This window comes from Xiphias gladius, chromosome 15 (assembly GCF_016859285.1).
Source record: "Xiphias gladius isolate SHS-SW01 ecotype Sanya breed wild chromosome 15, ASM1685928v1, whole genome shotgun sequence".
Taxonomy (NCBI): domain Eukaryota; kingdom Metazoa; phylum Chordata; class Actinopteri; order Istiophoriformes; family Xiphiidae; genus Xiphias; species Xiphias gladius.
The window spans coordinates 18,790,558-18,892,830 of record NC_053414.1 but is presented as its reverse complement, the minus strand read 5'-3'; the positions used below and the strand labels follow the sequence as shown (position 1 = coordinate 18,892,830).

General features: G+C 40.7%; 3 protein-coding genes across 3 annotated transcripts in view; all 3 read right to left on the bottom strand.

Annotated features, from left to right (window-relative positions):
* Positions 1–4,268: 4,268 nt before the first annotated feature.
* mast1a (microtubule associated serine/threonine kinase 1a) lies at positions 4,269–76,998 on the bottom strand. Its single transcript, XM_040146936.1, has 27 exons — positions 76,930–76,998; positions 68,180–68,211; positions 44,931–45,019; positions 43,430–43,505; positions 42,800–42,872; positions 38,344–38,504; positions 35,659–35,734; positions 28,512–28,721; positions 28,288–28,389; positions 25,355–25,487; positions 23,092–23,159; positions 22,808–22,884; positions 20,769–20,977; positions 19,593–19,731; positions 18,920–19,052; positions 17,541–17,706; positions 16,966–17,067; positions 16,146–16,268; positions 15,870–15,979; positions 11,766–11,929; positions 9,941–10,185; positions 9,431–9,688; positions 9,092–9,324; positions 8,522–8,644; positions 8,043–8,179; positions 6,951–7,138; positions 4,269–6,691 (listed from the first exon to the last, which is right to left on the bottom strand). Exons 1-27 carry the CDS (start codon positions 76,969–76,971, stop codon positions 4,977–4,979), a joined length of 5,184 nt encoding a protein of 1,727 aa, XP_040002870.1. The 5' UTR covers positions 76,972–76,998; the 3' UTR covers positions 4,269–4,976.
* A 15,076-nt stretch (positions 76,999–92,074) lies between these two features.
* Positions 92,075–96,949, bottom strand: rnaseh2a (ribonuclease H2, subunit A). Its single transcript, XM_040145031.1, has 9 exons — positions 96,819–96,949; positions 96,220–96,348; positions 96,040–96,111; positions 95,605–95,731; positions 95,432–95,519; positions 94,684–94,821; positions 93,887–93,974; positions 93,596–93,719; positions 92,075–92,453 (listed from the first exon to the last, which is right to left on the bottom strand). Exons 2-9 carry the CDS (start codon positions 96,344–96,346, stop codon positions 92,291–92,293), a joined length of 927 nt encoding a protein of 308 aa, XP_040000965.1. The 5' UTR covers positions 96,347–96,348; positions 96,819–96,949; the 3' UTR covers positions 92,075–92,290.
* Positions 96,950–100,941: 3,992 nt separating this feature from the next.
* The window catches only part of LOC120800184 (transcription factor Sox-10-like), a 2,120-nt gene continuing 788 nt past the window's right edge, over positions 100,942–102,273 (bottom strand). The window contains exons 2-3 of the mRNA XM_040146083.1: positions 101,932–102,203; positions 100,942–101,729 (exon numbers count right to left, since the gene is read on the bottom strand). Coding sequence (XP_040002017.1) covers positions 100,942–101,729; positions 101,932–102,203 — 1,060 coding nt within the window. The remainder of the gene's footprint in view (positions 101,730–101,931; positions 102,204–102,273) is intronic.

Genomic DNA, 102,273 nt, shown 5'->3' with positions numbered 1-102,273 from the left:
CAAAAATATGTCTTGATCACTGGTACTTCTACTGGATGTTTGAACTTCACTGCGCAGATTGATGCATGTGAATTCTCTTAGTTTATTAGATGTTGTTGATGATGTGAAGAGGATGAAGGAGACTCCGCTGACACCGTCTTGATTGCATGTAAAGGTTTATTACAAAGAAGTACAGCGTCAAATCAAGCACCTGCAGGTCTGCTTGTGAGAGGGTATGAAGCCAATGAACCACTCTGAAAATCAGCCTTGTCCACCAAGTCTTAAATAAGGCAGTTGTTTTTTCCTGAAAAACAACACTAACCTATGGCTTTACGTCCAAATCATTTCCTCCTATTCAAATTGCAAGGCATCCTCTGAGCACCTTTGACCTAGGGCCTTTATGAAAACACATAAATTCAGTTCTACATATGTGACCATACACCTCACATGCTCAGAGGCTGACTCTTGAGTCTGTTTTTAAATTCATCCAGGGGTAAAGTTTCTCTGCCCTCAACTTAAATCTGAGTTTATGGCCAGTGAGTTCGAGCATGATTTGTTACATCGCAACTTGTGTGGAAACCAGTCCTGTTCCAATCATGGCAACTTACACGAGTGTGATGTGGGAACTTGAAGCCTGCATTGCACATACCGAGATACATGAGAAAGGTCTTTCAGTGATGTAGGAGACATCTCGTATGCAGTAGTTAAATGTTTGAAATGAAAAATAATTGCATATTTATAGACTGTAGATATTTAAATTAGGGAGCAGACGTAGATGTTATTGTGAGAATTTCTAACCAGGTAATTGAAATTTTGTAATGGAAAAACCATATCAAACATGAATTATTATTCAAGTATAGTATTTTATTTATCTTTGGACATGACTGGAGGGGATATTTAATACAGAGCCAGTAAACCAGTGACTCAAACTTTTTTTTTGTCATGCCCCCCTCGCCGGAGGGAGTCAAATAAATAAATAAACAAAATAAACGTGTCCCCCCACACCCAGCCCAAACTACGTGAAGGATTGAAACTGTCAATTTTTACACACAAGAGACAGACAGTTTCTCCTGTATATAAACAGTAAGGCCAAGAGCAACAGCGAGTTGCCATGAGAAAGTTTTTTTTTTTCATGTTTTGAATTTAACTGACTTTGATCAATCGGTTTCTCTTTTCTGCTCTGTTAGAAATGTGTCCATCTTGTACTTTAAGCTTCATTTTGCTGTCTCAGTAAATGCTGCTAACCTGAATCTTAGATAGCATCGGAGCACTGTTCATAGACCTTTTTTCATGCCACACAACTTGACTTTTCACAAGAGGAAAAGCACAGCTTCCTCATAACTTCATTACAGCAAATAATGCAATGCAGAAATTAATAATGCTATTTGTCCCACATGTGTACAAGTCAAAATGTCTGCTGTGAAAGAGGCCTATTCAAATCATTGTTTTCACCCCAAAATTCTCCTCCTCTCTCCCCATTTTGGGAAACCATTACAGAGCCATGCCAGTGACCCAGGGGCCCGGGAAAGCTGGGAAACCTAAATGGAGCCATAATCATTATAGTTGGAGATAACGGCTAATATATGTCAAATGGTTTGCTGTGAAAATGGTCTACAGTTACAGTATATGTATGCTGTGGTTTACTGAGATTATGTCAAGATGGCTGCAGGATTACAGTCAGTAAAACTGAAAAAGTCAGAAAGACTGCAAGTTTTGGAACAAATCTCAGAATTTTATTCCACATACTGCACTTCAGGTGTCTGCATTTGAATCACATCACAAACAAAAATGCTCCAATGGTACAAATAAATACATTTTCAGTGAACAGAGAAATGTGGAATGTTTTTATACTTGGACTTTTGTGTTCATTTGTAGAATCCATATTTGTATACAATATATTTACTTTTTCTTCAAAGTAACTTACAAACAATAACAGCAAATGAAGATTTTTTTTTTTTCAAATAAAGTGCATTTATACTACTCTCTCTGTCAATCACAAAAAGAAAAAAGAAAAATTCTCAAACATGTAACACTAGTATAGACACAACTGATTGGGAAAGAGGTCTGAAAGTGGGCATAATAGCTGTATAATATTACATTACAGTTAGTTAGTGATCAGAGCTGACCTGATGACTCCTTTGTTACATCAAGATATAAAATAACTCCTTCCTATCAGTAGAATATATAAGACAGTATATTTAAAAATGTTAATTTGTATTCCAGAAGATATAATTAACAGTCACGTGAAGAACACAACAACAGAAAATGAATAAATTCATGTTCCAAGTGTTCATCTGATAATTACTGCAAATATTCTGTAAATGGAAACATAAATGCATATTCAGTAACCCTATGGGTAATAACAGCGATTTTGCAGTAAATCGGTGGTCCTGGCTTCATTACAGAATCTCTCACTCCAACAGGTTTTTAATAAATGCTTTATGGAAACATGTTCAACAGTGGACATTGTGAACCACTGGAGGGCAGTAGAGTACTATGCCGAATAAAAAAAACTCACTAGCTAATGCCTGTGCTGCCTGGGACTTTTTGCTAGGGTTCTGTAAAACCATTGGTACGCCATGAAGCAATGTTCAATTCGAGGATGGACTGCTAACAAAATGCTTCTCATAAATTGAAATCGATTAAAATCAGTTCATATTGCATCAAAAATGCATTGAGCAATGTTGTTTATATTAATGACTGATCATGTGAGAAGGTAATTTAGTGCCAAAACTGCAAAAATTGGCTTCCCACTTTGCAGCTCTACATACTGTAGCTTTAAGCCACTTCCAGCTCATTGTTTCGGTTTTTCAAAACATAAAACCAAGACACTGCTGCCAGCTCTTTGTAAAACAACGAGCAACCGCTTCCAGCACAACTATACACTAACTACCCAGTCCAAAACAGCTGAGAGCAAAAAAGTTGGAGAACACACTTGAACATTTACCAAGTTGAAACTGTTTTTCAGACTGAGCCGCTTGCTGGGGAATAAAGTTTGGACTAGAAAATACATTTAAGTATTTGAAATTCTGCCTTCTTGTGAAGTTTACATGTGCTGTTGCTGGCTGAATCAGTTTACATTTGTAGAGCTTGGAAGATTGAAAATATATCTAATCAAATACACAGGCAGAAAGTGAAATTGAAAAATGCATCAAAGCTGTGTAGCGACAGCAGTCCTCCCACACAGTAAATGAGTTGCATAAGATTATGTACACTGGATAGTTACCGAGATATGAACAATAAGGATATGAATAAGACCAGTGGGAGAGGAACAGAAGTTGTTTCTGTCCTGTGAACATTTTACCTTTCTCTGCACTCCTGCTGAGATTGATTCAGACACCATTAGCAGTATGTTACACAGCAAAATGTGAGCTTTACATTAATCAGTCTTGACTACCTATCTTGTAGTACCTAACAACACAGTCATTCCGATTATACTGTAGATAACCTTGTTTGTACATAACAGGTTCACTGTGATATACCATGCCCATATCCACAAACCCTACCTTAGCTATTGAGCCCTTTAACAAATAAATTACGGTATGCTACATCCATGACTGCCTGCTCTTCCTGTTCTGGCTGAAAATAACAAATGAGTTCACTGTATATGTGCTTATAATATTTTCTTATGCCTTTACATATACTGTATATTCAAAGAATAGATCTTTGCTGTGCCAGTGTGATAGTGTGATTTGTTAAACAAGTAGTAGGTGATTTTCTTCCTGTCAGTAAAAGCCTCTGACTGTTACTGGGTCCTCGCTGCTGTCTGTTTATGTCCAGGTTGGTTTCGGTCATGACCTTTGCAGAGTCACCCGTACTGAGTGTATTTATCCCCAGAAAAGACACACACGTGTTCAGATACTTCTTAACTCACTCACCCACAAACACACTCATGTCCCAATTCATGGACCACAGGAGGATGGATTTTAATGCATCAAAATCAGCTGCTGACACTGCTGCCTCCCGTGGCAATGTGTGTATGTGTTTGCGCTTGTGTTTGTGTGGGCTGATCGTCAGAAGCAGAGAGAGAAAAGGGCTGTGGTAGCCCTCCTGCGAAGGGGAGATAAGCGCTGAGCCTGAGCTCTGTCACCCCTGCTTTGCTCTGCAGCAGGACACAGCCTTCAAGAACCACCAGAAATAGACCCAAGGTGGCTTCTCTCTCACACACACACACACACACACACACACACACACACACACACACACACACACACACACACACACACACACACACACACACACACACACACACACACACACACACACACACACACACACACACACACACACACACAATCCCCTGTGACAGACAGAGCTAGACAGTTCTTGATGTGACATTCATTGACAGAGTGCCTGCTTTGGCTTTGTCTTTGACCGTGCAACTCGGAAAAAGCAAACTGCTGGATGAAGAAGAAATTAGCTTAATCATCATGTTGCTTGCACGCTGCAGCCAAACTGATGCCGCGTTTAAATTGTGTTTGATGAAGATGTAAGAATGCGACTGTGCCTCAGTTCACCCCCCTGTTTCGTTGCTCTGTTTGATAAGCAGTAAAAGAAGGAAGGGCTGGTTGAATGACAAAATAGAGTGACTGGATTTGGTCTTCACAGTATTCAGCATGTTTTGATCGGTAAAGCACTTTTTGACCTCTTGTACCTATTAAACATGTACCGTACATACCATATGACATGCGTTCACATAGACCCACACACATATACATCTGATAAAGTGTTCCACATTACTTTAAGAGTCTTCTTATTAAATAATTTATAATAGAAAACCAATAGTTAATGCACCTTTACAGTAGATTTTTTTTACTCCTGATTTTAAGTTAGAATCAGTCAATGATTGGAATCAATAAATAACATTTTATATACTCTCAAACTGGAATGTACATTGTTTTTAAGTGCTCTACTTTCGTTGCATTGTTCTTCAAAAAAAGGCCGTTTTTTTCTTTTTTTTTTTTAAAACTAAAGTCCCACTTAGGGACCCCATGGGGTCACATTTTCGGCAGGCTGCTACCTGTTACAACCCTCTCTAGTGGTGAACCAGCAGGACTTTGGGTCACCACTGCAGCCCCAACAACCACTCGACCTCCAGCAGGAGTGTCAGACTTTCCCGCTGTGCTTCCCTGCTTCTCCTCCGCTGCCTTAGTCTGCTGGTCTTTGCTCTTGGCCCCATCCTGGGAGCCAAGCTTGATTGGCCCAAGGACATTTTTGGCCACAGTGGTCAGCTGGCTGACGAAGCTCGTCTTGTCGCCAGGGGAGACAGGCCGTGACTTACAGAGGGAAGGCCCACAGAGGGAGGGGGTGACAGAGGTAGGGGAGGGAGAAGGTGAGGGAGAATGCTCCTCCACCACCTCCAGGCGACATTTGTCCTCCCAATCAAGGGTTCCCCTGTAGCAGTTGACGGCCCCGAGCCCCTGTCTCACCTTTCCCAGTGAGAGTGGCTGCCCGTGTGGGGGGACAACAGGAGCGAGGACCCGTGCTGGAAGTTTGGGGCTTTTGGAGCCGAGGTCTGGAGCCCTCGAGTCACTGCTCTCAGCTCCAGCCTTTCTCAGGCCGTCACCCATACCTGATGGTTTAAAAGTTTTGTTCATGCTCAGAGGACCTGCTGTCACTGTCGCGTTGATGCCGATGGATTTATCTGGAGTAGAAGCAGAGCTCTTAGTGAAGGCAGCACCAGGTAAACCAGGCCTACTGGGAAGAGTCTTGTTGTTTCCCTCCTGCTTTGCTTCAGTTCTACCCCCTAGCTGACGCTCCTGGGGATCTTTACTATTAGATAACACACTTTTGGCTGCCTTTGGGTCTAATTGTTTTGGAGTTAACTCTGTCTGAACCTGGTGGATCTTTTCAGGTGCCTTCGGACCACCTAGACTTCCTGTTGTTTTGGTAGGGGTGCTAGGAGTTGTAACTTTAGTGGGTTCTGCACTTAGTCTGGAGCTTTGTGAGTTCAAGGGCAGCTCACTTGTATGAGGTTTTCTTGTTAGGGATGACTGGGATGCTGTTGCTCCAACTCGACCTGTCCCGGTCTCTGTCTCCCTCTCTCTCTCCCTTCCTCTCTCCCTCTCTTCCCTCTCCCTTCCGGCCAGCAGCTTTTCCCGACTAAGCGGTGACTCCTGCCTCCCTAGTCTCCTCACAGGCTTCAGCACACCGGTCTCTGGTGTAGTCAAGGATGAGGATGAGGGCAGCAGTGGAGGATTAGGGGGCAAATTTTCCCCTTCTGTCTCCAACAGGCTCTGGAGCCCGAGCTCACAGAGGAAGGCATCCTTGCGATACTCAGAGTGCTGCACTTCCAGGCTGTGCTTCCTCAGTGGACCCCCCAGCCCTCCCGTAGAACTGGACTGGGTCAAAGGTGAGCCCAGCTTCTCTGCCGACTGCACCCGTTTGAGAAGAGGGGATCGAGGGGGCTCGGCACTCTTGGGCCTGGGACGGACCACCGGTGGCGACGAGTGGAGCTTGGCAGGGAAGGACTGGGTGGTGTTGGAGCTCCCTACGGTGTGGCCTGGCAAGGGTGGAGGAGAAGACTGGGTAGGGGAGGGTGTGTGGGCCAGCGGGGACAGGGGAATGTTACCAGCAGATTTACAACGGGCAGAGCGATACTGCCGGTGGAGTTTAGGTGAGAGGCCGTGCAGGGAGCTGGGCCTCATGTGCTGTGAGGGAGCAGGGGAGTTTGGAGTGCTGGAGGCTGGAGAGCTGCTCTGGGAGGAGGCACCTAAAGGAACACAGAGTGCTGAAAAGATCAATTAAGATACATAGAATCCCCGAGCAAAATGCAAACTTTTGATTTAAAAGTAAAGTGAATTTTGGCTTTCAGGTCTATTATATTATATCTGGCATTAAAAGCTCACTTTCCAGGACATATGCTCTGTTTTGGAAGGAGATTTGGATAACCCCCAATTCCATGTTCTAAAAATACATCTAATTTCTATTTGACCATTTATGTATGTGCAGGCTTAGTTCCAGTGTCCTACCCAGGTATGAGGGCTCAGGGGTGGAGCGGTAGCCCTGAGTTGGGGACCGGGCAGACAGGCTGTGAGTTGGGGAGCCAGGAAGACTCTCGCTGGAGGACAGAGAGCGATTCAGAGAGGACAGGCTGCGGCTGGTGTGCAGCAGATTGGACTGTTTTGTGATCTTACGAAACAAAGAGCTTCGCTTCTTGCTACAGGATAAAGAGAGAATGAAAGAGAAGTTAGGAAAGGAAAGTTTGAAATAGGATTGATATATACAGAAATTATATACATTCATCTATTTATTAACTTGACTTCAAAGAGTAATACCATTGGTTTTGCATATTTCAGTACACTATCTACAATTCAAATATAAGTTCTACTTTGCTGCCGGTAATTTTCCAAAGCAATACCATAAGTTTTGGCATTGATTTTCTAGCTTAGAGGCAGTCAGTGATCTCAAGTTATGTCACTATGAGAATCATCATGAGACAAGATAATCAATAAAGCAAAACATTTTTTCTTAATTTTGTATTATCAAAGTTTTGAAAACTCTCCTTGTTTTTGCATTCAAGGTAACTGTGACCTTTGACATCTCAACGCCCAAAAAACTTTGCATTAATGAGCGGTGCTGTTGTAAAACCAAATCCGGCAGACCAACAACAGGACAGCATGGACATTGTGAAAAAGGATAATTTACATTTGGTTGTTATTGCATTCAGAAGAAATAACCAAATTCAAAGTATGTGCACTAGTTGAGTTGCAAGTGTCAAATAATGACTGATGAACAGTGACAATAACTGATAAAAATTTAAGGTTAAGGAAGTTTGATGGTTGCAAATTGATTTTAACAGAAACCTGTGGTTATTTGAATGCATTTGTAAATTAAGGCTAAAACATGAAAAACCACTGGCTCTTGTATTGGGATTCTCACCAGATATAAATGCTACACGTTATAAAAAGACAATCAAAGTTTCTGTGCATATTGTATTATATGCAAGACAAACTCTTCTACTATCCACTACCATCACAGTGTACAGTCTGTTCATGAGACAAGAGATCATCTAAGACATCAGTAACATGTCAGTGCAGCAGTGCAGGTGTCTGAGGTCCTACCTGTCCTGGCCATCCTTGCCCATGGTCCTCTTGTTTCGTCGGGCCATTTTACATTTGTAGCTGGCCTTCCGGGCAGGACCCACTTTAATGGAGGTGTTCTCAAAAGGTGTAGTTGTCACTGTCACCTTGTTACCACTCTGCACAGATTGATGACATTAAATGAATTCTACAGTGATACTTAGAATTATTTGTTGTCAAGGTTACCCAAAAACTGACTAACTAACACGTGGCCTTTATTTACAAAATTAATTGGCAAAGACATGGTGTGTTGTTGGAATAACCGAAGAGTGGTTTGCTAAAAGTTACATGAAGCTGCAAGGTCTTTATTCAAGTACAGGAGTGGCCTTTCCTGTCAATCGACAACTTAAGAAAACACACCTGAGTGACCTTTCTTTGACGGAAAGCGAGAACATAGAGAGAAATATTGATTTCACCAATGTACAGCACAGCGGAGAATGAACAGACCAACTGATTCCTACCTTGAGGATAAGCTCTACCACTTCAGTGTGAACCAGACCATGGACAGGTTCCCCATTGACATGAGTGATGAGGTCACCAGCACACAGGCCAGCTTCCTGGGCGGGGCCGCCATCCTCCACATGCTGCCAATAAACAAAACATCCAAATTCATGACAGGAGAAAGTCGCTAATATATAAACATTCAGAGTTCAGTATTTAAACCTTAGACAGGATTTTGAAGACTAACAATTGTTTACTGTTAGGTTAGAGGAAAGCATCAATAATTGTCCCTCTTGTTAAGCTATAAATAATACTACCACATAAATGTTTATTACTATAAAACAACTTTAACAGGAAGAGAAATATTTGTTTGTTTGTACTCCAAACTTCGACAGTTTTAGATATTGCTGATATCTCCTCCTCTTTTGCACTCTGTCTTTTAATTCACTGCTCCCTGTTTAATACTACCTGGACTTAAAATGCCCCCGCACAAGTCATAGCACAAGCAAATCCCTCTTTATGTGAGGTCACTGACTTCAGCTCCAGTACAAAACATCTCCAAACAGCACACACTACTCCAGGTTTCTTACCCAAACAATATGATGCACACTGTAGATGTCGCTGTCTCCAATGTAGACCCTGATAGCCCTGAGGGTGAATCCGTACTTCTTTCCAGAGCGATGGATGGTGATGGGGGAGCGCAGCACACTGACTGCTGGGCAGAAGTCTCTGCTGGGTGAAGAGTCTCGGGATGAGGGGTTTGAGGAGAAAGAGTGGGGAGACATGGGGCTGGCCAGCGGAGAGAAGCCACCATGCTGCTCCACTAGTTGCAGGGATAGGTTGAGGAGAGAAATTAGATGCTGTGTTAGAGTGTCACAAATTAATATTTCCTAAAGGATGTAATCCCGGTCTTTCCTTGTGCATCTCACCTGATGGTATAATGACAGACAGGGCTGTGGCGGAGGCTGACTTGATGACCTTGTTGCCAGGTCTGGAGTTGCGTTTCTCTCCATCACCAGACAAATGCTGGTGGCGCGCCCTGCGGAGGACCAGGTCATTGGTGGCTCTGGGCCCCAGAGGGTCAAACAGAGGGGTCATCACATCACGACTGGCTGCTGCTGGACCTGGAGATAATGTGGTGATGGCCGTGGTAATACCTGGTGTCTCTCCAGGTCTAGGGGGCTTGTCTGTGAGGATGTAGTCATTTGGAAATTACAGTTATTTTCGCTTAAAACAGCACTTAGATGTGAAAATAGCAATGTTAAGGATTGTCCAGCTGCCCACTGACATAGCACTAGCCATCTAATAAGGTATGACAGGCTCCTTTTTCACCTCCTACGGTTTTACCCTTTAATCGTTATCACTTCATCTATTTCCCTCCCTCCTTTATTTCCTCTCCTCTGCCCTCACTATCTGTGCGACCTCTTGCTGCAACACACCTGCCCCATTGACCTCTTTCAGACTGGTCCTCTGCTCCAGGAGGCTTGGTGAGGGGACACCGGTCCCGTCCAGTGAGGTTCCACGGACCTTGATGGGAGCCTGGCGGGACAAGAAGTCTGGCTCACTCTCCAGGGGTGAGGCAAAACGATGTGTATCCATCAGGGCTGAGAAGCGTCGCCGAGCACCGAGGGGGGGGCTTGCATCTCCTTCCATGTAGAGGGACTCTGAACAAGACAGGCGCTTCCTGCAGGAGAAGGACATGGAAGTAGTCACATAATATACTGCACTCTGTCCTCTCTGTAAGAATCCATTGTCCCACAAGACTAAAAGTCAACAGCCATGCTAGCAGCTGTGAAGGCAAAGCAGTGTTTTGAGCTAAGCGCTAACATCAGCATGCTAATAGGCCCACAGTGACAATCCTAACATGCTGTTGTTTAGCAGGTATAATATTTATCATGTTCACCATCTTGGTTTGGTCTGTTTACATGTTAACATTTGCTAATTAGCATAAAACACAAAGTACAGGTGTGTCTGATGGGAACATCGTTTTTTTTTTTGACGGTGTTTGGTCATAAAGTAAGTATTATCATAAGTATTTTGACCTGATGATTGCACTAGATAAAAGGTTAAGGGTTCACCAGGTTATCCTTAGGGGAGGGAGGGCATGAGTGTGTGGTCCAAATTTCATGGCAATGCATCTAATAGTTATAATATTCATTTAAATATTTCAGTCAGGACACGAGTGGTCGACGTCCCGACTAACTTTGCCATCTCTAAGGCCACGCCAAGATGAGAAACGAGTGACATGGAGATACAGTCAGATGAAATGAAAAGGAATCATAGCTTGAGAGATGATACAGATAATTTCTACTTGATATAGAAGAAGGGAAAATCCAATATGTCAGGTAATAAATGATGAGCAACCCTCACCTTATCAAATATTTCAATCCATTATGGATGCATAATGTATGAAAAAACTAGTTTAATTTATGTATGAATACGGAGGGATTGAAATCCTGACACATGCTTCCTAAAGACTGAGGTTAAATTGAGTTATGAGAAGTAATGGCAGTCTCTTTCTGTTATATGCTCTAAATCCGAAATGTATCAGTTAATAATATGTGGTCTTAACTCAACAGGCTGCAGCAGGCTGCAGTCTTTCTTAGCTGAGCAGAATTACCGTATGTTTAATGAATCTAGATCCAGGGATGAAGTTTTTTTTTTTTTTTTTTTTTTAATTTAGTGGGCTAAAACCGATAACCCTGGAGAGGTCTCTTTAATTTTCAATCCAATATAAATACACTTTCAAAGTCAGACAGATGTTGACTGTACCAGATGAAGAGCAAAAAAGCTGTAGATTAAAAACTTCCCTATTGAGGGTGCAAGTATTTATCCTTTTGTGTAATTTAATTTGTACATTTGAATTATTCCTAACAAATCATAAAACCGCTAACACATATGAGACATACTGGGTGTCTGTGAGACATATGAACCAACCATCCATTTCCACTTTCCTAGCTTTCATACTTCAGAGAAGTGCGATCTGTTGCCTGTTGTTGACTCAAAGTTAGTGTGAACTCTTCAACAAAGACCGTTTTAAGCAAGAGGTGTCAGAATTGGTGTCAGTGAGATAGAAACCACTTACTCAGGCACCCTGGGATATGTGACAGCAAAGAGGAAAAACTTCCTGGAAACCACCTACTGAACACCCTCAGACCCCAGTTTATGCAAATGTACAGAACACCTCACCTCACTCTGCCATATGCATATAAAAATCATGACTGTGCCTCTAAAAGCCCTCATCTACAAATCTCCATCACTCACATCTCAGGCGAGCCAGTCCTCCAGCTCTTGTCCCTCATGCTGAAGCTGCCCAGGCTCTCTCTCTTTGTCACCTTGTCGTCCCGCGGGCCCTTGTGCTCCCGACGGGACACAGAGGTCGTAGCTTTCTGTTCCAGCTGAGAAAGATGCTCCATGCTGCTGTACACCTGCAAGGGGACAAAGTCAGATCAGTAATCATTCGGTCTGTAAGCAGTTAATAGCTTGGGAAAAATGTTGCTGGTGAGTGTGTGTAACAGCCATATATTTGTTTGCTGTGCTTACTTATACTGTATTTACTGTCTATTTTACTGTATTTGAATGTGTGTATAGGACAGTTGATGTTATGCTCTACTGATATGATTTGATTTTACTCGGTTCAGTTCAGATATTTAGTGTCCAACATGAGGAAAATATCTTTTGCAGCGAGGTAACATAAAAAACAGAAAACATAAACACAATCAAACCACAACAAGACAATAGGGTACATTAAAAGTGCGGGTGCTATTTGCACAATGCAGAGTACACTAAAAGGCTCATATGATAAAAACAAAGAAAAACTGCAACAGTTAGAACAGGCATGACATATATTGATAAGCTTGTGCAGGGAACCAAAATGCAATTCATGGTGTTTTGGAATCAAGAGCATTTCTGGGATAAATGAAAACGACTTTTACTCATTAAACCAAATTTTTTGGAAACCTGTATCTCTAAACAGTGGGGGGAATTAAAGGTGGGGCTGCGGAGTCAGAGGGAGTGAGTTTACCAGACGTCTGTGTTTTGAGTCGCATTGTGGGTAATGTAGGCACCAGGGTTTGACCACGATAATGGAATAAAAAAAGATGTTATCTCTGGTTTCGCTGCATCAATTTTTATCCTTTTTTTTTTAATGTCTCTAGAAGGAGTACTCTTTGAAGTAGAATAATGGTCCAGATTTGCTAAAATGGATTTGGTTTTCTGTGTGATTTGCAGAAGCAGGCTGCTCGCCAGTGATCTTACTCTCCACCTTGACAATGCCGACCAGTTCATTCCTGTTTCAAACTCACGTTTCCTCATGTGCTTCAGCCTTTGAAACATGCAATGATACTTCCCTCTTCCTAAAGGAGATTCTAATCATTCTGGAGAACATTTAGAGTCCTTCTATTTTTCAAGTTTTGGCATGAAAATAGTAAAAATTTAAATACTGGCACCATATATTGCCTATTGGCAGCTTCCATCTAAAAATATAGTTTTCCATTTGGCTTTCGCAGGTTACATCGTCTGTAAGCCCTTGTCACAAGATTACATAATAATGATTGGTTGCAGTGTTGAATATTTGGAATTTATCAAGCAACGGTTGTAAATACATTTCTTAGGATGCCAGCTTTGGAAAACTGTGTACACTATGTAATCTAGTGAAATATTTAGTTTACTCAGTATTGTACGCAGTGGGGTTGAATTCTGGCCACATTTTATAATTTCTAGCTTTATCTTTATGATGTACTATTGGCATTACCTTGAGTCATGCAGGTGGGTTGTAACTACAACTAGGGTTTTTTTTTAATGACAAATCTGAGTCTGTTGAGTTCCTATGTGGCCCAAAATGTTATGCTTGTCTTAATGATTAAAAAAAAGAAGATAAAGAGGAATTTTTAACAGTAGCAAACTGCTGTTTTTTACGTCTTTTAGAAGATACTGTAAAATTAACAGTTAAAAAAGCAGAGTGGCAAATCAAAATCATACCTTAAATCAAAATAAAATCACTTTGTTCATATAAATGTTCTACTGTATGCCTTCCACTGCTGTTCAAAGATACCCACCTGTCTCAACAGTATAGTCAGTATGCTCCTTCAACATCACGCGGATGACTCACAACAAGCCAAAACATATGAAAGGGCACAAGAATGTGACCTGCTATACTGAAAAACAACATAGCTTCCGTGTTTTTACCATGCATGCATGTGTGCACTGACATATCCACATAGACATGCGCACAGTTACACTGTGAGGCTCTCGTTATGTGCAGAGAAACAAAGGAAAGCTAAGCTGTGTGGGGGAGGACAACAAGACGAGCTACGTTAAGGGAAGCCTACAGAATATTCAGCAGTGCACCATGGAAACAAGTGTCAGCTGAAGACCCAGCTGTCTCCTCAGGGGGGAAACCAAAACGATGTTAACAGCCAGAGCCAGTTTCTCACTTTGTTAAATCTATGAAACATCTCAATGCAGTGATTTATTTTTATCAAAAAATAAACTGCCATAAGTCATTGAGGAAAAGCTGCTTTAAGCTCCAGGTGATTGCTCATGTGATGTTTGTTTGCTTTTTCTTTTTATGTTTTGGAGTGAGATTATTTGCTGCAGACCCTTTGGGGTTTTATAATCTCACCTGCACAAAGGAGTCATTTGCATTCGCTCTTTCAGTTCTTTATCATCCAGTTTCATCTTTGTTTGTTAATTACATTGATTCTGTATTTTAGTACTGCATATAAACTAATCTTCACCTTCTGTGAATGAAAACCAGTGTTTCTTTACTGTATTTCCTAGCAATAAACCACAACCAGTACTGAATAAGGTATAACAGAGGAAATAGGGTTACATGAGGTCACATTAAATGAGCTAATACATTAAAACGTGATGTTCTCTTTTGTAGTAATAAGCAGGGGAAAGATTAATGAGTATAATGTTCAGTTCAGAGAATTTCAAAGTGCCTGTCAATGAACTTCGGTGCATAAATCATAGTTTTCTATTTCATTGATGTTAATTTTGCCTGTAAGAGCTTATTGTTTAATTTCATTTTGCATGTTTTGAGTCTTTTAACGTCTTGGGTCCATGTTGGAATAATTGCTCTCACTTTAAAATGTGGTGCCTTGGAGCCCCTAGTGTTTTGTAGATACATAAATATAAAACAGGACTCCATCTAACAATTACTGTATTTACATTATTGATTAATCTGCTGATTTTTTTTCTTGAATAAATAATTAATTGTTTGGTATTGTCAAAATGTCAGAACATAGTGTCCTACGTTCCCAAACAGACATTATTAAATGTTTTGTTTTGTCTGACAAGTTGTCCAAAAGCTGAAGATATTCATCTGACAACCATATAAATTAGAGAAAGGCAAAAAATTCTCACACTGGAGAAGCTAAAAGCAGCCAATTTTTTGCTAAAAAAAAAAGACTTAAATTATTAATTATCAAAATAGTTGTAGATACATTTTCTGTGATTGACTAATCGATTAGTCAACTAATCACTGAAGCTCTACATTAATAAATAGAAACACAACATGTATGTGCCTTCACAGTAGATCTTTTTGTGTGTGTATTCAGCCAAGGTCTTTGTTCACCTGCTTTGCTTGAGCAAGGCTACTCAACAGCTCTCAACTTCAAATACATCTCAAATTGAAATTGGCCTCGCATTGAGGCACTTTCTATTTACTGAAGAGCTCCTTCACAGACTTCACAACCCAAACATGAGAGGGTAGACCACGTGAAACACAGATGGAAAGACAGAGTGAGGGGGAGAGAGAATAAAAGTGGGAGAATCGAGAGAGGGAGCGAAAAGGCAGCGTGAGGTGAGAAAATCCCATCCGAGAAGAAAAAGGAAAAGTGTGACACAAAAAACACCTTGGCGCACTGAGAGAGGGAGTCACAGATCAGAACTAAACGAGATTTGGCAATAGATAGAGTGGATGAAAAATAAGGACGAAAGATTTATGGGGTCATCGAACAGACACCTGCAGACAGGTAAAGTAAAAAGGATAGTGTGAGGCCATGGCATTAAAGGCACATGGGCCTCTGTGTTACTTAAAAAAGGACCTGGATGGGGACTGGAGGAATGGTGTAACAGTTACAATGGCTCAGTAAGGCTCTCTGAACTTCGGGTATGAAACCTGGGTCCAGCCTCCAGGTGCTGCTCTCTGTACAGTATGACCTAATTTTATCTGTCAAAGACTTTTCTTTCCTTCCCCATCTAATCCTGTCAAATAATCTCGAGTGCCAAGTGAGTTTCCGTGTGACAAAATATAACAGGCTGACCCAGTGGGGGGAAAAAAAAAGGAAAAAAAGAGTAAAATGATAGAAGGAGTAAGAGAGTGATGAAAGAGGACAGGATGCAAGAGAGCCAAAGTCAGACCTTGCTGAAGCGAGGAGAGCAGGAGGAAAACTGTCTGATCTCCACCGGCTCGTCGTCATTGGTGTCATCCTCGTCGTACGTATTGATGTGGTGATAACGATCTGAACGGGCTGGCAGGGGAGAGAGAGAGAGGCACTGAAATATACGAGCTGTCAGCTCAATGTAAAACGTGCATAGCAGACTGGAACGGTGTCAGAAAATGATTGTACAACCCATAAACCTAATATTTATGTAACCACTGTACTTTACAGAACTAATAAATCCAGACACACATACTGTCAAAGTAGCTGGTGTCCTCCTCTGACTCAAGGTGAGGGATGAACTCTGCCTTCTGTCTCAGCAAACTGTTCCAGTCCAGCTCAGTGAAGAACGAGTGCTGCTTCACCTCAAACGCTCCACCTGGAGACGGGCAAAAAAGCAACACATCCTGTTAGCTTCAAACAAAAAAAAATATGGCTGGACAGTGTGCTTAAAAGAGATGAAAGTTAATGTCACATTTGTAGAAGATTTGTAGAACTCACATTTGTAGAAATTTTGTCATAATGTGACATAATCTGCAGTTTTTAAACATACTGTATGGAAAAGTTTTCATTAAAGGAACAGTTTATCAATTTGGAAAAGACACTTGAAGATAAGAAGATCAATACTACTCTCATATCTGTCCTTTAAAAATGAAGCTACAGGCCAGGAGACAGTTAGCTTAGCTTAGCACAAAGACTGGAAACAGGCGGAAACAACTAGCCTGGCTGTGTCAAAAAGTAAAGAAATAGTCCGCCACGTAACCCCCCCTTAAACCCACAACTTCTTGTTTTTACACTTTGATTTTTATATGGATTAAACAAATGTGCTGTTAGGTATGGTTTTTTTTTTAACCTTTGGACAGAGCTAGGTTAGCTGTTTCCCCGTTTCCAATAATTGTGCTAAGCTAGGCTAACCAGCTGCTAGGTAATGTTAGCTCATCTAACTGTCTACAAGGCAGCAAATAAGCATATTTCCCAAAATAGCAAACAATTCCTTTTTAAGCTACTTCCTCAATCTTGTTGCCGAATGGCTGCAGATGGTAGGCCTGATGTCAAGTAAATGCAAAAGCCCGTACCTGTACCCAACCTCACTAGAGGGTTTGTCTGCAGCAGAGCAGATATTAGGTCCTGGGCATCTGCAGGCAAGGCGTCGTCGCCATCTGGCCAAACTATATCATCTAACAGAGACAACAAAGACAGAGTCAACAAAAAGAGCGACAGATCAGAGTAACAGCGAATAAATAAGTATCTTCTTTTTGAAGTAGGTTTCAAGATCACAAAACATAGGCTAGTCCATTCTGCTGCAAAATTGCATTCAATACCTGACGTTTCACCAGGGGATAACAAAATACATAACATGGTAGAAAAGTATCTGGATTAGTATTGAAAATGCTGCTCAAATGTTGTTCCTTTCTTGAGGGATTGGATAGTATAAGAAAGCATGGAAACACATATCTGACTCTAAAAGCACATACCTGTTTTTTTTTTAAACTCTCTAAGACTTATTCTAGTGTAGTACTCTTACTGTTAACTGTTACTGCACATCTTTTGTGGTTTGCCTTCAATTACTAGTGATGTCCAATTTGTTCTCTCAGAAATAGTGTCCAGCAAGACAGACTATGGTATTGTAGGTTCAAAAGTATTTTCTAACCTGTTATGACCTGTCCAAACAGCTCCTCAGGAGTGTCTCCAAAGAAAGGCACACAGCCCACTAGGAACTCATAGAGAATGATGCCCATGGCCCACCAATCCACCGGCTTTCCATAGCCCTGACGGAGAATCACCTCTGGAGCGATGTACTCTGGAGTACCACATACCTGTGGAGATAAAGATTAGTGTAAGAGCTCTGGCAAACCAGGAAATCATGCAATCTAAAATCTTTAAACTTCATGCATCATGGGCAATTTCTCTCAAACATTCCTTTAAAAGGTCAGTTCATCAGTAGCACGCGGCTATTCAGATCTACCGCTGGGAATTTTTCCACCAGCCCAGTGCAATAATGGTGAACTGAACTTTGTTTGTGGTGCTCAGAGCATTAAGAAATGCGAAAACAACAACAGCAGTTCACCTTTCCAGATACAGTACCATGTCACTACAAGGCAATGACTTAAAATGATGAGTGACTGAAAACAATGCAAACTGTTCACGGCAAGTTTTGTGGACTAATTCGCTAAATGGGAAACTGTTTCTGGGCACAACTTTTGAAGGAATGCTGTAAACACTAGTAATGACTGTATGGGGGTGGGAGAGACGTTTCAATGGGGAAAGTTTCAAATCTATAGAAAATAAAACTGAAATGATTTGTACAGCTAAATTCCACACAAAATTTTTTTTATTTTTTTATTTTTTCACATTGTGTTCAAGGATTCCCTCTAATAATTATAAATATATATACTGTTCAGGAGATCTGAAAGTGAATATATGTTAATGCACCTGTGTGAGTGTGTGTTGCACAAGTGCATGCTCTCTTACACAACAGACATCATTGCTGACTGAATGAGAGAAACTGATCAGAATCTCCACTAGAGACATGAAAAGCAAAACCCTGGTCTGTTTCATCCACAGATGTGAGTTGATTACTGGCAGACTGCTCCACCCAGAAGAGCTGGAGAGCGCATGGGCCAATCTGACTGATTATGACTGGTTTACTTCAGAGCATAAACTATAATTGCAAAATGGGATTGTGATGGAGATGGGAAGCATTAATGATTCCCTTATTCAGACAACACAGGAAGCATTGTGATGCAATGTCTTTATTTGGAGATTATTGATTTGGCCGGATGACTTGGCACGTTGGCACGCATGGCTGGAGAAGACTAAAAGATGCTGCGACTGGCAGTCGTCTGCTCAGCCACCACACATCCTATCTTAGTATTTCACTAATTGCCTTGTAGATACCTCATTCATACTGTTGCTAATTAAAAGGTGTCTGTCAGCAGCCTTTCTTCTTTTATGATGTGGTGATAAAGTGCTGCAATTAAAGTCCAAAAACCTGCTGTAGCGGCTGGTACTAGGCTACAGGTGCCGTACCTGCTTGTCCAGGAACTCTCTGGCGTCTTTCTCAATGTGTCCCTCATAAAGGTTGGTGGTGAGGCTCATTAGGCCCATCTTCGACAAGCCAAAGTCTGTGAGCTTGATGTGGCCCATGGAGGTGATCAGGAGACTATATGGAGTGAGGAAACAGGAAAATTCAACCACTTGACACTTAAAAAGTTCAAATTCTGCCACAAAACTAATTTGGAGTATGTGGTTGTTTTCACAACCACATACTTTCCTATTTCAGGTTTCATATCTAAGTCCTGTCAGTAACAGTCTGAAAACCTTTAATGTGAATCAATAAATACATCATTTATAGACCATATGAACAGATAATTCATATTACTATTTTTTTTTTAAGCAACAGTCCACAGGCGAGTTTTCCTTGACACCAGAAATGAATTTTGAATTTTGTTTCCGAAATTCACCTCTCACTATTCAGTTGATGAGAGTGGTAAAACTGATTCAAAACAAAGTTGTGGGCAGTAAAACCAAAACAATGAGCTGAACGATGCTAAAACGCTCAACAGAGTTGAAAGGAACTGCTGTCGGGTGAAAATTTTCTGTGGGTTAATCATCATATGAACGACCCCTTTCACATTACACACAGTCACTTGATCCATTGTTAGTATAAAAAATATTGATCAGTGCAGCTTTAAACACTCACTTGTCAGGTTTGAGGTCTCTATGGACAATACCATAGTTGTGCAGGTACTCCAAGGCCAAAACAGTCTCAGCAAAGTACATCCTTGCCAGCTCAACAGGCAGAGCCCCGATGTTCTTCAACAAAGTGGCACAGTCACCACCTACAAACGCAGAAAAAACACAAGTTATTGTTAAGTGAGAGCAGATTTGGCCTTGTCACAGTTTTGACAAGAAAACTAGGCACCATTCTTGATGTGTTGAATAAAAAATATTCAGACAAATGGTACTGAAGCACAGAAAGTCTTCAGAATTATCATAATATGTGATTCACAATATAAACATGTTATTTTTTTTGTTTCTATTCTTTTTGGCCTGTAATCCATCTTTGCTCCCTCTAATCCACATTTGGCAGTGTCATCACATGAATCACTCAGTCACAACTACCCGTCATGCCTCAGTGTATCTGTGCCCTAACAGCAAACATAAGAACTGCTGCAGCCACGACAATCTCCTGAGCTGCCCTCCAGAAAATTCAACACGACAGTGTGGTGTGGCAGTGTGAATCTACTGACCTCGTTTGACTTTCATGGTCGAGAATCATTGTGATAGTGAAATAAGAGTTAGATCCATCTCCTCTGGCCTTCTGAAAATGTGAGTGAGTGTTTATACCGCCCCATATTACTTTCATTTTACTGAATCTTTCAAATATGATTTGGAAGCAGGGGGTAATGTGGACAGAGCAGTCAAAAAACCATTATTGGCTATTCAGCTGTTTAGCGGACACTTTTATCCAGAATTAAACAAATAAATTGAAAACGTTCAATAAGCATCAGTTCAATAACACCATCGCTACAAGCAAAAAGTAGTTAAGACTAGAAAGGTCACGGCCACAGCACTCAGACAAAAGATTTAAAGGAAACAAACTGTGCCCTGATTTGGTCTCCAAGGACCCCATACTCCAGTGAAGTGCTTGGCCAGGAAATAGAAGCCATGGGGAAAAGGCTGAAAAGTGTTGTGTTTTATTTTAAAAACCAGACAGAAACCTGATCCAACACTTCCTCAGACGCATGACACAGAAACAGTAAGGACAAACAGAGCAGGGAAAGACCAAGTCGCCCGTTCAGAGTGCCCTCATCAATCATAAACATCTTTTCAGTTTTAGTTCATCTTTACTGTAAGCCAGCCCTGACTCCCTTACCCTCAACATATTCCATGACCATGCAGAGGTGTCGCCGTGTTTCAAAGGAGCAGAACATGGAGACAACAAAGGGGTTCTCTGCGAAGGTGAGGATGTCTCGCTCTACAAATGCCTGCTGGATCTGGTTCCTCAGGATCAGATTCTGCTTGTTGATCTTTTTCATGGCAAAACGCTGACGTGTCTCCCTGTGCCGCACCAGGTAGACAGCACTGGAACGAAGGCGAGACAGAGGAGTACAGAAGAGAACAGAAGAGATGAAATATTGAGGAAAAGACAGCAGGGTGAGACAGTGGTAAAAAATAGAAAGGATATTCCATCTGCTTTGAGACATGAACTTAATACAGTATGGCTGAGTGGATATTAAAGTGGATTTTAAGACTTAAAACCCTCTGGCACAAAATGTCAAGCCCCTAAGCCGGTATCTTTTGAATTTTTAAAATCTTGAACTTAATTTTTGCAGCCTACCTCAGAAACACCCTTTTTCTTGGACATGCAGGTAATGGTGGAATATCGCAGGCTTGAAGGTGACAATGCTTTCTTTTCCGCTCTACTTAAGCCAGCTTTAGATAAACTGAAAATCTTTGAAAATGCAGCATGTTTACTGATTAAGACCAAGGGGGAGACAACAAATAATTGTGTATAAAAATCCCAACTGGTTGTTTTTTAGAATAGATTTTTACATTTATCTCTTTGGCTTTCAAATCACTGAACAGACCAGTTGTTGAGAACACATCAGATATGCATTTTAAAACATGTCCCCTCTAAATCCCTTTGGATGTTGGTGTTTTAAATGTTCTCTGTGGCAGGTTAAGGTACTGGAACACAGCTTTTAATGTCAGTGTTATTTTTTTGTAAAACGTGTCAGGCCAAACATTTCTTTCCAGAGGATTTTACAAGAAACCACTATACATACTGTATCGTAAATGTGAAGAATATAACAAGACATTTTCTGGCAAGAAATGTACAAATCTAAAACCAAAAGAAAACATTAAAGCTAAATCCATCATAACATTATATAAACTCCTCTACAATACATAATTTCAGGTAACATTTGTTAACAGCATGTACAAAATTTCAAATCATTTGTTCAGCAAATAGCAGAATGAATCTTAAAAAAATGCTACAGGCCTAAAGTTTACCCTTATAATGGGCTTTTTTCTCATCTCCCAGGCTTCCTCCAAGTAACAGGCTAATTTAAATGTTTTGTATGTAAATAGCCAAGTAATTCTTTGTGTATCACCCAATTTTTTTGTCTTACCGAACATTATTTGTGGTTCCCTGTAAAAAGAACAGTGGAAATGGAATCAAAATGGATCTCATGGCACATTACCCATCTGTGAACCTCACCTCTACAACAACATTTAGCAAGAGTTTGTTCCAGTACAACTTTTTTAGCTCAGCATTGAATTAATGTAGTTCAGTGACCATATTGGTGGTTGGACATTTTTTAGCCATTTCACTAAAAATCGTACATATTTTGCATTGTCACTGAGCATTTTCCACAGGATAGAGTAACATAAACACGTAGATTGGTTTCTTACATTTAAGGCAGCTGGTTTTCATCAAAAGAAATATATTATTACTATGGTGGTATCAGTAGTGGTTGTATCATTATTGTTGTATCTTTTATTGAACTTTTTAACAGTTCATCATGAGCCACTGTGTATTGGACTCTAGCACAAAAAATACCAAATATTGTTGAGCAGAAAAGTTCGTTATTGACCTTTGAAAAAGTAGTTTGAACAAACGAACAAACAAAAAATAAAATAAAATAAAATCTTGACTGAAGGTCCATTTATTCGATTTTTTCAGAGCTTTCAAACCAATGACAGCCGATGGTGTTTGCTGAGTTGTCAAGCAGATAGCTCCGGAAGACAACTTAGCAAATTACATGCACTGAATCAGGTTAGAAGCTCTGGAAAAAGATAGTAAGTAGACCTTGAGTTAAGTTTTTTTTAAATTTAAAAACCATATAATAGCTTGATTTGATGTGATTTGGTTTCTACAAGGGATCAACGAGGATTCAATCCATTACCTACCCATAAGCTCCATTGCTGATCAGTTTGATGCTCTGAAAATCTTCCTCACTCGGCGGTTTGATGGTTCTCCCTTTTCCCTGGAGAAATACCCAACATTTTGAAAATTATAATTCAGATCAACACAAAGGCGTTTGAAATGAAACGTTCAAATGCTTAAATGTCATTGTTTCTCTGATAATTTTGATAACTGTGTGTGTGTGTGAATGGTGGTGTGTACAGCGAGACAATACTGTGTGTGAATTCATGTAAACGCAGATCTGTCTGTGGGTATATTTGGTTTTCACCTCTGCTGAGTCATCAGTCTCTGGAGTATGTGGACCCTCACTGTCATAGCTGTCAAGGCTCACGATTTCTGTTGAGAAACACGTTAGTTAACAACCAAACCCGGTGTCAAAATGAAGAGAGACACTTTTCATGCTAAAACACCGGGCCTCCCACACTGCTGTGAGAAGATAAGAAATTTGAAGCTGCTCAGACATCTTTAACAAAACAGCCCTTCAAGTTTCAAACAGTTGAATGGCCAAATGCGTCAGATCACAGAAAGAAAAACATGAGAATTAGAATAGCTTCTTCCTATTAATTTTTCTTGTCTCATTCAGCTCTCCCTCCCCCTCACTTTTGTGCCTCCTCCCACCTTGAGCAGCACAGGCAGCTAATTTTCAGTCTCCTTGCATTCTTGCACTGTATGTGACAGCTGCTAGAATATACTGTTTATGCAACTGTTTTGTTGAAGCAGGGAAATAATTGAATGATAATTAATTACACAAAGCCTTTACAAAGCTGCTCTATAGATAATAACTTAATGTAAAATAAAAGTCACTGAGCTGAGAATCGTATATAACAACTGATCTTGTCTACTGTTTCTATGTGGAACCAAGAAAAAAAAAACCAGAGTGTTAAAATGTAAACACGTATGCAGCTACGTGGGCACGCATTTGTGTCTACGCATGACAATGTAGGTGCAAAAGAACGTGCAAGATCAAGAATCAAGTGGCACATTGTTAGCAGAGATTAACTGAGAAAGACATAACCGGCCAATATTTCTCATGAATTCAGAAATAAACCTCCAGCAGTTTATTATGAAGAGTCATTTCTAGACGATTTAGCCCACCAGCTAATGACCAACTCTTGATGGATTAGACTGGGAGCACAGGTTTGAGCCATGATGATTAATGGAAGACACCGCACCACCAGCCTGCAAAAGATCCAGCCAGTCCAGACGCTGCATCTCAATAAATATATTTATCCTGAACATCCAGTAAAGCTGATCAAAGCTTAAAGCAGGGGTTTTCAAGTCTCACACTGTGCCCCCCCCCCCCAGACAAAAGGAAGGCAACCAAATCTCCCACACACAATTTTAAATTGCTTCACTGATTTACTTTTTTTGAGGAATGTTTCTGTAAATATTACTACAGGCTTTCATCACAGGGCAAATATCCCTATATGAATGGATAAAGGAGAGTGTCAGTGCTACAGCTTGAGCCCCAGTCCTTTTGCCTCAATTCATTTAAATGTTAAAAAAACTGGCAAAATTAAAAGTATTAATTAGCTATTAGCAGTTCCTGTTTGCAATTTGCCCATGACTGTACAGAAAACTACCACAGGATTACGTTGATACTGAAGGCAACTTACAAACAAGATGATTCTTAGGCTAGTTCTGGAGTTATAAGAGGCTTCACTTTTTTTGTGATATCTAAACAAATTTATGGATGTTTGTTTGAGGTGGACATCGGTGACAATAATATCCTTGGGGAGTATTAATCACAATGAATTTAAAAATATGTGCATCACCTCTGCGTGTTTAGATTTGACTGAGTTATGACTCCAAGAATCAGTATGGCGGCCACCAGGCGCTAGGGTTTTAGATACTAATTGCCTCCAAAAGCTGTGTGTCACGGACACTGCTGCTGCTTCAAATGTCGATTGTGTTGATACGCGGGACAAATCAACGGAACAAACTATAGTAAGTAACTTCCCATTGCAAGTTAGAACACTGCACCTGTCACTTTCACATCACACTCTTTCTCCACACCCACCCCCTCCCCTGCTGCAACTCTCCCGCACCCCCCCTGGGAAGTTGCAGCTCCCAGCTTGAAATCTTTGGCTTAAAGCAAGAGTTTGACATTTTGCAAAATAGGTGTATTTTCCTTCTTGCTGAAAATTAGATGAAATGATTGATCTCATGTCTGCCCATTAAGTATGGAGCAACAGCCAGGCGGTGATTAGCTTAGTTGAGCACAAGTATTAGAAGCAGTGGGAAACAACTAAATCTCAATAGCAAAAATGACAAGGTGTAATTTTACTGTTTAAGCAGGAGAGTAAGATTTTAGGAAGTCACTGCATCTGACTGCTGAGAAATAGTTATAGCACATCACACACAAGATACAACATGTTAATTAGTGACCTTTAGAAGTATTGGTGGCTATATTTTTTTCACTTTGGACAGAGCCAGGCTAGCTGTTTCCCTCTGCTTCCAGTCTTTTTGCTAAGGTAAGATAATCGCCTCCCTGAATATGTCTTTTCTGTTTGTTTTTTTTTGTCTCTTACCCTCCAGTGGGTCTCTGGTCAGCCCCAATTGGCTGATGATATACCGAGGGATGTCTGCCTTCATGAGTTGTCCTTCCTTGGCATGATCCTCCGCTGCCTCAAGCAAATGGTAAAACTCTTCTGGGTTGAACTCCTGTCATTGGAGGAAAAAATGCACCTTAAAGCTTTAACTGCCACGGCTGAAAATCTGCAGTTAGTCGAAATAATTCACAGCACTAGTATTGAGATGCAGTACAGAAAAATGATCAGTGTCTTTAAGTCCACCATAAACGGGTTTAGAGTTTTATCAACTTTAGATTGGTTTGAAGACCAGCGCTACAGCCATATATACATATATATATACACATATACATGTACACATATACATATATATACACACACACACACACACACACATATATATATATATATATATATATATATATATATATCCACATATATATATATATATATATACACACACACACACACACACACACACACACACACACACACACACACACACACACACATACAAAGAGAATGTATCATAGTATATCACAATATTGATTTTTTTTTTCCTGGCCTACAGCCAGGTACTTAGCCATGACCAATAACTTCCTAGTTAGCAGTAACAAAGGGCTGTGATACCAGCTAACAGAGGATGACCGTTAATGAAGTGATGTTATAAGGTGTTGTACCACCTAAATGTATCAGTAATTCCAAAATTCTAATCGCAAAACTAGAATTTTTCTTCAACCTGCAGGAAATTGATGACCAAAAACTGCTGTGGGGCTGTGAAACAAACATAATCATTGTAAATACACCTCCGAACTTTAAATTGGTTTTTTGAAAACATCCTTTTTTTCAGCCTTTTGTGGTGTCCTGTGGGATTCAGTTTCATTGCTGTTGGTGGAATAACATTTTGATTAGAAAGCAGCGCCTGGGGCAGCCAGGATCATTTCCTTCCTCCCCAGCTCTCTCATATCTGCTCCGCTAGACCAGAGAAAAAAGAGAGGGTATGGAGATGGGGGCATTAACCTGACTCTTTGGTAGCTTGCTCTGCACCAGGATAATATTCGTGCGGTTAACAGCCTTCTGACTGTGTGACATTTTCACCGAATCAGACCTCACAACTGACTTGAATGCTAAATGAACTCTACGGCCGCGGACAACATTTTATCCGCGTGTGTATCTGCTCTAACCTAAGGGCCACGTGGATCTAAAGTCCCCTCCACATCCTGCCTGACCCTATCGACCTCTTCCAACAGTCGCCTTGGCAACAGAAAGATAAGCCACGGTTGCTGGAGGAGGGAACACGTCAGTGACAAGCTTGGGAGGCTATCAGCTGATACCCCGGTATGGCTAAGCCCCCTGTGTATACAGAGAGGCTTGGTTTTACTAAGTAAGTTGTAGTGAGTTATGTTCTTTATGTATTAACATGCCAAGGACACAGCTCGGTCTCCTAGCTGCTTTGATTTGCTGCTGAGAAGTCCTACGAGTAGAGCATACACTACTGCAGCAGAGATGTGAGGCATGTCTGAATTACTGAATGACACTAATTAATCAGAACCTTGACATCTACTGTAAAAATACAGTCGACATCTCATGTTGTTGAAGGTGAAACTACATTTACTGGAAGCAAGTGCGCAATATTAGCCATTTTGTGAATGCAGATGAACATAGTAAATATGCAACGCGAGTGCAGAATGGAGGTATAGAGTAGAGTTTCCACAGTTTCCACATCTCCTGGCTTTGATATAAATGCAGTCACTAAACAGATCTCGTTATCAGGCAGTTTGCTGTTCTTTCAGATTCAAGTCGCTGCCGTTCTCTTTGACATAATGGATCTTCCACAAATCTTGTTACAAAATGACAAATTATCACTAAGCTTTCATGCTCATAAGAAAATGTTTGTTTGCAGGCTTAAAAAGATAGTAAAGCAACATGTGTGGGGACAGATAAAACAAGTAGGGTCACAGCTGAAGCAGCAACGGTTGTTTATTCTGGAGAGGTTAAAGTAATAATTTGGGTTTTTGAGCAGCCTTCAGAAGAACTTGGATAGTTTTTAGCTCCTTAAGCTCGAATACAAGAAAGTAACAAGTCTGTTATTAATGTACTGTATTCTTTCCATATTTTTTCATGTATGAAATATTAGAGGGGAGATGTGATAATAGTGTGATAATATTACAATTTCAATTTGATTTATTTTAAATTTATTTATTCTTTCTTCTCTGCAGCCATGGGGCTACATGTATGGGGCAACCGGGTTAAAAAAATACTGGCATTGGGTCTGTATTTGTGCTGCTAATTTTCTGCTAGTTGAGGGTTTTTGATTTCTGTATTGTTAAGATCTGAGACAGAGATTTTGGCCATTTTTGATGAAGTGGTATGCAGGTATTCAATTTGAGTGTATGTTCCTAGTGTGAGTGCATTCAGTCTCTTTTATGTTATGTCCTTATGCCACATACATAAAGATATCAGGTATTTTTACACCACATTTTTTCACCCTTAAATCAAGGACAATTAAAAACAAATGGAGTGTAAACTAACCCTTTTAAGAGTGACAGAGCAGCTTTCCTGCTTTGACAAACTTAATGCAAAACCTGGACATGCAAAACCAGTGTATCATCACTTTAGACAGAATGCACAATAAACAACCTGCCCCACTTCTGCTCATTCTTTCATGCCATTTCAGTGTTACGGAGTCGACCCTCCATCTCCATGTGGGAGGACAGGAGTGTCTCCCAGCTGATGAAGGAGAACTTCCTCTGAATATCAAAAGGACCTCATACAATAAAAATATTGTCACTTCATTCAATAAAGGCTCATTTGGTGAATCCATGCCAGTGTGTGTTGAGTATTTGTGAGCAGCTTTGGAGTCCGTATTCTGAATTTTTTAAACTGTTTAACAAAAAGCAGGCCATGCTATTAGACAGTGGTGTTAAACTCACCAAACACTCGAGGAGCCTGGCGGGACGAGATATGATGATGAAGAGCTTTTTGACCAGCTCAATGACGAAGGTGAGCTCCGAACTCTCCGATCTTTCATAAGCCTGATGTAGACAGACATAGAGAGACAGACAGGGTCAGTTTGTGAGGTGTAGTGTTTGAACTAAAGCAACAGACACCACTCTTCGTTCCTCTCCACCTCCATGGCTCACGTGCCCCAACTCACGTCATGCAGCAGCTTCTCCAGGTTCTCCTGCAGTTCACAGAAGTAGACAGTGGTAATGAGACCCTCACGTGATTTGGCCAGGCAGTCTCTGGACAGCTCAGCTATCTGGTGGTGGATGAAGCTGAGGACCCCATCAGCCAGTGGCAGAACACTTTCTGGGGAGTAGCTGTGGATGAACTCTGCCAGCCTCTCTTCCATCTGAGCTGTGGCCTGATTACGGACAAGAAAGCGGTTAATAGTCAATTACTGTCATGTTGTCAGACTGGCATTGAGAGGAAAATGTAATCACCTATCACAGACTCTAATGACTTGTGCTCAGCTAATTTGGAAGATATTTTGAATTAGTTTGAATTTCTTGATAAATTATTAAAGATAACACACATCAGCAGCATATGAGGCGCGTAAAAATAGCCTTACCTGTCGTTTTCAATGCAAGCCCGTATGATCAGTGACGTCTCAATGGGAGCCTATTTTTGCTGTTTTTTTCAGTGTACATGATTGTCCAATATCCCAGCATTGACATGCATCAGATCTCCAGAAAATTAGGGATTTTATCTCATTTGCTCCCGGGGTTGCCAAATCCTATGTACAATACATTGACGACTTTGTAACATTGATAACATGATGTTTAGCGTGTTTTATACTGTTATTCTTGCCAAGGAGATTTGGTGCTGCGCAGTTGAGACTTGTATTTTAAATGGACTGCAATTATATAGCGCTTTTCTACAGCCACACTACCAGTCAAAAGTTTTAGAACAGCCCCTTTTTTTCAAGTTTTCACTGAAGTTTAACTAGCTCCAGTCCAGTGAGTAACTAAATGGTACAAAGGTAAGCGGTAAACTGCCCAAGATTTTTTTTAAAAAGCTGTTAAGTTTAAGATTAAAAATTGGTTACCTTACACCTTTCCTGCAGCAATGGAAGTAAATTAAGCCTTGAAATTTAATGCAAAAAAAATCCTACAGGTGGCTCAACTTTTGTTGATTACTTGCAGACCCTCTGTCTGTTCAAAGGCAGTGTTGGAACAAATTGTGTTACTACACCCTCTTATGCATTATTAGGACAATAATGTACTGCAGGACGCAGTGATGTATATTGCTATCAGCATGGTGAGAAAAAGACTAGTAACAAAGGAAGGATGATCGGTGGCAGACAAGTCGGCTCTAGTGTCTCAGACATGGCCGACCTCCAGGAGCTTTCACATATCTCACTGTCATCAGCTTAGAACAATGAAGAAAAGAACCACGAGAACAATGCAATAAACAACACATCAGTGGCAGTAGTCTGACTGAAAGCTGTCTTTATGTTGGAGGTTAGAGGAGAATGGTAAGCCTCATTCAAAGTATCACCAGCGCAGAAGTAAAGATATAACAGTTTATTACGAGAGAAATGTGAATGAGGGAATCTCTGAATACACTTTCTGTTGTGCTAAACTTGGCATATACCGTACAACACAAATCCAAGAATTCATCCAGCCTCATATTTATAGTTTGATATGGTATGTGTCCTCCAGGATTTAGTGCGGGGACCTGTTCCTTTTCTCCACCTACACCATATTTCTTGGCTATGTGGTAGCTTTACACGGATTCCTATACCACTTAAATTCTGACTCGCGTAGCATTGTGGCTTTTCAGTGTCTGCATGTCGGGCTGATCTTGCTGCCTGGTTGATGGGTCAGTACAACCATGACCGAGCTGCTCCACGTTGAAGGAAAACACTTCTGTGAATGATCGTCTCTCAGATCATACGGTGACTGCTTTTTTTGCCGAGACCCATCCCAGAATACTGCCAGATGTTTATGCAGGAATCATCCATCTCCAGATAAGACCACTGCATTGTCTTGCTAACTTAAGTAATGTTGCAAGTGGTCAGATCCCTCAAACTGATCCAAAATGCAGCAGCCTGTCCGTTCTTCAACTTGCCCAAACACTCTCCCGCAGTGTTCCCTGCATGAGCTTCCTGAAGTAGCTTACATCAGATTGAAGTCCCTGATGCTAGTCTACAAAGCCAAAACTTGTCATCTTCCCAGGATATGGTGAAACATGTGTCAACAATGTTCTCTGTTCTTGGAGAAATCAGGACTTCGGAACCCTGCACAACTTCCAACAAATGTAGGACCCATCTACTGAAGAAGTACTTGAACTGACATGTTGCTTAGTTTGTATTCGTGGTCATCATGAATTCAATGAGTCCTGACCAATGTAATGTTTGGCTTTTCCTTCTGTGAAGAAGTATTACTCTGCTGCTGCTACAAATCAACAACTGGAACTAGCACTTAAAGGAAGAGTAAGCAATTCTGGAGAAAGATTTTTGATGTTTGAACTCAACAGTCAAAACAAATACACCCCTCTCTTCAGTTCCCCTTCAGAAAATCTGCCCCCCAAACACATGGATGTGCATTGCCATGGCAACAACACTAAGAACTGGGCTTTATGCTTCTCGTTTGGTGCCACAGGCTGCCACTGCACAGTTTATGGGTGACAGAATGCAAACCCAAAAAGCGACGCATAGGTCTGTTTTGCACTTTATCACTTTTTGTTTGTCTACAACCCTATATCCCTGCAGCGCAATCCAAAATTGGACACAAGATTTAAACAGTGGCATGTACATATCGTAACTAAGGTGCTTACAAAATTTAACCTTATTTAGAACGGCACCCAGAGCCATACCAGAAGAGTCTGACCGGATTCTTATTCCTGTTTCAAAAGTAAGAGGATCCTCTAAGGTAAAACCTAAATATTTGTATGACAAAAACACTGAACAAATATGAAACAAATTTACATTTAGTTATCCCCTTTTCTATAAGACATAAGCTGAGTTTTATCTTTACTTATCTTTGTTTTCATTTGTTACACCTACAATGTACAATATGTACTCTGAAGATCCTGTTAAGTCTCTGCTAGAAGAACTACATCATCCGCATAAATAAAAGTATCAACTTTAAAATCAGAAACTGTTGTCTGACAACAACACTTCCTGCTTCATTTCAACCAACCTGTTTTAGTCATTCATTTGCACGTGCAACTGAGACTCAATAGAGAGATTTCACAGCTTTATAAAATTTCCCACCAATGCCAGATTTCAGTAGTTTGAAGTAAAGGAGATCAGTATCTTCTCTGAGCTGAAATGGACAGACAAAGAAACCAGGTAAGATTTTCTCATTTGACCTGGAGAAAGGTTTTTTTTTGTGCTTATATAGGCCTGCATACTTTCCCCTGTTATTTATTTATATTTTGTCTACACATTCATACATTTTTCATGAGTTAATGCATTATTTTTTTTTTTTAAATAATAAAAAAAAAAAAAAATGAAATACAATACTTCTAATATATTTTGATAAAAAAATACAAATAGAAAATTATGATTTTATGATTGCATTAGGGTTTCTTGGGCAAAAATTTGTTTTTTCTCAAAAAATGCCAAAATAGATTACCCTTGCTGTCAGGGTCTCTAATCAATAGATTAAAAACAGAAAAAGGTGAAATCTGCATTGTTACATAAGTAACTAAGTATGTGTGTAAGACCTGATTAAAAACCTTGCCCTAAACATTAACGTTAAGTTTCACCAAAATAATTGACAGTAAACCACTTAAGTAAACTTAACCCCAAACGAACTCAACTATACACTGAAAATAGATGTGGCAGCATTTCTGTGATAATTTGGTAGCAATAAGAAAAAATAAGAAAAATAAAATATGAGCCCAACACTTTTATTACACTGTAGTTTCAAAAAATATTTGGTTTTCATAGGATATGTATGAATTTGAGTTGTTGGGTTTGGTTAAATGTTGCTCTTTGTTGCAGAGCATTTCAAGGGGTCCTAACCTTAGACTAAAGTAGATTCAACTGTAAAAATAAGTGAACAGGTTGTGTTAAGGCGGGACTGGAATTTTAGCCATAAACTATGTGTATATTTCTATTTTTTGGCATTTGGGCAAATGCAGCTTAGTGCTGCCCTTTACAGCCCAAAACAGTACAGGCGGCTGCAGTGCAGCTTCAGCACGCTGTACAGGGCCCTAGGGACGCCCTCTAAGCTGCTATCAGTGAGATAAAGTCTCTGAAAGATGAAAACAAGGCTCTAAAGGAGCAAGTTAACCTGGTAGAAAATGAGGGGAGGCAGGTGGAGAGCCAGCTCCAAGAGGAGCTCAGACAAAAAGGTGAGCTCGTCAAGAAAGTCAACAGGAAAAGGCAGGCTCGCACTAGAGCATATTTATACTGCCTGGCCCCGCTCGCTCAAAAAGACAAGCAGCTAAAGAGGAGTGAAGAGCAGTGGAAGACCAGGTGTGACGCACTGGAGGCAAGCCTGCAACACGCGCTGGCTCAGAGAGAGGAAAGCTGGAAGAGGAAATTGCAGGAGGAGGACAATGAGAGGAACCTGCACTGTAAAAAATGGCTCAGGAAGGAGGAAGAATTGAGGAAGAGGGAAAGCAAGACTGACGAGCAGATCAGCTTCCTAACCTCCAAGAACAAAAAGCTTCAGGTATGATGCCTCAGCGGATTCTTTTACCTCAGAATAACAGCCACCATGTTTCATAATATTTGAGAATTTGTTTTTGGATATTGAATTAAAAAAATACTGTTTTTATCTTCTCAGAAAATTGTCAGCAATACAAAGGGACTAGAGGAAAGCAACATTCATAAGGAACAGGAGGAGAACAAGATTAAAAAAGAACAAGAGGAGAAGAAGATTAAAAACAAGCAGGAGGTGAACAAGATTATAAAGGAAGAAAAGATGGAGAAGAAAGACGATGAGAAGGTGGAGAGGGAGACAAAGAGAAGTGAAAATAAACAAATGAACGAGTAAAAAGAGAAGAAGCCAAAGAAGAAGAGGGGAAAGAAAAGAAAAAAGGGTTTAGCTACAGGAGAACATCCCTCCTCCTGAAACCCCCGTCCCCCTTCCCACCTTACCCACTCACCAACCCCCACCCCATTCCTACCTTTTATCCACCCCTATCCCTTTCTTCCCCACCCCTTACCCTTTACCCATCCCCCACCAATCCTCTCCTTTTGCATGTAATACAATTTGTAAACATGTAAACTGTCCTATACAGTTCTGTTTAAATGAACTACATCTGCTTGTGTATGCCTTTCTGATTATGGATACTGGATTTATGGCTCTCATCAAGTACTACAGTATTACAGTATTTGTTTTGGAGGAACAGATATGATAATGCTCTCTTTCTTTCTCTGAATATGTCAAAAGAATGAAAACGGGATTGAACGTATCACTGTGAATCTTGTAAGTAACGAAAAAGAGTCACGGTCTCTTTCAAGTCTGTCTGTGACTCATTTTGGTGATCAGATTAGTCTTAATGCCCTTAAAGAGCGCTGGTTCGACACGGTTTACTCTGACAACAGAGAGGGTCAAAAATAAAATATCATTTGGATGATCTGGTTAAAATGACCCTTTCCCCAATGGTAACACTCTGAATCAACTGCTTTCACTATTCTAGAAAAACTTCCACCTCTGGCCATCCAATCTCCCAAAAGCAATATACCATGAAATAATAGTCTCCTGTCTGTATATTTTTGTCTACTTTTGGTCTCAGCATTTTTTTTTAGGGTTTGGGCTATGTGCCCTTAACTATTTGGCAGCAATATGCAACAATATCCTCACAGGATGATCTGCACGTGCAAAACTCCTTCCCAGTGCACCTGCCTTTCATCAGGCACTGATCAGGCCACTCCCCGACCAGATTGTCAACTTTGTACACACAATATCCCAGATTGTACAGGAGGCATTGCCGTAACATCTGCTGAGCAAAATCACGCTGCCCAGAGGAATTATCCTCGTAATTCAGTTGACAACTTGTCATTTAATGTAGCCCCCCTCAAAGGCTGATAATTGCATTTGTATAAGATAGATCAAAATATAATGAGTGGACTACTGTGAATTTGTATAAGCACTGGTGGATGGACCCAGTGTATTGTCACTCTGTTAAGTTTCGAGACCCAAAACACAAGGATAACTGTCCCGCAAATCTCTGAACACTGTGATACTCATCAGACAGTTTGTGTAAGGTTTCAACTTAGCCTTTTCTCTGACATCTCCTTCAGGATAAACTTTAAAATTTTTGCCCCACTTATGGTGGGGTTGTCTCTTAATTTTTCATCCATCCAAGTTTTCTGGTGTGTATTTATTACCAGCCGCAACAACGAGGCTGGTATTGTTTTCACCTTGTGAGTCTGTGTAAGTGTGTCATCATGGTAAAATGTGGAACTGGAGACACGCACTGTAGCAGGAACTACCACTGAGGTGGTTTTGAGTAACGTATATGTCTGTGGACGGATTTTGTCAACTTGATGGCATCACAACCGCACAAGATGCAGTCAGGGCACTTTAGGGGTGTGTAGTTGAGATCAAAAGGAAGGCTGAGTTTGAAGATGTGTGGGGTCTGACCAATGCCTACTGAGTACTCATGTGAAAACGTAGTAATGACTACTGACTAATCATGGGTCAGAACGTTTACATGTTCGCGGGCGTCGCGGCTGCTGTGATCCCATTGCAGGATGATCTCTGGTTATTACAGCCCCCTGGGGCTGCTATTGTAGAAGATGGCAGAGGAATATGGGCAGAAATATGTCACTAGAAACTGAATTTGAATCATTTATATTACAATTTGAATTGTTTAACTTGAATAACTGCGTTGAAAAAAACTGAATTTGAATCACATAATTTGAAACTGAATTCATTTGTTCTGAAACTGTATTTGATCCTTCCACATTCAGTTCTCACAGTTCAAATTAAGCTCTCGCAATTCAATTTCAGTTTACTGAGACACGCATCCAGTCACTGAGGAACAGCAATCGAGTGCAGATTCACAGAACTCCTTTTCATGTTTTTGAGGTGCCACTACCTGTCAGTTCTGGTAGGAGTTCTACGAATCTGCAAGAGATTGTTCTTAATTTGTGGCTTGTATATTAGTTGTCCTTGATACATGTTCTTCCTCTGTGGCACTAAAGTATCATCAGCCAATTGCTGGAAATATCTAATTCCCGAAAATAAACAGTTAACCGGATAACTGTTTTAAATGTAAATGAGTGTAGCTAAGGAGGTGGTCATTGCCTGCATGCATTTTGTTTGTGTGCATATTCGATGTGTGTTTGAATGCACAGTTTACGCTTGCGTATTTGTTTGTGTGAGGCTGACCTTGGGGAAGCGCTCCTTGTAGACATGGTTCATCATCACTATTTCATTGTCATAGCAGGATGGAGAGCGCCCCGGGCTGAAGAGAGACAAACACAGAGAGCAGGAGTGTAATATACAGCACCGGCTGCGAAAATCAAAGAAGGCAGGGCTGAGTAAAACAGACAGCGATGGGAGGCAGCCAGTGAGACATGGAAATGAAATTCTATATTTTTCCGCTTGAATGAAGGAATAATTCACTGCTTCCTATCATGTCCATCCTGTCTGTACATTATGCTAATCGACCAATCAGAAATTCAGTACACTCCGTTTCTCTAATCGATCCGGTGTCTTCCTGCCCGTCATGCCACAGGTCTCCATCACAAGCACGGTACAGATGCCAGAAACAAGCATAACCAGGTGAAGAGTCGCGTGTTTGCTTTCCCACAGATAAAGGCAGAGCCAAGTCGACATGAGGCAGAGACAAAGCACAAAAAGTACCTTAATACCTTTATTTCACAGCAACTCAGCCTATGCTGAATTAGATATTCACAGAAGAAAAGCATATTATATGTCTTCAGTCTTCCAGATTAGCATCACAGAAAGATGTGGTATGAGCAGTGATAATGAGGCATGTAAAGGTACACAAAAAAGGTATTCTGCATATTGAAGCACCAAGATAGCATTTTATCTAGGCCAGCGACTGCCAAGGAGCCTAATACAGAAACGAGCACTGATAAGTAGCGGCGTGTCGTATGTAGTTAGGGCATGCTGAGGGGCTGTTATAATGATAATAGGTGTGGTTGGAGAGAGTGTACACCAGAGACTCCTGCTAATAGAGAAACTGCTGCACTCTGGAGAGGCTCAAAGCACTGGAGGGTACTGAGATACTGTGCTACAAGTTTGACGTACTTGTAGAAATAAAGCGTGCTCCTCAGTATTATATATTATTATATATATAACAATATGTATAATTAGCAATTTTACTTTGGATTCTTCAAGTATATTTTGCTTATAATACTTCTGTTGTTTTACTTACTAGTAAAATGTGGAATGCAGGAATTTCACATGTAACTGAGTATTTTATAATGTGGTATGGGTAGTTTTACTAAAGCAAAGGATCTAAAAACTTCTCCAACTACTGTTTATTAACGTTATAGTGAGAATGATATAACAAACAAACGCATACAGACGGGTGACAAATTAAAGGAAAAACCCGAATAAATGAGTGGAGAAACATGGCGAATACAGAGGCCTCCACACAGGGCGCGAGGGCTCACTGAATGGTTTGACGAGTATGAAAATGAAGCTATCAAATTCATACATAACCTATGAAAACCAGAAGCTATGGCCTTCGCAATCACCAGATCTCAACCTGACTGAACACCTAGGGGAGCTTCTGGACCGCCGTGTTAGTGTTCCCCATCACCGTCATCAAAACACCAAATGAGGGAATATCTTTTGGAAGAACAGTGTTCTTCCCTCCCGTAGAGTCCAGAGCCTTGTAGGATCAATGCCAAGGTGCATTGAAGCTGTTCTGGCGGCTTACTAAGACACTACCTTGGCTTTTCCTTTAATTTGTCTGTAGTTCACATCCGGGAGATGAGAAACATTACGTAAATAGTATACACCATGTGTAGATTTACATGAGCAAGACATATGTTATTTCAATCTATCTTGCTTAGGAATCATAGAAAAATATATTGCCTGTAATGAAGGCTACAGCAGCGACTCTCTCTCCTCATTAAAAGGCAGCTGCAGAGAATGAAGCATTCAACAGCACTGACACATTTGAAGAAGGTGAGTTATCCAACATAAGCAACAAAAGGGCTTGTGCTCAAAATAAATGATTGAGAGCTCTCTACATCTCCTCATGACAGAATGCAGTCGTTCCTGCAAACTAAATAAGATGCCCCTTTCATAATCTTCAAGGGCTGTTGTATCTCCTTTCAAAACAGCTGCAGATGCAGAATTTTGGTTTCTTTTGTTGATTTTTCTTCACCAGACAATCTCCAAAAAATCAACTACTTACAAATAGGGCTTTGAGCAAAGTTTGGAATATTTTGAAATGATCTAAATTTATCCTGCAGCACCAGCTACAAAATAAATGTGACGGTTTAACTGACAAAACATTAATATTTTGTATTTTTAAAAGAAAAACAGCATAACTTTAACTGTGTGTAACGGGGAACATTTCTCCTATTACTAAAGATACTCCTGTTACTACAGGAAACCAGCAACTAAGTCCTTACATGACTTCTGTTGTCAGGGAAAAATTTTTAAGTGTGAAAGATTTAGTGGCATCTAGCGATGAGGTTGCAGATTGCAACCAACTGAATACCCCTCTCCTCACCCCTCCCTCTCCAAGTGTGTAGGAGAGCCTACGGTGGCCTTCAGTAACGTATAAAGGCGAAAGGCCCTCTCTAAAGCCAGTGTTTGGTTTGTCCGTTCTGAGCTACTGTAGAAACATGGCAGTGCAACATGGTGGGCTCAATGGAAGAGGACCCGCTCCCTATGTAGATATGATGGGCTCTTTGGAAGCTAACAAAAACACAACGATTCATAGTTTCAGGTGATTAGACACTAATGAAAACATAATTATGAATATTATATTCCATTTCTGCCAATCGATCCCCTTAAATCCTACACACTGGCCCTTTAAAAACTTGAATCAAAGTGGGCTGCACGCCTGGTGGCGGGGGGATTCACCTGAGACTGCGAGAACGAGGGCGGACATGCGGCGAGCGTCGGCCCCCATCATCATCTGTGATGCTCTCTGTGCTGCCAAAGTGCTTGGACAGGAAGTGCAACTCGTCCATGGTCGGCTGGAAGGGCAGCTGGTGCAGACGCTCCTGGGATGAGCTGGATGACTGGAAATGACATGAAAAAGAGACGAGGTTAAAAAGTCACGTGGTCTTTGTTAGATCTTTTTTTCAAAGCCTCTGTTGCAGCTGCAACCTCAACCTATTTTAAAAATAGATACCCAGTGATGGAGAAGAGGACATCAAAAACAACAAGTGGCAAGAACACCTTAATCGATGTGGCGACGAGAAGAGAAGAGAAGAGAAGAGAAGAGAAGAGAAGAAGAGGACAAGGTGTACTATGAGCTGAGTGGGTGGAAACAACTGAAACAAAGAAGCGACTAAGTTAAAAGAACAAAGACGGAAAAGAGAAAGGTGGAAAAACAAGGAAAATATCCAGAAGGAGTTAGTGTGGGAGGGCAAAAACAGAATAATCTGGATTGTAAAACAGAGGAAAAAGACTGCAGGGAATGAAAGAGTCACTGTACGTAACTGCTGCCTTAAGCGTATGCTGCCTCGGGAGGTTATCGGCAGCGCTATTCGGTCTTAAACAGAAGACTTTCTTCAACGCAGGAGGGAAAAAACCAGTCTGGATCAATGGGAGGCTTAATGAACACATCTCCCAATGGGACACCACTGTTGGCTTTGGCCACACAATGATTTCTGCACTAAAAAACCATTAGAAATTTCACTGAGATCTTAGCCACTTGCAAGCTGCAGAAAGGCACTGAAGTGATGAAGTTGTGAATGCAGCGAGTCCGGTCTACGGAATCAATTAAGAGGTTCCCTGGAGACAGAGTGAGTCTCTGAGATGGAGGAAAATGCCATTGGATACGATGGTTGTCACAGATGAAAAACGTTTCATATCAGCTCACTCCTTTCATGCAAGCATGGGCTGGATCTCAAATTGCTTAATTGCATGCACATTATATTCACTTGTATCTTGGTCCCTCCCACTAAGGAGCCAAGGAAAGAGGAATTGAGGAAAAACTTTTTTAAAGAAACAGAAAACAGAATGTGAAATGAGTCTCTGCGTGTCTGAAACATCTACACAAGCATCAAAACTTTATTCTGCAATTGTAATGTACAGATCCGTCCAACCGTAGTTGCAAATGGACTTCACTTGTCAGACTACGTGTGAATGAGACATTTCTACTTTTTTTTTTGTAAAGCTGATTTATTAATTATTTGCGTCTGCATTTCTTTTTGTAAATTCATTATTTAATAATCAAGGTTATGTTGAGAGTGTCTCATAATTTGTAGAAAATTCTGGGGCCTAAACTTCTTTCGCAAAGTGGAAATTATTTAAATAAAAACAGGCTATCTCATATCAAAATATGGTTTCTTCCCGACGCACAGGGATTTTCAGTGTCACATTAATGGAGAATGTGTTTGGAAATGGAACTATGACAGATCATGAAAACAAACGCCTTTCTGATGAATGATGAAAGTTGTTCACGGTTCCTTTGTTAATCAGACCTACAGTTAACGCAGATTTTTACTAGACGATGATTCAAAATAAATAAAATCTGAATTTGGGAGTAATATGACAGCTGAATTGTATTTCTCCTGTTATAAAACTGTGGTGTCAAAGCAACCTGATCAGCTACAGCGTCCAATACCTAATAGATTTTCAATAAAATAAAATTGGAAATGAAACTGTACAGACAGTCAGCAGTGAATAGACAGTCGGCTTTTACCCTCTCTTACCTCCACTCACAACTGTTTACATCTCCTACTACTCCTGCAGCTTTTCCACATTAATTTAGCTCAGTTCTACTTCTTCATACACAAAACTCGTCCACACACATATACACACACACACACACACACACACACACACACACAAACACACCTCCTCCTTTTATCTGCCCTGTTCAGTATGCAAGGGTCCTGCTGTAACTAATCAAGCAAGTAATGGCCCATGTAAGAACCAGCAGAGCACAGAAACCTGACGGGATGGAGGAGGGAAGAGGTGGAGAGGACTGTGGGGAAACAGAGAAACCGTCTTCGACCTCATCCACCAGTAAAAAGAGATCAATCAGTTGCCTACAGCGTGTGTCTCCACTATATGTACTGCTGAGATACAGTCAATGAAAGAAATGATGTGTGAAATGCATCAAAGGTGTAGAGGACTGTGTTCAGGTTGGAACAGCAATGTACAGGGATTGGACTATGAGTCAACATCTTGCCGCCACCTGAGCGTCACACACATTAAGGGTCCATTTCTCAAATGCACTATTTACCAAATGGGCCTCGGCAATGTTCATTCCTTTGAATCATCTCCTATGCTCCAAACATCTTTCACTCAGACAAAAGTGAACATAGTTGTTGTCTCTCTGTTTGCTTGAAGACACGTTTCAGTTCCACCTACACTCGCGATTATTTGTCGCTGTTGCCCCTCTTTATCATCCATTTCTGCTTCTCCGGGGATAAAGTGATGGATTGAGAAATAGTTACTGGAACACTGGTTGGCAACTGCAAGGCAGAAATACCGATTGGTTACATTTCATTTCACTTTCTTTTTAGAAAGGCCAAGTGATCATCAGCACATAAATCAGGTCGATCATATCTTAGCACCTGATTCGTTATTTTTAGGTCTGGTTTACATGTTATGCATGTTCTTTGGCAAAGAAATTCTTTTATATAATCTGCAGGGACTTGCTCAGCAAGTACAAACTCAAAGAACAAAGGGGGCGTGCGTGTGTTTGTGTATACATGGCATTTAGCTGCAACTGTGGCATGTAATCATTTCAAAGCGAAACGAAACCAAAGTAGACGATGCAACTTCAGAACACGAATTTACATGCAACATAGCACACACTGATTTTATGCATGAAAATAGATGCAAATAGGTTCTTTGAGTGAAATTGATATTCATGCAAAGGATACAAAACCCACCTCATCAATTTAGCAGTAAAAGAATAATCTAAAATAGGGTTTTGTGTTGATTTTATGACTTATTCAGCTAAATTACCAAAAGAAGAAAAAGCAGGTCCCGCACTTTAGTGTCTTTACTTTTCTCCTGTTTCTCTGGTAAAACTGGAAATGAAAGAAAGTATGAGTTTTCACTTGTCATGCTGCAGAGAAGGGAAACATGAAGGAGCCTCCCCACGGTAACAGCATAACCATCGTCGGAAGCCTCGCATTTAATTCAGGGGACTTTTCAGGAGACTGCTGCTAACCTGTGGTGCATAGTTTGGTAACCACAAGTTTTGTGTTACAAGGACACACTTAAGTCAGCTCTACCCTACAGACAGAGGATAAGGTGCAGTGGCTTCCGCGGTAATAATACACGATAGATGCAGGAGAGTTGCAGCTACTGTAGTCACATCTGTGGTATAGACAGTCATGTTGGTAACATTTTAAAAGGAGAACTTAGAGAAAACACACTCCTCTTCCAATGCAGGTTATTAAAGCGCTGCATTACATCGATTTGATGAACGTTTTTGTCCAAAGCGACTCTCCTTTTTTCGCATACACATACACTGGGAACAATTTGGGGTTCAGTGTCTTGCTCTAGGACACAGGAATCGAACCATCGACCTTGCAATTAATGGTCAACCCCCTCTATCACCTGAGCTACAGCCTCATCATGTGGACGTTAGAGGCTTTTCTCAGCTATGAATGGTGAATAAATACAGTGCTGTACAGCCTAAGTAAGACAAAGCACTTTTCAGTTTGCTTCTCATTCACCCATTCACTCACATACACTCACACACACACACACACACACACACACACACACACACACACACACACACACACACACACACACACACACACACACACACACACACACACACACACACACACACAAAGCTATGTAGGAGCTGCCAGTGCAAAGGACAGGGCTGTAAATTAAGAGCAATGACCTCTCTATAGAATCTAATTCTATGAGTGTTTTATGAGGAAGGAAATACACTCACCACCATTGTTACACTCAGTGCGTTTTGGTGATTAACACTAAACGTAGCTTCTAAACAACCAAGGCACCTTTAATGAAATGGACTGGGCATCGGACATGACCGATCCCAACTGAATACAGTTAAACTGAGTCTTTCAGCGATCAGTTACATTAATTTAGTCACAGTGGGCCGCTGACTCAGTTTTTAGTGCCACAGCAATCACTGGCCTCACGTTACTTTTCATAGAAAATGATTACAAAGAAATCCACAAATTGTGGTACAAAGATTTTAACTCTGATAAAACGAAATAATGATATCGGATTGGAAAAAGTATAGGATGGTTGAGGTACTGGAGTCAGTATCGGGAGAGAAAAAGTTGCCTCCCTTGTGATTTTTGTTTTTGCCCTCAATAAGATGAGATGTGCCAAATGCCGAAATTTAAAGGGTTCAACTTACCGTTGAACTGGGTGTGTTGGTGCCATATCCTGAGGAAGGCAGAGAAGCCAAGGACCATCTACGACCATCAGCCCTGATAAGAGAAAAAGCAAAGAAAAGTGGAAAAGGGAGAACATAAGTTAGAACCGAGAAGGATAAAAACTGTTTTTCTCTATCACTTTCCATAGGCAGGACTCCAATATAGTTTAGTCTAGCTTCTGTTTTTAGTCTCTCCAAACAAGACAAACTATACAACAGCCATTCTACCACCTTCCTCTCCTTTCTGCTTGTTCATTTACACTTTTGCTCCTTCTACCCCTCTCTTCCCTCTCCAGCCATCCCCAAGTCTGACACTTCTTCTCACTGAGTGATGATGGGTACACATTTGGGCAAAATCCTGCCACCTTGCCTCATTCATCTCGGCCTGCTGTCACGCCTCTGTCACACAGACACTCGGTGGGAGCAGCGTAGGACAAAGACAGGGCAACAGCATGCAGCTTCATTTTGCGCGTGTGTGTGTGTACGTGTGTGTTCACTGGAGAGTTTTACTGTGTGACGCTGAGTTTGTGTATAAATAATCCTATCTACTTAGCGCTCTTCTTGTAACGTTGCACGTGTGACTTATCGTGTGATCAGAGGACGGATGCCAACCTTCGAGAAGAGGCAAAGGAAAAGTGGGCAGGTCCGCTTGGTGAGAAGTTGCGCGGGCTGTCCAGCGGACTGCTCCCTATTGAAACAGATATGGACAGAAGAGAACAGAAAACATACACTGTGGGTTATTTCATGTTAGTGTGACATGTTAGGTTTTAGGTAACTTTACTCTACAAGTCATTCCCCTTTCATTTAGCCTACCTCACTTTGAAGGAAATATTGTATTCTTATCAGCCAACATCGATACCAATATGAGGATGGGCAATCAGTCATTAACAGAGAAACCCCGGTTACGGCTACAATAAAAACAACAGATCTCTGTATATTCCCTGCGACTCCTACTTCTGAGACACCTACAGTAGTAATCTTATCCTTGATCCCGTCCAGCCGAGAAGCTTATTCATACTGACCTCTAGTGCAGTGGTGCCAAAACATCTTTATCCCTCAGCAACCCTCCATAGTGATTCCCTTGCAACCCAGGTTCAGTTGTCTCAGACTGTGCTGAGGCCTAAGATGAATCAGCATTTGTTGATGCAGTGAAGGTCAGCATTTCTGACTGCTGTGCACGTTGAAAACTCACATACTGCAAAGTGTATTGCTTTACTATGGCAACTGACAGCTGTGAGCTCATCAGCTCCTGCATAACGGCATATTTAAGTGCTTAAGAGTCGTTCATACAATGACTGTGTTTACATGCACACAGGTATCCGGGTTCTGATCTGGTTTTTCAAGTATCCACGGTATCCTGGTTACAGAAATCCTGGATAAGACTCAGTTTTGAGAAACCTAGATATTCTAACTGGAGTACTTTGACAGAAACCAGGACACTGTTGCATGTGAAAAATTCTGTGTTGGTACGGAACATAGTGGCTGAGATGGTGAGGAATCAAGACACACCTGCAGGCAGGACAATCAGAAACCCGGACACTGAATCATGTAAACATGGATATGAGTAACCAGGTTTTTCATGTTCCATGTAAACTCGATACCACAAATATGATCAAAAACAGGATAAGACTCAAAACCAGGAAACTCATGTTCACGTAAACATAATCAGTGATTCTGATGTTTGTTGCTAACATAATGGTTGTTATACAAAGTTTTTTAATCTGGCGAAATGTTATTTGATGTTGATGTTAAAAGTTAAATAAAAAAAAATCTAATGGAACTCTTGGCCCATCCTTAAGATACTCCATCGTGTCATGGCACCCAGTGCATTAGTGGTTAGTGATGTCACAGTGTACTGACAAGCCCTGGGGTACACTTCTACATCACAGCAGCAAGGTGAGAATTTAAATCACTGGAGGAGATTTTCAGCTGGTGTCAAGTGGCTATTTAAGGCTCATAGTTTTCTTTTGAGTGGGTATTTTCAGGTATTTTCAACAAAAAAAATGCCTAGATTGTCCATTTAAAAAAAAAAAACAAAAAAAACTGAATATACTGAACCCAACATAGTGTTTAATCTGGCACTGTGTGGTGTCTGTAACGTTTATATACTGACCTATGTGTCCAGGCAGTGGAGAGTGCGGCCGTGGCAGGGTGGGGGACGTACTGGTCAGGATTAGGCTTTTCCGGTTGCTGGTTCTGCAACTAGAAGACATAAAAGGACAAAGAGCAGGTCAATAGTTGTCTGTATTATATTTAAGACTCCATCGATACCAGACAGATGATAGCTGGCACACACACACACCACTCAGTGACCCCCAGGTTAATTAATATACCCTGCCTGCGTTTGGCTGTTTGCTTACCTGTCACCCTGAGCAAATGTAAAGCCTGTAATACAGTAAAGTACTGCATGTGTGGCCATAAATGTGTGTATACTTTTTATGTTGAGCACAGTATGTTTCTGTGTGTGTGCATGTGTCAGGCCATAATGCAAGATTGTATTGATGTCCACCCACCCGCGAGGGAGAGCGACAAATCAACAAAGATTTTTAATTTCCTGTAGGTCCAGCCCCATGGCTGCTGCGATGAAATGCGATGGCAGGAGTGCTGAGACGAGGGAGGGATGGAGAGACAGACGGGGAGGAAGACAAGGACCCGGGTTGACAGGTATAGACCGTAATGAAGATCTGAAATGACTGAACCATAAATGCTTCGTTCGCTGCTCCTGCTGCCACGGCTGCATGTGTCTTAGAACTGTTTGACGAAGGAGCACACACGCACACACACAGGTGCACAATGGTTGTTTTCTTGCATAACAGCTTGTACAGTGGGAAGCGGATTTTTCAGGTGTTACTTTCATGTGTGGATTGGGTTTGCTCGCAGGCCTTTCGTGTCTGTGCGCGTATGCTTCACTGCGGTGCCTGTCAGAGCAGATTTTGCAGAGCCGAACCACAGCTGACAAACAATACAAGTTTGCTCCATGTTGCATCAGCCAGCACGCTGCTCTACATCTGTGCAGGAAGTGCAGTAAATCATCGTGCGCACACACAAAAATAAAAATGCACGGTCACACAACACGCACTGGTTTTTTTTTATGCATTTCAAATAAAACCCCGGTCTATAATCCATGTCCCCATCTTGCAGTCCTCCCACATCCTCCCTTATCTCTCCCTCTTTTTTGATGTGAGTCTTCAGCAGTTGTTTCTAACTCTCTGAGACATCAAACCCCTGGAAGGATTTTATCGGCGGCAGTGCGCCTCTGTGGGCGCCAGCTCAGGGAAAGCTCGTACTAAACCTTGCAGAACAGAGGAGGAGAATATTGAAATATTTAAAGGAAATGCATTAGCCTTGGACAGAGGGCTGGAAGTGGCTTAACACCCTCCTTCGCTGCAGCTCTCAGAGGATGATGAACAGAGGAGACGGGGGGAAGGGTGAGGGACAAGGGAGGGGGAAAAAAAGAACAAGCCAGAAGAGTGAAGAGACTGGAAGTGCATATCGGATGTTCCTCCGATATCCTTTCTATGTCATACTCTTACTTCTTTTTTTTACCGTAATGCTCTTGAACCTGTCTGCAATCGTCTTTCATTTCACTCCCTCTTTAACCTGCGCTCTCTCAAATCCACATTTTCATTGGCGCTCTTCCTCGATCAAAAGCTGAATCAACTGAGCGCATGCTAGTTAAGCTTCTCTCCACGATACATTCTTAGATTTTGATTTATGATTCATCGCATCCACAGCAGCTCTACTCTACCAGCAAATCGTCAGACGGCAGTGATTCACTGTTAGGGGGAGTGCCTAATGTTGCAAACCACATATTACAGTGAAAGGGATTTAATCTAACCTTCGTCATTTCTGTGAATTTGCACCAGTGCTTATTATTCTCAGCCTCAATAAATCTCCTCACCATCTTTTGATAACTTTAAATCACTCATTTGTTTCTCTTTCATTTCTTCCATTTTCCCTCATATCCTGCTTTACTCTCAGTCTGCTTTCTCCTACTGCCAAATTAATTCTCTGAATGATGGGTAATTGAAATGTGTGAAGTCAAGAAAACTAATTCTTCCCGTCTAACTCCAGATTTAAGGGTTATAGACTCAACTTAACTATTAAAGACTGTAACAGAATGAAAACCCACCAGGGCAAAGCAATCTAATCTTCTCATAAAGCCAGAAGACTCTTGCAGCCACTAGGCTTTATAACATTGTTATCTTAAATGAATGTCTTAAAAGGGCATGTTGCTCAAAGCATTTGTAATGTAAAAAGGTTAAATAGGATTGCTGCTCTTTATTCTATAGTCCAGCAGCCAGCAACACATTTATCATCAGTAAAGGTCGCATTAAGAGTCCCTGTTACTTGTGTTCGTGCTATGAGGAGCATATACGATAGACACAACGAGAAACCTTCATCTGTGGATCCCCTAGCACTGTTATTTATCTGTTTTTTTTCAGGGTATGCTGTTATTTGGGCATGATTTGTACTCCCCTTCTCTCAACCTGCCTTTCGGACATCTGCTTCACTCAGAAATTTACGACACACTGAATGAATTTGGGCAAACCCCAAAAAAGAGGTGTCCAACGCACATTTTAGACATGGGGTTTACAAGTGAGAGTAGAAAGAGCAACATTTTTTTTCATTTTCAAACCCAACCAACGCCAACTAAAGTGACATAACCTGAGGCGATTTATCAACTTCACGCAGCTTCCTCTCGAGCCATAAAAGGTTTTATACAATTCTTCCCACATATGCAGTAGTGCTTCCCTGATGTGTAAAATCAATGGAGTTCCCCTCTAAACATACCAAGCATCTTCCAGAGCAGCTTCAGTGCTCCTTGGCAACGATTTAGCAACTCTGTGAACTCTAGTGGAGGGATGAGCACCAATTTTCCTACAGACATTCCCTTATTTGGAGTTTTGATGATGGAAAGTACTGCCTAACACATTGGTCCCAAAACCTCCCATAGGGTGAAGTTAGCATGAGCAACCTTTCTGCACATGGATATTGGGGGAGATTTAGATTATAGGATATTATTATTATATTATTGTATTTGCTTAATATGTATAATGCTGTACTATCTGTTATGTACTTCCACTTATTTATTCAGGTTCAACCTTTAATTTGTTACCCATCTGTAGCTGCCTGTTCTGCAATGACCATTGTTTCCCAAAATCCGAGAGGGAACTTTTAAACAATGAAGATAAAATAAAATAAGACTTTATTTATCCCAAAGGATTTTTTGTGCCTCAGATACAATAGAAAATACATACACAGTGAAGTACAGTTAAAATAGAAAATATATGTATATATGCACACGTAGAACAGAGGAGGTGTAAATGACAAATGACAGTGCAACACATGAATAAAAGTGCAGGGTTCCTGTTACTATCGGAGCTAAACCAATCAGTCAATTAATCAATTTGTCATTGTAAGTAATTTTTTGAGCAAAAATGCCAATAAATTAGTGTCACCAGCCTCTCAAATGTAAGGATTTGTTACTTTTATTTGTCTTATGTGATAGTAAACTGAATATCTTTAGGTTTTTGGACTGTTGGTGTTGGACAAAACAAGCAATCTGAAGATGCCACTTTGGGTTTGATATTTTATAGACTAAATGATTCATTGATTAATAGAGAAAATGATAAGCAGATGAATCAACAATGAAAATAACTGCTAGTTACATCCTTAGTTATTATGTAATAAACTGTAAGCAATGAAAAAACTGTAGAGAAAAGTGCATCTATGTTACAGTATTACAGTGTATATATATTTATATATATATGTGTGTGTTGGTATATATATATACCAACACTGCAATTTTTTAGCAGTGTTAATGTTTTCCCCCTCACCTCCTTTTTTAACTAAGCAGAAAAGTAAGGCAGCATATTGAGGGAGTTCGTGTTAACCTGTCTTTTCCAGCCATGTGCCTTGTCTTGCCCTGAAATACTGGCTGCATAATTAGCAGCAACGGTGGTGGCAGTCAGTGAAGGTTACAGAGCAGGAGCTATAGGTGGCTGTAAGGGCTTAGTCTAACACGCTGTAGATTCACTTGAGTGGGAGAGCAAAGGAGATAAGAAGCGGGATTGTACTACTGCTGGAGGGCAGAATATGTGCGCGTCTGCATATGTGTGTGTGCGTGCGCGCGGGTAACTGTGACTTTAAATCACTCTGTCGTGGTTATGGCCATGCAGCCTGGATTCATCCTGCCTCAGTCTGCTTAAGAAGGTACGTGTGTGTGTGTGTGTGTGTGTGTGTGTGTGTGTGTGTGTGTGTGTGTGTGTGTGTGTGTGTGTGTGTGTGTGTTTGTGTGTGTTTTTGTGTGTGTGCGCACGCGCAGGCAAGAGACGCAGAAAGAGTTGGTATGCTGCACGTTGCCATCTTTGAATCATAAATCTAAAGCTGTCTCCAGTTTTGTGGTCAAATACAAACACATTGTCAGTTTGGAGCCAAACACTCCTGCACTATATCATCCACCACCTCCTCTGTTTTCAGGCAGATGGTGATGTTTGGATTCATTCAGTCGTGCACTTATGCATAAATGAATTTTGAATAGAAAACTGAAGCCTCACTGAATATGAGACATTTTCCTTTAAAATATTTGGACCCTTTCAGATCCAATTAGGTTAATCCTGAAAAAATTATCTGTATGCTTAATGAAATGACCAAGAGGAAGAAAGATGAAGAGCCGTGGGAGAGGGGGGAAGACGTGAAGAGAAATGTACGATGTTTCCATAGCAACGCGTTTAGAGTCACACTCAAAAGTAGCAAACTGTGACATGTTGTTTCCTTTTTTCTATTTTCGCCAGAGCGCACAATGACAAACACACAATTTGTGTTAAACAAATAAAACAATGGAGGTGAGCATCAGATTGAATCGGCCAGTGCAACCAAAAAACATGATCTCACCCTGCAGCGAACCACTACGATGTGAGTCAGAGTCTGTTGATACGGCTGAGCCAAACACTGTTTTGTGTATTTTTATGTGTGAAAGCCAGATTTATAATCCATCATAATCCACTGTGTAATCCATCACGCAGGCTCAATCTGTGTGTGACAGAGGAGTAGTGGTGAGGCACGTGGTGCTGTCAGTCAGGCGGCGTGTGATGCATTGGGGTCAGTGGTGCATGCTACTATTGTGTGGGCCTCTGTTGACGGACAACAGAGCTGATGAGAAAGCTGCGAGCGAGAAACAACTTTTAATATATGACGGAGAGAGCAAAAAGAGTGCCTTTCTGATAGTGTCAGGCATGTCTGGATGAGTCCGTCAAAAGGTGCAAAGCAAGTCAATGGTTTTCTCTTTGTTTGTTTTGCCGGATGAATGTGGTTTTTGCATCCAGATGTTCGCAAGAAACACCTCCAGAATGACAGACAGGGGCAGCAGTAAGGGGAACAAGGTACAAGGGAGGTGGTGGGCAGTTCTAGACACTTAAACACGACTAATATTTTTAAGTTTTGGCAACTCCAGGATCTTTGCTAGGGTTAGACAAAGATGGTGGACGTGGATATTAGATATTGAAAAAGTCGCCACACTGACACGAAGACATAAGACATTTAGACTTTTTAAAAATGTACCTCAGCATTGGATGTACAACATCCAATGTGAAAGGTAATCATCATCAGCTCATTGTTTTGGTTTTCTGGCTGACAAATGTGCTGCTTTGGTTCACTATCACCGCTCTCATTGATCATTTCCGGTCAGAGGAGGCAGCTGCTTTCAGCAAAAAGCTGAAAGTACACCCACTGTGCGCTACCTGCTCAGCTCCAAACAGCAGAGCGAGAAAGTTAGCTCCTAGCTGGTGAACATACTGGAGCATTTAGCAGCTGAAGAGTGAAATATTTTTTCTCAGGAGCAGAGTGAATATCAAAAATAGAGCTAAAAGAGGATCTACATTCACCAGTTGACCAGAAACATGACCCCACATGAATAATAAACGTAATCCAGGCAGGAATCCAGGCGGCAATTACAACTCTTCCAAAACTTATTTGGCAAAGCATATTAGAAGTACAGTATATCAATGTTTTTTGTAGGTGACCTGCTTGCATGTTGACACAGCAATGTTAAGAGGATAATATAAACAGATAAAGTCAGAGTTGACCAACAGGGAAACAGAAAGAGCCAAAACCAAAAACACACACACAGATGTGACCGCCGATAACCCCTGCTTGTGTCTTGCTGCTCCCAATAATGAAACCCAGGGCCGTCACTGGCTGTGAGGGTCAGAGGTTAAATTGGTGGTAATGACTCGTACAAAAGCTTTGACGAGCAGTTATCCCCCTGCAGGCCCACGGCTGGCACTGTGCCATTAGTCTCCATCACACGCGCGCCTCTGAATGTGTCCACGCTCATGGAAAAACACATGAGCACAGCACTGGTCCTGAAACACTGCCCCAAAACTGTCACAAAGTGTCTACATTCATTACAGCAATAAAAGTAATGCAAACAACAACACTTGGATACAGGTCATTAAGCTACACATTTAGTGCTTCTCTGGTACTGATACAGTCTCTTAGCTGTAGGTTAGGATGGGACAACTGCACAGAGCACCAGTTCAATAATAAAAATGAACACAGGTTCCAGGACCATTGAATGTGTGTCACTAATGTATAATTGTGTTTCATTACAATTCAGATCTTTGTTTATTATGGTACTGTACTCATTAAGACAACTGCTGTGAGCTGGGAACACAACAACATCACTACAGCAAAGCAATGAGATGATTAAAAGGTTGTAAACAAGCTAACATTTAGCATAATCCTCCAAACCACTTAATTTTGAGATGAAACTAAAAGTAAACACACCTGAAATGTTGGTAATAATCCCTCATTGCACAGGTGCACTTCATACAACTACAGCAGTAGGTCAAAGTTAAATAATGACGTCAATTTGTAAAATGTGACAGATGTTTAAAGCGGACAGATTGTGTAATCATTTGACTGGTTGTGCCTTTGTCGTCTCTTCCAAATGAGTTTGTATAACCTGGGGATTTATTTCAAACCTGTCGGACCGCTTGTGTTTGTCGCTCTTTTGTACTTCTTTTCAGCAGTGTTGCCATGAGGGGGTTTTTTTGGTTAACGAACAAAATTATGTCTACATACTCTATGTCTCACCAAAGGGCACTGTGTGTATCCTTGATGCCAGATAAAACTTTTGATACATATCATCTTCATACCCTCATTTACAGAGATGAGTTTTGGAACCATCTGAAACCTACATGGTTTAGAGGTTCACTGGTGGCTAGAAAAACTTCTCTATCCACAGGTGAAAAATACATAACGGCCTTTAAAAACATGCAACGGTACTTCTTCTATTTGTTCACACACTGAAACACTGACTTATGGACACTGAATGTGAAAAGAATCACTGTATTCAGAACTGAGCCTTAGCCAGTCAAAGCAGTGCTTTGAACGGGAGTTGAAGAGTCGACTAAAGCGGGAACTCGGCTGAATTTAGATGATATATAGTACCATGCAAAAGTCACTTTAGATGTTTGATGATTTTCATCCATCATGCAGTCCCATCAGGATGGAGTCTGATTGGTGCCAAATTCATTCTGTAGCATGAAAACGACCACAAACACACAGACAGAATCACGAAGAACTATCTTCAGAGACAAGAGGGACTAGGAGTCCTGCAACAGATGGTCTGGTCCCCACAGAGCCCAGATCTCAACATCATGGAGTCAGTCTGGGATTAGATGAAGAGACAGAAGACACTGAGACAGCCTGAATCAACAGAGGAACTGTGGCAAGTTCTCCAAGATCCAGAAGTAGCTAGACAAACTGTGCAGGTGTCTGCCTTGGGGAATTGGTGGTGCTTTAAAGGCGAAGAGTGGTCACACTGATTATTGATTTGATTTAGTTTTTTTTTTGTTTACTGCTCTTTCTATGAAGTTAACTGATGAATAAAAAACTATTCGTGGCATTATTTTTGAAAGCATTCTCACTTTAGTTTGATCAGACTTATTTTTCAAAGCAAATTTTAAATTGAAAACAGAAATGAATTAATATGTACATTTAATCATGCTTAAAAAAATACAAAGACATTTTCACTAGTATCATAATGAAATATTTTATTACATCATCCTTAATTATGATTTCCCTTTAAATAAACAGCTCCATCATATACTCCTAATTTTCCTTTTTTTTCTTTCTCATTTATATATATTCACATTCAAGGATTCAGTGTTTAGACAGTATTTAACTTGATTATGTTTCTTTGGGCTTTCGTCATTATTTTATTAATGACTTCTCATGCAGACGGCTGTCCTCTCTCTGTCCACAAACAAAAAGGCCTCTGGCTGGTTTATCTTATCGCCACACAGCTGAGCACAATCATTTTAACAGCTGGTCACTGATAAAAACAGAGAAAACTGGACCATGAGCTGTTTAAACAGAACGGCTCCATAATACACAAAATCAAATTAAAGGAATGGGCCCATTCAGAATGAGAAGCCGACACTGACTGCTTGATAGCACGTCACGAAAGGGCGTCTAAATACCTGGTGGAGGACACAGGCAACAACAATGTGTGTGTACCTTTCACCTTGCGTGTGTGCAGTTGGACTGTAACTGATTATCCATTTGCATGCACATGTGAGCCTGTGACAGGTGTGAGTACCTGTGCATGCTTAATGTGTTTTACCAACTAGATTATTAACTGTGTGTGTGTCTGTGTGTGTGTGTGTGTCTGTGTCTGTATGTATGTGTGTGTGTGTGTGTGTGTGTGTGTGTGTGTGTGTGTGTGTGTGTGTGTGTGTGTGTGTGTGTGTGTGTGTGTGTGTGTGTGTGTGTGTGTGTGTGGTCTGTCAGTAGTGTGGTCTTCTGATCTAAGTGCTGACTCACAGGACACCAGACCTTCCGGATGGTTACACCATCGATCCATCCAGACTCACTTCCTGTCAGGTGACATCTCTCTCTCTCTCTCTCTCTCTCTCCCTCTCTCTCTCTCTCTCTTAAAGGTAAGCGCATGTTTACAAGTTTAGGAAACGGATGGAAATGGAGGGGACTAAATGTTTCCCCTTTAAAAAGCTCTCTGGTCCAACAGGCTGATCCCTGTTTGTGCATCCTATTACGCAACATCCACTGTTCTTACTGCCAGTGTCCAAAACATCCACTGGGACCTATGTGGATCGCAAACTCTCTGAAGTGTCCAAATCAAGTCATTTGGGCAGGTTTATCAAGCATGAGGCAGTTAGATAGAGATTGAGAGGATGAAAAAAAAAGAAAAAAAAGAAAATGAGGATGAGCGAAAAGATAAATGACATGAAAGTAGAGGAGAACATACAACAGGACCGTCTTGGTGTTAGGGGCTAGTCACATGGCTTTCTTGTTGCTATGCGATCTATTACAGAGAGACATAAATAAAGGCTTTTGCTATTATTCCCCTTGAAAGAGAAGCTAAGCAAGGGGGAAAAAAAGATAAAGCCGACCAAAAAAGTAACAACCATAGCTTCACAGTGGTAGCAGAGGAAAAAAAATGTAGTTAAAGAATGAGGATGAAAAGGGAAAGACAGAGAAAGGAGGTCACAGAAAAAAAAAAGACTAACTGAGTCACCCTGTCATTTCAACATGTTAGAAAAATAACAATGATTTTGGCAATTCATGCTGTGACTAAGGGGAAATTCTCAGTTTACAATAGGACTTGGTTCTACTTCAAGAAATAAAAAAAGGTAATATGTTTTGTTGTGACTCCTAGAACACTAACTAGAACACTCGACTGATCATGCAATGCTCTGGTAAGTAAGTTCGTCGTATGATTGAATGACGAGTTGGCTGTCAGACAAAGTAGCTTACTGCCTAACTTACTGACTAAATGGCTGGATGACTGACACGCTGGCTGAGAGTCAGACTGAAATTCTGGCTGAACTTTTGCCTAACTAGCTCACCTGGCAAGCTGATTTTATAGTGGGCTGACTAAGTGGCTGAATGACAAATAACAAATAACAAAGTCATAATTCTGAAGGCTCTCGGGGCCTGGAGCTGTCATCTAAATCCACTCACAGAGGAGCAAACTCCAATCGAGACCCCAACAAGTTCCTAAAATAAGCTAAGCTAATCATCTGCTGGCTCTGGTTTCACACTCAATGGACAGACATGAGAGCGGTGTCAAACTCTCAGAAAGAAAGTGAGTAAGCTTTATGTTGAACTATTCCTCCAAGACCTATGATATTTTTCTATTTGAGAACGGAAGTTCGTTCCTAACCTTGAAATCATTACGTGAAAAAAAAAAAAAATCTAACTATTTTACTAGCTTTTCCAGAGCGTTTTTAACCACAACTCATGGACCTCATCAGTTACTGGCACCGACTCAGGTGTCATCATGAGGACAAAGACTATCTTTGAAATGAGGCCGGGGTTACGACCTTCCCCCATATTCGGGTTATCATGGTCTACGCTACGGACGCCTGAGCCAGTTCCACTCACCAGTAAAGATCATGAGATAAAAAGCCCAGAGAAAGATAGAAAGTGGACCTTAAATTGAGCTTATTTTGTCACACAGTAAAGGCTGGCATATGGTTTGGGTCTCTACGCCACTCAAACACACAGGTTAACCAGATATTATATCTGACATGACATATAATATAAGGATATAATGTGACAGAATGACATTAGCCCAAATCAGAGTTGTTTTAAGAATGTTTTAGAATGTACAACAGAGGTCAAGCCTACAGCGAGTTACAGTTCAGCTAAGCTTTCTGGTTATGACTAAAGATGACAGATAAATTTGAACGGCATCCAAAGATTCACTGGTCTGATTTATGTGCTGTGCCCTCAGTCAGGGGCACAGCACATAAATAGGACACAACGGAACACAATAAACATCCAGACGTCTATTTTAGTCAGTCGAAGGTGTTGTCAGTTGTCCTCTAAAGGTGTGAAAGTGTATCCTCAGGCAGAGTGATGCAGCAGGAAGTTGCAGCAGTGCAAAGATCTATCTAGATCTTTCTGCATGTGTCACTATCAGTATTTCATCTGCTGGTTTCCTGTTTGTCTGCATTAGTCTCTCCACCTTGTGTTTGTCGTGGCTGTTGCTGTCTCAGCTCTTTTCAGTTACTGTATATCTGAATCACCACGATCATAACATTTCACATTTGTTTCCACCGTGACCTTATCAACTGCAAATGATCTTCAGCAATCACCTCATAAAGAATAAAACACTTCCTTCAGTAAACAGCAGTCATTTGCATGAGTGGAGTGTCGCAGCATGTCTAATAGACATTAAAAATGATTTGATCTGATTATTGTTAATGCATATGGATTCACAAGAAAGCAAATCAATCTATTAGAAGAGTGTTAGAATGGAGATGGCATTAGGAAGCTTTACTAAATAAAACGTCTGGCGTAGTACTACCAGACTTCAAATTATGACACTAATGGTCCTAAACAAGCTTCGAGGAACAGCAAAACAGTTCAACTGTGAATGAAACAGCTTTGATATACTGATGATTATTTACTATGTGGTGTGCATGCAGTAAATACTTTGATTGATTTAAAGCCCTATGATTTCTTAGCACAATGATAACACCCTGAACAGTAATTCAGAATTTGTCAGTTGCACTTCTGATGACATTACAAGCATGAACAAGCATGTATCACCTGGTGATTGCAGATCCCAGTTTTTTGAGAAACAAATGTACAGTTGTAACAACATTGTTTTTATAATTTCTACAATTTTGCACCTGGCAAAATCAATAAATCAGCCGGTCCAGTATTAGCTTAGTGCAGATATACTGGTATCATTGCCTTGCGGAAGTATTCACCCCCCTTTGTGTTTTTCCTGTTCTGTTGCATTACAACCTGGAAATAAAATGGATTTTTTTGGGGGGGGGTTTTAGTTTGGTCCAACTAATTAACTTCAGAAGTCACATAAGTAGTCGATTATAGTCCACCTGTGTGCAATCAAATTATCAAATGATCTGTCATATGATGTTCTGAAAGGCCCCTGAGTCGGCAACCCCACTAAGCTAGCAACATGAAGACCAAGAAGCTCTCCAAAACACACCAATCTCCCACCACAACTCATAGCCCGGGCAAGGAGGGCATTAATCAGAGATTCAACAAAGACTCCAAAGTTTGAAGGAGCTGCAAAGATCCACAACAGAGATCCATAGGACCACATGAAGCCATAAAGCTCCGCAGAGCGGGGCTTTATGGAAGAGTGGGCAGAAAAAAGCCACAGCTTAAAGAAAAAAATTAGAAAACACGTTTGGAGTTCACCAAACAGCACGTGGCAGACTCCCTAAACACATGGAAGAAGGTTCTCTGGTCAGATGAGACTAAAAGTGACCTTTGGGCCATCATGTGAAACACTATGTGTGACCCAACACTTCCCACCATCCCGAGGACACCATTCCCATCGTGTAGTGTGGTGGCGGCAGCATCATGCTGTGGGGGAGCTTAGCCATCAGCAGGGACTAGAAAACTGGTCAGGATTGAAGGAAAGATATATGGCGCTTAATACAGGGCAATTCTTGAGGAAAACCTGTTTCAGTCCAGCCAGAGATTTGAGACTGGGACAGATGTTCACCTTCCAGCAGGACAATGACCCTAAACGTACTGCTGAAGCTACACTGAAGAATCTGTGGCATGACTTGAAGATTGCTGTACACAAACACAACCCATCTAACTTCAAAGAGCTGGAGCAGTTTTCCCTTGAAGAATGGGCAGACTTGCAGATGTAGTTGCAGCAAAAGGTGGCTCTACAAAGTACTGACTTCTGGGGGGGTGAATACTTATGCGCACTCAAGATTTCTGTTTGTGCTTTTTTTTCTTGGTCTCAATTATTGTTTGTGTCGCAATAAAAAATATTTTGTACCTTCAAAGTGGTAGCATGTGGTGTAAATGAAATGGTACAGCCCCCCCCCAAAAAAAATCAATTTTAATTCCAGGTTGTAATGTGGCAAAACAAGAAAAACACCAAGGGGCGTCAATACTTACCAAGGCAATAAGAGCAGTGACAAGCTGAATTTTTTCACTGTGTCAACGCTGTTGTTTTTTTTTGTTCTGTTTACGTAAAAAAATTTTTTACTATCTGCTGATATATCATATCAAATTTTTTTAAACTCCCAAATATCCATATCGGTATCGGCCTCAAAAATCGAGTATCAATTGGGCTATAGTTTACACTAAAAAACCAGTATACAATTCAGTAGGACTGCAACTGCAGGGCTTTTTTTCATTATCAATAAATCTACCGATAACTCTCTTGATTACTTGATTGTTTGGTCTATAAAATGCCAGAAAATAGTGAAAAATGCCACTCACAATTTCTCAATGAAACAGCTGACTTATTTAAATTGCTTGTTTTGTCCGACCACAATACGTTCAGTTTGTTATCAGAGAAGAATAAAAAAACCCGCAACAAGCATTATCCTTGGCATATTTGCTTAAAAAAAACTTAACTGACTATTAAAATTGTTGCAGATTGAATTTTCTATCAGTTAACTAGTTAACATTGTAGCTCTACTATCCAGTACATTATGAAGCATGTTAGGTTCCGATAAGAGTCGACTGCAACACTGGTAGAAATTCACAACTAATGAATAGGAAACTGTCGTCACTAAGAGCTTTTCACATCCATGTACAATAATATATGCAAGGAGAAGGCATAGGGTGGCTGTAATCAAATATCCCGGCAAGAACTGGAGGGATGGCAGTGTGCAAAAATTTAAGATCAACCTAAACTAACACAAAACATGAACAACAAAGAGAAAATGGTATGCGTATTGTAATAGCACTTTTGCACCGATGTGGGAACCACGTTTACAAAACAATGCCTGCTGCAGATTTAGATGTCACCTAAACATTAATTTCAATGCAATACTTAGGCTAAAGTATCAACATCCATTCAAACTTTGACAAAAAAACTCAACTCAATGTCCAGTTTCAACTGCATCTCATGGCCTTCGGCAGTGCGACAGCTCAGTTAACAGTTAGCCAGCTGAGCAACTGGCTGTGAGATGCGGTTGAAACGTCAGAAAATAGATAGTATAAGTGGTCCTTAAGTAAGGAATTTTTTTTTTTTTTTTTTTTTGGTCAAACTACTGTTTTCAAAGTCATAAATGAACTTTTACACGCAAATATTCAAACTGATGCAGCCCAGTGCTCCTCTTCGTGCTAAATGCACTTTTCAGTTCATTTCAATTATTCTGCATGTTAGAAATTAATATAGTATAAGTAAGTACACCATTAACTTTGTGACAGTGATCCTTATGAAAGCTTGCCTTGATAATAGTTACATAAATCTTCAAATCTATTCATCTTTTTTTTTTTTTTTAAGGAAATTCCCATTCTCATGCAACTAGCCAGCTTGTCATCCAACTCACAGGTGTATACATGTTATCATGTCTTCGTTGTATCAAACATAAACCACAAACAGCGTGTTTTGGTTCTGGCCAGCCTGAACACCAGCCAGTAACAGATGCTGCTGTCATGCTACAAACATCAGGAGTGGAGCATGGAGAGGAGTTTTCATTTTATATTTATATTCTGTACTATCCATCGCTCCGCAGCGCCATCATTTACAAAAAAAAAAAAAAAAAGCCAAGCCATACTGCTGCTCAAATATGTCACTGAATATTTAACATCAATGCTTTATGCATCTGTTTCTGTTTTTGACCTTGTGTACGAACAATACGCAGACAGAAATATCGGCGTAAGCAACTTCATTGTAACCTTTAAAAGCCGTAACACCACTGATTATATGCTTCATTGTAACTATGGGTCATTTGTTGATGCCAAAGTAGATAACAGTGGTATCTACTTATGAACTATGCGGTCCACCATGATAAAGTACGCCGTACGGAAGCTGAAAATACTCTGAATTGCCTGCCGCAGAGATCACAGCAAACTCAACAGATACGTACAAAACGAAACGACCGTCGCAAGGTGAGAGTTGTTTTTGTGTAACTCTTTTATATTCAGTGTAGCGATAAAAACATCAGTCTGTTGCCCAATCAGTCAACGAAGGAGAGTATATGGGCTAAATGACTTAAATAGCAACCCGTGTTTTTATGATAGCCGTAATAAATTCTTTGTTTCACGTGAAAAATTAGCCTAACACTGTGTAGGTGGATCATTTGTACCGTGTATCATGTATGACTGTAATTATGTGTTTGAGTGGGATAACACTGTAATTACTGTGTGAGTGAGTGAGATAAACAGGCACTCCCATGTTCTTGGCAAGATAACCATTAAGAGCTCCTTCACTCATTTGTCATCCAAGTTCAGTCTCTCAATGCGCCTCCTGTTTCTCCGTCTTCCTTCCATGATCTGAAAAGCCAAAACAACAAAACCAGCAGAGTTTACCTCCAGGTGGAGAGAACACGTAAGAGGGAAGGAAGACGACGAACAGACTGAGAGTGTATCGTCTTGGGCTCAGTTAACCCTGGTGGGCTACTCTTAAATGTAGGCTGAGACACTTCCTCAGGCTCTGCCTTTCATCCCAACCGACTCTATTCTTCCTGTAGCCCTGCTGCTTCCTGTCTCGTGCCTCATGTTCTCTCTCTTACTCACTCTTGCTGTCCTCCTTTAGCTCAATCTGTTTGGGAGTAGGCACAAAGCATTCTCGCTCTTAATTGCACCAGCCAGCCAAGGAATCACACATGTGCAAATCCAAAACGCAGGCAGATACAAACACACAACAGAGAGCAGCAAGGAGATAAAGCAGGAGAAAGCAAGAGAAATCGGGCATAAATGATCTGATGATATTTATAACTCCGAATTAGGGCTACGTATTGTTTGAATTTTTTTTTCATGCCAATGCAGATATGATACCTTAGTATGAACAAATAATACTTTTTTTTTAGCTGCACTAGCAGCTCGGCTCTCAGGTGGTCCCACCACTTAGGTCAACTCGCCAGTTTGACTGAAATATCTCAACAACTTCTTGATGAATGGCCATGTAATATTGTACAGAGATTGGTAGTACCCCGAGGATGACTCCTAATAACATTGATGATCCCCTGACTTTTCCTCTGGTGCCACCATAAGGTCAAAATTTCAGATTTGCCAGTATTTTGGTTTATGACCGTATACCGCAAAACTGAAGACATTCCCATCAGTCTCTGCTGTACTTTGTGTTTTGTGCTAATTCGCAAATGTTAGCATGCTTGCACAAGGCAAACATTATACCTGCTTAACATCAGCACTTTAGCACCCTCACTGTAAGCATGCTTTCATGCTAATGTTAGCATTTAGCTCAAAGCAATGTTGTGCCTAAGTACAGTCTCACAGAGCTGCTAGCATAGCTTTAGACCCTTAGTCTTGTTTAATACCTTACTGCGAGAAATACAAAACATTTTGCTACAAACACCTTTTTTCATTTTACAAAAGAAGACAACGTTATCTACTCTACTTTTCTTAAACAACACAAAGTCTAAAATTAGAGAACCTTTGATTTATCTTACTGGATATTTAATACCACCTTTTAATACTTGAGAGTCTCCAATACTCGGTGCTACAGACACATTTTGGCCGGTACCAAATACACACTGAGGATCGGGACCAAGCCCTTCTGAGATTTGACACAAACAAAAACATGCACACAATTAAGGAAACATAGAGACCCAAACAGTGTTATCCTAGTGCTGAAACAGATAATCAACTTATAAATTAGCACATCTACAGAAAATTGGCTGACAACAATTCTGATTATCAACTAACATTTGTTGGTTTAAGCTTCTCCAAAAGGGTAATTTTTTTTTAACATTTAATATAATTTTAAATTGAATATATATTGGCGTTTGGACTGTAGGTCTGACAAATTAAGCTAACTGAAAATGTCACCCTGTGCTCTGAGAAATTGTGATCTGCCTTTTTTTCCCCAACAATTTTCTGACTAAATAACTAATCAGTTTATTTTTTATTCATTTTTTTCCTCTTTAATCTTTAGAGGTTGCTCTACTAACATAGTAATAGTCTCTACACAAGTGGAGTACAATACTTCACACTGCTGATACATAATCACAAACTGACAAATTACCACACATGAAACAGACATAAGGAAAGAACAATGGTGTTGTGTCACACAAACAAACATACAGACTATAAATATGCTGAGCTCTTACAAGGAAACAGCAAACACACAGGTACAGCCTCATAAGCAAACACACGCTTAAACAAATATTCTCAGCACACACACGTTCTCTCTCATAAACATAAACTCTGCATGGTGGCTGACAGAGTGAGTGAGGGAGGCTTTATTCTTGTTCATACACAGAATATCCTGCTGTTCATTCCCTGCACAGTGGGAGCAATGGTGAGGACTCAACTAATCCCCCCGAGATCAGATGAGATGAAGGCAGCTAAAATGAAGCACTGCAGGAGGGACCAAAGGGTCTGCACAGATTGTACATTAGGGAGAGGAGAGGGGAGGAGGGGAAAATGAGGATAAGAGTGAGAAATGAGCAGAGTCACAGGGAAGAACTGAGGGAAACAGACGAGAAAAATGTGAGCGAGTCCAGGGAAAGATGGAGGACAGATGATGACATTAGGGACAGAAAATAAAGGCAAGAGAGAAGGTTTAAAAGAGGGAAAGAGGTGAAGAGGTAGGGAGAAAACGAGCAAGGACATATGCCAAGCAGACAGCACTTCAGCACTGCCCACTGTTGGCTCTCCACTACACAAGCACTTCCTGGACACTGACAATAATGCTATCATAATGCTATCTGTGACACACAGGCTACTGGGCAAGCACACACATACCTTGTAGTGTGTGTGTGTGTGTGTGTGTGTGTGTACGTGTACGTGTGTGTTTGTGTGTGAGAGACAGCGAGACATCATCAGCTCACAATACGTTATCTAAAGACTAAGTCTTTGTGCACATGTGCATCACTACAATAAAGCTCAGTGAGGATATAAATAAATACACATCTAACGAGTTGTAGCTGCAGCACGGTTTAGTGGGACACACACACACACACACACACACACACACACACACACACACACACACACACACTGAGCAAACACAAATATGCATAAGCAACAAATGATCAACCTTGATATATTTGAAACACTATACAGGGATATATTCATCAGATGTAAGAACATACTATATGCACAGAAACACATTATATATACACATATTCATGTAAAGACATCAGATACACATACACAAGCACACACACCATATTGCTGGAGCTAAATGGAGACAGGAAGACAACTGTGAGACAGCATGATAGCTGGCAGGGACAACGGAAACATCATGGAAAAACACAACAACCTCCTCTGATGAATCAACACATGCTAACAACAGCAGGGCAGCACACTGGTCACAATCACTGCACGGAGACAGATAGTTGCCATTTACCTTTTTGTGCGTCGAAACATGTTGCTAGCAGCAAAGGCTGTGCTGGCAAGTGAACATGAGAGCAGCTGAGCCACACACACAGAAATAAACACACACCCACACACCCACACACCCACACACACACAGGCACAGGCAGTCAAGAGGCAGCAATTACGTTCCACGCCAGCATATCAGCCTCCTCTGGCCAGTTAAACACACGCACACACAGACACACACACTTTCTCCGATGTCTCGCCGTGACTCTGTACACGTGAATATGTGTGCAGGAGTGTGTGCAAGAGAGAGGAGAAAGATTTGAAAAATGTCAGCTGTGTCACAGATGGAGAAAACGGGAGAATTAGAGGGAGAGAAAGAGAGGAGGGAAGAAGAAGAGGCAGAGAGAGGGAACAGGCTGCTGAGCATCCCTCTCAGAAGGAGACAGGATTGTGGGGCTGCTCTCAAGGGTATCGTGCCAAGCCAGGAAGTGCAGCGCGACAGAGCAAGAGAGGAGGGGGGGGGGCAAAGAGAGACAGAGAGAGAGAGAGAAAGAGAGAGAGAGAGAGAGAGGAGAAAAGAACAAGGGAAAGGGGGGTCTGTCTAGGTATATACGGTATGAATGAGTGAGAGAAACAGCGTGTTGGAGAAAGCAAGCAAGAATGCCAGAAAGAGAGTGAAAGCCAATCAGAGGTGGACAGATGATGGAGCAGTGAACTGAAGACTAATGTGAATGACAAGACAGAGACAGTGAGAGAGGGAAGGGCACTGCAAGCTGGTTTTCACACGTGACTGTGTGTTATTCTGTGTGTGTGTGTGTGTGTGTGTGTGTGTGTGTGGTTTTTGTTTTTTCTGTTAAATCTTGCTCATGAGTTTGATCATCCTGGCAATGACATTATTAAAAAACAGGTCATCAAAGGATAACGCGGGTTATATTCTATTTTGTTCTTATTGTCAACAATGGAGGTCTATGGCACAGAGGAACAAGTTATGTCAGGTTTTGGGGGTACAGTTGGCACTTATAATATGGCAATATTTATAAATTGTTTGTTCGTTTTGGCCTTTTCATCTGATTTGATGATAGTATCACCAGACTCATCCTTTAAAAAACACATCAGTGAGCTACACTTAGGACTGGGTGAAGTGCTCCTTCATTACCATAAACATGGCCATAGTTTATTTTGAGTCAGTCCCGCATACACAATACTGCTGCCTTAAATACTCACAAGAGCAGACAAGGGCGGATGAATACACATTTGGTATGTTTATTCATCCGCAGCTGAAAATAGTCCCCAAAGAAAAACAAAATTGAATTCCTATTTGAATTACATTTGCTAAAATCTACAGTGCCCAGCTCTTTTAGTAAATGACTGAGCCTTTTATAAAAACAAAAATAAAAAAAATAAAAAAATATTTACACACAGCTTCAGTAGGAGCTGAGTGCCACAGCCAGGAAGACAGACTAAGGCACTGTTGGTTTTTAGGGTTTTCATGGGACTTATTGACAACAAGATAAGATATAAAATTAAATTTTTTTCATGAACTCTGGCATTGTCTATTTGTCCTAGATATCAAATTAGCTGCTCTGCAATGCCCTGGCAAAAGAGATGTAATTTTTGTGTGTGTGTGTGTGTGTGTGTGTGTGTGTGTGTGTGTGTGTGTGTGTGCGTGTGTGCGTGCGTGTGTGCGTGCGTGTGTGCATATGTGTACGCCCTCCCTCCTTCGCTCTGAAACAAATCCACCAAATGTTAAAGCTGACGTGGGGTGACAGTTGCACAGTAGTGCTGAGGGGGGTAATTCAATAATGGATGTTGTCTCTAATGTGGGAGTCTGGATGGATAAAATATACATGGGAGAGAAGAGACAGCAGGAGGGGAGGAGGGGTGAGGGAGGGAGGGAGCTGGAGGAGGAGGGATGTGATATCACCGAAGCACAGTGGGGGGGTCACAAACAGGGATGGGTAGCATGATCTCATATAGAAGGCATTGGTGTGTACTTCTGTCTGTAATGTAGCAGTTGTTTTCTCTCTGTCTGTCTTTTACAGACCAATATTTAACCTCTCTGGGTTTCAGCATTCGGTAACCCGGTTGTCACTTTTTTTCCATTCTGCTATAAGCACCCAGTCCTTACACGCGCAGTAAAAGACTCCAGCTCCACCCACAGGAGGACGTGTGTAGAAAAATCCAACAGCAGCACCAGGCAAGGGGGGCGGGCGGTGCAGAGAGAGTTGGCCGTGAGCCTCCAGCTCTAGTGTCTCCTTCATGTCATGCTGTGACATCTGCCACCCCGCCACACGGGTCAGAGGTCGAGGGCTAAAACACACCCGTTGACAGCAGTCAGGGACACACATGCATGCTGCACACGGGAGCACATACACACAGGCAAGTGGCCAAACCCAATAAGGCCGTAAATTGTAATTACACATGGATATATATACACACATTAAATACCCCAGGCATGTATAAGCTAGCATCATCAGGCTACTGTTGCCAGACAGTACCTCAGACCAGAGTATGATGCATGCAGAATACTGAGCAGACAGCTACACACACCAATTTTAAAAATGGAGTTAAATAAAAACTCAGTTATATACATGGAATTAAAGCCATGTGTCATATTTACGACACCCTGATCTGCCAACACCCACAGTGCAACAGTAACAGTTTACATGATAAAGAGACATATGACAAAAGTTACATGCTTTATATTCTGCTCACACAGAACACAAGTGGGCAAGCCAGAGTAAAGTGAGAAAAAGTCTGGCTCCAGACTACAGCAATTTCAGAAAAAATTGAAGGATCTCAAGATTCAAAATGCTGATGGCAAAGTTTTTGTGGAAAATTAAACCACCCTCCATGTTCAAAGGCATTCTCAGACAGCATTTTGAGCTGACATGAGACGCTTTAACAAATTCCGCCTGATCTGTGAAGTGCTTTTAGCAGCAGGAGCAGCCAGTTGCTGCTTTAAGAGTGGATGAGAAAATACCCCATTTATTTCAGTAAAGAGGGGACAATGTCAAGATATTGTCAAGAAGTCACTGGCAATTAAGATGTAGCAAAAAGAATGCTTCAAACTTAAGTCACTTGTTCTGCATCGCTCAGTCATATTTTCACGATGGATAAAGAGAGAGAGAGAGAAAGGGACATGAGTGAAGAGTGATATAGAAACACTGTGTGCCGTGAAAAGAAAAGAGCTGGAAAGTGTTTTTCAGCACCAAGGACAGAGACTCATACACTCAGTTGCATTAAAACATGACACCAGTTTTTATTCATATTCCACATTTGCCTGCTATAATTGTTAAGTGTGAGGCTTTCACATGCATGTACCACAAATTAAGATATTTTAATCAGTTTTGTCAAATCTCTCAGGATCATTCAATTCCACTCAGTTCTAAATGGCACAGAAAGCGACTCCAGAGGCTTCTAATTCAGTCACTAAATGTAATCCATCTCAGTGGAGAAGCCAACTGTATCTCTTTCAATAATGTTTTATGAAGCTGCCACTGAATGTTAATGTCTGGCCTTAACATTGACATTTTTAAGGAATTTCCGTGAATCATTTTGTTCAAGAGCACCATGAAATGCTGAGATCAGGCATGAGAGGGTGTCTTTCTTATACTTTCTGCTTCTGATTTCCATGATTTCCTCAATAAAATAACACTTTCAATCAGTAGGTTATAATTAGATAATGTCAGGTTTATGCTAACTGTGCCCCCGGTTTTAAACGGTTCCCTCCTTTGGCAGTTACTTAGGCTCCAACTGGAACCCTGTTTGTTTTAGCCTATATTTGTTTACAGTATCTTAAAAGTATGCCGGATTAGCTATTAGCAGTTCCTGTTTACAATGCACCCATGGATTTACAGACAACTATCACTGGATTATTTTGATACTGAAGAAAATTCAAAAACGTATTGATTCTCAAGCAAGTTCTGGACTTACAACGAGTGTCTTTTTTCTGTTAATTCCTAGCACGTTTATGGACTTTTATTTGAGATGAAAATAAAAGATAATGATATTGTTGGGAAGTGTAATTCACACTGAATCTAAAAATATTTCTATCATGTCTGTGTGTTTGAATTTGACTGAGTTATGACTCCTAAAAAAAGCGTAAACTTTGTTTACTGCCTTCTGTAGTCTGTATTCAGTCAAGTTAACAGACAAACCAAAACCACAACCAAATCTTCACCACATATAGTCTTTAAAAGTTTATTATTTTCTTTGGCGGGAGTAAGTTGTAATATTAAGGCAAGGTTTTTAGGTTTAAATTTAAAACAGTAGGTCAATGCAGAAAGTAAGCAAAACCCCAATAATGCTGAAATGTCAGAGACAAAAGAAAATTCCTCTTTACTAATATTCAAGGAGATTCATTAACTACGTGTTGAGGTGACCTGCTGGCTCAATGTTCTTGTTATTCTGTACTTTCTGGTGCCTTGCTAAAGCATAAATACCATAGAACAAAATATATCACTACAGTCATTTACCATCTGCACTGAGCATTTGATGGCTTAACTGACGTGTTACAACACATCACGTACTGCTCTATTCTCCTTTCTCAACCTCCCTGCCTTCCCAGAACCACACTGGGCATTGAGGTCACAGCACGGCTCTCCTGCTGCTGAGCCTTCGTTGCACGGCTGGCTGGTGCAACGGACTGGGTCGACTGAGACACTCTGAGAGCGAAAGGGCTCAAGTAAAGCCGGAACATGCTCCAGTCTGAAGACAAGACTCCCACTGCACAATACCATCACTTGACCATGACTTCCTCTACCCAAGATGGAAATGTTCCAAGTCCTAAAAATGTTATTCCTTCCTTGATGGTGTATGTCTTTCAGCTCAGAAAACAGCTTGGTTCTAAATTGTGGCCATGCCGTGTAGAAAAACAGTAACACAGGCTGAAAAACAAATTTGGTTACAGCATATGTTGTCATAGCACACTAAAGTGACTCATCCGTCAAATTCCTTGATGCTGTCAAGGTAATTTTCCAACTTTTCCTGCCAGGAAAACAACTTTCTAAGTCCCAAAAAATTCCACAAATTCAATAACTTACATACATATACAGAGGGAAATGTGCTTAAATGTGAACTTACCTGCTACTTTTTCGGGGCAGGGGCAGATCCTTCTGGTGAGAAAGAGAAAGCAAGAGAGAAAAAGAAAAGAGGGGAGAGCAGACACATTGGACAGGTTAGATGAGTTTTATACATTGTGGAACCTGTTACTGCAGAACTCGCTCTTTATTGGACTGTGGAAAAGATTATAATGTACGCTAAGTGTGGTGATGGGGTGAAATATGAATTAGCAGAACAATTCTTGTAATCTCTCAACAGCAGTAGTTCATTTTTAGGACAAACAAATTAAAGTAATTTTACTGACATAATTGCTTTTACTTATATCTGATGTTTCTTGATGAAAAACCGGGATTTTCCAGTAACAACTCTTATAACTTGTTTTATCTCATTTTTTGTTTATTATTTGGAATGAGTTCTCCATTTTTATCACCTCATAAATGTCACTGCTTTTGTTTTTATTTCTTGCTATATAGACATTCAAGGTCAGACCTTAGACTGATAGAATCCTCAAGTTTGTTTGTATCCAGCATAAATGGATTTCTTGAGTTATTACAGAGGAAACATATTTAGGAAGTAGCATGTTATTTTTCAGATGCTTGATGCGAGAGTAACCAAACTTCAGACATAACTTCAGAGTATGAAGTACGTACTTGTGCACTCTTTGTCATAGGTTTAAGGTCTTAGTGTGAACACGAGAGTGACTTTTCTTTAACACAGTGTAACATTTTAATTGAAGAAATTTTACAGGCCTGAAGGGGGAGAGTATCCAGTATTTCACACACACAAAAGACACACATTACATAAAAAGTCGAAAAAATAAATGCAGTTTTATGCAATGGAAAAGATTTTACTCTTCCTTTTCCTTTAATGCGTCACACTGATTAATCTTCAGACACATTGGGTACCGTCCCCACTGCCTTAACTTCTTTATATTAAGAAAATTTTGATACATGGTTCCTAAACTCTTAACATTAGACCATCCAACCTTCATAGATTTATAAAGAAAGGACCCCAAATTATGCTGGACCAAATTTGGTCACGCTGTATAGCAAAATCATTAAGGGAAACTGGCATTTTCAAATGGTATTGTGCATAGATGAAACTTGAAGGAAACCCCACTAAGGATCACGAATCTTACAGTTAAATTAAAAAACAATCTAAGAAAAAAAAAAAAAAAACACACGCACCTTAACAACATTATTAGCATCACCATTAACGTATCACGCTGGTATCCCACTCAGCAAAAAACAGGAGACAGCAAAAGCCTAAAAGAAGGAACAACTTCTCCCAGTTTCATGGTTTCTGCCTAATTGTTAAGGGTAAGTGAGAAGCAGATTGTAACCCGATCCCTCCTAAGTGTTCAGAGACTTCAGAGCGTCAGGAACCAGCGGGTTGAATGGAGCCAAAGTCAATTTGAAAATGTTGCTGCTATATTTATGACACTGGGACACAACAGCAAGGACTCTGATGTGATTAGGAACTACTGGGATGGATCTGTGTGATGCTTGTTGCCCATCTATTCCCAATTTGATTCCACGTAACACTCGGTCTAGGTAAGATCAGGTTACCGTCCGTTTCTATTGTCAGCCTGTCCCGCGTTGCTTGTCAGGCCATTTTCTACAGTCCAGTGGCTCCTACTAAAAAGATATTATCATTTGTTATTGTCATTTGTTTTGTTTCACTGAGGGAAGGCTTAATGATACAGAGCCATGTCTGTGAAATGAAAGGAATCAAAGTGACTAAGCACACCAGGGTCAGAAGTTGAAATCAAACACAAACGTGAGAGGAAAATAAGCGGAAAAATAAGAGATTGTAGTTGGTTTTCCAAAAAAGAATTTCATCCTGTTAGATGAATGCTCCCTCTCTCTCTCTCTCACTCTCTTTTTGTCTTTGTATAAGTAAACAGGCATTACAAAACCCAAACAAAGCCGAGCTGATGAAACATGACTTGACAGCTGGAGCTCTCCTCTCCAAACAATCTCACAACAAGCTTGCTACCAAAACTCACCCGATTTACTTTCCAGCACTGCGAGGCATTAAGACTTGCACTTAATATAAAAACTGTGGAGAGCCAGCTTCATCCACTTACACAGACCGTGAAATATATGTGTTGCAAGACTTGAGTTGTAAATGCCCCTCTGGTATAGGCAAAGGAAATGACTCTTGATATACGAGTAAGTATTACAACATCAAGGATATTATCAGACAGTGTCGAGTTACTTGGTAGATCAGATTGCAGCAAAAAGAGAGGTTTTAAAGACTGGGGATTTCATCCACTGACCTAGGCAACTTGTCAATGTAATCAAAATGAAGCTGTCATATCTCTAAGAAAGTGTAATATTCCTCCTCTAGGACTGAGTGTGATCTTTTTAGGGAGGACACAGCTGTTCATTTCTTATGAACATCTTGCTTGAGAGGAGCTGGCCCTTCATATCATTGCTATACACTCTCCGGTCAGTTTTTTTTTTTTTTTTTTTTCTCGAGTCCTTTAAAATATGAACAAATGTTTGCAAAATTCCCTAATAAACAAAAATTCCAACTAGAGATTAATTCCTCCCACATTTGTCAGTGTGTTACAGATTCCAGGACGGCAATGCACGTCAGGGCACAAAGTAGAAAAACGAGCCTCCCTCAATTCCACATCTGAAACGCATCTGTGATAGTTTAGGTTTGGGTTAATGTAGCCTCTGCAGAATGGAATAGTGTTGCTCGAGGCGCAGGACTGACCCCAGGTCTGATTCCTATCTCTCAGGAGATTTATAAAGGCCAATCTCTGGACTTCCATTCACCAATAAAAGGTGCAATCTGGCAGTAAATCTGTGAGCATATCCCTCATGAAGCAAACTAATGTTTTATTTATCAACCAATGGAGTCAAATATCTGCAAGCTCCTAGTTTTAAAATGTGAGAATTTATCTGTTTATAAAATGTGAGTTTTATCTGTTCTATAACACTGTAAATTAAATATCTTTAGGTTTTAAACAGATTTTAAGATATCTGAAGATGTCTCCTTGGGCTCTAAGTAATTAATAACTGGCAATTTTCACAATTTTTTGACATGTTATAGACTGAAGAATTAATGGATGAACTGAAAAAGGGATGGATACATTAATAATGAAAGCACTCATTATATGCAGCTTTAGAAGACTTTGTGGCCATTTATTTTACCTCTGTTTCAATTTGCTCAATGTATTTGTCTTCAGTCATTGTCATTCAGATTGATGAGCCTGATATTTGGTTGATTTGTATACCTCAGAGCGGCTACAGTCTACTATATATCCTAAAATAAACTGTGTAATCATGTTTATATTTCATCTAAAATCACACTCACATTTCATCTAATTATTTATATTTTTACATGTATATTTTAACTAAAGAAGCAATGGCCAGTGTTGGCCATTTTAGAAAATCATCAAAGCTGAACCTGACATGTAAAGGACAGAAGCTGATAGTATTAGTGATGCTAAATTACATACTGTAAGAAAAGCACATGATGTGATATAAAAATATGACAGTAATCACAGGTCCGGCTGACGATTATATGTGACCGTTTGCCATTTCCTGTCATCACGATTATACATACGAATGCCATAACGTGTCCTGTTGTGTCCTCACAGTACAACCACACACATAAACATCTGACAACACGCTGCATCAATAATGTTCTGATGTGACCTGGGTGCACTAAGGACATGCTCAAAGCAAAAATGGTATCTCCAATTTATTAAATGGTTTTGGAGACATATTTTACTGTAGACAGACTCACCGATGTCTGCACTTTCAAACTAACAGCTTTTTGGCACATTTAATCCATTATGCACAACCTCCATGCTGCAAGTAACTGCAAATGATTCACATTCTCTTTACCCGCCACGCTTAGTTGAGCCACGGCCGTTCCAAATAGATTAAAATATTAGACAACTTACCCTGCCTGACAAATGAAGACAGGGTGTTGCATGTTTTTTTTTTTTTTTGGTTTATATTTACCCAAGGACAAAGCGAAGTCCAACTGGAAACCAAAGAAAAGAAAAATGTTAATATGCTGCTGCTCTGGGAAGAGTCGTGAGGCTTCTGTTCTGTTTCTACTGCCAAAATTGATAGCAGATTGCAAGGCAAATGTCACGCAGTGTATTCTTCAGTTTAATAGTCACCCAGCATTCAAGTTTTACTTAAAAGCTTTGAATTCACTGGTCATTACACCGAGGTCTAAAATCCTGTAATGTCTCGATAAAATGTACGACTCATATCCTTAACCTTTATTACTTTCTTGTTATGCTTGATGTAGTTATAAACTTTAATAAGTGCTATTTTTTTCTTATCTTGTCCACTTTTGTCTGTTCTGGGGAGTAAGTGGGGCCCAAGCTTTCGTACTTTCTAGATGTCCAGCATGATAACTCAAGTCCAGCTAAAGTAGTTCAAGTATCTCAAGCTTTTCCCATATATATTCTGCCCCGGATCTGTTGCTTTGATGTAAACTTTGCTCTCTCAGTACAACACCTACCTTTTCTTAATAATACTGACATCACAAGGACGAGATGAGGCTGAACAAAGCAGTGGGCAGGGCAGTGAGTGACAGGACTTGGCAAAGAGAGCTGGATCTTCTGCAGTGATCACACTCTTATCCCTTGTGTTTAGCATATTGGAAATGGGCAAGCTGCCCAGAACAAAATATTGGACAAATTATGCTTGTGTGTGTGAGTGGCGTACTCCACACTCCAACAACAGAGAAGGATGAGACATGCGGTATGACTTGTGTTTGTTTGTGTGTGTGAGTGTATGACCATATGGGTTAAGTGTAAGTACGCCCCACACACCTACATCTGCTCAGGACAGCACGATAATCTTCACTTGAGATGAAAACAATTCATATCAGTGACACACAATCTCCCACAACAGAAATTACAGTTACAGCCAGACAAAATGGACTGAATGGGGACTCAGATCATGAAGTTAATCATTACTCTAGCTGACATTGTTTTTATCTAACCTGTGCTTCATAAAACAGAAGGAGGGTTGCTTGCAGAGTCAAATATTCTGTGATTAATTTAAATAGATGCATGCAGTTTAAAAATTAGAGCCAGGAATGGGCATGTTAACAGCTGTGTATGTCCTTATTAATCTCAAAACCTGACACCAGGAGTCCTTTGTTGCATGTCATACCCCCTCTCACTTTCCCCACTATTAATGTCTGTATTTATTGTCAACTGTCAAAGGAAAAAAATGTCAAAATATATCATTTGTAAAAAAGAAGACGCTAGAAAAGACAATAGGGTAAGGTGCCACGGTGTCCTTTAGCACTGAACCCCAAAACTGATAGTTGCCTTGGTCAAAGGTGGCCAAGCCAAATAGTCTTAAGCACTGTCCAGTAAAGGTATAAAATGCCCTGAAAAAAAAATTATTTTAGAAATGGGGAGAAATGGACAGCAAGTTGTGTGAATGAAAGAGATGACAAGCACAACTGGGTGGTAGGCACGAGAGATGGTTACTTTCGAAGAAAGAGAGAGATTGGAAAGCAGTCAATGACCCTAACTAAAAGATGGCAGCAGAATGGTACTTGGGTGTCAACTTGAACAGCAGACTGGAGGACCAACACTCCCACTGTGTACAAGGGGATGAGCAGACTCTACTTTCTGAGGAAGCTCAGATCTTCCAGCGTATGCAGCAAGATGCTGGAGATCTTCTACCAGTCTGTGTTACTGGGTGCTATCTACTGTGATGGGGTTTGCTGGGGGAGCAGCATCTGTGCCAGGGACTCCGGCAGGATCAATAAGTTCATTCGCAAGGACGGGACCATCACTGGTCAGAATCTGGAGACGTCCAAGTCAGTGAGGAGCAGAAGGTCACTGAACATGCTGCTCTCGATCACGACCAATCGATCCCATCCCCTCCATGACGCACTGCAGATTAATGCTATTTCTAATGTATATATTGTATTATTTTATTCAATATCTGGCTCTGCAGGTCTGCAATTGTGCAGCTGTGCCTTTATTTTTTAAAACACGCAAACACACACACACACACACACACACACACACACACACACACACACACACACACACACAATCAAACACTCCTTTCCCTCCCTCCCTCCTCTATCTCTCTGGTGTGAAAGTAGATCCAGGCAGTAAAGGGATCCAGATATTGTAATAGCCACTTAAATGGGGTCTACTGTAGCCCACAGCTGCTGCCCACCTCTATTCTATGTCCCCCCACTCTCCTCCTGGCCTCAAGCCCTTTCAGCCCGTCCTGCTGCTGGTGGTTGGTCTTCCTCCCTGAGGGCATACAGGGCTGTTAGGCCACCATTAGTCCTGTTAATGGGCCTGACAACTGTACCACATCCTCAGCATTTAGATCTCCTCTGTCTGAGATATGGATATCGACCACTTCAATGGAAATGGAGAGTAGGGGCAGGGGCTCGGGAGTTGATTTGATACGTACATATAGGCATGAATGTTGAGCACAAACACACACACACACACACACACACACACACACACACACACACACACACACACACACACACACACACACACACAAAGACAAGATGCTCGGTGTAGTTGCTGTACAGTCAACTGAATGGATGGACAAACACACTTGGACACACAAGTCCATCTTGCAAAAGTGTGGGTGTCTCTGCGAGCAGAGGGCATTACTCTCAGCCTTTATGTTCACATCAAACTGCCTCCTGTCCCCTGTCGATATCCAAATCTGAAATTCAGCCGCAATCAACTTCTGAGGAGATCTTTCTATCATAAGGACCACTGATCTCAGCAAAGTGACTGGATGTCTTCTAATTTACAGAAGAAATTTTAACCATTTGCAAAAAATCTACAATACATATGCCATTTGAAAGTCTTGACCTCAGTGATGAACAAGAACTGTACCTGGTGTGAGGAATTAAGCGACACTTGTGGTGACTCTTGTACATAGAATCTCTCCAAAGAAGATGAAACGATTATAGTTGTTTAATAAAGTAGCGAATATTCTCTGGCTCCACCTTCTCAAATGTGTAGAGTGTCTGCTTTTCTATGTCTTTTATTATTTCAAATTAAATATCTTTAAATTTTAGCCTTTTTTGGACAGAATAAGACAATGAAGATGTCACCTTTGGCTCTCAGAACTTGATTCAAACGATTTACCAGACAATAATCAGCAGACTGATCGATATTTTTAAAATATTTTTTAATTGGTGTTAAGAATAAAATACTCTGGCACATAATAGTGATTAACCTGTGAATGACACACAAAAACAAGTCTACACGTGCACACAAACATTGTATTACTGACTGGGCTAACCACTGTATCTCTCCATGCAGTTTTTTAACAGCTGTAGATAGACAATGATTATCAAAAACCGCAGTTTAAATGTTACTGAGATACAGAAGAGGGGGAAAGCTCAGTTCGCCAAAGGTAGAGCCAATGGTAGAGGTAGCAGATAGTCTTGTATCTCTTATAATGAAAAGGCCCCTAGACAAACTCCATCAAAGACAGGCATTTATCTTAACATCTTTAATTTAGTGCCTGCTTTAATCCACCAGGCCTTACCACAGGATCACTGCACCTGTAGGACTGGAAACTCTCTAGGAAGTCTGGCTGCGGTGCTGCTACTCTACCAACTGAACAACATTTGTACAGGAAATCCTCCAGTTTCACTTGTCTGTATTTCATAGGTGATGGGCAATCATCTAGAGCGGGATATCTTGTCGTAATGTGCAGCAAAGCACTTCTACGGTAAATTTATTCACGAGGAAGCGGAGAAGCACTGGCAGACAATGGCCTCGCATAGTGAGCTTTGCCCGCTTCACTCGATTCAACCTTGATCCTACATGCAAATGTAAAAGAATAATCTTCTCCACCGACCCAGTCTCCTTTAAGGAGCCCACACTCAACATATAACTGGTTATTATAGACTTGCACACATTTTTATGGTGAATGTAAAACTGTCAAAACACAGGTCTGTCACCAACTGCAGTTATTACTGAAATTCTTAGTGCTGCTTTTCTTGCGACGGTATGGATGGTTTTCTGGGGTTGGGTTGTCCACCATCAGATTTTTCAACAGTGGTTCATTAATAGGGTGTATTAGGCCATTGTGGGCTATACTGCAAATCAACGAACAAGCCTGTGTTATGGCAAATTCTGGATTTTTATATGATTTCAGAATCAGCGTGATGAAGTACCACGATTTGTCATTTGCGAAAATTAGCCACATTTTTTTTTTAAATTCATAAACACTTTTCACTTCATTTTCCAGAAATGTTATCATATCATGTATATGCATTGATATTACAAGATAAAATTACATAAACTGTGACTGTGAGGATCGTCAGTTTCACCCAGTCCTGGCTGAAAGATCCTGTTTTGTGCAGTTTACTGAATCAGTTGACCAGGCACCGTCCTTTATTCGGGTCTAAAAGTGTAGCCTTTACATACTACTTGCATAAACGCACGCACTGGCCGCACTTATCCTCCCCACGTTTGAAGATCTCTTTACAATTGATGGCACTAGCTATATTTCTGTATACCTGTGTGTGGACAAAGAACCATCATATATCGATCTCCTTTTTAAGATTGTGAGCGAGTATTGCTAATCGTGAAAAATTTCTCAACACTTGCATTTATTCTGAAATATATAAGACGACATGTGACCTACAGCATGTTTGCGGGGTGAAGGGGGAAACAGGAGACCGAGCGTAAAACGTTCATCCTAAAGTTTTTTTCCTAACTGACGTGATTCTAATATGGAAACACATGAGGGTAGAAAAGTTCTCACCTGCAGCCTCCGTCTTCGGATGATCCCGGAGTCATCCATCATCCAGCGTGTTCACACCTGTCGGGGGGGTCTCGTGGCTCCAGAGGTTTCCAGGTGACGTGGCGAGAAGAAGCCCCACTCTCGCGTGGCTTTCAGCGAGCCCGCACGGCCTGTCAATTTACCATTAAACCGATATGCTTGGCGGACTCTCGGCTGCCTTTAACATCGTTTATCGGCGAAAAGCAGGTGATCTCCACCAAACGTCACCGCGGGGATATAACAGCAGGCGGGGAGCGCCGGTGCTCCTCGTGTTCTCTCGCGTTACCACCTAAAAAGCACACTGTCAAATGCGACCAAAGTATAAAAAGTGCCACCGCTGCGCTCGACCCCAGCTGACATCTCACGCTGACAGACACGGACGGGGACCACTGACTAGGCTGCTCTGTGGTGGGAACTGCTGAATAAGCGAGAGGCTGCACGGTGGGATCAGCGTGCTCTGCGCGAGCTGAGGTCCAGCCGAGGGACAGAGAAGAAACCCCGCGAACAGCCCAGTCTGTCACGGCCCGCAGCAGACGACCCAGACGCGTTTGCGCTTGCGGGCATCCTCACCCCACGACACTCGGTGCGTATCGCAGCTCAAAACAAAACAAAACAAAAAAACAAAACAAAACAACAACTGGTTCTTGAAAAACCTCTAAGTGGCTCGTTGCAGCAGCGACAGCCGAAATCCGACCAATTCAACTAGTGTCAGCCTTTCAAATGCTCCTATCACAGCGATCCTCCGATGGTCTACAAACCACTTCATGCAGCGGGAGTGCGCCGCACGCTATAGTTGAGAAGCAGCCAGATCATGTGCAACACAGCCTGTGTGCTGAGAAGGCACCGGTGCATGCATGCACGCGGAGTTCAGGGAATACTGCATATTGCACGTCAGACCACAAAAAAAAAAAAAAAAAAATCCCGATTACATGACACAGCCGCACGCTGTCCGAGCGTCTGTGCGTTAAGGCAGGCGAGATCAATGAGAATCTCTAGCTACGCTATACGTCCCTTCGGTGAAACGCACACACGCACGCACACGCACACACAAAACCAAACGCCGGCGGATAAAGCGGGGTTGATCACATCGCGTTTTCGTCCCCTAGCAGAGAAATGTCTCCGTTTTCCGGGCCCTCGCTGTTAGACGACGTGCTCTGCTCTGCTCTGCTCTGCTCTGCCCTAACGTTTGCCTTTCTCGTGGAAAAATGATCTCGGGCTGCTGCACAGGCTTCGCTCCATCCTCAGCTCCAACCACCCACTTCCTACTACCGAATGACGTTTAACCCCTCAGCGACCAGGGGCCTGGAAGAAGAGCGTGGCTGTGCCAGTTGTTTGGGTTTTTGCTTTGTTTTTTCTTTTCTTATCCATCCCTTATTTCCGTATAAAAAGGAGTTTTAGTGGGGAAACCATGGCGGAGTAAAACTGGTAACCGTGGTTTTCTGAAATATTGCTGATACGAGTGGGAAAGCTCAGATCAGAATTGTAAGGTTCATTCTTTCTTTCAATCTAGTAACGTAGCACCTGCATGTAAAGAGTATGTCCTCATTTTTCTAGGCCCCTTAAATCCGCCTAAGAACCCCCCCGACCCTCGCACTTGACTTTGTGTATGTCTTCAATGGGTTACACAAAAATTATATAAACATCTAATAGACAGGACTTAAATTCTAAAATAACGCGGACACAATTACAAATATTCGCGAAAATGCTAATTACACTAACTAAACTAATTACATCGATCGGTTGTAAAAGCGGTTTTTGATCCTAACCTTGGCATTTCACTCCAAGCCCCACAAAGCGCAGCCTCACATAGCTGCCATCATGGCTGCAGACTCTTAGTGTTGTTCATTTGATGGCTAAGCCAAAAACTCACATTCCTGACTGGTTATTTTTTCCATTAAGGTTGTACATTTGTTTTCTAGAAAATATATCATATCAAGATTAGGGCTGCAACCCACAAGTATTTTAGTTATCGATTAATCTGGCGATTGTTTTCTTCTATTTATTGATCAGTTTGGTCTATAAAATGTCAAAAGACGGAAGAAAAAATGGCCATCGTAATTTTCCAGAGCCCCCAGTGGCATCTTCAGATGCTGCTCGTTGTGTCTGATTGAGTGCCCGAAACCATGTTATGAAAGTGAGAAAAGCAGCAAATTCTCACAAAAGGAGAAGCTGGACAAGGCAATGGTTATCATTTTTGCTTGAGAAATTGCTCAAAATACTACTTGATTATTACAATAGTTGCCAACAATTTTTCAACTGAACTGATTAACCACCAATATCAATATCGTCATATTAAATTATATACAGGCTGCAGTGATAGAGGATTTTATCCATATGATACACTCCAACACAAAGTGTGTCAACAAAGAGGAACAGCAGTTTGACATTTACACATACATACAGTTACGTACCACCTTTGCATAATGTTTTCATAGAGGGGTATTTTCTTACTTCAAAGGTAAACTGCTTATTCAGGACTTGTTTCCCCCCGTATTATCTGGCTCATGTACAGTTGGGTCCATAAGTATTTGGAAAGTGACACTATTTTGGTAATTTTTCCCTCTGTACACAACCACAGTGGATTTGAAACGAAGCCATCCAGATGTGATTGAAGTGTAGACTTTCAGCCTTAATTCAAGGGGTTTAACAAAAATATCACATTAACCGTTCAGGAATTACAGCATGTTTTGGTTCATTATCCATCTGTCCTGTGAAGCAACGTCCATCAGTTTTACAGCATTTGGCTGAATCTGAGCAGATAGCAGAGCCCCATACACTTCAGAATTCATCCTGCTGCTTCTATCAGCAGTCACATCATCAATAAACACCAGTGCCATAACACTGCCTCCACCATGTTTGACGGATGATGTGGTATGCTTTGGATCATGAGACGTTCCTTTCCTTCTCCATACTCTTCTCTTCCCACCATTCTGGTCCAAGTTAATCTTGGTTTCATCCGTCCAAAGAATCTTGTTCCAGGACTGGGCAGGCTTTTTTAGAGGTTTTCTGGCAAAATCTAATCTGGCCTTTCTGTTTTTGAGTGTTAACAGTGGTTTGCCTCTTGTGGTAAACCCTCTGTATTTACATTTGGGAAGGCGTCTCTTGATCGAATTGAATTAAAGCTGAAAGTCTACACTTCAATCACATCTCGTTGGCTCAGTTTCAAATCCGATGTGGCGGCGTACAGAGGCAAAAATACGAAAATTGTGTCACTGTCCAAACACTTATGGACCTAACTGTAACTGCAGTCGTCTAACTGAATCAACAGTCAACACAGCCACTTGTCACGCCTCCAGTGCTATTCCAATGAAAAATGACATCAAGCATTATGCATTATTAAACATTCACACCTGTCATATACGGTATTCACTGCCACTTAACATTTCATAGCTCCTCACCCTTCATTTACTTGCATCCCTGATCCAAATGTTAATGAATGAGCGCTGGCATAGACACAAATTCTCACCATGGTGATTTTAAAGAGAAAGATCTGGTGTGCTTTTGACAGATTCACTGTCTAATGTTCACACCAAGTGTACGGTCACATCCCTGCTGAGTCTGCCAACAGATGTGGATGTGTCATCAAGGACTGCACACCCTGATCGATACTAATGGAAAACCACCACTAAACTGTAGTAATCACTGACTATACTGAAACATTTAAGGGCAAAGTCCAATACCGTGTTCACAAACTGTGGTGCATTTCCCAGGATGACGTTTCACTGTTAAACATTCTCGCAAGAAAGAAAGCAAGAAAAAAGAGAAACGTTGGTCAAAGGTTGCTGGTGGGATGGATCAATGTGAAGAGAGAAAAACACGCAAGGGGCCAGGCAGCTGGTCCGGCTCCAGCTCCAGGACGGAGGGAGACAAGAGGGTGACTTAGCGGCTTTTAGCATCGTGGCCTTAATGTTCTTCGTCTCTCTGAGCAGACGGAGCTGGCAGGCTTTAGTCCCTCTCACCCTGGGATTTACTGCTGACGGATCACTCTGAGTTCAACCTCAGCCCTCCACCACAAGTCTCTCACTCTCAGCCGCACACAAGAAGCCCCTCATCTAATGGTGTAACGGAGCCATATAATTGCTACTGAAAAGGGGACCTATGGGGTTGCAACTGGTTATTTTCCTTATTAATAAACCTGTTGATTATTATTTTTTTTTGATTAATCGGTTAGTCTTTTGAAATAAACAATTATCAAAACCCAAAGTGATGCTTTCATTAAAATATTCAATTTACTATCACATATGAAGAGAAAAGCAGTAAATCTTCATACTTGAAAAGCTGGGACCAGCAGCTGTCTGGATTTTTTGATTGAAAAATTACTGAAAACAATAAATGGATTATCAGAATAGTTGCCGATTATTTGTCTGTCAATCAACGACCGAATAATCAACTAATCGTGTCAGCTATAGATGGTTCAACAATTCAAATAACAGAATAAAACTTAGGTACTAATAAACAGCTTGTATTTATAAAATTCATATTTAAAAGTCTTATGGTTTCTGGAATGAAACCAAACTCCTCTCCATTTGTTTTTCATACAGGCAATCTACAACACATTCCAGATGAAGCTAAGCTTAAAAAAAGTCATGAAGAGCATGAGTCAGGTGTTAATCAATCACGTAGGCCTTTTGGAGGACTTGTTTAGTATTAAGTTGTGTAAGGAATCACTGTTTTGCCAATAATTTTAGAGCTGAGGTTAACACCACAGTTCCCGTTGAGCCATTACACACATCTGTTTGTCATAAAAGGCAGTTTCCAGATATTTTTAGGTCTGGATTGTTTCAACAGTTCAGCCATGAAGAATTATGGGAAGACTCTGTGTCTTTTGGTGAAATGGTACTTTTTTAGTTGAAAAAACAGTCTCACAACAAGGTTCACTCCGTTGCTGTTCTTTTTTTCAGTTCTGTTTTCAAGGTCAAAAATGAACTTTCAGTCTCACGTTTTACAGCAACATGGAGGAGCTGTCCCCTAAAGCTTCTGGAAAAAAAAGGTTATCTTGTATTAAAGAAAGCATCATCATAAAGTGGAACCAGAGCTACAGCAGGATATTATCCAAAACTATATCTTACAAAACTGGTCATCAGTGAAAATGTGTTAATAGCATAAATGTTCCCTGGTGTCAGCAGGTGAAAAATTATGTTTCAGAGAGTGACCCAGTTACCAGCTTGTCTGACTTCTCTAGCACATTTAGCCTATGCTGGTTTTCATATTAATGTTAAATAATTGATGAAGGCACATGAATTTTACATCTTTTTTGTTCATTAGGTGCTGTGAGATTTAGGGAGGGGAGGAGGCGGTAGCGCAGAGCTCGTGCAAGGCGCAGTTCTAACAGGCAAAGACTTTTTCCCATTTATCTTTGCAAAAGCTCTCAAAAATGATGTCACCCTTTTTCAAGGGATGCCCCGAGGGAGGTCACACGGGGTAAGCTCTCTGCAGCCAAGAGCTTGGCAGGGCAGGGATTTAGAATATGCCTGCCGCTTGTGCTATCCCATTTCCTGTCCTGGTAAGCCTGTCTCATAAGAGCCACGTCAGCTCACATCTCTTCATAGACTGTAAGTGCCTCCCCCTGCATTCAGATCTGCTGTGTGTGTGTGTGTGTGTGTGTGTGTGTGTGTGTGTGTGTGTGTGTGTGTGTGTTCAGGTTGATAAAAGTAGTCAGCATTCCCCTCGGACACAAACTGTAACATGTAGGAATTATTTTAAGTTAAAGTCTTCCCCTAGCAATTAATTACATGAGTGTGTGTGCAGGTGTTTTTGGGATGTACAAGGAGCGCACAAAATAACATAAAAAACTTGTAAAATTCAATTCAATCCACTCTAACAGCCCTGCAATAAATATTATCTTTCTGACACTTACAGCTGTATTGTGTTGAGAATGTCAGAGATGCTTTGATTTGACTCTGTGGTTGTTTTTAGGCCATAGCTTGTGGTGTTTTGTATTGGGTGGTATTGGAATTCATCATATTAGGGCTGCCACTAACGATTATTTTCATTAGCGACTGATCTATTATTTTTTCAATTAATCAATTAACAGTTTGGTTTATAAAATAAAACAAAATAGAGAAACATTCCAAACATAGTTTTGTAGAACCCAAGATAGCTTCTTCAAAGTAACAATTTTTGCCATTTTGAATGACTTAAACGATTAATCAGTTATCAAAATTGTATAAGCATCAGAGTACCCCATTACGCCCATAACACGCCCCCCCCCCATGCCCAGTTTCAGAACCACTGGACTAATTGATTACACAACAAAAAATAAAACGGACGCATTAAAATATAATTCACTCCAAGCACCCTCGAGGCTGTTAGCTGGGTCTGCTAATTCAGATGCAGCTCATTTATTAGGACTGTGCCTCCAAAGTACATATTAAAGTACAATGAGCCTATCTAATTTACCATCACAGAGGATATATCCTCACAAAATGATTGTGTGAAGACATTCAATGCATAACAGTGCTTCCTTTGACTTTGACATTTTAATAACTAATTTAGTCATTTGAAAAGGGCTCCTTCAATCTGATTAGTGGTTATTTAGCCTTATTGAAGCTCTTAGTTTGTGAAAATTCACATGTAAGCATGAGCTGATAGCCACATCTCTTTTATAGCCAACTAGATGCTGCTAATTGACATTCAACCTAATATGACCCTACATTGTAGCAGTGTTTGTAATTGTGATTGTGTTAGAGGAGCGATGTTTACGTTGTTTACCATCTGTAGGTTTTAATTACCAACTTGATGTGGTGTACATTGCTGTGTAATACTTGAGGTGGTTGAATACAACAGCATTGCATCTAGTACACAAACTCAGTAGCCGCGTTTCACACTCCATAAACCCTTTTTACAGCACGCATTATGACTTGCCCAAGCACTTGAAGCACAGGTGATATCATTAATATTAATGACTCTGAATGCCACAGTACGTGCACACTACCAAGGTCATGGAAGAGGTAAAAATAAATGTAATGCAATCATTTTTGTTGTTAATCACACCTGTTTTTTTCTGTAACATTTCAAAATGTCTGCTGTGAAAAAGGTCTATATTGTACTATAACCAACGCAAAACTAGTCTCTCTCTTTGATTTTTCTGCGTTCTTAAGTACAGCAGAATTTACGGAAACTTATACAGCATGCGGCAACAACAATTTATGATTAGCCCACATCTCCAAATCTTTTCTTCCATTAACTCTCCTTGTCCTGCAGATACACTTCCTTTGAACCACGATTCCTTACAACCCCTACGCCTCTTTTTCTTCTCTTCCTCTCAGCTCCCACCTTCTTCTAATTTCCAGCCCTGCCCATCTTGAAGAAGTGGGTCACAGATTACAGCTGTGCTAAAAGCCTTGTCTGGGAAAAGGAACTTCTCTAAATAAAACACCATACAGTCAGCAGTCTCAGGGGTGCCTCATCATACGTACATAAACCCAACAAAGATGGAGGGAAGAGGGGGAGGAGTTCAAGAGGAAGACATAATGTATATGCGGCTATATCGGTTAAGTGTGTTTATGGCCACGTTGTTTCTGTAAAAATAGGAAGCAATTTCAATTAATTTACATTAATTATATTTAATGTAATCAGTCCGGGGGGTTAGTACTTTTTATCCACTGGGAAACTTGAGCGTACTTTTGAATGTTTTTCCACCAGCAGCTGGTTTCGGTTGAACTCTGTTGCCTCAGCAACACCTGCTGGCACGGTTCCACTGCAGTTTAACTGACATCGTTACATCCACCAATTTGCCAGGTCTGTCACTAAGCAAATATTGACAGACATCTTTAATCTACCCCCCAAATGCCCTTGTTGGTCCATTATCTTGTGGTATTTTGTTATATTTCATTATTGGTTAATTATTAGTTCAATAGCTGATTTGGGATCGATTTAATGCTAACCAAGACAGCCATTCAAGTATTAGCTGTTTGACTCTGACTCTGTGTATAATGTAGGTTTATAAGATGAGTTACTGTCAGTGGTTGAAGAAGTACTCTTTACTCAGTAAAGGTACCAATTTTCCACCAAGTTTGAAATACTCCATTACAAGTAAAAGTGCTGGATTACAAGTCCTACTTAATTACAAGAAGTATTATCAGCAAAATGTACTTGAAATATCCATAGTAAAAGTACTCATTCTGCAATAAAATGTCCCCAGTGACTGATACATGATCCATCTGACACTATTAGATCGTGAATACTGATGCATCAATGTGTAAACAGCTTTTTTTCTGTTGTAGCAGCTCAAAGTGGAGCTAGTTAGTGTTAGGTAGTTCAGTCCAGTGGTTGACAACCTATGGGATTGGGCCCCTCCGAAGGGTCACAAAATTAATCTGAGGGGTTGCGAGATTATTAGTCGAAGAGGAAAGAAGGAAAAAGAAGTCTGATTGGACTTTGATTTTGTTGTGAATTTTTGGATAATTACACTGAGAAGTTTAGGGGGGAGGTCAATCTTTAACACCTCAGAAATTTGTGACAGTGGGCCTCAACTAGACACTGTTTTTTGGCAACTTGTCGCATGTCAAAATGGTTGGAAACCACCAATTTAATCTTATACAATGTATTGTATTTTATGAGCATATCATATGTTATATGTTAATTTGTATGTTAATTCTCATAAAACTTTAATATAAAATCTTAATCTGAAAAGTGACTTGTAGTTACTACGGTAAAATAAATGTAATGAATTAAAAAGTGCAATATTTCCCTCTGAAATGTAGTGGAGTGGAAGTATAAACTTGCACAAAATGCAAATACTCAAGTAAAGTACCTCAAAATTGTATTTAAGTACAATACACGAGTAATTGCACTTACTTACTTTCCACCACTGGTTACGGTGTTGTACAAGGGGGACTTGTTATCTTTCCACTGGCAATACTTTGTTTCTTCCTTGAATAAGGGATAATGCAACTAATCTGAAAATTTTTTAATGCATTCCCGTCTCCTTGTTACTGTATTTCTCATGCTAGCAACAAGGCTAAAAAATTAATTAGTACAATCCCCTGAGGATGGAGCCCAATTGATTGGTTATCCCAATTTTTAATCTAGCACCACCACCAAGTTAGATATTTCAATTATCTAGTGAAATATCTCAACTAAAATTACAGGATGGGCTGTTGAATGCCCACCATTTTTGTCAAATTAGGGGGCATCATTTTAATTTTAAGTTTTGTAAGTGCAGTTTGCTGTTTTTTTGTGAACCTTTAATAAAAGAAGTACCATGACATAAAGCCTAGCAAAGGAGGATTTTTTTTTTTTCAGATAGCCTGCTGTTATATGTTCTTTATACACATTGTATGATTTTTAGGTAGCTCTTGAACACTGCTGTACTGACTTGTCCATAGTGCAGAACTTATGAGAAGCCTTCAGAATTTCTCAATCTAACACCTAGCTCTCTATTGATAGCTGATAGCTGACACCGACTGTCCAATGACCAGTGAAAGAGAGAGAAAACAGTAAATGCATTTAAAAATCACAGACTGCTGTTTAAAATTAGCCTGTTCCACAGTAACCTAACAGTCTCATGTACTGAAATTTTCACATGGCTAAAAGAATAGACTAGTTTTCATTTTGGAGCAATAGGGACACCATGTGGAAAGGATCTGCAATTCAATTTTAAATGAGCCAGCTTATGTTGAACAGGCCAAGGGAAGAAATGTCAGGGCTCCTGAGGGAAATCAACAAAGCTCGTTTAATCCGAAGGCAAGTCTGTGAAGACCAGGGATAGCACTGGTGACCCACAGGTAATAAGCAGCGTTGGACCAGACTGCTCCCATTTGGACCAGATGCTGTGGGAATATACACACAGTATGTGACACTGAGCAAAGACCTGACCATGGTCGTATGAATATTAATTAGAAAAGTGATGGCGAATGAGGAAACTACTTAATGATGTTTAAATATTTACCCTGGAAATTCTGATGTTAAAGATTCACTGACAGAGCCAACATGAAATGCCAAGTGGAGGTTTCTGCAGTTTAATGACGAAATCCTCAAAGGTCGCCTACATTGATGATGGCATTTACAAACTACATTTGGCCATCTGTTACTTTTATCCAGATGGTCTTTGATTTTGTACTGAACGGAACATAATCAGCAATATTATCTTCACTTTTTAACTACAAGTTCATCATAATAGTTTATATCACAAATATATGTATGTTTTTTGATAGCGGGAATGATTTTTTTTTTACATAAAAAAAGGAACTGAATTAATTTTGAAGGGCAAATCTTTTTTAAAATCACTTTAACTAAATAAAATCCAAACTGCTGACATTTTTGTGAAATCCGTGGTGTACTCCGTTGTTGCTGTTTGCACATAATTTTTCCATTTTCATGCCTCTGTAAAATATTTAACAAATATCAGTCCTAATATCAGTAATAACCTAACAAGCAATTATTTCTTGAACTGATATGTGGATGGATACATCATGCACCTCTATTAGAGTCTGGAAGCTAATGTATCCGGACCCTTTTGTTTGCCTAATGAGTCAAATAGGAAAGCAAGGCCAGTGTTGTTTTGTTAGCACAAGGCAGTACCAATATGGTGGTACAAGAAAGGAACAAAAAAAATTGTTACAGGACACATAACTCCCCTGAGGCACTAATGTTTATTTCTTGTCATTTTCTCTGACACATAGTGGCATTTTGTACGAACATGACAGTTTTGCCTCCATTCATTCATTCATGAAAGCTTTCCTTGTCAGTCATGGAAAAGAACCCACACAATCCAATTAATACAATTAAGAAGACGCCATGAAAGGAAACTGGGACTACGTGTAACAACCTCAGGGATTAGAGACCTGCTGACCCATGTGACCTGGGTCATGGCCAGAAGGAGCTGTCCTTGGGGCTGACAACAGTGCACACGTCACAGATGACAGTGCAAATTGACGTGGATGGATGGAAATGCCAAATAGTTGTTGTGTCATTTAAGTTTTCAAACAATATTTTTCAACAAGTACAGTTTTCTCACTACTAATAAGGAAAACAGCCCGTAGAATCATATCATGAGGTTGTACAAATTAACACGAACAAAATGATTTGGTAGTTTCAAATTCTGAGTTTCTCCACTCACACTGAAATCATTGGCTGTAGATGAAGTAGAGCTGCTGGTTAAATAAAGGTAAGCCGTCATATTGTTTGTAATAAGGGTGCTACTAATGATTTTTCAAGCCATCTGTCAATTATTTTTTGATTGGACAATCGTCAGATCAGAAAAAAGTCAAACTGGCCCATCCCAAATTCCCAGAGCCCAAGATGAAAATTCTTGTTTTATTCGTCCAACAGCCAAAAAAAAAAAAAAAAATATTTGTCACATTTGAGACTAATTAAATGATTAATTATCAAAACAGTTGTTAATTTTCTGTTGATCGATTAATCATACCATCACTTTTATGTCTTTGCTTCCTGTTTACCTACTGGTGTTTGCTATGTATAACAGAGTATAATGATGTGGCCTTTGAAGATATTTTAGTTATAAATGTCGGATGCTGTTGGCTAAATGAGGACATAACTTCTAATTTCGATATACCACATTCTAAAATAGATTCATTATCCAAACTTTTACAAATAAGAATTAAAGTCTTTAATGATAAAAAATGTCCTTGGCTATAAACATTTAATAAGAAAAAAATTTAGTGGAATCACAGAAAGTTAATTTGAATTTTTAGGTTGAGTTTAAATGTATAATTGTCATGTACAGTTTCTTATTCAGATGTACCCTTATTTCCTGTGAATCAGTGGTGATCTTTGATAGATCTTCTTTTCAGTCTCCACAGCTAAACTCTCTTATCTCATCTAAGGGAACTGACAGTGCGTGTTCAGAAAAATACAGTAGTCTTGGATGATAGCCTAAAGTGACTCATTCTGACAGCTCTGCCAGTATCAGTTACAGCCCATGATCAATGGAAAAACGATCTAGTTGCCAAATATTAACATGTTCTAATCTTTTTCACCTCATGTGCAGCTGTGTCTTACTTGTCTGCAAAGACAAGACTATTTCTTTTGCTTCACAAAACCACTTCTGAGAACATTTACTTTGCTTTGTACGATATTTCATCTTTTTCTTTTTTTTTTCTTTTAGCACATTCATGTTTTTGATTGAAATGTCTCAACAATTTTTAGATGGACTGCCAGGAAATTTTTGTACACACACTCAAGCCACTCTTAGGATAAAATATAATCACTTTGATGTTCCCTGACTTTTCATCTAGGACCATCATCAGGTAAAAATCTTATTTGTATTTTATTTCCATCAGCCTTAGCTGTACCTTGTTTCTCGTAATTAGCAAATGTCAGCATGCTAACACGTTATAGTAACATGGTGAACTTGGTATAAACATTATACCTGCATATTAGCATGTTAGCATTTAGCACAAAGCACAGCCTCACAGTAGACCTAGCATGGCTGTAGATTCCTGCCTTCATTTGTTATTTTGTGATACTAACAAAAGTGAAAAATCTATAGAAAGCATATCAGAGCAATGAAACTTTCTTTTGGGTTGTAATGAAAATAAGGAGAAATATTTGCAGTATTTGTTTAACATCAAACCTGACACGTGAGGATATGTGGAAATTACCCCAACGACTGATTATATGCCTCGTGTGTGTCGTACAGTGTGATCATTGTTTATGCCCTTTCCTAATTACCTGTTTACAGACGAACGTTATTGACTACCTGTAAGCTTCTATCCCATACACAACTCGATACATTCACTATGGAACAATGGCAGAGTGATTTAATACTATTCCTTTAGTCTTAAACTGAAATAAATCCCCACCTTTGTCCTCTGCAGGCATGGGCAAACTATTTTTAATCCCATTGACGCAGTAGGACACCAGGCTACTTAGGGCAATTAGATGAGCCTGGGGAGATTATAAATGGACATAAAAGGTGGGGATCAGGAGAGGAATTAGACAGGACATAACAGATCCAGCCCTGTTACGTGTTGGCGAGGACAGAGTGATCCAGACACCTCATGGTGATGCTGCAGCAGTCCTACCGAGGAACCAACACCTAACCCACTGAAACCAGCTTGTTGACTTTGCTTCAAGCTTTTTGACATCCAAGCATCACCCATAACCATGGAACCTGTGGCCCAGACGGTGACTGCCTCTGCAGCCTTCGACAGAGAGATTTTCCCTAAGAAAGCCCTGAGAGTGACCCCCAGAGGAGCCTCGTCTCATTTTGTGGGGAGCTCTATCATGATCCTGTCCTCATTTGCAGTCTCCACTTTAGCTATGAACTGTGGGAAGAGGAACCAGGAGTCCCGACACAAACCCAACGAGAACTAGCAACAGTGGACAGATGGATATGCCTTTATTTTTTAGTTAACTTTTGTTAAGCTGGTCAAGTCAATGGGGAATTTATTTTTATGATGATATGATGGACACTCCCTTCATAGCCAGCTGCCTTTTGTGTTCCTGTAGCAAAATGTGATGTGTGTTTTGGGTGAAGTTTCCTGAGTGTCAAAGTGTTAGCCTGGGGAAAAAAAAAAAAAAAAAGACCTGGAGCTTCAGAAAAGGATGAAGCTCTCGCGGGATGTGGAAAAAATGAGCAGCAGAAGAAGAGCGCTGACTGCTGTTTCTGAGAAGACAACCATTTGGCAAATGCTTCAAGATCGATCTATGCAATGCCAAGCACACTCTCTTAGATTAATACAGATTATGCTGTGGTATTTAAAGGACAGGGAAAAGTATCTTGCTCCTTTTTACCTCATATTGGTATCAGTAGCCTCAACGTGTAAGATGTAAAAATGAAGATAACAGAAAAGAGAAACATTTTATGTTTTAGTTCAAAATGTGTGCTACTGGTGGCTCAATGACAGTGATACAAATGTAATTTATGGTCATTATATCTCAATACTGGTGGGATAAGATATAATATCAGTACTGAAATAAAAGAAAACCTTTGTGTAAAGAAATGTCTTCCCAGTTTTCCTACAACCGTAACACAAAATATCAAAAACTGTCAAGTACCAAAAGCTTGTATTCAATATTTACTGAGAATATTACTCGTTTTTGATTTGACAGTTTCTGATTTAAATCGTAATTAAATACAGTTTTTATTTTGGCAATATTCCTTTATGCTTGCTTGTTTTTAGACCTATTGAAGAGTTAAGCTTCTTTTGTTAAAAAAAGCTAGAAAATTTTGTGTATGTTCACATTCCTCTATGCATGGCACTAAAAAAAAAAGTATCACTTAGGTATTGGTACTGAAACTCAAGTATCATACTATACCCAGTTTTATTGCCCACAATAAACATAAATTATATGCAATTGTGTAAGTACAGTGCTGTAGCCTAAAAACTGATTTGATGAAGAGACACTTTCTCTCACATACTACATTTACAAACTAATTCTGCACAGGTTTTTAGTATATATTGTGTTCACAATGGAAAAGTCACAAATGAAAGTATACTCAAAACAAACAATATGTGTACTAAATACAGTTGATTTTTGAGTGTACAGTCAATGCAGACTATTGTAAAGCACAAAGGAAATGGAGGAGCTGTTCACAGCTGGGAAAATTTTAAGTAAATTGTGGGTTGTAGTGAAACAGGTCCACAAAAAAAACTTGGAAAACAAAATAAAGGCTTAAATCTTGAGGAAGACATTTTGTTTTCTGTTTGTGAAGTTTACCTTGTATTGTAATTTTCCAAAGACGCAGAACAATGGACATGTGACGTTGAACGTACTGCATCATTTCTCATAAGTAAGTTGATCCGATATTTTGTGATTTTTTTTTATTTATTTTTTTATATATGCTAACTGCTAAAACAGTACATTGTGGTAACTAGTTTATAGTTTACACTGTATAGGATTAATATATAGTATGGATTTGGGACACATCTTATGATTTCTGTTTGTGTGGAACAAACTGTGACGAGTTGTTTTCATTCTGTGGTCGAGAGAGTGTGGTGGATGTTTTGCATTTGTTCATGTCAGCCATCAGGACGTGGTTATGCTTGTGACCCATAATGGTTCATGTGATGCACTGACGATGCTTTTCAAACCCCTGATGTATTTTGTCAGGTTTCCACCAGAGGGCAGAATTGGCATTAAATATAATGTCTTGTTGCTTCTTATGCAAGTATGGTGTAATATTTTTTAAAACAAAGGTTCTTAGGAAGGCAAAACATGAGTTTTAAACATTATTTTTATGTATTAAAAAAAAGGTACAAAATGGGCAAATAAAAGATTGTGATTCAAGTTTGCATAGGTGATACAAACATCAGATGCTAGCAATGTTTCATCAAAGTCCATGCACGTCTGTGCCCAAAATTAAACTGTTTGGCTGAAGATCTCGCAATGAGCTTATGATTTCCATTATGTATGTGCATGTCCTCTAATGTCTTCAGAGCGTGTTGAGGCTCTTCAGCCTCCGCTCAGTGAGGAAGCGGTGTGTCTGCTGGTTTGGGTTTTGGTCGTTAACTCCAGCAGAAGCACTGAAGTAGGACAACATGGACCTGTTCTTTTGCCGCTGTGCTGCCTTCTCCCCATCCTCCTCATCATCGTCCCTGAGAACAGATTTAACAAAAAAAATGACTGATTTGTTCACTGTGGTTAGTCTCATATCATCTCCTGAGGTAAATCGATTTTCACAGACATTAAGTGTGGAAATCAAAGGGGTTGTGGTTTTCACACACTAACACATGTAATTATTCTTACAGTCATGTGAAAAATTAAGAACACCCCAAGGAAAGTGTTGACTTTTTCAAAATATTTGAACAAGCAAACATATGATCCGCTTTGAAGCATTGCAAGGTGATATAATCAAAGAAATGACCACAGAATTTATATTCGGTAGTCATTTCTATAATTTAAATTAAAAATAAATAAATAAATGGTGGATAAATGGATAAATGGTGAAGTTTACGTACACTCCTCCATTTATCAGAACCTTAGATACATACAATTAGAATCAGGGGTTCCAAATTAGTTGCCAATGCTTAGAACCTCTTTTGGGAGTGTAGGTGGAACCTACTTATTTAAACCTCTGACATCAAGGGCCTGGTGTTCTTTTTACTATCGAAGTATGTGGTTTCATCATGCTAAGATCTAAAAAGCTCTCTAAGGCCCTCAGAAATAAACGTTGTGGATGCCAGTGAGTCTGGCATGGATATGAAAAGATCTCCAAATTATTTGAAATAAATCATTCCACCGTAAGGAAAGATCATCTACAAGTGGCGCAGATTTCAAACGACTGCCAATTTGTCCAGGACTGGCCGCCGCAGCAAATTCAGCCCAACAGCAGACTGTTGGATGCAAAAAGAAGTCTCCGCCAACTACAATATTTCATCACAGGATTTACAGGTAACTCTTGCAACTGTTGGTGTCAAAGTGCATTCATCTACAATCAGAAAGAGATGGCACAAATCTGACCTGCACGAGAGGCAAGCCAGGAAAAAGCCTTTTTGCTGTCCAAAAAGAGCATTAGAGCAAGACTACTAAGCCTAACCCTAAAATTCTTCTCATCTGCCAAACACTTGGTAATAAATTCAAGACACCAATTTTCTCAGAAGAATCACCAAGGGCACAGATACTGTAAATCACGTTTTAATGCTCAATTTCAATGGTAGTTTTCTTTAACTCCCTAAATCAACCTCTGTCTTTATACATCTAAGGTCTTTGGTCAAAATCAAGTGTGAAGGCTCTTTACCAGTGGACAGTCACCGCCTTGCTGTCCATCAGGGTTTGGGCAGTGCTCCAGCTAAATCGAACAAACTGAGGGTAACCAAACACTGGGTCCAGGTACTTCAACAGCCACGCTTTAGTCTTGGGGTCTGAAAACACATGAAACAGTTGGTCTCAGTGACCGTTTATCTACATGCAGTTTCTACATGCATTGATAGTTTTCTGACGGTCGTAGTCTTGTTCAGGTAGTGTTATGAGTGACACTGATGGATGTCATTATGGAATGATTATTATAGCTGTTGATTGTTCCTGTTACCATTCGGGTATCCTGAGCCATAATCTGTATCCACCTCTCCCAGGTCCTCAGCAAAGTTCCAGGCTTTTACAACACGATCCCTGGCAACCTGAAAAAGATCAGACAACATAAGAGAAGCCATAGATCAAATCTGAACAGATCTTAAAATGTGGACACTGAGGTTTTCAGCGGCACCAATACTTGGTACATAATCCTAAATTCAAGAAACAGTAAGGCCACTGAAGTAACAAGGAAACCAACACAAGCATTCATGGCAACTGTAATACTTATCTACCGCTACTCATTATTCAATCTGCACTAACTCCTTCTCTCCGCTCTGAAGTTGGACTAACTGGATTAGCTAATTGTTCGGATGCCAAAGCCACACACACCGTAATTCACTTTTAATTTTAACAATGCGGCAATGGCACTATTCAGTTTTGAAATGATTCAGACATATCAGCTAACTATTTGCAACCCAACATGAGAATTAACTTTGCTGAATTCAAACGGGATATCAACTACAGATATGCTTGTCATAAATTTCCTTCCCTACTCTAAAGGGAAAAGAGGTCTGAGACTGAACAAAAATTTGCTTTACTATTCCCAGCATTCATAAGATCATTTCTCTCAGTAAAGACAGATGAAAGGATGAGATTCACAGTGAATCGCACTTCTGAACATGTTAAAGACTGCACAGCTGTGAGGTTTAGCATAAGAAGAAAGGGAGGTCTGTTGACTGACAAACTGTAATAATTCAGGAAGTGAATGAGAGAGAAGAAAAAGGCTTAGATAGCATCTTGATGGTCTTCACTAACCTTCGCACAGATACTGGCTGCACTGACAATGGGAAAGAGGGAGTCGGCCTTTGGCCTCACAGTCACTTCGATACCCGGGAACCGCTGCGAGAGTTTCTCCTCATACTTCTCTGCTGGGCCGACTGTGTCAACATAAACCTGCAGAACACCAGACAGAACGGACATAGTGAAGAGAGAAGGGGGATAAGGAGTAAGGTCACTGCAAGCTGAGGGTCTTCATGAAAATGATCAACGACTTTCTTACCCAAACTAGAGATAAATCTGTCCACTGAGGACAAACGCAAAACCTGAGTACAGGAAAAGTAGCTCTTAACATTAACCATTTGCTAACGCACTGCCTGCAATTTGTTTTGAGCCCACATGGGGCACACACCTCGGTTACCTTATCCAGTTACAGTACTAAAAACTGTAAAACCTGGAGCCTTCAAATATAGAAGAGCCTGTGTCCCTCTTTGGTCAGCACAATTCATTCATGCTCTTCAGGGCCAGTAATTGACAAAAAGAGGACAAATCATCCTGGCTGCCTGTAATAAGCACAGTCTAAAGCACGGTGTGGCTGCATGAAAGTTGGGGATTTATTGCATTTCAATGGCCTAACTAAAGATGCAAAAACCTGCTCTATATGGCTGGAAAGGATTACATTAAAGCCAGTTCATATAGACATATAGACACAGCAGAAAATGGGACTTACAAAACACAATATAACATTAAATGCACACATTTATACTCATGTAAATTACTTGTTTACCTCTTTGAGCTGTACTCCACTGTCCAAGGCATACTGTACTAGAGCAATCGCTGTATCGTGTGAAAGAGCGTTCAGGTTGTATTTTGTCCTTGAAGCAAACGCAAAGATTTGGTTAGTGCGTGTGAATTTAAGTAAGAAGCCTCTGTGTGCATGATTCCGTATGTGCCAAATACCTCTGTAACATGCTGGTAGAGATGGTGTTGGGGGAGAGAATCTGCAGTGCCCAGCCCACATAATTTCTGGCTTCATCCAGTTTTTGGAAAAGGTTCTCCCTTTCTGCTTCTGTTAGGGTCTTTGAATCTATTAAGGGAGTGATAAAATTAATCAATTTAAGGATGCATTGGAGAGATTTTACTTGTCATTATGCCAGTGAGTAAATTATGCAGTAAATTATGCAGTAAATTATGCAGTAAATTATGCAGTAATCAGTATGCATATTAACATGCAAGTAGTATCTTTTATCTACAGTTGTCTAACCAATGGTGGTAGATGATGAACAGGCCAACTTTACTTCTTTTGGAAGATTCAAAGGAAAGTCAGAAAAATCATGCTGAAGAAGGCTGTGCACCCTCCTTTTCAAATCACCGTGGGCCGGCCAACCGGATTACCTGCCACTTTCGAGCCCTTCAGCTCCTCCTTTTTGGAAACTGGACAGAAACATATTCCGTACACCATGGGCCCTGGGTCACAAAAACACAAATATTACAAGTGTGCATACCACGTGCCCTTACTGTGTAGTCGTGCTAAAACAAATGACAGTAAATCAAATCGTGATCTCAACAGCATACCCAGCACAGGCCCCCTGCCCGCCTCGTCAATACCCAAGCAACAGTCCTCCATCCTGCAGACATCAGGGATCTGGGAGGCCAGGCGGCAGCTGACAGAGTTGTCTGTTTCGAAGGGACTGAGATCCATGACTGCTGGCAGAAGAAACACAAGCTGAAGCTTTTGGAGCGCCCCCTCACAGTCCCCCGGCCCGAACATCGTTGTAAGAGCAGTAGTTGGACCTTAGACATGCTGCGTGTGCCAGACACCCTACAGATATCCCGGGACTGCGAGGAAGAGCGAACCCCTCTGTGCACACCCTCAGCCCTGAAACTAGGCGACTTCATCGCGTTTGGGGGGTAGCTACAACTCCATGTCGTGTCAGCTACACGAATGAGAGACACACACGGATGTTGTGTAGCTCCCGTACTGTGTTATGATGTCGTGGCTAAATGCTACACACTGTTGATACAGTTCAAAACACTTCAACGGACCTTTTTTTTTTTTTCTTTTCGAACGAGAATACGCAGACGTTTCCTGTTTAAATGATGAGTTTGGGTTGTTCCGAGAAAACATTTGGGTAGCACATGTCATGATAAAGCTGACTAAAGCCAAATTTTACCTATTTAAACGGCTACTTTCATCAGCTTGGTGCTGTGTTTGTCTGTTGTGGATTTGGCGCCCCAGGAAGGATGTCTTCTTCTTCGTCGTCTTCTTCCTCTTCTTCTTCTTCGTCTTATTTAAAAATGTAGGCGCGTTACCGCCACCGCATTGTCTGGAGTCTCGTTTGCCGCCAGCATTTTACTTCATAATATTTTACTTAAATTACAGTTGTTGCCTGCGCCGATAATTGTCTGTAGCTGTCTCGCATCCAGTTATTGGCTAATGTGATTTAATCCGATGGTGACTAAAGTGAAGTAACGGTAGCAATACCTCAAAGTAAAAGTCCTTTACTTAAGTAAAAGTACAAATACCGCAACTTAAAAGTCCGGCATTGAAAATGTTACTTATGTAAAAGCAATGTCATATAACCAGGAAAGTTCACTTCATGTAATAAAAGTACTCATAGTGCAGAAAAATGTTCCCTCTTAAATTATGAGACTGTTATACTATTATTATTATCACTTATTATTATTAATGATGTGTAAACAGCATTTTACTGTTGTACTTGGTAGAAGTGGATCTAATCTTTAACTGATTTCTATAGAACCATTATTAGTTTTCATCAAATCTTCACCTCCTGATTACTATTGTATTTATCAATTGATTGTCTGGTTTGAAAAGATTCTGAAAATTGGGAGAAATTGCCAGTTACCCAGAGAAAGTGGCATCTTCAGAGTGCTTGTTCTGTCCAATCAATCGTTCAAACCTCAAAAGTCTTAAAAGAAAAAGAAAAAGAAAAGCAGCAAATCCTCACATTTGAGAAGCCGGAACCATGAGATATTTGGCAGCTTCTGAGGATTATCAACAAAGTTACCAATGAATTTAGCCTGCAGTCAATCAACGAATCGGTTATTGAACTGATGGTTTCAGCTGTATTTGTATTTACTGTTAGGCAGGTTAGATTATAACAAAGCATCATATTTTACAAGCTCCTCATGTGTTGTCTATGCAAAATTTGAAATTGTTAAGTAACTAGTGACTAAAGTTACACAACAATGGCCGTAAAAAGTTCCCTCTGAAATGTAGTGGAGATGAAGTACAAGGTTTCATTTAAAGAAAACACTCAAGTAAAGTACAAGTACCTCAAATATATACATAAGTACAGTACTTGAGTAGATGTACGTAGTTGCATTCCACCAATGAGAAACAGGCGACTCTATCACAAGTAGAAATACTTCAAAATTAATTAAAAGCATCAAAAGTAAAAGTAGCCTAATTGGTATACAGAATGGCCTCTTTAAGAGTGTTATTATATTGTATGTTATGGGATTTTTATTAGTGATGCATTAATATGTAATCAGCATGTTGATGTTGCAGCAGTATGAAGTTAATTTGAACTATTTTCTATGGGCATATCCATGAGCACAATGGACAATGCATCATCGTTTATAAAAAAAATAATGCAGTGGAGTAAAAAGTACGATATTTGCCTTGGAAGTGAAGTTGAGTACAAGTAAGAAGTAGAATAAAATGGAAATACAGCACTGCATTTATTTATCAGGGATGATTAATGCAAACTAATCAACATTTACTAAAATGTACATATGACAGATTTGGCCAAGTTTGACATTTTCATCTGCCATCCTATGTTGAATACGTCAAGTGGTCTGACCTGCAAAGGGGAAAAGTGTAGTTACAGTTAATTAGTTACAACTGAACACATTACATATAAATTACACATCACAGGAGTGACAAAAAAGGATAAATATCTAGAAATGTAGACGTGTACTCTGCTGAAATCCACATTGCTGTGGTGTGTGGCCAAGAGGGACTATGGCCGAGACCAAAATCAGTCTGGTTTTGGCTACTTCCAATTGATTTAACTTTACTTTTCTTTTTCTCCAATCCAAAATGTATTCATAACAAGGATCTGTGTCGATGGCTCACCCACGTGGCTATCCTCATGAATTAATTCAATTTCTTTGAGAGCCACAATATCTTCAATTCCTTAACCAGGTGCAGTCTATGTATTTAATGTTATTTTTATGTTTTTTTTCTTCCATCACTAATCTACAACTCTTTCCCCCTGCCCTGAGAGCACTTCCCCTTTTCCCTCCCAAATTGATTCCCCCTGCCACACCAAGAATATTGTCACCTCTTATTTTGTAACATCTCCTCATCTTTTGTTTTACCTCACCCTCAAGCTTGACTTGACATTTTGATTTTGGATGCCCTCTGAATGGGTTTTAACTGCAGCTGAATGTGGAGGCAGGGAGGCAGCCTCAGGTGGAGAGGAGAGGGCAGCGTGAAAGGAGAGCCATGTACAAAAGTCCAAGTGTACGCTGGTTACTGAGCTGAAATTGGCCTTGCCTCTGGCTCTTTACTCCCACCCCTTCTCTCTCTTTCTGTCCCTCTCCCTCGCTGAATGGCTCTCTTTGTCTTTGTCAGTAACACGCAGTCCCCAGCCGATTAAATGTGGGGAATTAGTAGTCACTTTTAGCCTACAACACACAAACACACTAAACAGCTTAGGTTGGTGGGGCGCTGATTGTGTTGTTATTACAGTTAACACGTCAGCAGCGTGTTTTTAATTTTATTTTTTTTCACCCTTCACTTGCTCACTGCACCATGTGTTATCTCCAAACCGCCCCTGCCGCATAAAATAACGATCTTGCGCTGGATTTTTTTTATAAATAAATTGATTTAATAAATGACAACAATAATATTTCAACATTGCTTTTCTTGTAAGGAAGCAAAATACTCAAGTGAATGTATAGCAAACACTTTACAAAACTATCCAGAATTATACAAAATGGAAGAAGCAAGGGTGTGACACACAATGCATTATTACTTACATAAAAATAATAACTACATGGTAAGAGGGTCAGTATAAAATGATAAAGTACGCATCACTTAATAAAGGTGAAGCCTGTGGTAATGACCATAATTCACATTGCTGAAGAGGAAGAGGGCAATTCATGCACAACATAGGAAAAAACTGTAAAGACGAAAACATGCTTTTGGCCTACATGCAGCACAGAAGGGTCGTACATGTGATTCTAATCCTTAAGTAGGACCCAAAGCTGGCCAGTTATCTCAAGAGGTTTGGTTGAGACTTTGCGTTCATAGATTTTAACTCATTTATTGGATAGATCAGGTGTGAATCAGCAAAATGTTAGGCACTTAGAAAGCAAAAAAGAAGACTGAAGTGGAGGTTTAAGGTTCTGAACTGTTGAATACCTTCAGTTGATCAGGTATCCAGGGTCGTACTCCTCCTTTGCTACTGGCACAAAACGAGTGGAGTTGAGGTAAGTGTCCGAAAGCTGAACTACGTCTTTGAGAGCTCTCTTTCCCTCTCTTTTTCCTATTTTCCCCTTAAATGCTTAATTGTTCAGTTCAGTGAAGTCCGTGTAAAGAAAAGACAGAAATACAGACTGTGCTATCTACAAAGAAAGAAGGTTGCAACTATCCTTTTCTGGCCACGAAAAAAAAAAAACAACCCCAGGAGACATCTTATTGAAACATAACGTGCTTTTTCCCAAAGCAGTGGTGCAGATGTATAAGTGTAATATCAAATTGGTCACAATAAAGTTACACCGTAGGATATCAACAACAACAATAAACTTACTACTCATATAAAATAACACAGTAACATCAAAAACATCCTTTAGTTTGGTTAATAAAATCTGATTACGTCAGTCTAAACCCATCGCTTCCGGGTCAAATCAGAGTCACTCTTCAACATCTGTCCGCTGTCAGTGTCTCTTTCACTCGTCTACCTCTTGTATACACACTTGCTGTACAGCCCAACTCCTACATTTATGATGGCACACGTTTGTTAAGGTTTATTTATTTTTTGATTGGCTGTTGACCCATGATTCACACTTTATACTGTGTGAGTTTGTGGCTGTTTTTTTTTTTTTTAACCGTGTAAGGCCCCATGGATGCGTCTTGCATTATATTGGCTAAAAAAGTAAAAACCTCTAATATAACATGGCATGAATACACACACACGCGCGCGCTTATACACAATGACACACTCACATTTTGCGCGCGCACGCACGCACACACACACATACGCACACAGACACACAGATCCAATCACACGTTTCCCATATTTCACTCTGCTCAGCTGGTCTCCCTCAAGGTCTTGTGAGTGTGGTGTAAACAGGCTGCTCCCAGTGTGTGGGACTGTGAGAGGGGGCCACGCTGGAGGGGTCTCCTATGGTAGTGTACAGAGGCCTCTGTGTAGGGCCCATGTAGGAGAAGGCTGAATACAGCCCCGGGGCCTGGCTGGAGTGGGCATAGTACGCCCCGGGGGCCTGGTGCTCTCCATACTCAAACTGAGCCCTGGAGGCCAGCGAGGGGAAAGCGGACCCGTAGTGAGGGAGGCTGAGAGGGGTGTAGGTGACATGGGCGCCTGAGGAGGGAGAGGTCGAGGCATCAGCGTAGTGGCTCCCAGACGCAGTCTCACTCTTGATCTGGGCCTTGGAGGGGTCGGCGGAAGACGGAGAAGCCTGAGGCTGCTGCTGCTGTTTGGAGAGCCAGGCGGAGTGCCCACTGGCGGCAGCCAGGGCGTAGGCATAGGACGAGGCCGAGGATCCAGCTGCAGGGGCCCCGGTTCCACTCTGCGGATGGCCGTTTGGAGGGAGGTACTGGTCAAACTCGTTCACATCAAACGGCTCAATGTTGGACATCACCTCGTGGCTGATCTCGCCGATGTCCATGGTGCCAAAGTCGATGTGGGGTTTAGCGCCTGATGATGAGGGGCCACCTGATGCACCTTCAGCTCCCACCCCGAGAGCTCCCCTGGATCCCCCTGATCCTCCGGCCCCTCCTGCTGGCCCATCCCTCTTGGCATCTGACAGTTTCCCAGACTGGAGCTCTGTCTTTGGGGTGGTGGGGGGTGTGGGTGGGCTGTGACCCTGACCTAGGGAAGAGAGGAGAAGGGACAATATGATCAGGTGAACTCTGACATCAGGTGCAAGAAAGTTTTTTTTTGGTCTCCTTTCAGTTTTTGCTCATATTTAGGAAGTGTGGCCACAGTTTGCTGCTCTATTCCCGTTTTCCCTGAATAAATATCTCTTCAAGTGTCAAAATACAAATCCCGTGTAGCCTACAGAGCCACCTACCAGCAGGATGGTGGTGGTGATGGTGGTGGTGGTGCAGGTCACCCAGGGGAGACCCAGCCCCGCCGTTGTGCTCCAGATGCAGGGTCTTGTAGTGTGACTGGGAGTGGCTGGCCTCCCCTTCCCCCTGGCTATCGGACTCACTAGCAGGCGTTAGTTTGCCGTTTTTGCGTCTCCGGGGCTGGTACTTGTACTCCGGATAGTCCTTCTTGTGCTGTTTCCTAAGCCTCTCCGCCTCCTCGATGAATGGCCTCTTGTCGTTCTCGTTGAGCAGCCTGGGGGGGAGGGGGGGAAAGAAAAAACAAGGAGTGATTTCGTCTTACAGGCCCTGTTGGTTAATGTATA

Excerpts from the sequence above, each read along its gene's own strand:
- mast1a (XM_040146936.1), bottom strand. The coding sequence starts at position 76,971 with ATGATGGATGACTCCGGGATCATCCGAAGACGGAGGCTGCAG. Across the intron at positions 20,978-22,807 it reads ATCAGCAATGGAGCTTATGG|TGCTGTCTACCTGGTGCGGC; the intron begins GTAGGTAATGGA and ends CCTTCGTTCCAG. Across the intron at positions 17,068-17,540 it reads GTTTGGACAGGTCATAACAG|ATGATATAGTTTGGCCAGAT; the intron begins GTTAGAAAATAC and ends TGTCTCTGTTAG.
- rnaseh2a (XM_040145031.1), bottom strand. The coding sequence starts at position 96,346 with ATGGATCTCAGTCCCTTCGAAACAGACAACTCTGTCAGCTGCCGCCTG. Across the intron at positions 96,112-96,219 it reads GGGCAGGGGGCCTGTGCTGG|GGCCCATGGTGTACGGAATA; the intron begins GTATGCTGTTGA and ends TTTGTGACCCAG. Across the intron at positions 93,720-93,886 it reads TGGCTCAGGATACCCGAATG|ACCCCAAGACTAAAGCGTGG; the intron begins GTAACAGGAACA and ends ATGTGTTTTCAG.